Source organism: Natrix helvetica (assembly GCF_964273705.1).
Source record: "Natrix helvetica genome assembly, chromosome: 2".
NCBI classification, from domain to species: Eukaryota; Metazoa; Chordata; class Lepidosauria; order Squamata; family Natricidae; genus Natrix; species Natrix helvetica.
Genome location: NC_138552.1, coordinates 255,608,918 through 255,740,435, shown reverse-complemented (window position 1 = coordinate 255,740,435; position 131,518 = coordinate 255,608,918). Strand labels below are relative to the sequence as shown.

Sequence of the window (131,518 nt, the reverse complement as noted above, 5' to 3'; positions counted from 1 at the left end):
TAGTTTTGGATTAATAAAATGAGTGAACCAAGGTACTGATATAAACAAAATTTGATACATACAAATATTGTATGCAAATATTAAATGCAAAAACGATGGAGTATATTGCTTCTAAACTGCTTAGCATAAATGCATGTAACTTGAAAAATTGTAAGCTGTCTTCAAAGACGTGCAGTGGAACCTCTGGTCACGACTGAAATCCGTTCCAGGACTTCGGTCGCAACTCGATTTGGTTGTGACCGGAAGCAAGACTGACTGCACATGCGCATACAAAAAAATGGCGCAGAAGAGGAAATCGCTGCGGCAGGGAAGATCGCCACCGCTGTGTTTGATCGCCACCCGAGTATTTGTTCGGGACCAGATGCAAAAAAAATTGCGAAATTTTTGGTCGGCACCCGATTTCATCATTGTCAGAAGCGTTCGTGACCCGAGGTTCTACTGTAGTGGGTAACAAGCTAAATGTCAGGTGTGTGAAACCACAAGCCCAGCAAGCAAGATGCCAGCTATAACCGCAAGCAGGGAACAAGAAGAACAGTAGAGCTTATGCAAGACAAAGTGGGTTGCACAGTTAAAACTGAAAACTGCTAGGGGAAAGGGATGGTTTGGAGGGGGGGGGAATAAACTAAACCCTTTGACAGGATGCTGTGCTAACAAGGGGAGGGGTGGTGAGTCTGTGTAAGGGCATATAAAATGACCTTCATGTTTGTTCTGTGTTCAGCTTTGTTGCACCCGTATTTGCAAATATGCTAATAAACTTTGTTGCTTTCAAGTTGTTGTCTCGGGTAGTTCCATATGAGAACGTGCACTGTTTACAACAGTACTGTTTATAAACCATGACTGGTGGCTTATTAGATATACAACAGGCAATTGCATATTTCATAAATTATTGTTAAGCAAATACAGTACTGTTATTTGACTTCACTGTTAGAAGATGGGATTTTTTTTGATACAATATTGTGTAGATGTTTGACAAAGATGTGGAGTGAGGGCTAGGCAAACTCTTAAAATGAGGTGGCTCATTGTAGGAGCTCTTACTATTGCTATTATTCTATCCTTATCAAGTGTATTACTGCAAAACGTGAAAGCCATCTAGACACTGCAGATTGTCCAAAATGCAGTGGCACAGAGTACAGGTACACCTAGGTGCACTATATGGTATAGGTAGGCTCTGTGTTCTGCATTAGCTCCCAATATACTTCCTAGAAGACCATAAGGTGCTGGGTGTCATTTATAAAGTTCTCCATAGCATGAAGTTGGATTATTTGTAGAACATCCCTGGTTGTTTTTACTCATGCCACTAAGTCCTGCAAGAAACTCCAGATTCCCCAATTAAAGAATGTTATCTAACGGTGTTGGAAGAAATATCCATCTGGTTCAATTCCAAGCCTGGAGAAAGGCACTGAAAATGAAATAAAGGCTGGAGGCTCATTGGAAAGAGGGTTTAATGATGAAGCAGAACCACATGGATTCTGGGTATTTGGAGTTGAGAGTTGGGGGTATTTATATCTTCTCCTGGGCTTTGCACTTGAATTTCCTGTTCCTGTGCAAGAACATGTATTCTATTGGCTGTTGTCAGACTACCTGTCAGCATGTACTGCTTGTAGAACCCCTGCAGCCAAAGGCAGCATCTGCCGAAGCGAATTTATCCAGTTTATAATTCTGAACAAAGGGCGAGGGGGTCGCCCACGCCACCGCCCTGCAGATCTCCCCCAGGGAAGCCTGGGTATTCCACGCTGCAGAGGTGGCAGAGCTCCTGGTGAAATGGGCTGTAATCCCCTGTGGAACCGGCTCTTCGTTGGAAAAATAGGCCATGGTGATACATTTTCTAATCCATCTGCCTATGGTAGTGACTGAAATCCTCTGCTCCAGGGAGGAAGGTTGGAAAGACACAAAGAGACGTTCCATCTTCCTCAAATCCGAAGTCCTCTGGATATACACTATATTGCCAAAAGTATTCGCTCACCCATCCACATAATCAGAATCAGTTGTGAGTGAATACTTTTGGCAATATAGTGTAGGTTTGGAGGACCCATCTAGCATGTGCCACTGCTCCTCTAATGGTCTCGATGGCGATGGACAAAAGTCCGGTAATATAATCTCCTGTGCCCGATGGAACCACAAATTGACCATGGGACGAAAGGAAGGGTCCAGCCTGAGGACCACCCATCCTCATAAAAGGTACACAGACCCTCCCTAATTGATAGTGCCTGGAGCTCTGATATCCTCCGAGCAGAGGTGATGGAAACAAGAACGCAACTTTCAGGGAAAGAAATTGCAGAGGAATAGTACTGAGGGATTCAAATGGGGGCTTTGTGACAGCGGTGAGAACCTTCTACAAGTCCCATGTGGAGTATCTGTGCACTACAGGTGGCCTTAGATTAAATGCCCCTTTTAAAAACCTTCTAACTGCCAGGTGATGGGATGACTGGCCCCCTCCCCAGGACAACATGGTGGACAAGGCCACTACTTGCCGCCTAAGGGTATTGGGCGATAACCCCTTGTCCAGACCTGGGGAACCGAGGCCGAAACCGGCATAATCCTATTAGAGCACCATTCGCAAAACACCCGCCAGGTAGCGTTATAAATGTGATCCGTAGAGGGCCACCTGGATGCCTGTATAGTGTCTATGACTCTAGCTGAAAAACTGTCAAGCGTCAGACCCTCCCGCTCAAGCGCCAGGTGATCAACTGGAGCCACTGGGGGTCTGGGTGCTCTAGCGACTGAGGGACAACTTGTCTGGCTGGATCCTCCAGGGCCTCTCTATGGACAATGTCTGAAGATCTGCAAACCATGGCCGGCGTGGCCAATGTGGGGCAATTAGTATGATCTCTGCCCTGGAAGAAATGATCTTGTGCACGACCCTGGACAAAAGTGGAAGGGGTGGGAAGGCGTATAGTTGTCCCTGAGGCCAGGGCCAGTGAAGGGCGTCCGTCCCTTCTGCACCTGTTACAGGGAACCTCGTGAGGAACTGGGACAGCTGAGCATTGGCTGGAGAGGTGAAGAGGTCCATGATAGGAATCCCGAACCGTCGTGTAATCGCCTGGAAGAGAGAAGGGTGTAATTTCCACTCTCACTGATTCAGGGTAGAGTGGCTGAGCCAGTCTGCACTCACATTGTCAACCCCTGAAATGTGCTCAGCGTTGAGGGACGGGAGGTTAACCTCTGCCCAGCGACCCAGCTTTTCTGACTCTCCCATCAGTTGTCTCGACCTGGTGCCCCCCCGCCTGTTCACATGGGCCTTGGCCGTAATGTTATCAGTCAGAATCAGTACATGGGTTCCCTTGATCAAGTCTACAAAGTGGGGGAGGGCAAGACGGATGGCTCTGAGCTCAAGGAGGTTAATACTCAAGGTACCTTCCTCCTCCGACCATCTGCCCTGTGCAAAATGTGTGTCAAGGTGGGCGCCCTAACCTTGGAGACTCGCATCAGTCATGCTCATGATCGTGATCCTGTCCTCCACCCCGAAATGACACCCTTTTTTGATTGCAGGGGATCTCCACCAATGCAAGGAGTGATGTACCTCACTGGGCAAGGTAACCCTAGCCGAGGAAGTGCTCCTCCGTTCCTTTTGGAAGGGCAGTAGGAGCCATTGCAATTCCCTGGTGTGTGATGTGGCCCAAGGGACAATTGAGATTGTCAAAACCATCTTCCCCAGCAATTTAGACAAGGTAGTCAGCGAAACCTTTCTTTCCCTCCCCGCCTGAGACACTAAGTGGTCTCTTTGTGTCTTTCCAACTGTCCTGTCTCTCCTCAGAGAGGAACACCTGGGTTGCCTCCATGTCAATCCAAGCCCCCCAGGTGCAAAATGCGAGTAGTAGGTATAAAGTGACTCTTGATCTTGTTGATGGAAAAACCATGGGATCAGAGGATTTGAATAGTGGTGCCAAGGTCCTTCATGGCCTTATCCCTAGAATGTGACAATATCAAGATGTCATCTAGATAAAACATAATCCTGATGGGCACCATTCTCAAATGGGCCGTCAGGGCGGCCAACACCTTAGTGAAAGTCCAAGGGGCAGATGAGAGGCCAAAGGGTAGGGCTTTGCATTGATAATGACAGTTATCATAGCAAAAACTGAGGAATCAACGGTGGTCCTGGAGGATAGGTATATGCAAATATGCTTCTGTCAAGTCGATAGAGGTGAGATAGTCACCTTGTCGCACCCCTTCTAAAATTGACTACAAGGAGTGCATTTTAAACCGTCGGTATTTCAAGTATTTATTAAGACGCTTCAAATCCAAAATAGCCCTCCAACCCCCTGAGGACTTGGGGATAACAAATAACACAGAATAAAAACCCTGATAACGTTGGTCGACCGGCACCAGTTGGATGGCCTCAATGTCTAAAAGATGTCGTATAGCCAAGCTAATTAATAATAATAATAATAATAATAATAATAATAATAATAATAATAATAATAATAATAATAATAATAATATATTTATTTCTTAGCCGCACCCTCTCCCGAAGGACTCGGGGCGGCGTACAATGAAACATATGAAATAAATATGTGGACAAAACAAACATATAACAGAGACATATACTGAGACACACACAAGGAGGAGGTCGGCTGATAAATAAAGCAATTAAAATACAGTATTTAAAAACCCCGAGATAATTAAATATAATTAAAATACCCAGTTAAAAACCCGTCAGGAGCGATATGGTTAGATCAAAGTTAAGCCAGGCCAGCTGCTTGGAATAGGTGGGTCTTAAGCTTAATACGAAAGGAGCGGAGGTCAAAGGTATTCCTAATATCCGGAGGGAGGTCATTCCACAGGGCTGGGCCCGCCACAGAGAAGGCTCTACTCCTAGGCGCCGCCCCACGACACTGTCTAGTGGACGGCACCTGGAGGAGGGCCCTCTCTGTGCGAGCGAATTGGTCGCAGGGATGTATGGGGCAGAATACGATCCCGCAAGTAACTAGGTCCTAAGCCATGGAGCGCTTTAAAGATAGTTATCAATTAAGAGCTGCCACTGTCTATTACCAGAGATTGGAGACCTAATGAAAAAATGTGGAGGGAATGAAAGGAAGTCAAGGGCCAAACCTGCCCTAACTGTAGCAATGACCCAACGGTCAGAAGTGGTGGCCTCCCAAATTTCCGCAAAATGTATTAACCTCCTGCCAGTGGCGAACCGATTGCGAGGCGGCTCAGGGCCTGCGGTAGAACTGGTTACCCCCGCACAAAAGGGCCACTTGGACTGATTGCCCCACTGCTGGCGGTATGATTATTGACTTTGGAGTTGTCCAAAGCCACCTTGCTGCTTAAAATTGGAGGGACCATAATCCTGACTCCTAAAGGAGCCCCCATAATCCTGTTTCTAGCCCCCTGTCGTCTGGGGTAGGGCCCCAGGTGATACGGCCCTTTCTTGTAATTTCTGGGTAAGACCTTACGCTTATCTTTTCCCTCTACTAGGAGTGGTGTGAGGGAATCCCTGAACAGGTCCCCCCCTTTGTATGGTTCTAAAGCCAGACACCACCTGTGACAGAGGTCAGTTTGCCATGGGCGCAGCCACAGGAGACTGTGGGAGGCCACAGACGACGCCATGGCCCAAGAGGCGAATCTGGTAGATGGCATCAGCCGAAAACTGCACCACAGCTATGATCTTATTCAGGTCCTGGTGTGCCCTGGAATCCCTGGGTGGGATTCTTTCCTGCAGCTACTGCAACCAACACAGGCTAGAGCGAGAGAAAAAGAAAGCTGCCGCTGAAGCCCGGACCGCCCAAGCAGCTGCTTGGTGGCCCCGCTGGAGAGTTTGGTCGGCCTTCTTCTCCTCGGGTTTTAGGACCTCTTCCTGGGACCCGGCAAATGTAGTGTTAGAGTGAAGGGACGAAATTGGGGCATCTACCGTCGGCCATAGCAACAATTTGTCATATTATAAAAGTGCCTGTCAGAGCTGGATGGGGCCGGGCCTGATGTTACTGCAGCCCATTGTCTCTGGACAGTGTCCATAAATAACTGGGGAGCAGGGATGGTGTCCGTCTCCAATTTATGCTCCTTAAACCATGTGCTTAGCGGCTCCAGAGGTTGAGGGAGCCTCTACCTGTCCCCCCATATCGGCTGCAGTGATTGCCTTGGAAAGCAGAGTTTTGAACAGAGCCGGTGGAAAGAGGCCCAAGGCAACCGGCTTGTCTGTGCTTGCCCCCTCTTCCTAAGACAGCTCAGCCTCCCTGATCTCTCCTTCCTCTGAGGCTGGGGAGCGACCGCAATGTAGGTCCTGAGGCGACGGGTCCACTCCAGGTTGGGAACGAAATCACTGTGGGTGCGAACTGGGGCAGCCAGTAGTGGTGTTGGCAGCACCCATTGTTGCTGCAACCCAGCCACAATCCCCTGCTTAATGGCCTCCGCAATGAAGGACTGGTAGTCTAGTGGCATAGTGGGGGGCGGGTACTCAAGGCGCAGGCCGGCAGCCATTGGCATAAATGTGGCCTCTACCTGTCTGCTAGGTAGGCGAAACTCCATAGAGGTCGGTGGTGCAGATTGTCCCCAGAGCCCTGAAGTATTAATAGACAGCATTGGGCTAAACAGGCCAGGCCCAGGATCCAACCGTAGAGGAGGATGCAGCCTGATTTGGAAGTGGAAGAATGGTGATAAGGCCCGGTCCTGGCCTGGGGGGTAGTCTCTTTGTCTGCCGACTTGGAGGTCTTTTTAGACTTAGAGCCTTTGCTGGACGATTTAGAGTCCTTAGAGCTCATATCATGTGGCTTAGTTGTACTGCTGCCCTGGGACGAGGCAGGCAAGGCCAGGGGATTGGGCCCTCCAGCTACTAACAGCAAACCCCCCTGACTGTCTCTTTCCATGCCAGGATGATCTGTCACGCTGCTGTCTGCCATCGGAATGACCGTTATTTTCAAAATGGCGACCGGGCCAATTTTTTTCTTTTCAAAATGGCCACAGCGCTTTTTCTAGGCTTCTTAGAGCCCGCTCAGGCCAATGAGGTCGTGTGTGCCCTCAATTACTGCCTGCAAGCCTGCAGGGCGTGAAAATAGTTCAAGGGGACCGTTAGTCTCCCCACGGCGTCGGAGTGACATTCCCCGGAGCTGTGGCGGTTTCTGCCTGCAATCCGGCTTGGAGATGCCAGGGGTGATGCTGGGGGCTGTCAAGCGCCCTGCAGCCGCGCAAACACACTGCGCAATCAGCTGCACACAGCAGGTGGGGGATACTGTCCTAGGGATTGCAGCGCGCAATATGAAGATTCGGGGCTGGCTTGTCAGCGCCCAACCTCCCCCCCACCGGCACCTGCGGCTCAAGGCTGTGTAGAATCACCTCAATGAGCCTCTCCAAGAGCCCCAAGGCTCCTGCTAGCCAATTAGGATGGCTCTGATATCACCAGCCCACTCTTCTTTTCCACAATTACTCACAACCAAATTGAGATTCAATAAAGAGAAATTCGCTCAAATACTGGAAACCCTGGATAACACGACTGTCCAGAGTGGACTGAATCAGAAGCTGGGTGGAGTCACTCACAGGGATGGGTTATATAGGTAGTTAATTAATTAGTAATCAGGCTCAGCCCAATCAGAGAATGGACAGTTTTAACCCATAAGTAGATGCTATCTCCATCTCTATTGAGAAGAAACTTTGCAGCTCCAAATACATCTGAATTATATCTTTTATTTTTACCCATTTCAGCCAGAGGCGCTTGGCCTTTGCCTTGGTACTTTTAGCAAATGGTGTTTGCCAGAAACTGATGAGACAAGTTTGGCTCTGGTAGTTTTCCTACATTTCTTGGCAGCTACTAAATACTAAATACTATCAACCATGATACTCTTTGGACCGCTCTCTAAATTGGTCCTTAGGAAGAATATTTTATAATGGCTCCAATGTTTCCTGTCAGGCTATACCCAAAAGATGATGTTGAGGAACTTTTGTTCTATATAAAGGCTGTTTTTATATAATGTCCCAATTTTTTCCATTTTGGGTCTCATGCTTTTTACCATCTACAAAAATTGATGGGGGAAAGTCATTCAACACTTTGAACTAAGAAACTTTCAATATGCTGATTATACCCCACTCTACTATTCAATACAATAATACAATACAATAGTAGAGTTGGAAGGGACCTTGGAGGTCTTCTAGTCCAACCCCCTGCCTAGGCATGAAACCCTATACCGTTTCAGACAAATAGCTAACCAACATCTTCTTAAAGACTTCCAGTGTTGGGGCATTCACAACTTCTGGAGGCAACTTCTGTTCCACTGATTAATTGTTCTAACTGTCAGGAAATTTCTCCTCAGTTCTAAGTTGCTTCTCTCCTTGATTAGTTTCCACCCATTGCTTCTTGTTCTACCCTCAGGTGCCTTGGAGAATAGTTGGACTCCCTCTTCTTTGTGGCAACCCCTGAGATATTGGAACACTGCTATCATGTCTCCCCTAGTCCTTCTTTCTATTAAACTAGACATACCCAGTTCCTCCAACCGTTCTTCATATGTTTTAGTCTCCAGTCCTCTAATCATCTTTGTTGCTCTTCTCTGCACTCTTTCTATATTTAGTAAGTATCTTCCTTACTATCCAGTGGGAACAATCAGTATCATAGAGCTTTACCATTACTATGTAAAACAAACTGAATCTCAACTCCAATCAGTTTTTATATACCAGCAGTACTTTGTTTACCTCAGTTTGATTTCAGCTTGCTCTCTCTCATCTAGCCCATGTCAATAAAAAAAAGTGTGCAATCAGAAGAGGCACATATTAAAAATAATCTGGATACTTTGAACTCTGCAGCACAAACCCTGACATATGGCTTCTGTATCACAGAAAGAATAATATTCTTATAGTTTAATAATTAACAAAGAATACTGTAGTTGCAGCTTTGGCCAACCCTATATTACATGCTGTTGTTGACCTTTATACTTGCCTAGATACTTATCTTTTGAGCTACAAAAAGATAAGGGGCAAACCACTTTCCATGTAGGCTGCAAATAAAGCAAGAGACTACCATTTCTCTTTCTGCTGCATCGTTAGAGCTTTCCGGGCACTTCCTGCAGGATGGCTGTTTTTTTCCTCTATTGTGGATGCTATCTACGTGTTTAGCAGTTCATGAGGTAGTTGCTTTGCACTAATGCCATTAGAGCTTCCTGGGCATTTGGGCTTGAAGTCCAGGTGCAGCTAGCAGCTGCCTCCCAAAAAGTCAGGATGGCACTCTTGGTTGGTAAAGGAGCAATAAGACAGGAAAGCTCAGCTAGGTCAACATGGGCTGTGGAGTGCACAAAGCCCAAAAGGCAAGGGGGAGGGATAAATGGGAAGCTGCAACGCCACTGCCATCATAAATGCCGGTGGATTGCAAAGTGCTAAATTTTGATCATGTGATCGTGAGGTTGCTGCAATGGCTGTAACTACAGGGCAGATCATAAGTCCCTTCATTCAAATCTGTCAGAGCAACAGTTGTAAATCAAGGACTCCCTGTATTTGGAAGTATCCCGTGCAAGCAAATTTTAATACCAAGAAAGAACTGGTATATACATTTCAAACTTTATTAAAATTCACTGTGTGTAAAAAAATGATTAAACGTGAATATATACAAACATACACTCTTGTATTCAAAAGATTTACCTGGCACCCTAGACATAAAAATTATCAGATACTTAAACAAACTTTAAAACATCCAAAATGACATTACTAAGTTACATCAAAAATAGTGATAATGGAATGCCACTTATCTGTTAAGACTAATTATGACTTTTAATAGAATCTTTATAGCTTCCAAATGCAATAATATGCCAGTTTAGTAGAAAGATTGCTTAAGGATTCAGATATTTTTGTTACAAAGTAGCAGTCCATGATATTCTCTTCTGTCGAATTTTATTCATTTTCCACAGTCATCCTTTTATTTCATGTTACAGATATTACGAGTTTAGTCCCCTCTGTATTTCATTCATTTCCTTTACCTGAAAACAAAAACAGTTATTTCTTAATAAGTTGCTTTTTAAATAATTTCTGCCACTACAAAGAATACTAATCTGTCTCCCATATGGACAACTTTTTCTATGCCATAATTGTGCAAACAAATATGAATACATACCAGGGGTGAGATCCTACCGGTTTAAAAACCAGTTCGCTGAGCACACGCTTTGATTGCGCAGTTTACCAAAAACTCACCTTCAGCATTACTGCTGGCGAGGAAAACAACTGAGGTGTGACAATCTACACAATCCAATTTGGAAAAGGAAATATAGGCGAGTATAGCGCAGGGGCCCGGGGGTGGGGGGGGGGCACTTCAAAGTCAGAGCAAACCGGTTCATCCAAACTGGTCTGAACAGATAGAATCCGATCCCTGATACATACCATCAATTTTACATTATTAAGTATACACAATTTAACTCATGTTTGCAATCCAGTCTGAATTAAAAAAACCAGATTTTAAGACTGCTACAGTAACTGTTCCACTACAGAATTCTCTCATACTATGTTTGCTTTTCACTACAGAAAAGCTTTCACAAGTTAATCATATTAAACATTCTCCCAACATTAAAAAATTTGAATAGTTATACACATGCCTGTGAACTTACACAGCAATGAAACACTGGATGTTTATTATGTGAATTGGATCATTCTTACTGAAATATTCTTAACTATTAAAGCCACTTTATATATTTACAGTAGTCCACAATTTATAAACATTTATTCAGAAACTGTTTGAAATTACAACACTGCAAAACAAAGGGATTTATGAACATGACTGAGGTTATAGCTGTTGCAGTGTTCCCGTAGTCACATGACTGAGATCTGGGTGCTTGGCAACTTGTTTGCATTTACAACAGGTTGCAAAATACCCTGAGATCAGGTGATTGCCATATGCAATCTTTCCTGCCAGTTGCCGCAGGTCAACTGGGAAGCCTGCAGGGAAAGTTACAAGTTACTGCTGTATGCCAAGACTCCCTCTCTGAAGACTGGCTAAAAAATATCCATGCCAAACTTTAAGCAGCATTTTCAATCTTCAAGTCTGTTCACCCGTGGGCTGAAAATCCCCCTCCATGTTAAAATCCAAGTGATATTTTCATCTAACAAGCGAAGAGATTGTCTCTCTGCTCAGTGGCTGAAAATCTTGCCTGGATTTCAGCATGAAGGATTTGCAGTGCTTGAGCAAAAAGGCAAGCCTCTTCGCTCAGGGTCCTAAAATCCAAACAAGCCTCTTCCCCCACCTTCCATGCAGCCTGCACTGGGCCTATCGGGGCCTCCCCCACCTCCTTGAGGCACCCAATGATCTTTATCTGGCACTCTCTCTGTCCAGTTAACAACCAGTAAGATCACTTAACCATGACAGGGAGTGCTGGAATGTCAGTCATTGTGTGAACAACTGAGATTTCAGGGGTCTTAAGTCAAGAACTATTTGTAATTAAATGTATATAACATTTGTATCACAGTTTAAAAAAGTAAAAAGAAAGATTTCTATTTAAATAGTTACCTCAGCTTTTTCATACTTGCCCCTCTTTCTTCGGGTAAATATCTGCATGGAGAAAACGAAAGAGCTCAGGTATTTTTCTATTCCAACACATTCAAGAATCCAATTTAACAGAACACAATAATACAGAAACTATTGATGCCTATTATCCCTGCCCATTATCCAGTCACCTATAAAAACCATTCCATGTTACTCGTGAAACGTGCAGTCTTCAGCTCCCCTATTTGTGTTATTACAGGTTAATACAATGTGCAACCGATATTCACTTAAAGCCTCTGCTAAGTTTGAACAGTGGGAACGGATCTGAATCTTTGGAGGCTTACTGCACTAGTGTAGGCTAAGAGATGAATCATCTGGCGATTTCTAGATGTTCTCAACTCCCACTGAGGTAGTTTAAATGTTTCATGGATAAATTGTTAATTCAGCAGTCAGGAATAATTTTGCAAAATATTGAGGACATCAGATTCCCTGAACTTTTTGTGGGGAGTACTGAACCAGAGAGATCAATTGTAATATAAAATCTGTTAAAATAACTAAGAATATACAAAACTATAATATAATAAGGCTAAAATAAAATTACACATTGCATAATACCTCATCCACCCCAATGTTATAAAGAATCATGGCATATGAAACAAGAGCATTATGTTATATCACTAACAAAGAGTAACACGATAAGAGACAGAATTGTAGTGAAAACTGTTTAAAACTTATCATAAATTTATCTTACATCTTTATTTGTCCAGACTGGCTATTACTTTCAAACATTACTACCCCATAAGAATGCCATACAGGTAATTCTCGACTTACAACCATTCATTTAGTGACTGCTCAAGGTTACAATAGCCCTGAAAAAAGTGGCTTTTTCACATCTATGACTGTTGCAACATCCCCATGGTCACGTGATCAAAATTCAGATGCTTGGCAACTGGTTCATAGTTATGAGGATTGCCCTGTTCCAGGGTCATGTGATCACTTTTTATGACCTTCTGGCAAGCAGTCAAAGGACAAGCCAGATTCATTTAAAAACCACATTACTAACTTAACTGTAATGATTCACTTAACTGTGGCAAAAAATATAAAATGGGGGGAAATTCACTTAGCTGTTTCACTTAGCAACAGAAATTTTGGGTTCAATTGTGGTTGTAAGTTGAGGATTACCTGTATTAATTTTATATATAATGAATGATGTCTAATAATCAACATACCTACCAATAGTTTCTTCGACCAATATATATAGAGGTGAAACGTCAATGATACACCTGGGGGTTTTGATATTCAGTTTTACAGAGTGTTAAGTAGCTATTTTATTTCTTTTGTTGATAAACTTCAATTTTACCAATATAGTATTTATGGTTTATCATGGTCTGTGGCTGAATTATAATAGCCCAGGGGAAAAATGGAAAGTTCAAGAGTTGTCTAAAATAGTAGGTTCTATGTTTATCTGCTCTAGGATACTTTTTATTTGAACATCAAAATTAAGATCTTCTAAATAAGAAAAACATACCAGTACAAGAATACCAGCCACTATTGCCAGGACTACAACCACAATTACAGCAATAACTCCAGGAGTCAAACGTTTCATTGTAAACTCTGGTGCTTTTTCATCAACATAATATATAACTGTGTTCTCAAATTGAAGAGGTTCTCTTTTAACTTCCGGATGAACAATTGAATCCCCTTTGACCTGAAAGACCAGGAACATGAATTATTCATTTTTTTAGAAAAAAAATACAAACTATTGAAATATAGAAAAAAATCATCAATAATTCCACTTTCCTTTAAAAGCTCCACATACTTACATCTTTCTCAAAATAATATGCTACATCAGCTATATCCACATCAGTATTTCCTTTTTCTGAAGCATTTTGTATGAGATGGACACTAATGAAAGGTTTCTCATACTGAAAGAAAAAAAGATACTACCATCACATAAAAAATCACACATCAAGTTTAAACATAATTTTTCTGTTTTATTTTTCAGTAGTTAACCAGGCTCTTTAAAGGCCTATTTGATAAATAGTTCAAAATTTGAATTAAATTAACAAAATATTTTAGATAAGGTCTTGATATAGTATAATTACATATTTAAAATGGACAGGTTTAGAATTTACCCTTTAATCAGGGTAGATTCTAAACCTTCAAAAGTAAAATTTATATGCCCCCATGAAATATAACCCAAAGTAAACTTCCCATGAAAATATCCAATAACTGTTGTACGTACTTCAACCTTTATGTGTTTTTCATCCAAAAAGTAATAGTCCTTAAAGTTTTTTCCAACAGTTCTGGGAATTAAGGAAAGAAATTAGAAACTCTGAAAGATCTTTAAGACACAATTTTAGTACTGAAACCCACATCAATCACTCCATCACTTTCCCCCTATGAAAACTAGCTGGATATTAGTTTTGAAAAACTTGCTGTTTATTTTATACTTCAATACATGAGCTATGGTTTAGTAAACTAGATTATTAATAAAATTAGCATAAGAAATCAATTTGCTCATGTTTTGTCTATTTCTTTGCAAGGTTAGGTAAGTGAGCCAGGAAAAAGGTATATAGAATCTGAATCCAGCTTACTCTATGGTTTATTAGACACAAAAGGTTTGAATAATGAAAGACAACTAATTTTATTTTTTTATGTATATTCATATATTTTTTATGATCTCTTGTTTTGGTGTAAGATATCACAATCTTGTATTTAGGAATCATGCACAGCACATCGTGCCAAACATTTTCTTTTCAACTACATTGTGAAAATCATTTCATCTATTAAATTGCTACACTTAAGTAGACCGTGATAATTACCAAGACATACCTTTGAATAGAAGCTTGGTCTGTATTACTGCCAGTATACTTTGCTTCAATAATAATCCAACTAAAAATAAAACATAAAACATTTTGCTCAATTACTCTGAACATTAATCACAAGGTTAAGAAATAGGACACTCAATTTGTGCATTTCTAATTTTTAGTCTTAATTTGTTAATGATAAACTTGTCAGCATAAACTATTAAAATGTTATGATATTGATGTTTTAACCTTAAAGTACAACATATAGATCTTAAAATAAATTCAATTTTAAATCAGGTTTACCTTGTCCTTACTACTTCTTCGCATGTAATATCTTTATCACTCTTGTCAGTTCTTCGTACTCCAGCACTGTTCACACACCAGCAAGTCTTAGGTTCACTGCACTGCTTGGCTTTGAAGTTGCCCTTTGCATCACATTCTGGATTATATATGCCATCATTGTCTACATATGCATGTTGTGGTCTTTCTCTTCTACCTCCTTTTAAGCCAGTCACTTCTGCTTTCATCAATAGGCATTTTGAAGTCACTAAAAGATAATAAAACCAGTAAAGAGTAACTAGATCATGTTAACTTAAATACAATATTTTTGTCAGAAAGCAATGGAAAGTGTAGTGGAATTTGCTCAGTTCTTATACTTACATGTCTTACAGTTCACTGTGATATCAAATCCAACTGATTTACACTGGCATACACCATTAGCAAGAGAACAATTTGTTGTCCGTTTGTTCATCTCACATGAACATCCTTCTGTAATATTCAAACCAAATTATTACAAAATAGCCCTTTTGTATTCTGCACAAAATAGATAACTATTTCTATTTTTTTTGTAGTAGATATCTGCGAAATCAACCTACTTCAGGGAAAGATTCCTTTGCTAACAGAAAATTCAAATTAATTACAATCTGGAAATCTGACTCTGTAATAACTAATACCATATCTGAAATTTTCTCAATATTGCAATTCCATAAAGATTCTTGAGTTGGCTTTAAAACAGAGCATGTATCTGCTTACTGATATTCTAGATAACATTTTTATGTAACATGTTCATCATTATAGATAAATTTCAATAATACACTCACAGGGAAAAAAATCCCCAAAATATTAATTTTGATATTATTTCAGTTAAAAATATAATTCCAATTCAAATCATAGGTCTCAGGGATTGCCAAAACTGCTACTTTTGACATTAATTCTGTAGACCTCTTCTGAAGAGTAACTGTTATGTCTACACACTTCAGACTAAGTTCAGAGCCGTAGTTCTGCAAAAATAAACTAGTATTACAGTATAGGTCAGTGAAGGCGAACCTTTTTTGGCTTGCGTGCCATAAATGGGGGGAGCACAGGGGGGTAGTGTGCAGGCGTGCCGCACCCATAATGCAATGTGCGACACCCCCCCAGGGCACATGCGTGCACTACAGGCGCAACCCCCCATTTTTACATGCTTTTTTTGCCCTCTCCAGGCTCCAGAGTCTTTATAGGAGCCTGGGGAGGGCGGAAACAGCCTCCCCTGCCCTCTCCCGGAAGCCCTCCGGAGGCTTCAGGGACCTTCAGGATGCTTCCTTGAAGCCTCCGGAGCAGTCAAAACGAACCTCCAAGCAAATCGGAAGTGACTTCCGGTTTGCTCAGAGGGTCGTTATGAGCGCTCCGAAGGCTTGAGGGACCTTCAGGACGCTTCCCTGAAGCCTCCGGAGCAGTCAAAACGAACCTCCGAGCAAACTGGAAGTCTGTTCCCAAAGTTCCGGTTTGCCCGTAGGGCCGTTTTTTTGCGCTCCAGAGGCTTCAGGGAAGTTCATGAACCGGGGGGCGGGGGAGGCTCTTTTCACGAAAAATGGCTTTAAAAAAGGGTGACTCTAGAAAGAGTGCAGAGAAGAGCAACAAAGATGATTAGGGGACTGGAGACAGCTGACAGGTAGCGCGTCGCGTGCCCTGACAAATGGCTCCACGTGCCACCTGTGGCACGCATGCCATAGGTTCGCCATCACTGGTATAGGTGAACCTCCTTCTCAAATGCACCATACCTTTTCCCCATTATAGTACTAAAAAAAAAAAACCCAGCTGAAAACTCCCAAGTATCTCCACCCACTTCAGTGAAAACAATTACCTGGGAAGCAACAGCAAAGTGCATTTTAACAGGGATTAACAGTCTTTACTTCCTTTTAAAACCAGAGTTTAATTTCCTGACAATCGGCTCTCGAAAAGTACATTCATTTTGGACATATATGAAACCAAAACTATCCTGTTACAATTTGGTAAGAACCTGTGTATGATCAAACGAAAATGAGAAAAAAAAAATTCCCAAGATAGGGATGGGTGGGGAGGAAGCAATGGTGGTTTCTACAGGTTAGCTTCCAATCATCAAAAAAGATAAAAAACTCCATGTTGTACTTGACTATTTATAACTATGTAATCACAACGATGCTTTCTCAAATATGCAAAAGTGCTTTCTTTTGGGAGATATTGTTACTTCACAACTGAACCTGTAACCCTAATATTTTCTGGTTATCTAAGCATTAACCAGACAATCCCATTTTGCTTTCAAATTCTGACAAGATTAGGCAGGAGCCATCTACTTTTCAGTCATTTATATACTTAAAGATATTTTTCCACTCTCATTCAAGCATGACACAAGCATGCCCTGCTGAAAACATCCTTATTCTGCCTTGGACTCTGCCATCATATTCTCCCCAAACCATTAATGGAAAAGCATTGTAAGCTGCACTGGTATTAAAACAGTATTTCATTCTTTATTTTGACAACAAGGGCAGACTCGAGTTGTATAAAAGCTTCTAGACTTGTCATCTATTACCTTGAAGAAAAGTCAGATGACTCCAGCAGCTTAAAACAGAGACACAAACAATCAAAAATGAGGATAGCAAACTTTACACCAGTATAGGCTTTGTACCAACCTAAGATGAATGGCTAGAATTTCAACACAAAAGTAGGGAAACACCCTAAGAAAACCTTAAAAGAGCTCAGATAATGCAAGCTACTATATTCAAGGCTTTACAAACCAGAAACCTATAGAAAAGAGTTTTCAGTTGGGAGTTAAAATGGAGTTGCCACTGATCTACATCTACTATTATTGGTACATGGAACACTTTGTCTATTCACATTAAACTAAATCCAGGTTAAAAAAATTAAAATTAAGCATGTTAAAGAGTTCTGCCCATCTTTTTTTGCCAGTAAAACCATAAAGGAAGGTTATGGCTAAAGTGTATTAAGTTAATTTCTTAAGATGATTCTAAAGCGAATCTAATTTTTAAATGATTTAGGACAGAAAGTTTCCATCCCTCGGAGAAAAGCGAAACGGAAAGTTTCGTGCCGAAGGAAAGTCCGGGAACTCCAAATCGATCTGCCCTCCAGGGACACCGGGAGCTGCCCGAGCGCCATGGCTCTACAGGGCGTTGGCTCTGCGTGTCCGCCTCCAACTCTCCCGGAGCCTCCAGGGGCAGCCTGCTTCTAGCTGGCTCCAGATCTCCCCAGAAGTCGCGACCAAGAAAGCCCGGCCACCTTTGTTCCTATCCACCGACATGAAAGCAACCTGCCCCTTCCTCCACGTGAAGGCCGGGAATCTCGACGAGGTGCCATTTTGTGCGGGGTTCCTCTTCCCCAAGGCGCACGCACGAAAATCAGGAGCTGAAAGAGAAAAGTCGGGAAAACCCGACGAGGGAAGACAAACCTTCGCTCCACGCCGTAGCGGCCAGCGCCAAAAGCGCTCCCAGAAGGAAAGCAGCCCTAGAAGGAAATCCCATCGTTCGCGGTGTCAGAAAGCAGGTAGATGGGAAAGGCAAGTAGGTGCGGGCGACCGTCGGTCTGTGTCTTCACTTCACCCTTTCTTCCCCCTTTTCTCTCAAGTTGCTCAGCAAGTTCCGCAGGAAAACTGAGCTCCTTTCAGCCGGCCGCGCCCGCCTCCTCAGGTTACACCTGGTTTCCCACGCACGCAGGCACTTCGCCTCAGCACCTGCGCCACTCGTATCCTCCACTACTTCCGCTTCTCCGAAGGTGAACCCGCGAATCTCGTTGGCTCCGGGCTCTTATAGCTCGCAACGCCACCTGCACGAAACTGGGAGCGGCCGACAGGCGGGGTTTGTGCAACAGAGCGACGAGGACTCACCTGCGCTGCCGACTAGCCATATATAGACTTTTCCGGGTGAAATGCTTTTCCGGGAAGGAGATGGTACAATGTCGGAATGTTTCGAAGGCAGTATGTGAGGTAACAATAGGCGAGGCGGTTGGAATATTCTAAAACGCCTCATCAACTGTAGGAAGTTATCACGCAGCCCTCTCCTAGAAAAATGAAATATCCTAGGGAATATTGAAAAGGCAGAATATTGTATTTCTTTGAAAAAACATTGAAAAATGTTTCAAAATGGACAAATCCATTTAGTGAACGATACTGTCGTTTTAGATGTGACAACGGCTCAGTTCCATACATTTTAGATTTTCACAATGCTGAGTTTAACAAAGTCTTGCTCAAATAGTTCATCATACAAATTAATAATAAAAGCAACACAAAACCATCAGTGAGCTACCATGGATTTGTGATGAGCATCCTTGAAGAACGAGCTGTCCCCCTCCCCCAATAGCAAGGCTGGCTCTTGGTGTTACAGCATTTGGGGGGGGGGAGACCCTATTAAATTAACTATACCTAGAATTCAAAAATATAAAAATGACGCATAGTCAAATTAATAGTAAGGTAAAGATACTTGAAAACTGCAGGTATTAAATGCCCTGTAAATATAGGGGGAGGGTTTTTAAAGAATTCTTAGATCCTTCCCTTTGTATCCACAACTAAAGATATGTTTCTTCCTTTCTATACTTTCACCTGAATAAATTAGGGCTCTTGTTTCTATCTACATGCTGGTTTTTACTATCTTGTACTTGATCATGGCTCCTCAAACTATGACCCGGGAGCCACATGCGGCCCACCGAAGCCATTAATCCGGCCTGCGCAGGCCCACGAGGCTGCCCTGCTCACATCGCCCTGCCCACCCTTTGGCCAAGTGCAAGACTTACCTTTGCGAGCCCCACAGGCTGGAACTGAAAGGTAAGGCCAACAATTTTGGCTTGCAGAGACGTTCTGAAGGTGGAAGAGGTGAAAAACGGGGTGCACAGTTGCCCCAGGAGGCGAAAAACAGGTGAAAACAGCCCATTTTGGCCAAAAACAAGCCATTTTGGCCTTTTTTGGCCTGGAGAATGCTTCTGGAGGTAGGGGGGGTGAAAAACAGGGCACATAGACGCCCCAGGAGGCCAGAAAACTGGAGAAGATGGCCCATTTTTCACCTCCCCTGCTTCCAGAAGATAGATAAAGAGAGAGGGGGGGACAGAGGAAGAGAGAGTTCTCAAGCTCCTTGGGGCTGAGAAGAATTGCTGTAAAACTGAGTAATCTGAAGTGGACCACTAGACTCCTAAACAACTGAAAAAATGATCTACTAAAAAGAAAAGGCAACCAAAAGAGCAAGATGCAAACAAAAGCAAATAAAACACTCCCAGGAGCAAAACAAATTAAAAGTTTAATTTGTGTGCATTGTTCAATAGACTGTTTAATTGATCACGCCCACCCAGTCATATGACAGCCACACCCACCCAGTCACATGCCCACCTAGCTACACCCATCCAGCCATTTTGGCCCCCCAACAGTCTGAGGGACCATGAATTGGCCCCTGTTTAAAAAGTTTGAGGACCCCTGTATTAGATTTATGAGGATAAACTGAGAAATGTGCTCACCTTGTCAAATTGCTGTGGCTCCATTAATATTTATGGAAGTGACAGAATGATTTCAGACATTTGTATTCAGAGGAAAATATAAATCAAATTTATTACTTAACATGTTCTTTTGTTAAGATGACACATTTCTTAATAAACATATAATTCAAACATTCATTGAAATCGGAACTATCTTTACATGCCAGCTCTGCATTGCACAGGTTTGTGATCTGGAAAGTCAGAATAAATATCTATTAGAATTTTCCCAACTTCCAAATTCCCATAGCATTCCAATAATTGTTCATTTAGCATTCCAATAATTTGTTTATTTACTGTCTTTCTATTTCATTTTCCTTAGATAGCTTGCATCAGAAAAAAAATGAAAATACAGCACAGGTAGTTGTCAACTTAACAGTTCATTTAGTCTGTTCTAAGTTACAACAGCATTGAAAAAAAATTATGATTGTTTTTCACACTTATGACTATTGCAGCATCCCCATGGTCACATGATCAAAATTCAAATGCTTGGCAACTAACTTACATTTATGACGGCTGCAGTGTCCTGGGATCATGAGATCACTTTTTGTAACCTTCTGACCAGAAAGTCAGTGAGGAAGCCAGATTCACTTAACAACCATGTTATTAACTTAACAACTGCAATGATTCATTTAACAACTGTGGCAAGCAAGGTCATAAAATGGGGCAAAACTCACTTAACAAATGTCTCACTTAGCAACAGAAAATTTTGGTTCAATTGTGGGAGAAAGTTGAGGACTATCTCTAGTCATCATCCAATTTACAAACTATAATGGGCCATTTTTTAAAAGTTGACTGAGGAGAAAATTTACATGAAACAGCAAGTGAGATTACAAGAGTTAAACATAGTATATATACATATTTGGTACTAGGTTGATCTCTGCTACTGTTCTCATTCTACCTTGAATCAGGAAAATTTTCACTGACACTTGATATTCTACTAGATGAGGGCAGATTCTTAAAATCTTATTCTTTCATTTGTACAACCATTAGAGTTTTTCCTTCTTAAATTCTATTCTAATCACCTCAATGATAAAAATAAAATGCTTTCTGTGAAATTTTTACAAATAAATGGCCTTAGTATCACCAAAACAATCCTGGAATGAGGAATACTAAACTAATGGTTTTCCAGGGAATATTTTTCCAATTATATGCATCCACACAAAAATCATACACATTCTCAAAAAGCACAGTGACCCAGTTCCATGAACATATCTAAGAATACACTTGTTTATTCAGACTAATCAATCTAATACTTCCCATAGCTGTGCAATCACTAATAGTTATGCTTCTCCACCCACAAGTATATAATATATGTGGTAGCATATTCTTGTTTAACAAAACATGTGGAAAAATTGGAATTGAAAGCAAATATAAATTGGCAAGTAATTTCTGCTTTTCATCTTTCTTTCTTTTTCTTTCTATTTTTATCTTATTCATACTGTTTCCTAGATACAGAAAAATTATAAATGTTTAAACTTGAATGTCTTTTTAAAGGTTTTGACAGTATGCCAGAAATTTTGATTGTTGCCAAAGAAAGTCTTTCAAAATTACTACACACTTTAAGAATGCATTTTTAAAAATACTTTTATACAACTTTTATTATGACAACATAAGTATGTTTAAGTGGTAGTGAAACTGCATTAAGTAAGTTTATTTATAGGTTTCATATCTACAAAATTTGTTTTTTAAAGATATAAGCTTTCTCATTTAGAATAAAATATGTTGCAGGATATAGTCTTGAGTCCGTCACTGGGACCAAAGTTTGTTCTTCCAAGCTTTTAGGCTCCTGCTGTAGAGCTCATCATCAAGGAACTTCTTTTTCTGCAGAATATGTTCTCTCTTCTGGAGAGAAAGAAGTTCCCTGATGATGGGCTTCAGCATGAGCCTCAAAGTTTGAAACAAACCTTTGGTCTTGGTGACCAACTCAGATCGGATCCTGCAGCATTATCCTTGGGACACCTATGTTTGCCTTCATTTGCAATAAAATGTGTTCATACAATACAACTAGGACAATCCAAGCAGATCTGACAGAGATCCCTGGTTCCAGTATTTTTTTGTTCAGCAGAGTATTGTAGTGCCTTAGGACATTTGAACAGGAACAAGAGTGGAGGAGGAACAGGCAAAGATCATCAGGACGATAATGCGTAATAGAAAAGAAAGCAAAGGGCAAGGGGTGGATACTAGGCAGATAATTCATCATCACTGAAATCCTTTTCTGCTAGATGGAGGAAACTAATAATATCTTTTCTGTTTGGTGTTAATGGAGACAGCCGGTTTTCATGACACATTTTGTCAAACAGCTTGTAAATCTCTCACTCATACCATACACTGTTTATTTTTTAATAATTAAATAGAATTTCAGAAGATTAGTATCATTGCCCAAATGATATACAAGTTGTTTCACATAATCTGAAGTAAAAATAATTGTATGAAATTTTAAAACACACTTGAACTTTTTAAATTATAAATCAGATGTCAATTCTAACTTCGGGGAATGAAATGAATGACTTTTAAAATGATAAAAAAATACTTACCAAAACCAAACAGAATTGATTGGCATCTAGGAATACCTATTAATACCTATTCTGCTGCAACAAAAATGCACATATCCTGGTCACATCACATAGCAATGCTTGATAGACAGGACCTGCCAACTCTGTCTGATTGGATTGGACAAGCAGAACTAATGGGAGATGGATGGCACCACAAGTAACTCAGCTATTAACCATGCACAAACACTTTCTCTATTTTAAATGACATCACACTGGTCTATACTTGCCTGAATGCTGTGCTGTCCTCTTTTACAATTGACAAATTACAAATGATTTAAAAGATATCTTAGCCAAATCCATCCTTGTGTGAACTTGAACTTGAACCAGCTGGCTATATTGCATGTTGAGGCTTGGAGACATTGAAATTTCAAGTTGACAGGCATCAAGAACTTCTGTTCTTTGGGTCAAAGGTAATCGGCTTACCATAAAGCCTAGTGCCTCCCCCATATTAATTTGGGCAAAGCTATGACAGTGCAGTCTGACATCTCACTTGGTGTCTTTATCTAATGCTCAGGCGTGGCATTTAGTCATCTCCTTCCCTGTTTTCAGTATTAGTAATGCAGAACAGAGGAATCCTTCTCAATTGATACGTTTTCACCTGCTATGTATTCATCAAGTATCCAGGGAAATTTTCATTTTTAAATCTTTCTAAGATTCTACTTGGGGAAACTTTAATTTAAAAATACCTGCTTCTTTATCAAAGTGTTTAGGATGCAGTCTATACTGAGGACCTAGCTGGTAAGGGAAATATAGTATTCAACAAGACTACTACTCTCTCCTGATTTCCTGAACAGGGAGATTCTCTGCTCAGTTCATTCATGCCCCAGTCATCTCTTGTTTGGAGTATTGCAATGTGTTCTACATGAGACTACCCTTGATGCGAAAGCTTCAGGTGATCATGTGAGCAATTTTGGATGCATAAAAAAGGGTGCATGTGACACTTTTGCTCCATGAACTGCATTGAGTGCTAGTTTGCTTCCAGATCCAATTCAAAGTGTTGGTTGTGACATTCAAAACCTTAAATGGCATGGACCCAGTCTACCTATAGAACCATAATCATGCCATTATGTTGACCTGTCCCACCTAATTAAGCAGAGAAGGTATGTTGCAGACACCCTTGTTTATTTAATATTAATATTTATATATATTGCAGGCTAATTCGGCTGACTTAGGAGTTCAATCCTGACCCACTCAAGGTTGATTCAGCCTTCCATCCTTCCGAGGTCAGTAAAATGAGGACCCAGATTTTGGGGGGCAATATGCTAACTATTAACCACTGAGTGGGCTGTAAAGCACTATGAAGTGGTATATAAGTCTAAGTGCTATTGCTATTTAAAATTGTCTGACTAGTGGGGTGCAGGAAGAGAACCTTCTCTGCCGTTAACCCTGTTCCATGGAATATTCTCCCCCTGGAGATGAGAGAGATCCTCATTCTCCTGGCTTTCCTGAAAAGAATCAGAACATGATTCTGCAGCCTTGTAGGGGAGCACAGAGGATCACACAGTTGTGGGTCTGGCCAGAGCCCTGAAAGCCCTCCTTTCACATTTCAATTTTATCAGTGTTTAATCATCCTTGCTTTTTTCTAAATTTTTGACTTTTATATATTGTTTTTATATTTTAATGTTTTATATAACACTGCCCCAGATGCCCTTCCCGAAGGAGATGGGCAGTTCAAAAAGGTGTAAAATAAATAAAATAATTGTGAGGGCATCTTATCTAAAGACTATATGGACCATATTCTCTGCTTCTGTATATTGGGCTCAGTTTTGTTACTTCCAAACTCCCCATTCTGTGTGCAGGTTCATTGCCTAGACAAAGCCTTTTCCCTTTTTCTTTTTTGCTTGCTGACCATGCTCATCCTTTGGACTGTGTTTGAGGATCAAACTTCAGAGATGTTTACCTTTCAAGCACAAGCTGGAAATCTACATATCAGAGGGGGCACATTCTATTGAGGAAGATATCAATAAACAAATCAACAATGAAGAGTTGGAGCAGCAATGAAAATCCCAATCTGTGGAAGGTTGTGAACTAGTATGTGCTGGAGATCACTTGGAATATATCTGGCATCTTTGTATTGACCTCTTTACAACATTATTTTGAATTCAATACTAAATATTGTTTGTACCGCTTGCATATTTTAAAGAATAATTTAGAAAGCATTCAATTAATAGCAAATGAGTGAGCAGACCTTATAAATCTCCGATGAATTGTAAATAATAAAAAAAATATTCTCTTAACATGTTTTTAAAATATGAATAATTTTTATTGCCAGATCTTCAAGAGATTGGACAATCATTTTCTGGAATGATATAAGGTCTGTTATTTGAGCAGGGGGTTGAACTAGAAGACCTCTAAAGTCCCTTCCAATCCTGTTATTCTATGTTTTTGACATATCTGAAATTGTTATCCTCAATAGGCTGTGTGCTTTCATTCCTTTCTTTTTATGTGTTGTGTTCTAAAATAGATAATGAAATAAAGAGATGTGAATGCTTGTCTGTAAGAATACTTCAGTCTTTTAGCATCTAGGCAAGATCATTACAAATATTTTGTTGCCCGTATTGCTTCTCTGTAGATTTTGTTTTGTTTTGTTTGTTGAGACTTTTCTATCCATGTGCCTCAGTTGCACAGAGAGATACATAAGACAATTCACAGGGAATAAAAGCCAGTATCAAAGGGAACAGCAATTGCAACATTATGTTGAGGCATTAGGCTGGGAAAAACTGCTTATGTTATTTTTGTTAAAGTAGTGATATGTCTGGCAGGCAATAGATACAGGTCCAATTGGCTTGTCTCATTCTTTAACGATCTTTCAGTTTTCACGACTTGTATTAATAATGGCATTAAATAAGCTATGAAAAGAATATATAAGCTGTAATGTAGAATAAATGTAGAACCAATTACAAATGTAGGCCCTATTCTGCTCTGTGACTCCTTTCCTTAGTAGCCTTTACAGATTTGGATTAAAATTTATATATTTAAAAATAATCTGTTTAATTTATTGCTTCAACTGTTCTAGAAATACTTTTTAATTTGTGACACAATCCGATTATTATTAGAAGTAAACAAAAAAGAAAGTTTAAACTCTGGTCTAGAGAACTATGACCCAGAAGGGGTTCTTTCTGCTCTTAAACATGTTAGGCCACTCTGTATAAATGTAAAGTTTAAACTTACAACACAAAATGTTTAAACAAAGGAATTTTAAAATTGAATTATCCACATCAAACAATTATTGATTAAAACTGTTGGATGAAATGTTCTTTGTAGCCTTCATTACCACACCGCCCTAAAATGCCAAATACATGAGACAAGTTAAGGCTTGACTGGTAAATAATTTCTGTTTCAAAGGGAAAGAAAGTAGTTGCAAAGGAGCAAAGAAAAGCTGAAATACAGCATATCTTTCTGTATCAGAAGATAATAAACTGTATTTCCTGAAACCAAAAGTTCATTAGAGTCAAAGTCTAACTTGCAATAGGCTCCTCAAAGTGTACTGACTCACAGGTTATTGTAAAGCAGTTTGTGTGTATCTTTAGCTTCTCTACTACTAACAAGAAAACTAGACTAAAAGAATGAGCAATGGGGCTTATTTTTTCACATAGAATAGTTGTTTGAGTGGGTTGCTGAACAACTCAAAATCATAAACATGTTATTCTATGACCAATCAATCCACCATGTAGTTTGTAATAATTAAGTAGCTTCCCAACCTTTTGTAGGTCTTGAAGCAAAATATTCATGAATCTTGAAAATATGGGTGCGTACATGCATAAACGTGAGTGCTGTTGTGTTTCAGCCAGATATATCTAGATTCAGAGTATGGTTCAATGATAAGATAACTCTGAGTCAGATAGTATCTCTACTGATATTGTAATATATATATATAAATGTATGCCACCCTGACCCTCCCCCAATGGAAAAGCAGAATTAATTAAAATGAAAATAAATGAAGCTATTCATTGTGGGTTGTATTCAAAAATTTCTCCATATCATTCATAAATGATTGGAGTGAATAAGTTACAACTTTTTCCCTTTGTGATTGTGGAGAAGACCGCTATATCTAACAATCTACATTTTATATGCCCAAAGTCCCAAGTTCCATTTCTGGCATAGGGCAATGAAAAGCCACTTGAAAAAAAAATTAAGAACATGAGGACATAAGCTTAAACTTACCAGAAGGAAGTTCAAGAGTAATGTTAGAAAATATTACTTTACAAAAATAGTAGAAGTTTCGAACCAACTTCCAGTGAAGGTAGCAGGTCAATCATCAGTAAATATAAACACATGTTTATATAAACACATGTCCACCATCCAACAGAATTTTTGAAAATAATAAATAAACGCACACACACTCAAAGGGCAGACTCAATGAACCACTACTCTTTTTCTGCCGTCAGTTTTCTAGGTTTCTATGAAACCATGGAGATCAACAATGCTGCAGTGTAGAATAGTCTTTTCAACCTGACACTTTCTAAATATGTTAAATGTTGTCTGGGATGTTTGAAATTATAATTCTACTGAGTTTGAAGACATCAGATTGGGAAAGGATTATGTAGAAAATGTCGAGCTAAGGTATAAGACAGTTTAGTTAGAAGGGTTCACTTTCTTCTACATTGCCTACAATGTCCTTCAAATGGGAAGCTGCATTCAACATGGCTGCTGCTTCTCTGTTCTGCGTGCTTTTCTGATGGGGCTTAGAGGAAAACGGCAGCTCACAGCTGCTAAATTGCACAAGAGACGCACGGTCTCCCAGCGAGAGAGCAGCCGCTGCCCCAGAGAACAGAGATGGAAAGGAGCAGGCCCCGAAAGGCTGCTTGGTCAACCTCACTGCGTGGTGGAAGCCACACACATGTGGAAGCTGTACACACACGCATGCTTACATTTTCAGCAAACCAGTTAAGTGGGTTGAATCCCACAACTGTGTCCTAGTCATTCTCCCAACTGAGGGATATCTTACGACCTTTAAGAAATTTATATACCGTAGAACTATTTTTCTACAAATGAATCCTTGGAATTTCTGATACCACCAGTATCATAGAACTTGCCTGTTGAAGTGGTTATTTTAAGCAGCGTATGAAACAAACTCTGTAGATTGTGATGTATGTTTACCAAGAACTGAGTCACCCCTTCTGTGGCTCAAACTGGTGATAGCCTGTAAGATAAGTCTGTGAGCAAGGCAAATAAAAGGACTGGTCTGTTTATACTATACGACTGATAAATTTTACGTAAAATATTAGGCTTATTAGACAGCAGCATTTAAGCTTAGATTTAAGCAGCATTTGAGGTAAAAGAAGAGGGACATGGCCAGGACAACAATAACAAGAGCAGATGTTGCCAAATATCAATTCCCAGCTCTCCCTTATGGATAAACTAACAACCACAGCAACAGGAATTCCCTCAAGAAGATAAAGACAGCAAAAGAAAAAAAAATATGGGAATACAATTCACAGCTCAGGTTGAAACAATGGTACTGAATTATAGATTGTCTATAGACTAATAACAGATGAAAAATTAAAAATCAATTAACCAAAAGAATTCTCACTGATTTCCAGAATAATTTTATGTATTTTAAAGAATGAGCAATGTGGTTTAGAGAAATGCACATAATATAGAATTTTTACCTGTATTTATATATAATTAAGAAAGATTCATATAATAATTCTAAAGGAAAAAAAGTATATTTCTTTCTTTTTGATAATATGTACAGGAATGGTCTAATAAAACAAAATAAATTATTTTGTTCTGTGTGGATGGAGTACCATCTCTGACATGATTCAAGTCTGTTTGCTTTAGAAACGTATTTAAATTTTAATGTTTAATATTTAAAATAATATAGACCTTTGATTGCTATGCACTATCAAGTCAATGTCAACTCATAGTAACTACATAGATTTTCTCCATTTTCTTTTATCTTCTTCAGAAATTTTGTCTTTTTTATCTCATCCAGAATAAGTGCAAAATAAGCAAAACAACTGTGACTCGCTCCCTCTTGTCACAGAGGCCGCGGGAAGCCCCTTTGCAGGGCAGGGCAGAGGAATTTGGGGAATACCTGCAGGATAAAATCGCTCAAATCCGGAGGGAATGGGTCCCCTTCAGTGTTCCAGAGGGGACGTCCAAGGCGAGTCTTGAGAGACCATTCTGGGAGGAGTTTGACTCTATTGCCACCGAGGATTTGGACAGGCTGCGTGGGCGACTGCGAGCCACCACATGTTTATTGGACCCGTGTCCCTCCTGGCTTGTACTGGCATCCTGGGAGGTCACACGAGGCTGGCTACTGGGACTAATGAACGCTTCATTGAGTGAGGGGTTCCTGCCAGCCGTCTTGAAAGAGGCGGTTGTGAGGCCCTTGCTCAAGAAGCCTTCGCTGGACCCAACTGAGCTAGCTAATTATCGTCCCGTCTCCAACCTTCCCTTTTTAACAAAGGTTGTAGAGAGTGTGGTGGCTCAACAGTTCCCACGTCACCTGGAGGAATCTGATTATCTAGACCCGCGCCAGTCCGGCTTCCGACCCGGGCACAGCACAGAGACGGCCTTGGTCGCGTTGGTGGATGATCTCTGGAGGGCCAGAGATAGGGGTTGTTCCTCTATCCTGGTCCTATTAGATCTCTCAGCGGCTTTTGATACCATCGACCATGGTATCCTATTGCGCCGGCTGGAGGGGTTGGGGGTAGGGGGCACCGTGTTGCGGTGGTTCTGCTCCTACCTCTCTGACCGGACGCAATGTGTGTTGGCAGGGGAGCAGAGGTCGACCCTGAGGCCACTCACTTGTGGGGTGCCGCAGGGGTCGGTCCTCTCGCCCCTCCTGTTCAACACATATATGAAGCCGCTGGGTGAGATCATCCGTGGTTTTGGGGTGGGATACCATCTGTACGCTGACGATACGCAGCTGTACATCTCCACCCCGAACCACCCCAACGAGGCCGTCAAAATGATGTCCCGGTGTTTGGAAGCCGTACGGGTCTGGATGGGAGACAACAGACTCAGACTCAACCCCTCCAAGATGGAGTGGCTGTGGTTACCGGCCCCCTGGTTCAACCAGTGTATTCCATCGCTGGCCATCGGGGGCGAGCAGCTGGCCCCCGTGGAGCGGGCGCGCAATTTGGGCGTCCTCCTAGACGCCTGACTGTCTATGGATGACCATGTGGCAGCCGTGGCGAGGGGGGCGTTCCACCAGGTTCGCCTGGTGCGCCAATTGCGCCCCCTATTGGACCGGGATGCCCTTCGCACAGTCACTCACGCGCTGGTGACTTCCCGTCTGGACTACTGCAATGCTCTCTACATGGGGCTCCCCTTGAGATGCACCCGGAGACTACAGCTGGTCCAGAATGCGGCCGCGCGGGCAATTATGGGGAGAACGAGGTTCACCCATGTAACACCTCTCCTGCGCGAGCTGCACTGGCTCCCTGTGGTCTACCGGGTGCACTTCAAGGTGTTAATCACCATCTTTAAAGCGCTCCATGGCACAGGACCTAGTTATTTGCGGGATCGTATCTTGCCCCATACATCCCTGCGACCAATCCGCTCTCACAGAGAGGGACTCCTCCGGGTGCCGTCCACTAGGCAGTGCCAGAGGGCGGCGCCCAGGAGTAGGGCCTTCTCTGTGATGGGCCCAGCCCTCTGGAACGACCTCCCCCCAGATATTAGGACAACGACTGATCTCTGCTCCTTCCGCACGAAACTCAAGACCCACCTGTTCCAACTAGCCGGCCTGGCTTAATTAGAACTCTCTAACCTCCCTGGCAATTTTAAACTGTAAATTTAAATCTTTGGGGTATTTTAACTGTTTTAATTGTTGTAATTTTACTGTTATTTATCTTAACTTTGTGGCTTTTATTTCTATTTGAATTGTTAAATGTTGATGTATTTACCTCCTCCATGCCACACGCCTATATATTTGATTGTACGTCGCCCCGAGTCCCTTCGCGGAGAGGGGGGACTGATAAATCGAATAAAATAAATAATAAATAAATAATAATATAGTCAAAACATTATTTTAATTTCTTTTTAGAATCCTCCTCTATTATTTCTTTCCGTAACAACTTTATTTCAATCTTCATTTAAAAGAAATAGATTTTCTTTTATAAATCAAACTCTATCAGATTATGATCTGAAAAAGTATTTGGTCATCTCTACTTTAGAAACCTTAGTAGTCATGTTCTTTAAAATCCAAATCATGTCTATTCTTGAAAAGTACCAATGTATCAATTGAAAAGTATCAAAAGTATCAACAAATATCAATCAAAAAGATCAAGTCTTTTTGAAAAATAGATATAATCTCTTCAATTAGCATTTTCTGTGTTGATATATCAATCAACCCTAAACTGTCCAACAAATCAAATAGAATACAGAATAACAGAGTTGAAAGGGACTGACCGTTGGCTTACCTGAATGGTCGTTCTCTAGGCGCTGCGGGAGTGTCTAAGTACGGGTTAACTTCAGCTTGCTGCCCAAGGACTGAGATCAAAGTTTGTGTAGCCACGCCTATTGCTCTCCTCAGAGGCTCAGTTTTAAAAATGAAGAATAGGTCTGAAAGGAAGATGCCCCTGGTATCGTTCTATGTCCATGAGTTGGCACACACCTTCCGAGGGCACACCACTGGGTGGGGTTGGACACTCCCGCAGTGCCTAGAGAACGACCATTCAGGTAAGCCAACGGTCATTCTCCTAGGTGCTGCTTGGAGTGTCCAAGCACGGGACATGCCAAAGCTATGCAGTCCCAGGGTGGGAAGAACAACTGTCCGGGCCAGCGGGAGTCACGATGACCCGTTGTAAAACCCTTCTCCCAAAGGAGGCCTCTGCCGAGGCAAAGGTGTTGAGCCTATAATTCCTCACAAAGGGAACCGGGGACGACCAGGTGGCGGCCCTGCACATGTCTTCGATGGGCGCTTGGGTGGCCCACGCAGCCGAGGTTGTGGCGCTCCTCATTGAATGAGCTGTAATGCGAGGAGGGACTGGTCTGGCTTGTTGCTCGTAGGCCAGCTTGATACATGCTCTTATCCAGCGCCCTATGGTGGAAGACGTGACCTTCTTGCCCATGGAGACGGGCTGAAAGGACACGAAGAACACTTCAGTCTTGCGAAATGAAGCTGTTCGTTTCATGTATATACGCACAGCACGGCGAACATCCAGTTTGTGCCACACGTGCTCCCTTGGGTGCTTGAGATGCGGGCAGAAAACTGGAAGGATCACCTCCTGCGTTCTTTGGAGGATGGTGTTGACTTTTGGCACAAAGGCTGGATCCAGTCTGAGGATGACTCTGTCCGAATGCACAATGCAAAGGTCATCCCTGACCGAAAGGGCAGCTATCTCGGAAATCCTGCGGGCCGAGGTGATGGTGATAAGAAAGGCCGTCTTTAGTGTCAAGTGGCGCAACCCGACAGATAGAAGCGGTTCAAACGGGGCTGCGGTCAGAGACTGCAAAACAACCGACAAGTCCCAAGTCGGGTATCTGTGGATTGTAGGAGGGCTGAGGTTGGCTGCCTCCTTGAGGAAGCTACGAACCTGTAGATGCCTACTAAGAGGCAGTTGAGAGTCCGTGGACAGGATGGTGGCTAGGGCAGCTGTCTGTCGCTGGAGGGTGTTGGGCGCAAGTCCCTTGTCCAAGCCCTCCTGTAGAAAATCCAGGATTTGCGGAATGGTTGCAGAAGAGGAGATGACCTGATGCGCCCTACACCAGGTTGAGAAGGTGGATCATGTTGCCTCATAGATCCTGACTGTAGAGGGATGCCTGGACGCCTGGATGGTGAGGATGACCTTGTCGGAGAATCTGCTGAGTCTCAGGAGGTCCCCCTCAAGTGCCACACAGCTAGTTGCAGCCACTGGGGCTCCGGATGCTGAATGGCCCCTTGGCTGAGGGAGATCTGCTCCTGAGGTATGCGCCAGTGTTGAGTCACCGACAGGCTGACCAGGTCGGCGAACCAGGATCTCCTTGGCCAGTGTGGGGCTACAAGCAACACTTCTGCCCCCTCCATCAGGATTTTCCTGATCACCAGTGGAATTAGTGGGAGAGGCGGAAATGCATACAACAGTCCGGGTGGCCAGCGAGACCGAAGGGCGTCTGTCCCCTCCGCTCCTGGGCAATGGAACCTGGTGAAGTACCGGGGGAGGTGCGTGTTGGCCGGGGTGGCGAAGAGGTCGACCTCTGGGGAGCTGAACCTCTGAGAGAGTTGGTGGAACAACGCTGAGTGGAGGTGCCACTCTGAGTTCTGGATGGTGGTTCTGCTCAACCAGTCACATTGTCCTCCCCCGATATGTGGGCTGCTTGTAGCGAGGCTAGATGTCTTTCTGCCCAACGGGCCAGAGCTTCCACCTCTTTCATCAGGGCCAGAGATCGCATGCCACCCTGATTATTGATGTAAGCCTTTGTGGCAATGTTGTCTGTTAGAAGTAGGACGTCGCGGTTCTTGACCCGACGGTGGAAATGACATAAGGCTAGTCGGGCGGCCCGGAGCTCCAGCCAGTTTATGTTGTGGGCGAGCTCCACCTGTGACCACCTGCCCTGGACAACCTGAGTCTGGAGATGAGCGCCCCAACCGAAAAGGCTGGCATCCGTTGTTATGACTAGGTGCTCCGGTTCCTTGAAGAAGCAGCCCTTTAGACGGGCGTCCGTCTGCCACCACCTGAGAGATCGCAGTACCTTTGGAGGAAGACACACCACCCTCCTGGAGTTGCTGGCCTTGTGTCTCTGGAGTGGTAGCAGGAACCACTGGAGTTCTCGTGTATGCAGTCGCGCCCACGGAACCACCGCGATGCAGGACACCAGTTTTCCCAGTAATTGGGAGAGAGAAACGATGGGCACAGACCCCGTTGCCCGGATGGTTCTCACAAGGGATCTGATGCTGTCCACTCTCTCTTGCATGAGGAAAACCCTGCAGTCCCTGGAGTCGATCACCATGCCGAGATGTTGGATTCTGCAGGTTGGGATCAGGTGGCTGTTGTCGAGAATGACTGAGAACCCGTGGCGTTGAAGGACTCAGATGGTGACCTTGAGATCCCTCCGGGCCTGCTCCCTGGACGACGAGTGGATGAGGATGTCATCCAGGTAGCATTCTAGTCTTACTGGGAGAGATCGAAGGTGCGCTGTGATGGCGGCTAGGAGCTTGGTGAAAGTTCTTGGGGCCGACGAGAGGCCGAAGGGGAGGGCTCTGTATTGGAAGTGTTGAGTGGCAAACTGGAACCTCAGGAATTTGTGGTGCGCTGGATGGATTGCGACATGCAGGTATGCCTCCTTCAGGTCGATGGAAGTCAGGAGGTCATCCTGCCTGATGCAGCCCAAGATGGTCTGAAGTGACTGCATCTTGAAGCGCTTGTACACCAGATGGATGTTGAGCTTCTTGAGGTCCAGTATTGCTCTCACTCCCCCTGAGGATTTGGGAACCAGGAAGAGTATGGAGTAGAACCCCCTGCCCTCCTGGTCCACGGGTACCCTCTCTAAAGCCACTATCTCTAGCAAATGGTCTATCTCTGCCTTCATAAGTTGGAACTTGGGGGCCGCTTTGGGAATGAGACAACGGACAAAGGTCCTTGGAGGAAAGGAGAGGAATTCCAGTGTCAACCCGTGACGGACAGTATTCAGAATCCAAGTATCCGTCGTGGTCTCCTCCCATTGGTCGGCATAAAGTTGGAGCCGGCCGCCTATGGGAGAGTCCCAGGGTCGATCACTTTGACTTCCGAAATGGACAGTTAGAGTACCCACCACGGAAGGACCTACGGTTGCCCTGTTGCCTATTTTTGTCCCTATAGGAGGATTTGTCTTGGGGACGGTCCTGGGATTGGGAGTATGGTTAACTGAATCCCCCAGAAGTGGAGGGCTCTGCACTTGGAAAGGGCTGTCTACGAAAGGGCTGACCCTTACGGTCTGGTTTTTGGGTGACCGCAGGCAAGATCTTACGTTTATCCTTGGATTCAATTAAAAGTGGATCCAGGGCCTCCCCAAACAGTTTTCCCCCTTTGAAGGGAGAGGAAGCGAGCTTCCACTTCACCTTCATGTCCGCCTGCCAGTGGCGGAGCCACAACAGGCGGCGAGAAGTAATATTGGAGGCCAGAGCTCTGGAGGATAATTTTGTGGCACTAAGTAAGGCATCAGCTGAGTATTCGACAGCCGCTATGATTTTATTAACATCCTGCCTTGCCCTAGTGTCCCCTGCTGGAAGGGTGGACAACAGCTTGCGGAGCCAGAATAACGCTGCCCTACTAAAATACGAAGAAGAGGAGGAGGCCCTCATGGCCCATGCAGTGGCCAGGTGAGTTTTGTGGGATGCCTTCTCTGCCCTCTTGTCCTCTGCTTTTAGGCCTTCCAGCAAGTCAGCTGGCAGTGCCGAATTAGAAGTGAGTGAAACAATGGAATCATCCACCTGAGGCAGCTTCAACAGCTCCTCTAGGGGGCTCTCCATGGTGTAAAGTTTCTTATCTATCCCACTGGGGTTAGCCATGGAGCCAGGATGGGCCCACTGGCGCTGTATGATGTCTAGAAACAGCTGTGGAGCTGGAACCAGATCCAGGGGAGGGGAGACTTCCTTAAACAGCCCTGCGCCTGGATCCTGTGGTCCAATGGACTCCTTGGTACCCTGATCAGGGGAGGGCTTATCTGCCAGAGCTGGGAGATCCATTTGGGTGGCAGAGGCCCGAGCTTTAGTAAGTATAGCCCTAAACATGGAGGGCTTGAAGAGGCCCGAGACTGCAAGCGGTCCGGGGGCGGGGTTTTCATCGTCTGAGAGATCTGGAGCGTCCTGCTCCGCCTCCTCTCCTTTAGACACCTCACTGACCCCAGTAGGAGCCGGAGAAACCTCCCTAGCCGGTGGGTCCTGAACTCTTGCAGTTCGACCCTTGCTGGGAATTGCTATGGAAATGGGCAATTTAGAGGCCAATTGCTGAATGCCATCCGAAATGCCCTGTGAAATCGCACGTGCGACCACATCATGCATTTGACAATCGAGGCTCTTGAACCCTAGGCATGTGTAGGCCTGCCTCAGAGGGAGTCCTCGGCTAGGGAAGGGCAGGGGGAACCCAGAGAAGCCCTGGATGGATTGGGCGAAAACCCAAAATCCTCCTCAGCTGCCACGGAAGGCGTTCCCTCTTGCTGTGGGGAGGGAAGGGAAGGACCTGCACCCTCATCCCTGGGTGGAGAAGGAGCTGCTGCCTGTTGCTGAGCTGATTGGGCCCTTTGAAATTGTTTTCCAGGGCCTTTTGGTGTCTCTGGTCTAATTTGTCTGGTGCCTTGGAAACCTTCTTAGCTTTGGGATGTTTCCCCTTTGCTGGGCATCCAGCCCCCTCACCCTTGGCAGCAGGATTGGGACTGCTGTGCTTACTCATGGTAGGACCAGCCTGAGAATCCTCTTCAGCAGCCATGGTGCTGGCCATGATGAAAGGCACAGGGAGAATGCGGCTGCAATGGCTGGCAGGGGCAGTTGCAGGTCTAGGCGGTGGGAGGCCTTCAGGCGTTAGCAACTTCTGGAATGGCGCCCTTAATACAGAGATCAGGGAGCTGGCAGATCCGTGCTGTATTAGTAAGTAGGGAGAGGCCTGGAAATGGTCCAAATCCCTAAGGCCACCAATGCAGGGTCAGCGGAGGGGAGGAGAGGCCTGCCAGGGGACCCGGGCTAGGCCTGATCTTTAAAATTCCCCTCCAGCGGCTATCTGCTAAGGAGACAGGCTACGTGGCAAGGACAAGTCTCAGAATAAAAACACGGCAAATTTTCCAGAACAAAATGGCCACTGTGATTTCAAAATGGCCACCGTGCGCGCCTGGGATGACACCGGGGGACGTTAGAGGGGCCTAACGCTCCTTTCAGGGGACCCTAACTTCCTACCTGTCCCCAGGGGCTCGCATAGCAACCGCTAAGCAAGCCTCCCCCGGTACGGCTGTAATCGCAGCAAGCGATAGCCAGCCACGTTCCAGGCAGCCTGCTCCGCGCGTTTGTGAGACGATTTAAAGCAACAGGAATAAAAACAACAACAAAGAATGGAGCTAGATCTAACTAGTACAAAAATAATAAATTTGAAAGGCTACACTACGCTAGCTAGGAGAGTCCAACTTGCTGTCCAAGGACTAGAACTCCCCAAAAAACGTCCTGTAGGGCGACTGCGTTTTTAAAACAGAGCCTCTGAGGTGAGCAAGAGGCGTGGCTACACAAACTTTGAACTCAGACCTTGGGCAGCAAGCTGAAGTTAACCCGTGCTTGGACACTCCCAAGCAGCACTTAGGAGAACTTGAAGGTTTTCCAGTCCAACTCCCTGCTCAAGCAGGAAATCCTATGACATTCTGAACAAATGGCTGTCCAATCTCTTTAAAACCTCCAGTGACTGAGTACCCACAACTTCTGGAGGCAAGTTGTTCCACTAGTTAATTGTTTTGTCAGGAATTTTTTTCTTAGTTCTAGGCTGGATCCCTCTATGACAAGTTTTCATCTATTACTTCTTGTCTTCTTCAGGTGCTTTGGAGAATAGTTGCCCTCTCCTCTTTTCTGTGACAGTCCCTCAAATATTGGAAGACTGGTATCATGTCACCCCCTAGTCTTAGACGAGACATGCCTAATTCCTGCAACCGTTCATGCTTTAGCCTCCAGCCTAATCATCTTTGTTGCTCTTCTCTGCACTCTTTCTAAAATTTCAACATTTTTTATTGTATTAGGGTGACCAAAACCAGACACAATATTCCAAATGTGGTCTTACCAAAGCAATACAAAGTGATACTAACCATGGGACCTTGATACTACCCCTCTGTTGATGCCACCTAGGACTGCATTGCCTTTTTGGACAGTTGTAGCACACTCCTGGTTCATAATTTAAGTGGCTGTTCACTAGGACTCCAAGACTCTCTCAGTTAACTGCTGTTGAACCATGTACCACCTGCTTTAATATCTGTGCATTTGCATTTGGTTTTTCTTGCCTAAGTGTAAAACCCTACTTTTCTCATCACTGTGTGCATTTTATTTAAATCTTCTAAAGTGTTGGCTATTCCCCTACAGCTTAGTGTCATCTGTAAATTTGATGATTTCTCCTTGTATTTCTTCATCTTTTGGTAATTTACCTTGAGTCATTTTAATGTTTTTCTCAGCAATTCTATCCAGTTGTAGGATCACTCCATTCCAATCCTCCATCAAACACCAATTTTCATAGGAGAAACCTATTCATCTTTCCACAAGTCCTTTGTAAAACAATACTTTATCCTAATTTGAGGCACAAATTCCCAATGTGAAAGTTTTAATGCAAATCAGCTTCCATCCCAACAAATCTATTATGCTCATCTGTTAGTACAAGTTCTGTTTTTAACTGGAGATTTATATACCAAATAACTCATTTTGTTTCTATTGACATTAATACGAATTATTTTGTGACCGAATCAGCCATTTTCACATTTTGTCCTCTTCCAAAATGATAGAAAAGAAATACTTTTACTGACATGTAGAAAGTCAACTCAGCTAAGAACCAGGGTGAAAATGTGCTGCTGCTTGAAATTAGTTCATTGAGGATTTTTTTTTCTTTTCAGAAAACTGAAACAATATAGAACTGTCAGTCTGGTGAAGTAGTTAGAGGTAAAGCCAGATGGATTACCTTGAGCCAGTCATATACATTCATCCCTAGAAAGCAGGCAATGGTAAACCACTTCTGAAATTTTGCAAAGAAAACTACAGGGACTAGTCAGCAATGACTCACAGATCAGCGCATAGAAACTATTTGTAGACTGGTTCATTCTTGCGCAACCATTTTTCTCTCCTGTATTCATCATTTACAGCACAATCATAGTTATGTTTTGTCAGATTTTTTATAAAGGAGCTTTTAAGGCAGCATACATAATACAGGTCAGTGGTCGGTAAGCCGCGGCTCGCGAGCCACATGCGGCTCTTTACACATTTAATGCGGCTCTTCTGTGTGCCGGGCGCCTGCTCTCCTCCCTCCTCTCGGGCACTTCAAAACAAGCGCCCCTTTCCCTTTTTTCTTTTCGACCCACAATGATTAGGGAGGATCCTGAAGTCGGGCGGGGACGAGAAGCGAGGAGGCAGAAAAAGAAACGGAGGCTAAGGAGCTTCCCCCCCGCCCCCTCCCAGCAAAAATCTAACTGGGGAGCCGGGCGGGCAGTAGCAAATTAGCCGATCACGCCGCGTGCGTGGGGCTCCACCAATGGGGGAGCAAGGCCTGCCCAGCACCAGGCTTTGGGCTAACACAGAGGTCTGCAAAGTTGGCTGTTTTAAGACTGGTGGACTTCAATTCTCAGAATTCTGGGAGTTGAAGTCCACCAGTCTTAAGAGCCAATTTTGCAGATCCCTGGGCTAATATGATTGATGCCCTTGGTGGACTTCAATTCTTAGAATTCTGGGAGTTGAAGTCCACAAGTCTTCAAGCTGTCAGGTTTGAAGACCCTGGGTTTTTTTTTTTCTAAAGGGTTGGGGATGCAAGGATCTTGTAACTTGACAGCTTTAAGACTTGCGTGCTTCAAATGCCAGAGTTTATTGAAACTAAAAACAGTGTACCATCCTATGTATTTTCGGTTTTTAAAATGTGGCTCTCAAAATAAATTTCAATCGTGGTTTTGGCGAGATTTGGCTCAGTTGAAAAAAAAGGTTGCCCACCACTGATACAGGTAGTCAACTTACAGCCAAATTTGAGCTCAAAATTTATGTTGCTAAGCAAGACATTTGTTAAATGAGTTTTGCCCCATTTACGGCCTTTCCTGATGCAGTTAAGTAAATGACTGCAGTTGGTAAGTTAGTGACACGATTGTTAAGTGAATTTGGCTTCCCCATTGACTTTGCTTGTCAGGTTGCAAAAGGTGATCACATGATCACGGGCCAATGGAACTGTTATAAATATGAATCAGTTGCCAGATGTCTGAATTTTGATCATGTGAACATGGGGAGGCTGCAATGGTCATGTGAAAAATGGTTATAAATCACTTTTTTCAGTGATGTTGTAACTTCGAACAGTCACTAAATGAACTGTCATAAGTCAAGGACTACTTCTACTACTTCAACTTTTTTCTCTAGTCAGGAGTATGTCCAGTTAATGGACAATTCAGATATCTGCACACCAGTTATATTTTTGTAAATTGCTTGATAGCTTGCATGATTGTTTTGGCAGTGCAATACCGACTTTTTTCAAACCAATGATCTTTCAATGTAGTAATTTGTATTATCTTCTACTAGCATTTAGAAGGCATCAGCTTGAGGATTGCTGAAATAGAGAAATACATCCGAGAAATGTATTTACAGGATGCGGACTTGACAGAAACAGATTTTTTCAGAGAAGTCAATATATACTTCTACAATAAATGTCTGATGAATATACATCAACATTTGTTTTGTTTTGGAGTTTGTGTTAAAGTACTATGAAAATAGCTGTGTTAAACATCACAAAAGAGAAAAAGCAGTGTGCCAAATCACTTAAGATGCTTTTTGCATCCATTGCTTTTTCTTTTATTCATGTAGCACTGAATAGTTAAATGCATTAGTTTTGATAACACAGGGTGTCTATGGATATTTTGTGCATATACATAAGTCATCACACCCACTGCCCAGCAATAAAATGTTCTGTTCTCAGAAAGAATTAGCACAGGATATTAAACAGCTTGATTTTTGTTTTTGCTACAACAGGATGCATATGCTACACATCTAAAGAAAAATACTAGAGACCCAGTTTGATGTAATGGTTAAGGTAATGGTCTAGAAACCAAGAGATTCCATTTTAGGCCTTTCTTAAATATGAACAAGCCAGCTGGGGGTTTGGGGGCCCCACCATTCTCCTGCAGATCATTCATAGGGGGGTGGTTGTGAGGAAAATAGGTGGGAGAATTGTTGTATGTTTGGTCTTGAGTCAACACACACATGCACAGAGATCCAGAGTCACCTTATTGGGAAAATGGCAGTACATAAAATAAACAAAGAATACCTGAAACAACTTTCACGGGCTCTCAAAAGTTGATACTAAAAGCCGAACTCGTTTTCTTTCATTACTGCACCCCATGCTTTTCAGTTTTTCAAAAGTGTACTGAAATGGGAATCTTGTCTTATCAATTTAAGCATTAGTTAACCCAAGTAATTGATGTTTTGCTTTTAAATTCTCCATTGGGGAGGATTGTTAATACTTCTTAAAATAGATTACATTTTAAGAAAATGTAATATTCTTTTGTGGAGCTTATTTATACTTTGGTGCCTGATAGTTCAAAGATTGCTGTGTGCAAAAACTCCACCTTTTCAAACGGTAATGTTTGGTTTTGGGGTGGAGATCTACTGTGAGTCACTAAGGCCAGCTGGACTTCCCAGGGACATGAAAGAAATAACTAACTCCTTAGTGCCACACACTGAGTTACTGCTGTTATAACCAGGTAAGATAAACCACTTGTGAATTTCAAAAGATACATATATTCAGAATACTATTTGGGTTGTGATATAAATTAATCAAGTTAAGATATTTTCATACATTTGGTTTCTCCATCTGTGAATGGGTGAGTCTTTAAATTTTGTTCAAATTCTGTAACATGCCCACTAATTGAAATAGCAGTTTTAGGATTTCTTTAGTAATTTCCCAGCTAAGCTTTTGAAACCAAATTCAACATTTAAAAATTTGTAACACATAAGAAAACCCTAAAGAAGAGCACTTGTGAATTTCTAAAATTAATAAAGCAAAAATGTACAGCATTTTCTCCAACTATTTCTTATTTAAAGTACATCTCTTGGATCTTGCTTCTGAACAATAACAAATTCATTTCACAATCTTTCTCTCTGATTGTATCACAGTCAAAAGTAGATTATGCAACAATATGAGTGTGAATACGTACATTTAATCCTGGCATATTTAATATTTACTTAATTTACTAAAAATAAAATGGGCAGAAAAAATACACTTCTCATTCTTCATATTTGTTTCCTAATAGCAAATTTTGAAAAGAATAATATAACAAATTCCTATATAGACCAAATCAGATATGTAAAATCTAAATAGGCAGTTTGGTGAGTAAATTCTGGGTAATTTGCATGTTAGTCAACATGATTCTCAAGCCTGCAGGGTATATTTGCGAGAAAATGGTTTCCCCCTGAATTATGCTGCGTTAAAACAAAAAAATAACCTTGATAGGGAAAAGAACTAGAAATTGGTGCTTTTTATTCTTTTTTGCATGAAAATGTTGCAAGTTCTGAAATTGGAAAACATTCTGTTGGGCTATGTTCTCAGGAGTAGCCTGTTCCCAAAGAGTTAATTTATATGTTAAAGTATGAACTACGTTTTGTTTACTAAATGAGCAACAGTTGGCTGCATTCATACAACACACTAAGTCAAACCCAAATAAACTATATTATGGCTTAGCGTATCATGTCAACTGATCCTACCATATTTTTCAGAGTATAAGGCGTACCTTTTTCCTTCAAAAAAGAGGTGGACAATTTTATACACTGAATACAGCATTTTTTACCTCCCAAAACCCTGCCCCCTTCACCAAAATAGCTGTGCTTTTAGAAGGCCTTCAGAGTGCTCCTGGGGACTGAGGAAGGCAGAAATGAGCCAAAAACAGGGCATTTTTTGCTCAATTTTGCCCCCCCTCCGCCAGCCCCCAGGAGCATTCTGTAAGCCTCCTAGAGGCTATCCATGCCTTTTTGACAAAAAACGGGCCCGTTTTTGCCCCACTCCCACAGAGCATTCTACAAGCCGCCTAAAGGCTATTCATGCCTCTCTTTTTTTTTTTTGAAAAAAACGGGCCCGTTTTTGCAAAAAAATGGGCCATTTGGGGGAGATTTGCAGAGTGCAAAAACTTTTTTTAAATTTGCCTCTTCAAAACCTTGGTGCATCTTATACTTTGAAAAATATGGTAATTCCACCATTTCAGGGGAATAAACAATTCAGACTGATGAACTAAAACTCAACAATTATATTAGTTGGGACTATTAGGTATTATGGTCAATATTTGGCAAGGCACCTCTTTCCCCACTTTTGTATCATGGTAGATTTCAGGAGCTTTTTGCTTGCTCATCATTATTATAAACTGATTTACAAAAGATGGGACTTAAAAGTAGACCAATGGGTAGTAGCAAGTGGCTGATTTTGAAATACTGTAGTTAAGCAAGAGCGACTTGATTAGTATCAGATGAAGACAGAGATTATTATTTTGTCAGGCACTGGAATTTTCCCTAGTGAGCTCAAAATTTGTATCTCTTGCTTCCAAATTCCATGTTTGTTGAGTTATTGGACGTTGCATTTGTTATAATTCCCACTTTTCCCCCTCTTGGTTGCTAGGCAAAATACTGTCCTCTGGAGAATTCTGGAACTCTCACTCCACAAAAACTCCATAGGTCTCTACTAGCTTTCTACCAAGGGAATGAAATGGATGTTTTGAAACAATCCTTCCTTCCTCTCCCTTGAGTGTTAAACTCAAATGCAAGACTTGTGAACCATCTGCAACCTAGAAGAACCTGTTTGCCTCTGGGTTTTTTTTTTTAGTTTTTGTTTTTGATGTGTGTGTGAAGGTTGTTCATGTAAGTAAAGCCAATGATATGTCCCAATGTAGATCTTTTCTGCAAATGATACTCCCTCTTTGAAAAGCAGCACCAGAAAAATATGCATTCTGCCTACGCAGTTTAATTCGACATGCAGTTTATTTTTGTTATTTTTGGATTTTGAGTTCCATCTGGGCTGTTTGGAGGATTGAAGGGATGAGTGAGATGGAACTGGTCAAATGAAACAACACAATATATGCATGATTTTTTTATATTGGTTTTTAAACTCTTTATGTCAACATTTTTGAAAAAAACCCTATTCATACATAATGAAAGCACTTAGCTTTATAATGCCAAATCTATTTAATAAAATATGCTTTGGGTAGCCAAGATTAGTTTCTTATGCATCTGAAAAAGAAGTTTCAGTCATAATTAACAGACTTTTGATTAAATCTCATATTTAATATTAAATTAATGAAGTTTTGATCAGCTGAGAGGCTTCTTTGGAAATTAGTACCATTATATACCAGTGAAATAGTATGAGAATTTAATGCAAGATGGAGAAATGATAGTATTCTACACGTTTACAGGACTGCAATTTTAAATAACATTCACCATGTCTGCTAGATTAAGAGTTATATTCAGCAGCACTAGGGGCAATCCCTCATTTAAAAGCTAAGGATATTAAATGGATTTGTGCAATAGACAGGTAAAAAAAAATGTCACCACATTCATCTGACCAAAGCCCCATCAATTTTTAATATGCATATTGACAAACATTTAAAAAGCAGTAGAGCTTTGATTGCAGTGTTATGGCTGCCATCCTGACTTTTTTTTAACACCCCACCCCCAATATTAAAACATTCTTCTGCCTGAAAGACTTATGTCAATATTAAATAGAGGAACAATAAGACAGTTAAACCAGCTTTTCCTAAATTAGTTACATTAGCCTTAGATTTAGAGACTCCCATACAAGTAATTCCATGTGTTTAAAACTATCCATGCGGAAAATAGCATTGACTAGAAATGGAATTATAGCTGTAGTACTTTCAATTTACTGATATAACTATAAATTGCACTGCTATTATATAGTGCATGCATTAAAACATGCTTATAAAGAGAGATCCAAATTGGAAATAAGTTCACTGTATTAGATCATTTAAGATTAGCAACTTCAGAGCAATGATGTATTTACAGGACAAAATTTTGAATTTTGAAAAGCTGACCACATACATATAATGGATTTGAATAGCATTTCTAAAATATTAAATGCAACAAATATTGTTTCATGAGGTAATTTTGTATTTTATTTACCTTCTGGAAAGGTAAGAAAGGTGCTATAGAGAGGGTACAGTGCACCAAAAACGTCTACACAGCCCACCATTTTGAAAGATAATTTAAACAAGGTAATTCACAGGTTTTAAGGTATGGCATGCCTAAGTAAGGACTAATTTTGTATCCTGCTAGTTAAACAGTGTTACAGTGCTCATGACTGACTGTGCTTCCATTCTTCTTTTTTGTCCAAAATGTGTCTCATCCTTCTTTGTCTTTCTGGATTAATTCAAGGCGACAGCAGTAATGCTTTCAACTCAGAATTAGATATCCTTAAGGTCCAACTTACACATAAAAGGGGATCGGAAAGACCCCACATAGAGATGTCCATTATATTCATGTGCTTCGCTTACATATGTTGCCACCATTCCATTTGGATCATGGAAACTTCTTCTGTAAGATCCAGTATTACTTAATTCTACCACAAGGCTGTACTTGGGCACAAATTTTACCACAGTTTCTGCACTGAGCAGCTGAAACACAAACAATAAAGTTATAGACAGTTTTCTTTTAATCAACATTACAACTTTGAGATGATTGAATCAATTACTATCAAGTGTTATATTATAAGATGTTTTAAATACCTGAATATACATAATGCAAGACAGAGTTAAGCAATCTGGAATATAAGTAATAATAATAGTTACTGTTAATCAATGGACGTGTATTGAAATTAGTAAATTTGATTAGTAAACTTTAATACTAGTTGGATTTCTTTTTCATTAGGTTTATATTTATGCCATTAAGAGATTCTTTTTTGGATTGCGTGCCAAAAGCGGGGGGAGCACAGGGGGTCTTGCGTGGGCGTGCCCACACCCATAGTGCTATATGCGCGACCCCCCCCGCATGCGCTCATGACCAGCATGCTCTTTCCCCCACTTTTGGCGTGCCTTTTTTTGCTCTCCCCAGACTCCAGATGGCAAAAATAGCCTCCCCCAAAACAGTCGCCCCCTCTGGAGGGCAAAAAATAGCCGTAACGAGCAATCCGGAAGTTCAGAAAGGCTGACTTTCAGTCTGCCAGTAGTGCCGTTTTTTGCCCTCCGGAGCCTAAAGCCTCCAGAGCGCGAAAAACGGCCCAACATGCAAACCGGAAGTACGTTCCTGAACTTCCAGTTTGCGCGTTGAATGGTTTTTTGCCCTCCGGAGGCTTCAAGGAAGCCTCTGGAGGGTGAAAAATGGCTAAAAAAGAAGGCCGAAATTAGCTGGCCAGCGTGTCCATGCGCGCTGGAGCTGACAGGGCAACGCCTAGTGTGCCCTAACAAATGGCTCCATGCGCCATCACGGCCCTAAGATATTACACGTTAACTACAACTTATATAACTATCACCTGCAATTGTGTAACTTTTTAAAATAATTATGGTAGGAATATGAAAAAAACCAAATTATAACATCTTACACATCAAATTATTGACTATAATTATGATACACAAAAAGAATGTTTGTTATATCACAACATTAAGTAAGATATTTTTTGCTCCATTACAACCTACATGGTTTTTACAGTGATCCTTCATATAGTTCAGTTTATGATCAAAATTGAGCTGGAATCTCGATCACCGAGGAATGTGGTTGTTAAATGCGATGTCACATGACTGCCTATGTGGACTTTTGGCTCAACAACTGCAATCCCAGCACTGGTCATTAAGCAATTCTGTGGGTTAAGTGATCACAGGGTTTTTTAAGTGGATAGAAACCCACGTAGGGAGCACAAGTGCTTGGGGCCTAGGTAGGAGAGCCTGGAACGCTTTGCAGCTTCTTAACACTTTTCAGAAGCTGAAAATCATCCCGGCTGAAATCTAAGCAGGATTTTCAGCCTCTGAGGGACAGACACTTCTGTGTGGCCTGCCCCAGGCCTCCCCCACCCACTTGAGGCACCTCACACCTTATTGTGCTGGCTCTATGCTTGGGTTTGGCTCCCTCTTGTCTCCAGGGGCTGGCTGAAAAAGCAATCTGCCAAAGGATGTCATCTCTCTGAATGTAGAATGACTTCCACAGGGTAGTGGGAAGCTGTCATCTCTTCTCTGCATGCAGAAGAGAACTCCTTCTGCAAGTGCATAAACAGAGCTCAAATCATCAGGATCCGAGTTCAGTTTCTGAGGATGTCATTTCTCAGTGCAGAAGAGAATGCATTCCGCGGAGTGCAGAAGTCTCAGATCATCTCCAGAACAGTGAAGTAGTTCAGCTCCCCTTAGCAGGCAGCTCTTTCAGTCATCCCCCAGAGATGAGATGGAATCCTCTTGGCAAGCAGATGCAGCAGCAGTTTGCAACCTTCTCTGTTAGCTTCTCTACTGACTTTCTGGGGAAGCGTGTAGACAGGATTGCAAATAGCAATCACATGTGTGTGAGGTGTTTACTTAACAATTGATTGCAAATGCAAACAGCTTGCTAAGTACCCAGATCATGATCATGTAACTGTGTGTGAGGGGAGGGGAGGGACAGGGCAGCATGTTTTCTAATTGCCAGAAATTGATGTTATACATGCAGAATGTCAGTAAAAGCAACAGAACCGCCTACTGAACTACAGATTGAAAATATTTATTTGCCAACTTTCTTTTAACTGCCATATTTAAAGATGGCCAAGTAAGGAGCCAAAACGATAATTGCTACTACCAAAAGAAAGTGGCAGTATGATTTTCATTGGTTATTCATCCTGAAATTCAGAGTTAAAAATACAAACTCATACAAGCCTCTTTTTGTGTGCGTATGAATCCATATTTTTCAGTATGTTTGTACTGACTGCAACTTTAACAACTATTATGATGATTGTTGCATTTCTTTTATTTCCTCTCTACTTTTTAATTATTTTATCCTTTTTCTCTTATTCTGTGCTATTAAACAAATAAAATACTTTTTTTAAAAGTTGCAATGCCTAGACCTGGAACAGGACAGGGAAAAGAAATAAATCATTTCCAAAGGGATCCTATTAAAAAGAATTTTATTTAGAGGATGCTGAGCTCAATCTAGTATGTGAATACATAAGATTTGTTACTGTTGTTTCTTACCTTAAATATGATTCTTCTAATCCATGGTTTTTCAGATAAGAAATCCACCATAGAAAATCCAGGATTTGCTCGAATAGCTGACATAGCTACCCAATAACCTCCAGAGCTGCTTAAACGGATGTTGTCTGGAAAGCCAGGCATGTTTTCGACAAACAGGTCCTCTCCACCTTTCATTAGACCAGATACATAATACCTAAAAACGCATAACATTTTACAAATTTGCTATATGAAACAAAGAATGTATTAATATTTTATGCTAAATTTCTAATCTACTACCCTAATGATCAGAACACAGTTGGAACATGTACGAAGAACACAGAATACATTAAAACAATAGCAATACAGAACCAATACAAAGAACAGGATAAAGTTTATAGCTTGGATCACAAAACCTACATGGCATCTCCGTTAGCCAGTATCATTCTTTAGAAATTACAGAACAGTGACTTAGTAAAAAAAATCCTCCTTACTTAGCAAGATAATACGTAAATAGGAAAAGTCTACTCATATAAACTAAACTAGAATTTAATCAATTCTTAACAAAATAGCTGGATCTATACCGCACCCTTACAAGTATCTCATCTACCTTCGTATTCTTGCCATGGTTGTTTCAGCCACCAACACAAAGTCTTCAGCAGGAGACAGCTGGACTCCATTTGGAAATCGGAGTCCTTCCATTAAAACTTTGACTTCCTTTGTGACTGTGTCATATTCAAGTAAACTAAAGACAGAACAATTATAGGGTATTACTAATTGTATTACTAATCCCCTCTCAATCTCAATATCTTTGATAACCATATGTCAAAATATATATGAATTACCCATATGTATAAGAACAGCCTATATCTGAGTCTATTTTAAAAAAAACAGCACAGATGGAACTACTGGCCTCTCAGGCTAGAAAATTTCAGAGCTAAGTTATACTACTAAGAAGGCCTTTTAACTTGCCTGAATTAAATATGCCTCACCAATCATTAATTTTTAGGTTAATATGGAATACAGTGGTCTCAGAGGTAACTTAAAAATTACATTTATCTTCAATGTTTGAATTGTACCAAGAAACAAAATGGCATTTAGGTTTATAACAGGGCCAATAGCACCAAAATACCACTAACCCCCTCCACATACATATCATATTATTCTCTTTGGGCAAGGGACCCCAACCCCAGGTCCATTAACTGGCACCGGTTTGTGGCATGCCAGAAACCAAGCCACACAAACAAGCGAAGCCCCATCCGTTGGATGCAGACAGCACACAAAATCACAACCCCTCCAGTCCATGAAAACATCTCTCTCCACGGAACTGGTCCCTGGGGACAAAAAGTTGGGGGCCACTGTCCTTGGGGATAAGTAACTATGTATAGAATAGAAAAGAATACAGATTCCCTATGTTAGGGAAGAAAGGATAAGGAAAGATATCTGAATTAAGAATGTCAACAGTTGAAGTGTAAATGTTACTTCACTATTTTAAGTAAATATTTTAACAATAACCATCAAATAAGAATACTGGTTTCTAGAAATACCATCCCCCACCCTCCCCAGAAAAAATTTCTCCATGTGATGCTTGATCATAATTTTGTTATATAATTTACAACTCAGGCTAGCACATTTACCGTCCATCATCTGAAGCCTCCATGATTAATAAGGAATAATCTTTTCTCTGCCATTTAGCACTAGAATCTGTAAAATAGATTTTCCTTCCATCCCGAGTCATTGTAAGATCGTTCAAAAAGGACATGTTCTTCCCTTCAATAGGAATCTTTGAAGACACAAGTGGCCTGACTGCACCTGGTCACAGAAAAACATTTTTTTTTAAAGAAAACACCTCTTTGCTCTTTTGTACTTATGTGTATGTTTTGTAATCATGAGTGTATCATTTCTATTTATGACTTTTCTGAATTTATTTAATATTAAAGATTCAATTTTTTTTTAGCAGATTCTTAAGCAGAATTCAAAATAGGTGTCACTTGCATATCTTGGCTTAAAGCTTACCATTCAAACCATAACTAAAACCAGCTAGGGTTTGGCACAATGGGAATGTGGGGAGGAGAGGTAGACTTGCCTGAGATAGGATTTATTTCAAACAGTCCATAATAGGCATCTATAACAAAAAGAGTATTGTTTGGTCCAACACGGATTCCCAGTGGTCTCCCACATGTAGGCTCATCTTCTCTTGTACCTTTTTAGAAAATACAAATAGATATAAAGTATGCAGCTTCTAAACAAAAGTTTCTATTGTACTTCTAAAACAGAATATCAATAATCTTGAATCTGAATAATAAAAGATATACATTTTGTATATTCAAAAACATCTGTTTAGCTTTATATACTTTTTCTTCATATAATTAAATATTGACAAAACCCATATTACTTTGATGTAGTTAAAACAGGGCATCTTGCAAGACTTGATGGACAGTATATGATCTTCCAAATACTGGAAAGCAACTCTTATTACCTCTTTTTCTTGATCAAGTTGGTTAAGTCTGAAGGGAACTGAATTCAGTAACACCTAGAGAATCATTCACTGCCTATCTCTGAAAAAATAAATATTCTTTTTTTCTTCTGCTCAATTGTATCCAATTCTCAAGAGTCTGCCTGGTCAAGTCCCTGAAGTTTTCTTGGCAAGGCTTTTCAGAAGCTGTTTGCCCTTGCCTCCTTTCTAGGGCTAAGAGAGTGCAACTGGCCCAAGATTACTCTAACTTGACTTGGTGCCAAAGCATGACTAGACCTCACAATCTCCTGGTTTTTATCCTGATGCTTTAACCACGACACCAACTGACTCTTGTAAATAAATTTCCTCTAAACATAAGGCTAAATAGGCTTTTATAGTCAATACATCTGATTTCATTTGTCCTAAATTCTAATGTGCATTTATAATCTGGTCCTTTATAAATAGTTTTTTAAACTAAATAAAGCTAAGCACATTATGATGAATATTGTATCACAGTACCTAATGAGTGTGAACCAGAAATATTATCAAGATTTTATTGCAGAGGACCATTCCTATCATGTTATATTTCACATTAAAAAAGAGGTTGTTAATCAAATGTCCATAGGTTTTTCACAACCACTGTCATTGGTTGAGCCAGGACCCAACCGGGATAGCCAGTTGGGGAAGGCTGTGTGAGGCTGCCCATGCTGAGTTGGACAACTACACAACCCAAAGTACCACTCCAAAATGCACCAACTACATAGGATGAAATAAATTTTCACATATTTAAAACTATACAGTGGAAAGTATGCAACAGGTCTGAAATGGTTTACTAGACAAGTCAAATCACAATATAAAAGGAATAACAAATAAGTAGTGTTTATTTACCACAAGGACCATGGCCAAGACGCGCTAAAGTAGAAATTTTCCCATTTTCAATCCTCAGAATTTTTCCATCAGCAGTACCAGTAAACAACACATCTATGAGAGACAAGCAGTGACATGAGCTATGCATGATATTTAACACACAAGGCTTATATAAGGTTTCAAAACACCCAAAATGCTTTCTATACAGTGAGGACACAAAACCCTCAAAGAGCAAAACTAAAGTTTGCCTTCCATATTGACGTTTTTACAAAAATAGAATAATGTAAGATTATCACTGAAAAGCATTTGCTTCCATTAGCAATAAGCTTTATTATTTATAGACCACCCTGTTTATAGACCTGGGGGGGGGGGGGCAGCAACAATTCAAAATATATTACAATTAAAACAGTAATATAAGTAATAAATAATATATGATGGTCGCCTGAACACCAAGGGCCAAAAACTCACTGGGAGGCTGCTACTAAGAAGGCCTATCACCTGGTCCATATCCCATACACCTTCCCAGACGGTGGATCGTCAACAGAACCTCCCAAAATGTTTACAATGAATGGAAAATATAATGGTACTGCACTATGAAGGGCTTTAGGACCTTAAGCATTATGAATTGGGCTGGAAACCTACCGCAATTATTTCAAATCAGTGGAAGTCTACACTGAAGGAATTTATTGATGCAGTTCTTCTATTTAATTATTGCAGTCATGGCTGTTTACAATAACAATTAACAGTAAAAATCCACATTATATAAAATCGACATCATTTTATACCAGCTGCAACTTCTGAGTTGTTACTAAAGACTATGTCATGTAAGTGATAATGAAAGAATGAGTTCACATATTGTATAAAGTTCTAATACATGGAACAGCAAGTTTCATATATGGAATAGAAAGCCTCAAATGGCCTGTTTGGACCAAATTGTGAGTATCTTTAATTTTATCAGATGATTATACCTTATCACTATGATGGCTATTACCTATCTTAGATTTCTAAAAATAGCTTTCTTAGCACTATTGAAATTACAAAGAGGACTATTCAGAAATTGCTGTTATAAAAGACAATATAATACAATTACTTTTTCTTAATTTTATTTTCTCTTATTCAGCCTTATCTAACTTCTTTTAATCTTTTTTCAAATAACCAAATCATCAATGATAACATGGATGAGCCTAGAGGCATGATGGACGTTTCAAACTTCCTCTTCTGAGAATTCTGAATCTGAATTGATTCTGAAATCAAAGCCTTCCTTTACACACCCATTCCTTAGAAATAAACAGATTTCTGAAGCAAAAGTTCTGTGCTTGCTTTCCTTGACTTTTCCAGGAAAATAGATGAAATGAGCTTATCCATATTTTATGAGAATTTTACATTTTGTACAGTAACAAAAAACAAAAACAATATGTTCTTGAGAATTCAGAATACAATTTGAGATGTTCTTTTTAATGTTGATAATAAATCTAGAATCTGTATGTACTTTTCTAAACTACTTGGTTGTTCTCAAGGCTGATTTAAAAGATTTGCATCTTGATTGCAATTGTTTAGCAATTGACCAGTTTACTGCTCAATTTGGAGTATGGTCCCTGCGGACCTTTGTTCTGCTTCTTGCCCCTCATTCATGCACAGAGGGCAAGCCTCACTGAGAGGACATGTCTATAATTGCCTGCTTTTAAAAAACAAAAACAGTTCCCTCTTCACTAGTCCTTCTCCTTTTTCATGGCTTTCTCAAGTTAGCAGGCACTGATGTCTTCACACTTCCTTCCCATATTCTCCCCTTTGACAATAATGCAAATCCTTCCTCCTACCTTTACTGCATAGTCATAAAGAGAATAAGTTTTTTCCCCCAGTTTCTGTGTTCTACTGTGGCTCTACAAAAACATTGTGGCAATGAGAAACTAATGGCTCAGCTTCACAGAAACAAAGGAAAATAGCTTCAAATTAACATTTTAGTACAATATGCAGAGGATGAAAAACAAAGTACAGTACTCAGCCTGGGGAAAAACGACCAAAAGGGCATACACACACCCAAATTGGAATATAAAAGAATGTGATGCAAGTGTGCTATCAAAACAGATAAAGAAAACAAGGTGATCGAAACACTTTACTGGATTTCATGAGCTTTTAGGGTCACTGATAAATCAAATGGAAAGAAAAAATGTGCTGCTGACCAGATGAGAACCAGTAACCAACCACTGGAAAGGAAGGGATATATCTGATACTGTGGTCAACTGGATCTCAAGACTGGAATGAAACAAGGTAGACTAATTGCTCACAAGCACTTAAGATAACTTAAGATAGAAACTATTATTTTTGAATCAAATTTCAAAACAAGAGCAAGGAGTGCTTTTGCAATGGTTTGGGAATGGATGGAGGATGGCATTGGCCTATTCTGCACTCCAGAAACAGTGGGTAGCCTGTACAGGCAATGATATAAACAGAAACTGAGAATCTAGTCTCAAGTAAAGTTGAATTTAGTCCCTATTAGAATAAATATGATAACATTTTTTCTATTTGTTCAATTAAAACATTACAATTTACAAGCAATACATTCAGGAATTCTTTAGGTGATGTATTTATATTACTCCCTTGTAAGGTTGTAACCTACAATGCACAAATAAGAAAAGGAGAGATATTCATGATAAAAAATTTAAAATATGTTGAATAATCACTGGATTAAATCTGTACATATATTCATGCAAAATATTGCATATTTGAAAGCATAATTACCTACGAAGATATTACAAGTTGGAAAGGGATCCAAGGTTCTGTTTATTTCTCTAATTATATAATTGCACAATTATTGTATTAATAATTATATCTAATAATTACATACAAATGCTCAAAGTAAAATATGGGGGGTGTCAATGTTAAATCATACAGATTCAGTAATGCTAAATGTTCTGTAATCTACTTAAAGCTTTTTCCAAATGCCTCTCACCCAAGCATTCTGCAATAACTCTTTAAATTATTGAGGAATATTAGTCTCTTGTGAAAGAGCAAATTCAGTTCCTCTTTTGAAAGTAAGATTTGTCTATGTAAGTCTCTTAACATTCCATGTCATAAGAAAAAGTAATGTGAAAATAATTAACACTCATTTTATAATCTAATGAATTAATATTATTTTTATAACCCTTTGGAATAAAGAGCTTGAGGGTTCTATTACCACAAATCAGTGTAAGGTACTTTAAAAATGAAATTAGTCTCTTTTGATCAATAGTTTGTTGATATAAGAGAAACTTGTTCCATATGTATGTATGTATGTATATGTATATATGTATGTATTATGCCAAAGCACCTGGTATGCCCAAATATGGGAGGGAGCATACTGCTTCCCTTTTTGCCTTTCAGCTCCACCCTAGGAGCCTTCCAGGCAGGAAACCATTTTTGTGTTGCATTTGTGCTGATAAATAAATACAGGGAGACTAGCATAGATCTATTTCAAGCTATTTAGCTCTCATCAGCTAGCTATACCCTTACTGGGATTTGAACCTGGGCTGTTTTTACATGTTAGGCAGTTGTATTAGCCACTAAGCCACAAGCTCTCCTCCCTTATCAGTTGAGCCAAGGAAATAAGTAAGTATTATGTCAAAGCACCTGGTATGCCCAAATATGGGAGGGAACATACTGCTCTAGTTAGTATAAAAATGTAAATACAGAAATATTATTTAATTGCATTTTCCATATTTGATTGATAGAAACACAGTTCTAGAGGTCATATACTAATTCACTTAGTTTATGCTTATCCTACTACGAGATTTTGGAATGAAATTCAAATTTAACAAATTAACACGATTTTAAATAAAAATGCATACGTTCTTCTTGATTGTACCTCAGTATCTGGAATCTATGAAGACATATAAATTATTTGCATATGAACAATGAAAGGACTTGATTTTGTTTCTGTAATATCACATTTATTCACAATATCTGTATGATTTTTGCTAATTTGTGTGATACAGTAATATTATATCAGCATAAAACTTTATTGGATACAAATTATCTTACATGTTATTTAGAATTCAGAATTTGTATAGTTTAGAATCCAGATGTTACTTCTGTGAAAAAAATGTAAACTTATTAAGCAGATATTAAAAATCTCTATCAAATATCTGCGCTTACCATCAATATTTGCAATAGACTCTGGTCCAACAAGCTGGTTTTCAAATAATCTTTCTGCTTGTCGAAGCTTAACATTTTGCTCTAAAGCACCAGTAAGAGGAGGAGGTTCTTTAAAGCTGTCAAGAAGGAAGATTTTCATAAGTATATGGAAGAGATTAATACAAAAATAACAAGATACCAAGTAAGTTAGATGTATCAAATATTTTTCAAAACAGCATAGTTCAATTTATCCAAAGCAACTTACGCAATTATTTTCATATGTGGCAACAGTTTCCATGAGGCTAAGGATCAAGCCAATTAAGTGGGTAACAATTTTAACAACATTAAACATTACAATTAAAAAGATAAAAAGTAATGCAAATTAAAAAATTAAGGAGTAAAAAAAATAGAATTGAATTGAAAGAAAAATATAAAAGGAAAAATATAGTAAAGAAAAAATATGTTCAGTATGTTAAGAAATGACTTCTGTCTTCATCACAAGTATAAACAATTTTAGTAACTTATTCATTTCTGTTAAAATACAACAAATTATTTCTTCTTTCCATATCCCAGCCCTCACCTATAAACAAATTCTTAAAGCCTCATCATTCAGTTCTGGTCAACAAAAGTCCATTAAGAGTTACTAGAAATAGCAACATATCTAGTTTAATCTTTCCCAAATCATTCTTATCACCTAGCTTTTTAAAATCTATATTCAAATCCATTCTTGTGTTAATTGATCTCTTGGTGGTTTCAGTACCACTGACCATGGTATTCTTCTCAATTGCTTCAGAGGACTGAGGGTGGTGGCTGGTATTGTGTTGACTCACTTCCTTTCTTTGTGATCATTTCTAGTGTATCTGTACAGGTAGTCCTTGACTTATAATAGGTCATTACTGAATATTTGAAGTTACAGCAACAATGAAAAAAGGGACCATTTTTCATGATCATTGCAGCATTCCCATGGTCAAGTGATAAAAATTCAAATGCTTGGCAACTGATTCATATTTATGACGGTTGCAGTGTCCTGGAGTCATGTGATCACCTTCTGACAAGCAAAGTCAATGGGGAAGCTTGTTAATAACTTAACAACAGCAGTGACTCACTTAACTATTATGGCAAGAAAAGTCATAAAATGGCGCTCACTTAACAAATGTCTCACTTAGCAAGAGATTTTTTGGACTCAATTGTGGTTGTAAGTTGAGGACTACCTGTATAGTGCTTCAAACATTGCCTTTTGTTTTTTAGATTTTTCACTTCTCTTTTTTCAGCTCTTTTTTTCTTGGTCTAGAGAAATAGGAAGACTAAGAAAGTTTATTTGGATAAAATTAAACTTTCTTAGCCTTCCTATTTCTCTGGACCAATTTATTCTTTCTTCACATATTTAATTTGTTATAAACTGTTCATTTTTTTACAAATGAGCCTTCTATTCTTTCTGCAGGTACAGTTACTGAATACTAATTTTAATACAGAAGTAGTAAAATATTATAACCATGAAAATTCATGTGCACATAGCACACATTAAAACAATGACTTGAAAGAACATGGTTAAGAAAAATGACAATGTTTTAAATTAAATATATTGTATCTATTAAATGGAATGTTTAGGGAATCCGAAGTAGCAAGTAAAAGTAGTATGAGGCACATAAGTTCACCTGTTAATTTGGAATATATAAAACAGTTGTTTTTCATTTCTGTACAACTATAAGTAATGGCACTACAGCACTGTTCCATTCATAAAGCTAAAAAGCCCGAACTTAAAAGTCCTCATAACAACGTCCTCAGTGAAGTCACATGCAAAACTCTAATATTAAACATGCTTATGTACTCACCTAATAAGCTGAGGATCTATTGGACAATCCAGAAAAATGAGTGCTCCAAATAATGGAATAATTAATAACGCAGCTAGAGTCATGAGAGTTACACGAAATACCCTGTTGCTGTAAGTACTGTAAAAATAAACCAAACCATACATTAGAACATGATTATACAAGAGCAGCTAACAATGTAAGAGTCCACTATATCAGGCCAATAGCTATTCCAGTATTGTAGTTTGCGTCATCCAGTAGCTAACAAGATCCATTCGAAATGTTCAAAAAGGTGGATAATAGAAAGATAGTGTTACTCACCAGCAAATATTTAAATTAAGCTAACTGAAATTCCAAAACCAGGGAACAGCCATCAAGACAAGTAGCCATTAATAGTTAAATCTCCATTTTGAAACACTATTCTTAGCACTATCAAATATATTTCAATAAATCTCTTTACCAATTTCAGGACAAGATTACTTTGTTGGGAAGTAAATTTCTACTATGCAAACATGCAGTTGAATTTGCAGCAGTGCATCTTTACTTTTCCAGTTCACCATAAGAATTATCTCTAAATATTCTAGGTGGGAATCTGGGAGATGAAATGTAATCAATTTGGAGAGATTGGGAAATTACATAATTTGTGGTTAGATTTCAAATATCATTAGACACTCTGGAAAAGAGCTTAAGAAAAAGTGGGAGAAATAGGCATTCTGCGGATGAAATCAGTTTAAATCTCACTGTTCTAAACTAAACGTTCCTTCAATAATTTAAAGAAAGATTTTCTTTAAAAGGTATCAGGAATGGTTAGTAAAAGGAAAAAAGAAGTAAACAAAATATCCAAATCCTACTTGATATATTAGCTTCTGTGCCTCTAGATCAGGGGCATCAAACTGGCAGCCCATGGCCGGATGCATCACGCGCAGGGCATGGCCTGTGCGTGATGCACCGGCCATGCCCCCCCCACCTCTACGAAAGGAAAAAAATGTTGCAAAACATCATGTGATAGCAACATGACACCACGAATTTGACACCCGTGCTCTAGATACTGTATGGTCACAAAGCTTCCCTCCTTAACAGTAGTAGGCAGTCTTTGCTCAAGCAAAACAAATTTATCCAATATATAACTTCTGTTCTAAGGCATGGAGGTACTAAAAGGATAGTCTGGATGCTAGTTTGGTATGAGGTATAGTTTTGTTTTTGTAGCTCATAGACAAAAATGTAGGTCTACTCTGCTTAAAGCAGGGGTGTCCAAATTTGGCAACTTTAAGACTTGTGGACTTCAACTCAGAGCTGGCTGGGGAATTCTGGAAGTTGAAGTCCACAAGTCTTAAAGTTGCCAAATTTGGACACCCCTGGCTTAAAGGATAGTAAAATTGCAATGATTTGAAGTACAATTAAACAGTATTGTTGAAATATGTATACAATACAAGGTGGACAACTTGAGGTCACAGAACCACACCAATCTCTCAAATTCTTTTTTTACAGCTGTTGAAACCGCTTTATCAAGACTGCTGAAAACTGATAGCTGCCATTTTTAGATATAAATGTGTGAAAATTTCTTGCAATCCTCAGAGGCATCCCTGCCCAACATAAAAAATGATTTACAAACCCTCTGTTACCATTTTTCCAAATCAATGGGATGTCTTATTTCACAAACACCTCCAGTTATAGAAAGTTCACGGTTTTTAGATTGAGGCATATAAATGGAACAGGAACCAAATTTGTAATATTCTGTTAATATAAAAGATGAATACAAGTTCTGTGATACAACAGCTTTAGTATTAGCTAAATACTACATAAAAATTATTTCAGCCCTTTTCTTAAGAAGCATGTTCTTGGTTCTGGGTAGACTATGGAAGATAGCTTTGAGCAAACTACAGGGCTTTAAATAAAAGTTCAGAAAAGCAAACGACTTTGTTCTGTCCCGTGATTCTAATGAATATGCAGACACAGGCTTGGCTGTCTGCCATGACTAATTACGGCGATAAAGCCACCCCTTAACTAGGAGCCTAGAACGCTATCATCAAGAAACCAAGATTAGATTTACGGAATGCTTTCTCAACGGCTAGTAAAATGGACTGTTGTTTCCTGCAAAGATTTCCCTCCCATCGCTCCACCTATAAACTCTTTAGGAGGGGCCACAACTGTAGCCAGCTGTCCCTATTTCCTTCTATGACGTTTCTCCACAGCTGCTCCCTTCTCCTCTTAGCTGTACGCACACACACATCAGGGACAACCTCCCTCTGTTCCGCCTCACTGCTCAGATGCCACCTGGTGGCCAACAGGCCTCTCTAGTTCCTGCTCTGACTCCAAACACCCTCTAGAGTCTTCCTCATCCTCCAGAGCAGTCCCATAATGGTCACTGCTGTCAAGAGTCCACCAACAGCTTAGCCAGCAGCTGCTGGGCCACAACAGACTTGAGCTTTGAACGAAACTGCTTTTAGCTTTTCTCAGTTTTGTGGCTTGATTAAAATAGATATAATATATTGAATCCATTATATATGGCATTTAAATTATTGCTTCCACAATATGGAATCCACAAACAGGATGGAGATTGTCTTCATCAAAACAATCCAAATATAAAATTTCATTCACAAAAAATATGGCTGAAATTCTATGCACCCTGTAAATAATCACTGTCTTATTTCCACATAAATAATGCAAGATTGGCATATAACGTTATAATGCCTGCCTTGGTACCCAAGAATAAAAGAGAAAGAGGGAGTGAGTTTTTGATATAACACTCATGATTATGCTTTTTGAGGATTATGAGAAACTCATACAGGTAGTCCTCCATTTACAACCACAATTGAGCCCAAAATTTCTGTTGCTAAGCAAGGCAGTTATTAAATGAGACATGTCCCATTTTATTATTTTGCCATAATTGTTAAGCAAATCACTACAGTTTTTAAGTAAATCATGTGGTCATTAAGTGAAGCTAGCTTCCCCCATTGTCTTTACTTGTCAGAAGCTCCCTAGGGATGTTGCAAGTGGTAATCCCAGGACCCTGATATGTAAATACATGCCAATTGCCAAGCACTCAAAGTCTGATCATGTGACTCTGGGAGAACTGATCATGTCACCTCTTTTCAGTGCCATTGTAACTTTGAACCGTCATTAAATGAATGGTTGAAAATTGAGGATTACCTGTATACAGCAACAACCTGAAGAATGCTTCCCTAATTTACTTCTCCTGTCTCAAGTTTGCAACATACAAAAATACTAATTAGTAAACTATTTCTTGCAGATCACCAAAAGGCAATGACAGTGCAAAACACAAGTTCAACAATTTTGCAAGAGCGTGTTTACTCTTAGAAAAAGAGAATATTCCCTCCTCCTCTTTTCTCATAGTAACTCTTGAAACATGCGTTGGGCTGCAAGTGATTGAATGATAGGTTACCCAACCAGAATGTATGTGTAAAACAGGATTAGGATTTACAACCTCCCATTTTCTAACCCAGCATCTCTCCTACTACAATAAAGCGGCTCCTGAAATATCAATATAACTTCTACCCTATATTATATAATTGTAAGTAGGAAAACCACACATTTCCTCAAAAATGTATATAGTTATTCAGCTGCAATGCAACTTTCACCAGCTGCAATGATATATTAAGAAGTTATATGTTGTAATATGTCCTCTTGCCCGAGAAAGGAATTAACTAAAAGTAATTTAACTTTAACTTTATTATAGCACATATATGCACTAAAATACATAGGATATCACATTCTTCTCTGGAAAACATAAAACCTGCAAACATCTTATACTGCAATTTTAAATATTGAAATACTTAAAGAGTTTTTAAATACCACATAATTGTGTCCTACATCTTGATGACAGTTTGCACCTTTTCCAAACCAAGGTTATTTTTTAATATTGCATAACTGTATTAAATGTTAAGATTCAAGTTGTATATTTTTCCAAAGAAAACATTTGCTATCTTCAGACAATATTCATACAGTTCTGCAGGAGGAAGTTAGTTATATTTAGTCATGTTTTGGATATAAATCTCCAAATGATTTTTTAAATAATCAACTTACGATTAATGCTCTTGCAAAGTAGTTCCAGATATCAGCATATTAAATTTCCTGAACTTTTCACTCTTTCTACTTAGTTAACCACTCTTTCTGTAGTATTTCCTTTTCAGAAGAGTTTATTAGATATGATTTCTCAACCCACCTCTAACTCCAGAACCTTACCAACAGAGCCAGTTTGGTCTGGTGATTAAGGCAATAGGCTAGAAAGCAAGAGACTGCTTTAGCCATGAAAGCCAACTGGGTGACCTAGGGCCAGTCACTCTCCTTCAGCTCACCTCACCAGGTTGTAGTTGTGGGGAAGGTGCAGGGGTGGGTTCCTGCCAGTTCTAACCTCTTCTATAGAAGAAGTTGCACAAATCTACAGTGCCGTTTAGAACCAGTTCCAGCTCCCTCCCCCCGCCCGTCCGCACATCATCAAGATGAAGAGCGAGAGGAGGAATTCTGGGAGTTGAAGTCCACAAGTCTTAAAGCTGTCAAGTTTGAACACCCCTGGGATTTTTTTCCTAAAGGGTTAGGGGTGCAAGGGTCTTGTAACTTGACAGCTTTAAGACTTGCATGCTTCAAATGCCAGAGTTTCTGAGCCAACATTTTGGCTGCTAAGCAAGAGCATTGTTAAGTGAGTTTCACCACATTTTACAAGTTGGCCACTCCCACCCGGTCACATGGCCAGCAAGCCACTCCCACAAAGCAGCCCACACCTACAGAAGAGGTTCTAAAAAAATTTGAAACCCACCACTGAGAAGGTGGGATATAAACGAATACATAAAGATATAATTTCTTAGCTAATGAGCGTTTTTAAGAACCTATTCATCCAGTGTCAATTACTGTGCATCTTAGAAGGAAAAACTATGGCTTTTTTAAGTGCTTTATAATTGCTGTGGTTTTATTGCCTCCATTATAGAAATTTTCCTTTGCACAGCATCAGAGCCTTTTACACTTTCTAGAGGAAAGTGAAGCGAATGGGGGGAAAATAACAAAACAAATTAAGAAACCCTTTGGTTATAAATTAAAATTGCTTAATCTAAGAAAAACACTCTTGCCACCTATCAGAAGGATATTCCTTTTCATCAGTTGTACATGTAATATGAATATATAAAATTGTTGCTATAAAAAAAGACATGTCACATATTATCCTACCTGCATTTTTTTTTAAAAAATGTAGAGGTCGTTTTAAACCAACTACCGAGAACAATAACAAACAGTGGGCATTTTCTATATTTTGCAAAGTCAGAGAGAAAGAGGATTATTTTCATTCCCTGAACCGTTCCACTCCTCATAAAAAAATACCCCGGACCTTCCCTTCTCCAAGTTGTTAATTCCCCCCGATTTCAATCGAGCCCAGTTATTTCAAAAGCCACTTCTAGGAGCTACCACCGTTATTTACCTCGGATCTTCAGAGACCACTTACTATTTTTAATGGCATTTCTGCCCTTGACTTCAGCGTGGGTTCCCCCCCCCCGGGCATTCTCAGCAGCAAAGGCCGTGGGATATTTATTATTCCTAAACACCAAGAGGCCTAACCCCCCGAGTATGTAGCACTCATTTCCCCCCACCTCCACCCGGCGGCAGCGAGCTCTCCACGCCGGTCCAGCTTGACCCTCCCACCGGTTCAGGAAGCCGGCGCCCAAGCTCCCCGTATTGTCGTCGGTGAGCAAGGCAGGGGAAAGAGACGAGGACGCCCTCCAAATCTTCGCCCTTTCCGAAAGCCGCGGGGCCTCCTATCCTCCCCCCCGGGGAAGAGGGAACGCCGAGAGGCCAGGAGAAAAGCAAAGACCTCACCCGCACCTGCTAGCCTTGCCTTCCTGCGCCGCGTTCTCCTCGGTAAGCACTTGCGGCCGAGGGGGCCGCCGCTGCCGCACGCCGTCAGCCTCATTCATGTTGCGATGAGTGGCCCGCCGAGATACAGAGATCAACCGGGATGGTTCAACCCCGCCGCCGAGGCTCGCTGGAGAAAGCCGAGGAGCAGCCCCGCTTTCCGGCCCACACCACGAAGCCTCGCCTCCTGCTCCAGCCCGCTTCAACGGTTGCCACACAGAAGCCACGCCCCCCACCCCGACTTGCATCCGAAGGCCGCCATGACGCTCCACCCCCTCGGCTGAGCTTGCCCAATAACTGTGGCGCCTGGGACCCGCCCCTGACTTCAGAAGCGCCCAACCACCGTCTCGTCCCCGAGTGGCAGCTCCGCGCTATCCACCGAGACTGTTCAAGGGGGGTTGCGCAGGTCCGGGCCTGCTTCAGTGGCGGCCCCAACGTCTCCCATATCCATCCCCCCTAACAACCCACTAACAGCCGCCATAGAGCCATGCCCCATCGCTCTTTTGGCGATGACTCACTGCTGCCTGTACATAAACCTCCCCGTTTTTTCCTCTTTGGTTGCCCCCTTCAAGGCAGACGCCTCCATCCTTAACCGCTTCAGTTCAACGAATTAGCTAAGCTCACGCCCCACTTCATTGGTCACTTGGAGCGAGAGTTGCTCCCTCGAGGGGGCGGGGTCAGTAGAACATCCACTTAGTTTCCACGTGAAAGGAACGGGGGAAAAGGTCGTTTCGAAAGGCTGGTTGCATTTGGAGAGAATCTTGGGGGATGCGGACCATGACGGGGGAATGTTCTATCCAGGAAGAAGGGATATTAGCGTGGATTTGAAAGAGAAAGTATCTCTAGGAAAGACAATACGCATTTTATAAGACAATATGTATTTTATGTTTGTTTGTTTATTGAGTTTGTAGTGAAATTGAATGTAGAGTAATAGGGTAATCTTGCTGTGATTTGTATGATTTTGAAAGAGAATAGTTAGGACATTGTATTGAAAAGACAATTAGAGACATATAAATTAGGTGACTCTAATAGGTGCAGCATAATTGCATTTCTAAATGCTAAAGATGAAGCCAAAGCTACTAAGATTGGGTAAGATAAAAATGTCGATTTCCATCGCTTACAATGTAAAACGTTGGTTCTTATTGAGGATCAATCATTTGCCATAAGATCCAGTAAGAGAAGTATGCCCAAGTAATTTTGTCATTGTGTTTGTGTGTGCCTTTGAGTCAGTCAATTCCCGTAGATTGCCTAAACTAGTCCCTGCAGTTTTCTTGGCAAGATTTTTCAGAAATGGATTGCTCTTGCCTGCTTCCTAGCACTAAAAGAGTCAGTTGGACCAAGGTCACACAACTGACTTCAGTGCCTAAAATGGGACTAGAATTCAGAGTCTCCTAGTTTCTAGTCTAGTGCCCTTAACCACTAGAGCTTGCCCTTTTTATTCTTGGGAAGGTGCAGTAACATTCAGGTGGTAAATGTTGGGGAGCAGGGCGTTTCTGAAGTTCTCCCAAAAAAATTCTGAGTCTTTTTTGGGAGGGCAGAGTGTGCATGTCTTACATTGCCAGTCTTGGGCTTGCTAAACAAGCGTGTTCTCAGTTGGATAGGAAGTTTAAAGAAGCCGTGTTGGTAGTTTACTTCTTGTTTTAATGACTGGAAAATAGAAACCATGTACTATTTTTGCAAATATTGTTTTATTGCTAACCCTCTGTTACACTCTGTGAAATGGCTGGCTATGTACATTGTTTAAATAAATAAAATTAGCTTATGTTTAGTTTTGGAATGGGAACATATCCCATTGCCCTTCTCAACAATTAGAAAGTTCACTAGTGATGAGTTTCTGGGCTAATAGGCTGTAGTCTAATTATCTGGTATCCTATCATTTAACCAGCAATCATGGCAAACAATTGTTTTAATTTACTGGTTTGAAAATCAGAACAAATCTATTGTTGCAATGCTCACTCACTAATATCAAAATAAATCATCCAATCTCAGCTTTCCAGAAACCAATCCAATAGTAACTGAGTATCTTTCCTCTACTAGATCTGCCTTTTTCTTCAATTCCATCAAATAACTCAACATGAAAGTAGTTGATATTGGTTTGGTGTCAAAATTTTGAGTCCTAAGTCAGATATTTTGTACTGAATTCAGAAAACGGTTTCTTCTTTATTGTATGTACAGTACATGCTCAGGCTCATGCATCACCAATATCTAGATGCATAAAAGAGCCAATCTGATGTAGTAGTTAAGGTGCTGGTCTAGAAAGCAGGAGGTCGTGAACCAGTCTTGGGCATGAAAGACTAGCTGGGTGACTTTGGACTACTCACTCTCAGCCCAAATCACTCACAAGATTGTTTTTGGTGTGGGGAAAATAGGCAGACGTAGTGGTATGTTTACTGCCTTGAGTAATATATGAAAAAAAAAGCAATAAAAATCTAAAAAATATACATGTTTAATAAAGAATCCTATATGCCTGTTCATAATTATATGCCAATGCAACATTATAAGAATTCAATTTGTCCAACTACAGTAAAACATAACTTCCCATTTTATACATAAGTATAAGTATTGATAAACAATTTTGAATTTAATTTTGCTTTCAATTATGTAAATTGAAATTCGTATAGTATAAAAAAGATCATTGTGTGCGATTTTTAAAAGAAATTCACATAATTTAAAGTATGGAGAGTTTCAGTTCATCTGCTAAGATAAAATTAAGAAAGGAGTACCGTAAGACTGATTTTAAAAATATTTTATATATTGGTGGCAAAAATATTAAGGCTAAATGCAAACGTACTCCTTAAGTTTCTACACTTTGCTTAATAAAGGCATAACATGTCTTAAACAGCAGTTTGAAAATTATTTTTCCATGCTTTCAAAGAAAAGAAAATATAAACTCAATGTAGCAAGAGGTAAACTGTTACAATATGCATTCTTTTCAGGGGGGAAAAATTGGATTTTACATGAATAAGTGTAGCTCTTTAACGTATTAAGCATAAATCTAATGTTGCTTTTGTTCCTTCAGCTTCTTAACAGAACTCATCTTCACAATAGTCCATTCATCATAGAGTAGGATGCTTAAGTTTGTATTTCTTACACGTTTCAAGTATTTCCTCTATGACACTGGAATCATCTAGTGTTGTGATATCTCCCATATCACTAATATTATCAGTCACTATTCTCCGTAGCAATCTTCTCATGATTTTTCCTGATCGAGTTTTGGGAAGACGTTTCACTACCTGTTTGAGAAATAAAAAATCATTATAAGTAGTATTATTTTAAATAAAGATAACTAAATATCTAAATAGCTACTTCCTTGAGTTTTTCTTCTATGCATTCACTTATATGAATAAATGTGTCTATGCAGAATATTGTGGAACCTTTCAAAGTTCTCAAGGTAAACAGTCCCTACCCCAACTGCTCATTCCTCTGTTAAGCCATCCTAAGAGCTTCACATTAGCCTTGAAAAAAAGGAATGCTCATTTTTTTAATAAGGAGGAGCCAACGTCGCAACGTACGGACGTGAGGTCTCGATGCTCCGAGACCACAGCCGATAACTTTTGCCGCTGGGTGGCCCAATCGGACCCAAACCGTCCCGCAGAAACGGTGAACAGGAAGAATACGTCTTGCTGATCTCAGGGACATCACAAAGTCCCTGATCGATCCAAGAGAAGTTCTTCAAGCCGGCGACAAAAAATCCAGCCATTAGGCTGATGAAGTCAGGGCGGCTCCAAAATGGAAGGATATGGAAAGAGAAAGTGTTTCCAGCTGGTGAGAAATTGTTACAGTTTTAAAAGAGACTGCCTATAAAAAACTTAAAATTAATTTAAATTGGAGAACAGAATAAATAAGCGGCGGAATTAAGTTTGGAGTGGTTTTGGACAGTGGGTTATCTTACTTTTTAAATGCTATGTTCATGGATGAACTTATGCAAGTCTTTTAAAACGAATGGATTAAGTTTTCTTCTATTTTTTTTTCTTTTATTATTCTTTGTAACCTATGGACTAAAATTCTCCTCTTTCATTACTGTGGATGTTCTTCTAACTCATTCAAAAATCGGACTTTTTTAAAACTTGAAATACAAAAAAGATACAAAAAGAAACAAACAAAATTGCAACAATAACACTGCTACTCAGAGGCTGGAGGTTTGTGTATTGGAAATGAAACACTCTTACTTTTCTCACTGATTATCCTGGCTTGGCACTCCAAGGTCTCACTGCTTGTTTATAGAGAGTGATAAGAAGAAAAGCATACAGATGTCCCTTTGAAGTATATCTTTAACCAGAGAAAAGTGAAAATAAAACTTTATTGTGAATCTATGCTTAATCTTGTTAAAACCTTCCAAGCTAGAGCAGCAGTGTTTGTTAGCTGGAGATAATGGCACAATTTCAACAGCGGGAAAGAAAGTCTGCAAAAGATATTCTTAGAAATACAGAAATTATCAAACACATTTGAGAGGATAGAGAAGAAGTTGGAAGACTTAGAGCATCTAACAGTAAAATATGATGAAGAAGTTGGAGATATTTATCAAGTAGAAAAAGTGGTGGTTAGAATCCTAAAAATTGAAGAGGAAAATGACTATAAAGAAATTAAATTTGCTGGTTTGTGATTGGTTTGTCTCTGAAAATGGAAAGAGTGGAATACTGAAAGAGGAATTAAATGGAGGGGAAATCTACCCCAGATGGCAAGACACAGAAGAAGAAAAAACAAAAGAATTTATGGATTTAAAGAGAGAAATTTTATTAGCAACTTCATTGATAACACTACCAACAATCAAAGATAAGCTGATTAAGGAAACAGAAGAAGGGCGTCGAAATTACATGAGAGATTTTATAAGCAAGGAGTTGCTAAGAGGAGTCCATATAAATTTGATTAAGGAGTTGACTAGAGGACTGACACCACAAACGGCAGAAGATATGAGACTGTTTTGCTACTGGAAAGATACAGGTTGATAGATGGAAGAGTATAATTTAAAACTAAAACTTAGTGAAATTTAGTGACAATAGATATAATTAAATAAATAATTGATAATGATAATAATGTATACAATGTGTAGTGTTATGATAAGTAATAATTTGATATGAATATTGAATGGTACCCATGAAAGAAAGATTAGAAATCCTTTTGGATTATATATAAAGGTTAATAAAAAAGAACTAAGATACAGCTAAGTCTTGATTATTAGGGGGGAAATGTTATGATCAGGATATAGTCAAATAAAGGACGGCTAACGATAACGTATATATATATATGGGTACATCATAAGGAAACTGGATGTAAATTGTAAACAGTGATTTGGAAAGGAGGATTAGAAAATTTTGTTATTAAATATGGAAGTTTAGCTAGAATAGGACATAAGGATTCAGTGTTATTGGAGGATTTTAGAAATAGTAAATGAAATGCCAGTATGTGGTTATGTATTAAATCTTGGTATATTTTATGATGAAGGATGTTTAAACAATTATAGTCAAATGAAAATGGAGGTATGATGATGGTAACATGTATAAATATCTGAGTTAAAATACTTGAGTTAATATGAATTATGGTTGATGACTGTGGAAGAGATGCACGAAAGCCTTTTGTAACCAACTGATACACTTTCTACAGTGTGTAAAGAAGGAATATTTTATGTGTTGTGTTTGTTTTAAAAATTAAAAAAAAATATTTAAAAAAAAGGAATGCTCATTGACAGACTTAGGTGAAGGCAGGATGGATGAGTGAATTTACAGATGATCAACTGAAGAACTGTTTTCCAAGCTAAGGAAAAGTCATTACTACTACAGAATTGTAAAACAACTGAGGAGGACATCCATGGGGAGAAAGGGATATCAAAAACATGATCGCAATTGCAACCTCATTATTAACACTACCGTTTTTGCAGTCCCCACCCTCAACCTAGATCGCTGATAGTAAGGCATCTGTGCAATAAAAGCCATAATTTCTACTAAAAACACAGTTTTTTCATTCGCATAATCATCCTTATATGTGGTGCACTTTTTTAAAGGTAAATTGTTTTATAGTTTAAGACACTCATGGTTCAGATACAAAAATGTTCAAAGAACATTTAAATGCTTTACTCTGCAGTTTAGAATAACGATCACATATTAACTAAAATCTATATTGGAATAGAGATTCTGCAGTTATTCTCTCAGCATAGGCCTCCCCCAAGCTATAAAATTAACTACAACTATATAATTCTATGCTATCCCTCATATCATTTCCCTCTTTCTTGTGTACAGTTGCTATTATTTTAATAATATATACGAAGGTACTTCATCAGTATTTCCATCTTCCATATTTAAATATACCCAGAAGGGAGGGGAGGCTACCTATTACCCCTACTCAAAATTGATAATAGCAGATTTACATTACAACAAACCAGGGCTTTACAAAATTAAAAAAAAAACTTTCAACCTGAACTGGCAATTTTTATATAAAACAATCATTGTTTAATATTAAATATTTTATGACATTTATTTGCCATCCATCTCATTATCCAAAGTGACTTTGGTGGCTTACAATGGCATGAAAACATTAAAAATAATAAAATTAACTATTAAATAAACTCTTAAATACCATGGATGGTATGGAGATGGACTTTTGTCTTTCACTCAATCAACCAACCCACCTCCAGCATAGCAGATCCCTATTGAGGCCCCAAGCCAACTGACAGAGTCAGGTTTTAAGGCCCTTCTGGAAGACCAGAAGAGAGGAGGAGGCTGATCTCACAGCAGAAAAGGCTCTTCTCCTGGATCCCACTAGCTGAAATTCCTTGGCCATATCCCATAAACAATGCAGAGATTCTTTTCAGATATATGTCCTTATAAAAACATATACAATATTTAAATACTTACCATAATATGTTCAGGAACAGCGTATTTTGCTATCTTGGTGGCAACTATTGTCTTCGCCTCTTTGATAATTTTCTCTTTATCTGCTATGTCATCTTTTAACACTATGAAAGCTAATGCAACTGGAAAAAAGGAATACGTTTATTATTAGATATTTTTTACTCCACCTTTATTACTTTATAAAGCCATTGTGCTTGCACGCCTAAGGCTGGACTAGAACTCACAGTCTCCTGGTTCCTAGGTCAACATTTTAACTACCAAACTGGCTTTCGTTAGCTTTCTAAACTCACATTAACTAGTTAATGTCTGTTAATGTATATACAGTAACTAGAGATAACTTTATCATTATATAACTAAAGAACAAATATTTTTCATATTGCACCAAGAATAGTCTTATAGATAGATAAGGTCTGAGAGCTTTTGGTCCAACAACCTTTTCACAGTGCTTGAAAAGTAATGCTACTATAGGTTCGATGTTACTTCTTATTCTACTTCATCAAAGGGAGTTGGAAGTCAATGCCTTTTCTTACTTTTTCCCTTCTCTATACTTTTCCCTTTTCACTCCCGTATTTTTTTCCTGTTTGCTTTTCTATTTTTCTATTTTATATTATAAACTAATAAAAAGGATTGACATGGGGAGAAAATAAAGAAAAAAATAAAAATAAAAGTAATGCTACTATAGTACTAAAATTATTTTGATCACTATAGCTATTTCAACATTTTGAACTTAAATTACATTCCTTCACTAAATAGTTTTCATGCATGTAATACAGAGGTGGGTTTCTGCAGGTTTGCCCCGGATCAGGCGAACCAGTAGTGGCGGCGGGAGGCTCCACCCACCTGCCCAGACACTTCACCGTTGCGCGCGAACCGGTAGTAAAATAAACTGAAACCCACCATTGATGTAATACATTATAATACTGTTGTGTATATGCTTTGACAAAAGTAATTATTCAAGTATCAGTTTCTGCCTAACATCCCTGTTCATTTTCTCCTCTTCTATTGTATCAGCAAAATGTCCTGACATCCACAAAGCAATTATTAAATATACAATTAAAAGGTACTTATTTTAAAACATTTTAGTCACTTACCTTCCCCTTTGATATCATGGGGATAGCTAATCACAGCTGTTTCTGGAATTGCAGGATGTTCATCCTTTTGAAAAAGATGATTTGGAAAGAAATAGTAAACTGATAAATATAGTAATGGTTATGCAAAAAATACTTAACATGCAAATATTAATGAAACCTGAAAACTTTCTTCTAGGTATTATGGATAAACTGATAGAAAAAAAATTGGAATTTTATTTTTGTATGTAGTGGCTGCTGCAAAGATTGTCAAATAAGTATATGCCAAATACTGAGACTTGGAGAATAGATCCTGAAATTGACCGAACTGGCAGAGATAGTGAAATTAATTGTGTTAATTAGAGACAACGATTTGGACAAGTTTATAAAAGATTGGAGACCATTTATGGAGTTTCTGAATGTTAAATACAACAAGGGATTGTTACTAGAGGGCTTTGAAGTTTAGTGTAACTTTTGGGTTACTAGTTAACAGCTTTTTAATAGTGAACAGAGTCTGGGATCAATTTGATTGACAGACAACAGAATTTTATATTTGGGATATTTGTTAAGATACTGTGATTTAAAATAGTAATTTAGTAAGTATAAATGGGAAAATTTACAACCATTGTAAAAGGGGGAATATATTAGATTTGTTTCAATTATATTAATCAACATTCAGTTAGGTTGGATGATATATGTTTAGTGTTACTTGTATAACTTTCCTTTTTTATCCAGTGTTATTATTTTTTCTGTCTTGTTTGTAGTTTTTATTATTCTTTGTTCTTGTTTTTTATTTGTATTTTATCCTATCTTTTGAAATCAATTTAAATTAAAAAAATTAGTAAACAAAACTAGGCATTGTTCCTGGCATAATATCAAAGCTTTTGAAAAATATATATAAACTGAGCCAGATTCATATATATGCATGGAATCATATATGCATGTAATACACTCACAAATAAGATGATAAATCTGTGATCATAGACCTATCATGTCACTATAAGTGAAATTCACATATCAGAAACTGCTGTAGAAATATGTACTGCCATGCAGTCTGTCATAGTTTTGATAGATACAGGCGTATCATACAATTTGTTTTGAAAACTAGCCTTTCATCTTGCATAACCTAAAGAAACCCGACTAAGTTGATGAACCATTTCCACTATATATGCTGTATTTGAGTTAATGTCAGATAAAGAGGCCATCTGCGGTGACTAATCCATAATGGTTTAAATATGCAAAAGATCTGTTAATACTACACCAATCAAAACTAAATTATCTATAGGAGCCTGCCATTCAACTCTTCTCATCGTTCTAAATATCTATGTTTCAATTAGTTTACAAGAATAAATTATTGGAGCCTACACTTTACTTTGACCCAATAATTACCATGGCATCTTCAATTTCTGCAGTTCCAAGCCTGTGTCCACTGATGTTTAGGACATCATCCATTCTCCCTGTTAGCTGATAATAGCCTTCCTTAGTTCTATAAGCAGCATCTCCTGTGAAATAATACCCTGTGGCAATAACAGATTTAGCATCAGTAAATATAGATGTTCACTTTTTGTGAAGAGAAAAATACACTCAACAGACATAATTCATTATCTCTGTGGGAAAGTAATGTACTCGCCATTCTTCAATATGCAATTATAACAGAACATAGGATACTGCATTTATAATACACATCTATTAATCTGTCAGAGCATGAAACAAACATTTAACAAGATATGCATTATATAAAAATGTGTGTAATGAATCAGGAATTCTGTGAGTGGAATTCAGGTGCTTTGCAGAAATTGATTCTGCTGGAATATGGTCTTTACTCCATATTATCACTCCAGCTTCTTGAAAATAAAAGACACAGTTTGATGCCAGGCTTTATTCTGCAGCATGCTAGCTTTTTGTTTTTCTTAAATTGAAGTATTTTTTAAATGTAAAATATAACTGAGGCAGGAAATCTGCTAGCAATGATGGATCAGTTCATTGGGAACATTGTTGAGAACCCAGGATATGTGTCAACTTCCATGGAGACTCATTGTCATTAGTCTTCACTTAGCAACAGTAACTAGGATTGGAATTTCCATCCCTAAGCAGTGCAGTCGGAAAACATAATATCATGTGACTCTAGGAGTTCCAGCAGTCCCCAGTTACTGTTAAGCACGGACTTCATGGGTTCATTAAGCAAAGACCTCATGTGACACTGATTTCCAATTCCTGCCAGCTTTCTCACTGAATTTGCTTGGGAGAATCAGGAGGGAAGGTCACAGATTGCAATCATGTGACTGAAGGATGCTGTAACAGTTGGAAATCCAGGCCAGTTGCCAGATTGCCATCATGGCAGAAGTATAACAACCAGAACTTCAAGGACCAGTCATAAGAACTGTTTGTTACAGTACCGTTGCAAATTCAAATGGTCAGTAAACAAGAGGTTGTTAACCAAGGAACACCTATGTTATTAATCAACTGCAACTATTTTGGAATTCAATTCATTTTTATACTTTAGCATTCAGGTCCATATGAATGATAAACTAAGAAAATTAGCAAAGATGTTTCAGAATGTTCATGTCAATCAACATCTGTTATGCATGTAGAAATGTGCATGAATACATATCTGGTGTACAGACTATTGCTGCACTATTTTTAAATTATGCAAAGAAAATATAACAATGTAGCTATTGCTACTATACTAAAAACTGTGCTTCATATACAACATCAACTTCAATGCATTACTTCAACATTTTTATCATTCGCACCTGGGTAAGCCTTGAAATAAGCTTCTACAAAACGCTGATGGTCTTCATAGATAGTCCGTGCTATACCAGGCCAGGGTTGTGCAATGCAGAGAGCACCAGAGGTATCATTGCCTTCTAAAACTTTTCCCTAGGAAATCAAGTAAAAAAAAACTTCTCTCAATCCCATCAATAAAAGAATTTTTTCCCAGAATTTTAATTTAATTTCATATTTATTTTTTCCATTAACAGTTTGATCAACACTTGTTAAAGACAATGAACTCAATATGCCTGCAAGCACAGGTAGTCCTTGTTGAGTGACTGCATTGTTTTAGCAATTATTTGCAGTCACACCAATTATAAAAAAGTTAACATGACGGATCCTTGCATTTATGATCTTTGCAGATCTATAAAGCAAAGGAAAGCTGAAATAAGATAGAAGTAAGAAAGCACAGTTTCAATTAGAAACCACTTCACATAACAACCAAGCTTCCAGTCCCGATTGTGGTCGCTAAACAAGGACTCCTTGTATGAATAAAAAAGATTTTTGTGGTAGATAGAAGGGAAAGAATGGGCATTTAGAACTGATAAGTACAAAGCTTCCTTTCTGAGGGGCTTCTTTCCTTACCACTTCAAAATTTATTTTATATCATGCCATGAGATAGTGATTTCCACTAGCATCCCAGCTGTTCTGATATAAGGTGTGCTCATATTTTGATTAATTTTGCTAGCACTAAGAAGTAAAATGTTATCTATATAAATCAATACAGAGCCAGTATAACAATTAAGTAGGAACTAATATTGCCATATTATCTGTTATCCCTAACAGTTACGTTACTCACAGATTAACATTTACATGCTTAAAGTTTTGGAAACATTCTGAGACAAATATACATTCTGATTGCACAGAAGTCAGTGATTTTTCTATCATGGTTTGATTTTAGAAAACTGGTCTGAACAGGAAACATATTTCATATTAGTTCTCTTGAAATGTGTACCTATTTATTTCTTGATGTTTTTATCCATATGGCAAAAATTCCAGCTTTTCTTTTCTGACCCTTTCCTGCCTCAGACTTTATTCAGAATAATGCAGGTCCTTCAAGCTACTCTCTAAAAGTTACCTATTGATTCTTGTAAGACCCTCCTTATCAAAAGAAGGTATCATTAGGTTATTAACACTCTCTATAGTATTTTCAAAGGTGTTCTGGGCTTTAGCTGCAGTCTAATAATTACATTTTTGAATGTTATTAAATGTTTTAAAATATCCTTTAAAATGTTTAGTAAAGGAACAATTCAGATCATTCTCCTCTCCCACTATTTTCAATGAAATATATTTTCAAAATCCAGAATTTTTCAGTATTTTAGCTTACATTCTCATCCATTAGCACTGGGATAATTCCATAGAAAGGCCTCATTGCTATAGCTGGAATAATCTCAGCTCCTTCTTCTGAAGGCCGAGGAGCAATGCAAATGCCACCAGTTTCTGGAATTATAAATGAGGAAGAAACACCACTAAAAATGAATGCAATCTCTGTTTCTGGAATTAAATGACCGTAAAGCAACATTTCTGGGCTGAGAGCAGCTTCATTTTTCATTTAAAAAAGTATATCTGAAACTCCTTATTTTACTCCCACAAAGCCCTAAACCGATTTTGTTCAATACAATTAGATTCACTTAGCAAGTAATTTCAGTAGCAAATGATAGAAATGCAGGGAAATCATGGAATATTTTTCCTTGCGTTTTGATAACACTTCAAACTGCTTAAAAGCGGTTTATGAGACTATCTACTTATGAGATATAAGTAGTTTCAATTTATAGTTACATCCTAGATTAATATAGGTACTAAAAGAATAAGTAGAAAATAAATGCAAATACAAAATTAGGATTAAGACTAAAAGTGCAAAGCATTAAGACTTTAATCTTGTATAATAAAGCAACCTCACAGGCACACAAATTCAAGTTTGTATAACAGACCACAATTCAGAGATCTACTATGAAGCTTTTCATACAGAAGGTCACCAGTCTTGATTTCTAAAATGTGATCAAGCTTTATAGAGATACTGGATTTTAGAATGATGCTATTGCACTAAGCCTGATCACTCTTTTAAAATATATTTATGCATAAGAATCTGCATAGTGAATCTCCCCCACCTCTCCCATAATCTCCCTTTCTCTTATCCACTCAAATGCTTTCAAATATATTTGCAAAGCCTGATTTGCTAATCTTTATGCATGTTTGAGTTGATTATTTGTGGCATATCACGGCTTCCAAGAGCTATGTTTAAGAAAGATAAGCTGCAATAATTACGATATTTTAAAACCAAATATAAGATCTACAACTGGCCTAACACTAGGTAATAAATCAATATACTTGCAAATTCTCTGAAGCGTTATTGTTATTCATAACCCCAGAAAATAATAAATCTCACAAGTGGTTGCATTTGTTTTTGTATCAAATAGTCAGTCTTTGAGAAAACATAACATTAACTGATTTAGCTAGAATAACCAACAGTATGATGTTATACGGGGAACTTGAAGTGTTCCCAGAAAATAACAGGATTATTTCTAGAATATTACAAGTAGTCCTAGTTGAACATCTACTTGTTCAGCAACCATTTGAAGGACTATCACTCACAGAGCAGCTGATACAGCAGCAGCTCTGTGATCATGTGATCAGAATTCAAGTGCTCAGAAACCACATCACAATTACAATTTTGCAGCATCTCACAGTGATTACAACTTGTATCCTTCACCACCAGCTTCCAACAAGCAAAGTCAATGAGGAAGCTGGCAGGAGATCACAAATTGTGATTACATGACTATAAGAAGCTGTGACCATATGCATTTCACCTAACAATCATAACTTGGATTGCCGCAAGTACCATTTTAAGTCAGTGCAGTTATGTGACATCTCTTTTTATAACCACATCGCTTGTGACAGGGTTCCTGAACCAATTTCTGTTGGTAAGTGAAAACTACCTGTAATTAGACTTTGCAGAAGGGGTTAGAACATGGTTGCTTCAGTAAAAAGGGGGACACAATATTTCCTTCTTTCTCCTTTCCCTATGCAATTATGCATAATGTAATGGTTTTTGAGTCAAATATTTAATTTTATCAATGAGTGTATGTATGTATGAAAGTTAATATTTCTCTTGGAAAATCACTCTAAGAACAGCTTTCAAAAATCTTGCTTGAGGGTTTCATGCAGCCTTTCACTTAATTACAAAATTATTTAATGATCAGTTCATATCTCTGGTAACTATTATCTGTCATTTTTTTTATAATCAGTGTCTTGGAGAAAGAGATGTCACAAAGAGAAAGACACAAAGGAAAAGGACAAAGTTAGAGAGAGAAAGGGGGTTTATAATATAATAGACAACACTAGTGGCCCTACTCACTTCTGGCATTGGCCAAGAGTTTCTTCAGACCAGTCTTTCTTCTCTTTGGCAACTACCATATACTTTCCAAGTACAAAAAGTCCATCCACTTCTTATAAGAGAGTAATGTTCTTTACACCTGCCAAATTCTACAAGAAGATTTTTGTCACACATCCATAGTTTTCTCTCTAGAGCAGGGGTGTCAAACTCACATTGTTATGATGGTGTCATGTGGTGTATTGGGACTTTGTCCCCCATCACTAAACTGAGCATGGACGTGGCCAGTGTGTGACACATCTGGTCTGCGGGCTAGGAGTTTGACAGCCCTGCCCTAGAGTTTCTTTGCTACAACTAAGTGACATCCTGCCATGTCATTAAATTAAATAGTAATGACAGAGGCACCAAAGCCACATTAAAGCATGAAGCTCATAAGTTGATAATTGAGCATATTTACCCTTGTTTGTGTAACATTAGTTTGAAGATCACTTATACTTGCATGAATTTGCCAAAGAATCAACACTGAGAATTCTACTTGTTCTATCACCTTGTCCCTTTTCATGGTGAACTCATATTTTTGGAATTTTCTTCTCATGGAGATATATACGTATGATCTCAAGATTGATAGCTTAAAAAACCTGAGCATTTATTTCAATCTTCCATTTGATATTTAAAGAATATTATAGTTTCTGGTTTTGTTCTTAATTGTATATTTATATTTTGATTTTTTTTAAAGCTGCACTGTCTTCAAATCGTTATTCATGTTGGGCTAAACAACTGTACATGTACAGGGAAGGGTTAATTGTAACAGTCAATACCATATTAATATGTGCAAATTAGGTGGTCCCTTGCAGAATGTGAGGTTCTGGAAAACTCTATTAACCTTGCTCTGTTTGTTGACCCTGTTACTATTCCTTCATTTTCTCTCATGATATGTGATCACAGACTGTTTTTCTCATATTATTTGAACTAAGTAAAAGTTTGTTTATATGAATATGGTGCACTTTTTAAGAGATTCTGTTGGCTCAAGAAGGGGAGGGGGAGGAAAGAAATGAAAATAAGCAGAGCTGAAACCAGTTAAAAGTAATAATCACAAGACTGTCGAATAATTTTGGTTCTTTGCCACACCTTTTGCTGCATAGAATAACCTATACTATACAAACATACTAGCCAAAAGCAGAAAAGAGACAGACTGTGGCTCAATAAAGAATGGAGGGGAAAAGTCAAGAATGACATAAAGCAAAAAATGGGGAAGTTTGGGAAAAAGAAAAAGAAACTACTTCTGAATAATAAGGCTTATTTCTTTAAATACAGTAGTAGCCCTTGAGGCGAGATTTTAAGGAGCAAAAACAAATTATATACGAATATATTCAGAAAGGATGCTCAAAATAAAGAAGCCATCAGAAAAAAATGAACATAGGATTTTTCAGAAACTAAATCTTATTACAGATAGTACAGTTACAGGAAACAAGATCAGATAAGGCAATGTTTTTGGCCTATTTTTATGTTAAAGCTAAATTTAGCATCATATTTTAGCTATTTTGAGTTACACATTGCATTTCTTTTTGCAGTATCATAAACCTATCTAGATTCTAAGGCTGAGAAATTTCTATTTGTAAAAGTTTTGTGTTTTAAAAAACGTATTTCACACAATTCCTTTACTGAAGATCTCAAACCAAAATGAAATAAATTCTCAGTACATATATATACTGTAGCATGAGTGTAACTCAGTAGATATGCATATCATGAGTGTAACGGAAAGAATTCAGAATTTGTTAAGAAAATACACGTATAATTATTTTATTTTGGAAAAAATGCAACAATTATCAATATGCAACAAAATCTTTAATAACCTTAATGTCTGAAACTCAGGCTATACTGTTACTTTTATTTATTTATCAAAATAAGTTACACATTTAAACAAACAAAATGAAAAAAACTAACATGGGGCAGGGACAATAGGCACATCTTAAATATGGGATAAGGTCCACAGAAGTTAAGTTGAAATTAAAACTGTGAAAGTTAGTAACTGAAACAGCTGAATCAGGTAAGACGTTTTAGACTTCGACAAGTCTGTTACAAAAATCTTTTTTCCCCCAATAAACTTTAAAGTGGTTTTTTATTCGCAAGTTGATTTACCTGTTTGCCACCAAGTATCCACAAGAGTACACCTTTTGTCTCCTACCACACTGTAGTACCAGTGCCAAGCTTCATGATTTATTGGTTCCCCCACTGCAATTCAAAAAAGCACAATCAATAATTATATTTACAGTATTAAGGATATTTTATAACTGATAATAAAGTAACTTAACATGAAGACTGTTTAAAAAACTGGGCATGAACAATACTGTAAGAAAAAAAACTGAGAGAAGGATAACTAGCTGACACTATTCAACTCTATTAATTCTTTTAATAAGAAAAAAGAATAACATGAAGAAATAACAGAGAGTGACCTTCATGGTCTTTGCAAGTTTCCTGTAAAAAGCTCAGTTCTCCTTCTACAGCAACTAGCAAACTCTTTGATTTTAAATAGACATAAAACTTAGCTTGTCCATTCTCACCTGATCCAAGAGTAGTAAGAGAAGATCTGTCATATTTCTTCACATATTCATCCCCATACTTTAGCAACAAACGTAATGCAGTTGGAGCACAGTAAAAGTGGTTAATTTTTAATCTTTCCACAGTTTCCCAATAGCGACCTTAAAATAACCATATATTTTAAGAAGCACGGTAAGCTCTTGAAGTGTTATAAGCTCAGAATATTTCATATTAAATGAGAATAAATATCTGGAACACATACACATTTTGAAATGCAAAACTGCCCCCTTATTTTAAATCTTCAGAGTCAAATAGTAAAAAAAATTAAAACTGTCACAATTAAATACAGTTGAAAAAATATTGTGTTTGTGTGTGTGTGTGTTTCACACTGTTTTGAAGTATCAGGAGGTGGCAGCATCTGACTGATTTTTTTTCTGGACTCAGAAGCTAAAGCAGCTTAAACTTAAAATATTTGGGTGGCAGATCCTGAGGGAATATTAGTGAGGGAAATTGAAGAGACATCTTGGAAGAAAACAGTGGCAGCAAATGGCCCACATCTTAATTTTTATTCATCAAAATAGCTTTGAAAAGCTATTGAATTTAAAAAAACTCCTTCAAACTGAGCTCATATCTCATATCATACCAGTAATTGTTAATTCCCCCAAAAATCTGATTAAAATTAAAATTAAACTTTGGCTATAAATATTTCTACAGTTTGTTATCTTAGTGGTTTAACATGTGTATTTTTGAGTTGCTGAAATAAATCAATATGTCTTAAACATTCTGTATAATCCAGACTTTAGGCCTGAAAATCTACTAATCTATACAAGGATGACACAGCTCTTTAATCAGACCCATATAAGGACTTTTGGCACTCCGTTTATATTTTTAAGAAGTCTAGCAATAAGGTGTTTATTTTGTTGTGTACAATCCAACTCTTAAGACTAGAATTTACTATTTGGGCCTTGCGTGTTATCTTTCCAGTACAGCTTCAATTGAAAATAGTTTGTGCTGTTTTCTACTTGCTGCACCGTCCATAACAATTTGCTGTATCCTGGTCCTGACTTTGAACATCCATACTTTCCATTTTTAGTCATGAAAAATAACTGGTCCACTGCTGCATAGTGAAAGAAAGGCTTTGGAAAGCCAAAAATGGCACTGCCATCTAATACAGCTAAAAACATCAGACTGGAGACTGGAGAAGGCAAAAACAAATCAAATAGTAGTCACAGAGCAATAGCAAAATCCCTTTCACATTACTAAATAAAGACGGCCAAAAGCAGCCCAGAACCACGACATCAAAAATCCCTTTGTGCTGAGAGAAAGGGAAAAAAGCAAACAAACCACAAAGGACTTTTTGGTGCACTGCAGATCTGGGGCTGTTTTTCACTTTTTTGTGGGCAGCGTAAAGTGATTGTTTGGCTTCCAAGCTCTGAGGCTGCTTTTGCCTTTTTTTTTTCTCCTGCAGCAAAAGCACAGCCCAGCCAGCAGCCAGACCAGGCATGTCTTGTCAGCAGCAGCAACAGCAAGAAGATAGCAAAAGTTAGCAGCTGGGACAGCAGAGAGCAGGGAGCCAAGAGGGCATAGATGGGGGGAGGGGGCAGGTTTAGTAGGTGCAGCAATTAAAGCTTCAATCATTGAACAAATGGTTACAAGTTGAGAACTACCTGTATTATTTGACACAGCAAAGTCTTCTATTAGCAAATTAGGGAGAGATGCTATTTTTAGTAATTCTCCAGCCAGCCAGCAGTCTCTTTCCCTTGACCTGCCTAAGAGGTTTAAGGAACCCTAATATAGAGGGCAGAAGGAATGGCTTTGAAATGAGGAACAGCTGCTATCAAACCAACAGTCAGATAAAATAATCTAAACCTGGTCAAGAAAGTAACCAATACATATGCAGGTTTGCTTCCTGCTTACTGATACCAGTAATCTAAGGTTGCAGGCAGAAATTATTAATTTTTTTTGCACTTTTAATCCCACCTTTATTATTTTTATAATAATAATTGAACATACACCTTCCTCTTATTTTCTCCACAACAACCCTGTGAAATGAATTGGCTGAGAAAGAGTGACTGTCCCAAGATTACCCAACTGGCTTTCATGCTGTGAGAAGAAATGTCCATCTGGGTTCAGTTCCAAGTGGGAAGAAAGACACTGGAAACATGGAGGCTGCTTGGAAGGATGGTTTAATGGTGAACAGGACCACATGGGTTTGAAGTCCTGGGTAGCTGACCACATGGAGTGGAGAGTGAGTGTTATTTATACCTTCTCTTGGGCTTTGAACTTGAGCTTCTTGTTCCTGTGGCAAGGGCATATATCCTATTGGTTGCAGACATCTATGTGGACTCATGTTTGTCTGAATTAAGGTTGGTTGAACCTTGGGCTGATGTAATATCCCCAGCCGTGAGGTGAGCTCTGTTGCTAAATGGGTAGAGGGCTAATCCTATTATGTCCTGAGGGTCATGTCTTAATCTCATCAGCCTGGAGCTCAGGTCTTTTGTCTTGTAGCACCAAAATATCTGCTGGAGGCAGAGAGCTGGGGCTGAGTTTCTGTTTCCTTTAAGATTTTTATTTCTCTTTTAGGGGAAATATTTTGCCTTTTTAATATTTCCTAAAACATTTCATTCTTCTAGGAGAGGGGTGGGTGCTAACTTTATACAATGCCTAAGGTGGAACTAGAGTTCATAGTCTCCTGAATTTTAATCTGATGCGTTAACCACTGGACCAAACTATCCCTATATAGGCAAGCAAGTGATTAACTGTTAAATCTTCACAAGAAAGAAATGATTGTATCATGACTAATTGCCCTTCCTTAGGTCCACTGCTGTTTTTATATATTATATTTTAAATGTCTACCTGGATCTGGATAAACAGGAGTACTTTCAAACAAAACTGTGGTGCTTCCGTTGCAAAGTGGTCCATAAACAACATAGCTGTGTCCTGTGATCCAACCAATATCTGCTACACAACCAAAAATGTCATCTTCTTTGAGGCCAAAAACATGCTACAAAGACAATATAGCTAGAATCAGTGTATACTAATAAAAAATTATTATGATCAAGAAATACTTGTCAGTAATCAATATATTATCATCCTTGTGTGAAGAAATAACTCAATCATAAATTCAGGCAAATAACTTTTTATGGCTTCCATTCATGGTTTTAGAATTTAAATGTCGTATGAGAAAATTTACTCCATCTCTAATTAAAGAATAAACAGAGATTTTGCTCCCTGTCATTTCATAAAATGAGAGCAATTTCAAATAACATTCTTCCAACAATTTATATTTATTTATTTTATTTTAATAGTAAAGTATATATTAAAAAACTATTATGAGATACACTGAGGGTGTAATTAACCAACCTTGTCAACAGGTACATTTGCCTTGAAATTTGGCCCAATAGCCCTATTTTTTAAAATGCAGCATTCCAAAATTAAATTTAAAAGTCTGCCTGAGAAATCTGTTTTTTTAATCAAATCTGCATATGTATAATTTTTAGGGCTCTTCAGTAATCCAAATTCAAAGGGGGAAAAGTGACTTAGATGATGTGATTTTTAAAAAATGCATCTTTTCCAGATATGCAACTTTTAAAATAAATTGCCCATAGATACTTTGTGAACACCTCTGTATATTCTGCATCACTCTTTTCTCCTCAAATCTAGATCGTTGCATAGTCATAACAAATTTCACACTAGTTGAGGAATCATTTATTTCACTTCACAGCATGTTTAAAATTTCCAATGCTACCAAAATTCTTCGTCAACCTGATTTTCACACTATTGAAAATACTAAAGTAAAACAATAAAACTCTAAAGATTCTACTGGTACCTTATGTGTTACAGCAGCATAAAGCAAATAGCCAGCCTGGGTATGAACAATTCCTTTAGGTTTTCCTGTGCTTCCTGAAGTGTAAAGCATAAAAAGCATATCCTCACTGTCCATAATTTCAGGGGGGCAAACCAATGCTTCCTTAGCCATCTCCTAAAAAAAACATTTTTTAAATCAACAATTAAATGAAAAGTGGAGCATTAGTATATTAAATATTCTCAAATACATAGCAGAAGTGTGTTTTCCTTCTTCAATTTTTTTCACATTTCACAAAGAAATAACAAGTCTGTAATGCAATTTTGGCATTTAAAGCATCAAAGGCTATTATTATTATTATTATTATTATTATTATTATTATTATTATTATTATTATAAAACTCAGTTTAAAATTCAGGTTCCTTGCCTTGAATGGTATAAATTAGATTTTTTAGGAATACTGAATTCAATGCTTCTCCTAGAATCATTGCCATAAGTGGCTTTTATGGATATCGTCCATGTCCTCTTCCATTTCTGATAGAAGTACACACAAAAGGACATTCTACCAATGTTGTTGACTATTTATACCAATTTCAGGCAACAAATACTCTTTTGCTGCAGAATGATTTCAACTGCGTTCTCTGCTTTTTATAGTAATTTAAATTTCTGCTTATTATTTCTTCATGGAGAATTTTTAGGAAATAAATTTGCAACTGTTGTTGGTGAAAGATTCCTATCTGCACAGGAGCATTCCTGAGAATAGGAATTTAATCTATTTTTAAGTAAATATTATGACTAACAAAAATGAGATTCATTTAATGAAAACACACAACAGAGGTAAGCAAAACACTATACCTAACTAGCTACATTCTACCAGGAGAAAGTCATGGACCTTTTGTGTGTGATGCTGTTTGGGAAGAAAAACAGAAGGAAGTGACTAACAATCTTTTAAACAAGACCAGGTAGAGTGGCAGATGAGGGCACCTTAATTCTCTATCTGTATAAAGCCATAGACATTACCTTGGAAAAAAAGATATAGAAATAGTTACAAAAAACAAAGCACCTCTTAAGTCATTAGAAAGCTCAGATCAGCTTCACTAAAATTTACTAGAAGGCAATGGCAAACCATTTCTGAAAAAATGGTTTTCCCAAGGAAACTACAGGGACTTTTTCAGGCAGTCTCCAATAACCAGAGATTATGAACACAATGAACATACTTCTTCAAGGAGAATATCATGACTACATGTATGGGTTTTGTTGTCAGTTCTCTGGGCTACAAAGACACACTTGACACTTGGACAATTCTTTACAGCTTCATCCACGGTGTTTTTCAGTTCTAGGATCCGTCCTCCTCTGATTCCCTGGTTACAGGTGATCACTGCTTTACATTTAGCTAGGAAGAAAAAACAATTATAGAGACAGAAAATTTTAATCTATTCCTCTGTTTTGCATCACAATCTAATAAATAAAAATAAACAGCACATAATCTATTGTAAGGCAATAGAGCCTATATAGTAATGAAATGCTCAGGATTGTTTTTTCTGCTAAATATAGTTATGAATGTAGAACAGCATGTAAAAGCTTATGAAGGTTCCTTGCTTACAACAAATTCTCAGAGTCCAACAAATCCTATATTACGTATTGATATGTTGATTTTCTAATGAAAAAATTGCATTTCCCTGCAATAACCAAACAATCCATGAGTTATTATTTGAAAGGGATTTTCCCCCCAAAAATTACTCACCATCATTTATTCTTCCTGCTAAAGATTCTGCACTGAATCCAGCAAAAACAACTGTATGAACAGCACCAATTCTGGCACAAGCTAACATGGCAGCCACTGCCATTGGAGATACAGACATATAGATCGCAACTCGGTCTCCCTTTTTTATACCATTTCTCTTTAAGGTGTTAGCAAGGCGACAAGTCATGTCCAAAAGTTCTCTGCAATGTAGAAACAAATGCCTTTTCATTTTGTTTAACTTTATAAATATAATATTTCAAGCTACAAAAAAATCCTGATAAATATTTATCAAACAACTTAAATTTAAATCTAATCCACTGAAGTTCAGCTTTTGTAGACTTAATTTTTGCTCTTTATCAAGATAGTCATAAATTAAACAGGTACTGTTACAATAGCAACTATCTTAGGAGCAATTTAAAATGCAGAGATATTACAAAAACAACTTTGAGATATAATAATAATTTGGGTAAACAAATTTGCTGAGTTAAAAAATAGTTGAATTTCTTAAATTAATGATATCATGAGAAATATCTGGTATTCTTCAGCATTCCTAGCATTAAAACGACTTTAAAGAATACTGTGGAGGAAGCATGTCTCCTTGCCAAGTCTCAAGATCTATTATTTGTCTACCTACATTCATTTTGTGACAGTAATAATCGCTTAATGCCAAATCAAGAATATCATTTTAAGAAAATTACTTTCTCTTCGTTTTCTTGTTCTCTCTGTGGTTTTTAACGGTTACTTTTACAGTTCAAATGGGTTACCAAAGCAATGAAAAAAACCACATTATTGGCCAAGTACTATATAATACCTTTATGACAAAAACTATGTCATTACCTGGCAGTCCAGAGCTGGGTTAGTGAACTATCACTCCATTTTTATTGCAACTCTATTTGTATCAACATTATTCAGAAGTATGTTTAAAGTCCAAAGGCTTCTACACAGTAAAATGTCATTTTTATAAATAATTTGTGTGAGGTCAGAATTATATTTCAGAATTCTGACCTGTGCTTGTCTCACAATACTAATGTGGATATCAGGAGGCATTTCCGGGGGAAGAGATAGAGAGAAGGTGTTTAACTCTTGTAACATCCATGGATTTTCATCTGCAATTGTGATGTGGCCATGCCTGGTCGTCCCACTGTGCTTTGAGATCAGAAGAGACTCAGCTGCAGGGGAAAGAAAAACAGCCTAGAAAGGATTCCAGGGAAGGCATGGCAATTGCAGGAGACATTATATATTTTTCCTTCTAAATACTACTTCTATGAGCAGATTTATATTAATCAGGAAATACCAATAATTCCTGTTTTCATGAGGATTTCCATAGGTGGAATGTAGGTCTCAGTCATCTCTCCTACACTAAGATGTGAAATAGACTGAACTATCTTGCTTCCATTAGATAATATGCTTTATATTGCTTGATAATTCCACTGATCTTGCAAGAGCAAGCTAAATAATATGAAAGCAAGATAAACTAGTTTGTATACAAATTTTGTAGTTTGCATATAAATTCTTCATCTTTATTGAAAAATATTCTCATTACAAACTCCACTGCTATTCATGACAATATGTTCATATTGATGTTTCCAATATCAAGGGGGGGAAAGTTATCCTTAATAAGCATAAAGTTTCATGTTTCTTGTTTTATTGTTTATTTATTGAACACACTTTCAATATTGTTGTGTCCTCCCACAGAACTCTGGACTGTGTACAATCTAAAAGGATCAATATTAAAATTTATCATCAGAATAACCGAAATTGACAGTCCTAGTAAGTCTCAAGCTGCTGGACAAAATCAAGTAAGCAAGAACTACAAGAACTAAACACAGAGAGGCTGTGTTTGATCAGTCTCAGCTGATACCAAGGCAGGAATTACCCAAGGCTGATCAAATACATCAGAACAGCTGGAGGTCGGACTTCCGGTTCCGGCGGCTACGGCGACGGGCAAGTCCTTTGCCCGCTCCCGCTCTCCCGGTGGGCTTCCCCCGCTTCTGGGGGGGCACAGGACGCCCCGGAGAGGCGTCCTGCCGAGGGAGCGGCTCGCGGAGGGCCCTGGCATCGGCGGCAGCTGGTGGGGGCTTCTCCGCTTCGCTCTAGGCACCGGGGAGCAGTTTCGGAGGGCGCGCCTGCGTCTCGCTCCATGCCGACCGGACAACGCACTATTGAAGGAAGCAGCGGCGGTATGGTGAGAGGCTTCCTTTCTTCATTCCCTTTCTTTTGAACTGATGGACTTTTCAGCTATTTTAAAATTTTAACTTTCGGATTCTTGCTGGAGGTGCGGCTAGAGGGAGGGGGATTTCCCCCCCCTTGGACAAGCGGCTTGAGAAGATTTTGCTTTCGCTCCCAGGGGAAGGAGGAGGGGGGAGAGCCAACTAATGATGCCTCACCCCTGTATAAGTGACTTTCATCGGACTTAGTTCCAGAATTTATGGGTGAACTGAGAACTTTCTGAACTTTTAAAATTTTGTTATGCCTCTGAGCCCAAAGCTGGCAGGGCAAGATGGCACGCTTCCGGTGTCTTCATGAACTGTGAAACCTGACTCCACCTTTAAAATTCAGGCTTCCGGTCTTTGTCTCCGTGTCACCCAGAAGAATCTCTTGTGGATTGCTACTTCCTGAACCCTCTGGAGAGAAAATTTTTCTCTATTGCTAGACTGACTAAAGAAACTCCCATCTGTTTGGATCTTCTGCCTCCTGGACTCGTCTGCCTGCTCTACTTCTCCAGCTGTCCAGTCTCTACACTGACTGATCTCTCTGTTTTATAAAGTATGTCTCCAAAAAGACCACCACCTGGAAAACCTGGCTTTGCTACCTCTGCACCGACATCTGCAACATCCAGTCCTGCTACACAGTCAAAGATTACAGAACTGATGCAACCTAAGAGTACAGAGATGGATTTGCAACAAATGCTTCAGCAACTCATACAGGGCCAGGAAGAAATTAAGAAACAATTAAAGGAAATGAAGGAAGAAATTAAAGAGAATCAAGTCCAAATTTATAAGAACTCACAGAGACTGGACCTTGTGGAGGGTGGGGTGGCGGAGGCGAGGGGGGGGTAGAAGCTCTGCAGAAGGGTAACAAAGAACTTGATATTCAACAAATGAAAACAGAATTTGAGAGAATGTCCTTTTATCTTAGATTTCAAAATGTTATAGAAGCAGATGGGGAAAATATAAGGGACATTATGACTAATATTTTAGCTGAATATATACACAAAGATAAACAACAGATGGAATGGGAGATAGACCTGGTCTATAGAGTGAATTCAGCATATGCCAGAACACACAATGTACCCAGGGAGGTCCATATTAAATTTCTTAGGAAAAGCACAAGAGACATAATTCTGGGTGTACAAAAGGGGCAAGCATTGACATATCATGACAGGGAGATAACCATCTTGAAGCAGATCCCAAAAAAAATTAGGGAGAAAAGGAAAAATTATTCGCAATTGGCGAATAAATTATACCAGAAAGGGGTGTGGTTTAGATGGTTGATGCCTGAAGGGATGCTGATATTCTGGGAGGAGACAAGAATCAGAATTAATACACCCATAGAGGCTCAGGCCTTTATGGAAAAAAATAAAGCGAACCTAGAAAAAACAGAAGACTCTTCAATGGTCACACAGGACACGGGAGGGGCCGGAGCTCTGCCAGCGGGGGGAGAAGGGGCAATACCAAGAAAGCTCAGATCACAAAAATGAATAAGAAAATCACATTGTTATAAACAGACCGAAAGTAATAATGAAATTATATCTAGACTATATATCATAATATATAAGCTGATTGAAAAAAATTTTTTAGAATTAATATGCTGATTTTATATGAATTTGTATTAATGTTTTATACATAGATGTTTTTTATGAGTTTGGAGGGAGGGGGCGTCTGCCATACTTGCAACTGCCAAAATTTGTATACCATTCCACCTACCCTTTTCCTTATAAATGTTTTAAAAAACCAATAAAATTTTCTGGAAAAAAAAAAAAGAACAGCTGGAGGTCCTATTCCTCAGACATGGTGATCAGAGTGGAGACCAGAGTCAAAGTGCTCCATGAGGCTCCTTGCCAAGCAACACATGCCTGTCTTAACTAAAAACAGTTGGCTGCAGTTTTATTTAAGTGGCAGCACTGATCCCCATCTCTTTTGGAGTCCTTCATACCTTCTGAACTTCACATGCATACGTTTCATTACCCAACTAAGTAACATAATCAGTAATGAAATGTCTGCAAGCAAACAACTAATCTCAGAGGGCACCCAGGACTCCATAGTTCAACCCTGAGTTAATATACAATCTTCTATTGGTACCATATTTCCTCGTTAGAAACAACTGTCTGATTCCTGTACCTTGCATGTCATTGCCCTCTACTCATATAAGGAACCTGAAACTGGCCTATAAATTGACAGATGAGCCTTTCTTGGCTCCGAACTTCAGACTTAATCTTAACTATTTTTCTGCATGTTCCTGTGGAAAGTGAAACTATTTAAGCAAGTCTTGTCGTCAAAGACTCTGGTGTATGCTTTTTTTTCCTGTCTACCATTTGTCTACTTGGCCTTGAGTAAATTTCTCAGCATTATTGAACCAGAGTCTTTCTTCCCCCCTCTCTTACTACTGAAAGATCAGCAGCTTTCTAGATAATATTTAATGTAGGCTTCAGAAATAATGATAAGTACTTGTGAAGATATAAGGAAACTGGAGAAATACACATGCTTCACTGCTCACTCATATTGTCTCTGGACAGGCAAGAGCCCACATTCACTTTTATACCACGATTGGTTAGGTGTCTTTTCACTCCATTTTTTTTCTACTTCCTGTGAAAACTAGGGAGCTACTCTGGATCAGATACTGGGAAGAGGCCGCACAAGGAAAATCTCATCCTAGATATCAACTCTCAGGTTCTTCCAGAAGCCTTGGATATACCATCTCAATTGGTATTCATTATTTTGTTCGTGATTTACAGCTGGGCAATAAAGTGATCTGAAACATGGTAAAGAACAGATAGCAATTTCCTCCATATTGAGGTCACATCTTATCTGCTCTGAGGTAAAAATGAAATCCAATTTTTAATCCTAAAAAAGGTTGAGACTGAAACTCTTAGAAAGAATTACAAGTACAGACAACCAGACTGACAAACTATATGAAACGGTTTCTTATAATTTCTATTGTAGAACACAGGATTCACCTCCTGACAAATCATCTAGCAGGCCTGCCAAACTGGTGGTCTGCAGGCCGGATGTGTCATGCACAGGCCACGCCCAGCCCCTCTCCACAAAGGCAAAAAAAATATCACGATACATCACATGACACGATCAAGTTTGACACCTGGGCTACAGCAATGATGAAGAAGGCAAACTGCCCCTTCCTAATCCAATTGTGCCTAGTTAAGAAAAGTATGTTGTAGTAGTGTCCATTATGTGCACACAAGTTAAAGTTACATCCAAAGCTAACTTTTTGAATTCCTTCATTGTAAAAATACCAGTGGCTTTCAGTTCAAGGCACATGCAAGAAGGCTAAAGATGGAATGCAACTCACTTGTTTGCCATTATCTAGACATCTGAATAGAGAAGCCAATTCAAGAGCAGCCAGAGGCCTACTAATTTAAAAAAAAATCTCTCATGTCTACTTTGCATAACTTTTTCCATTTATCCTTCCAAGAGGAGAGAGGAATACTGATACTCTAAAAATGTTAACAGCCCTCTTGTGCTAATAGTTCCTAAACAGAAGAGTGTTAACAGCATAAATGCCTTCACTTGCCAATTTTATAATATGAATGTCACACTTCACAAGAGTACGCTTTACTCTGCAAATCAAATATTCTTTTCAAATAATGTATTATATTTAAATGCAATGTAATTATGCTCAACATAACAGAGGAATGTTAGAATATTAATCCTTTTTGATTAAATTGCACATAATGTATATGGGCCTAAATGCTACCCAATGGTTAACTAGATGAATTAAATTGCATAGGTTCACACACACTGAACCCTAAACCAAACAACAATATTTTATTCTATCCTGTTGTGAAAACTCAGGAAATAAACTGAGAACTTCATTTGGTTTGGTTTGGTTTGGTTTATTTGGATTTATATGGTGGTCTGCAGTCTGGTGATCGTATATTTAAGATAAAGAAAGCTGATTCTTATTTTTAAAGAAATAACTTTTCAGCAGTTGTTTGTTTTTTAATGGTGTACACTGCCCTGAGTCCTTTGGGAGAAGGGCGGCATATAAATCCAATAAAACAAACAAACATCACAGAAATAAAAGAACAGATGCTGGTTTGATCAATAGTATTTGATTATTTGTGAACCTTTGTTGATCATACCAGTTTCTTTCCTTTTCTGGAGGCTACTTCAAAAAATACACTTCAATTACAGTGGTCACTGCTTTTAGGTTAAAAATATATATATACTGTATTAATCTTCAGCATCCAAACTGTGCCTTCCAGCAGCAACCATGTTAATTCCTGCATGGATGAATGGAGTTTATAATTATAATATCCTTATATGGAAAATACTTTTATACATGAAGACAAAACAATTGTACATCCACATCAATTTGTTACTGCAAATGTAACCAAGTAAGGTACAGTGCTATAATAAAACAAAAGACAATCTTTATGCTGTTGGTGAACAGTGTATACCAGCAAACAACGTAAATCACTTTTTCCCAACCTTGCGTCTCCAGCAGAATTTGATTCATAATTCTCAGAATTACCAACCAACATAAGAGTTGGGAATTTGAATTGTACTCCAACACATTCAAAGTAAACCAGATTGAACAGGCTCAGCTGGCTAAATAGTTTTTAGTTTGCTCAATGAATTCAGATTAATCTGATAGCAATCAAATGAAACATCAAAATGAGGAGAGAGCTCTGTATACAATAGATGAATTCACTCAACATGCTAAACTATAATGTGGTTTGTTTAATACTGATTTACTAGATCTTGTGAATTTAGTCATTTTGGTTTATATATGTTGCAACTCATGAATTAGCATGTTTAATGAACCCATTTCACTGTAGTTTATTTTATAAGCCTAGTTAAGCAAATAATAGCTTATGTGCTAACCAGAAGAATGCTATTCTCAACTAAAAACATCATTAAAAAAGAAACACAGATCAGAACATACAAATAAACAGCAATAAATGAAGTTTTGTAGATTCTATGTTTTAGCTTCCAGTAAATTCATAACATTTGGCTTCTTGAAACTAAATAAACTATAATTTGGTTAACTTATTATAGTTTCAGCTAACTAGGAAAAAGGTTTATTACTTGAATAAAATACCAGGTACATATACACACAAACATACTCAGTGCCTGTTAACCTGAAGTAGTGGAAGTCAAATATAAACTTACCATTTCATCAGATGCTTGTGAAAGAGTCAAAAGATTAGCAATAGATGAAAAAGAAATACAAACCATCTTGTTGATTTATTTTTTCTACATATTCTTATTTTTCTTTCTCACTTTGAATTATTATCTTCACATTTTGCCACCCAAAGTTGCTTAGGTGAGATGGGTGGCCATATAAATTGAAGGTGGTGGAATGATGTTCTTATACATACCAGACTAAACTGCTTATTGTTAAGGCTCAAATAACTATGCAATATAAATATAATTCTCACCTTGAACACCATATAGTAATTTTTTTAAATTACAATCAGAATCACTACCTTGAACACCATATAGTACAAAAATTTAATTACAATCAGAATTACTACCTTGTTAAAAACATTTTGCAATACTCACAGTGTTCTGTCATGACAACTGTGACTCTCTAAAAAGGAGTTAGTAAAATACTGCAAGATAAGCAAACTGAAACTGACTACCAAATCTATTCACTAAAATATTACAACAAGAACTGGGATTAATGCGATGAAGTCACATTATATTATACTTTACAACCAAATTGTAAGACCAGAATGGTAATTCTGGTCCCAGTTGCTATCATAACCTGAGGTCTACCCATATTAATGAATGTGAGGTCAATTTTCAAACCAATTTATGTCTGGCTCTCAATTCTAGTTGCTGAGGGATGTTATCATAGGGACATCCTACATGTGGGCTTTCCAGAAGTTTTAATTTGCCACTATGAATCGAGAAAGGCCTTTGATACATCCAGTGGGTTCTTTTATTTTTAATCATCCAAAACTATTCTGATGAAATGACTGTTGGCTTACCTGAATGGTCATTCTCTGGGCGCTGCAGAAGAGTTCAAACATGGGTTAAATACAGTCTATCTGCCCTAGGACTGAGTAGATTTTTTCCTTAACCATGCCTCCTTTGCCTCACTGAGGTCAGTTTTAAAAACGAAGGTCTTATCCGCTGCAGGACACCCTACGGAATTCTAACCGTGACAAGGATTCTTGGACACCTAGTTAAACCCTGGGCGGGTTTGGACTCTCCTGCAGCGCCCAGAGAATGACCGTTCAGGTAAGCCAATGGTCATTCTCCTGTGCGCTGCTTGGAGAGTCCAAGCATGGAACATACCCAAGCTATTGGTTCCCAGGGAGGGAAAAGTAAGTGTCCAAATTGTTCGGAGCTGAGGCAACTTTCTGCAAAACATGTCTTCCAAAGGAGGCTTTGGCTGAGGCAAAGGTGTCAATTCTGTAATTTTTAATGAATGCAGTAGGGGACGCTCACGTAGCTGCTCTACAAATGTCAATGATGGACGCTTGGGTCGCCCATGCTGCTGTAGTGGCAGCACTCCTTGTGGAGTGTGCCGTCACGCCTCCTGGCACGGCCCTGCCCTGATGTTCATAGGCCATCTTGATGCAGGCCTGTAGTCAACATCCAATGGTAGAAGATGAGGCCTTGCAACCCAGCGACCCGGGCTGAAATGACACAAAAAATGACTCAGAGCATCTAAATTCCTTAGTCCTCCTAACATAAATGCGAACAGCTCACCTAACGTCTACCGTATGCCAGGTATGCTCCCTGGGATGCGTAGGTCTAGGGCAAAAGTTGTGGAGGATCACTTCCTGGGCACTGTGGAAGTGAGAGTTCACCTTGGGGATAAAGGTGGGGTCGAGTCTCAAGATGTCCTAATCAGTATGAATTATACACAGCTGCTCCCTGACTGAGAGAGCCGCAAGCTCTGAGAACCTCCAAGCAGATGTAATCGCCACTAGAAAGGCAGTCTTAAGTGTCAAATGGCAAAGAATCACAGTTCGAATCGGCTCAAAAGGCGCACTCGTCAGGGCCCGCAGAACAAACGGCAAATTCCAGGAAGGATATTGGCGTATAGCCTGAAGGCGGATATTGGCCGCGCCCTTCAAAAAACTCATGACCTGAGGTGTTGACTCAGGAACAGGAAAGAGTCCCTAGTGAGGATGGTGGACAAGGCAGTGACTGGTGACTGAGAGTGTTGGGCACCAGACCCTTGTCCAATCCTTCCTGAAGGAAGTCTAGCAGTTGCGGTATTGAAGTTGAAATGTCTTTTATACCAGGTGCTTTGCACCAGGCTGAGAAGGCAACCCATGTTGCTTCGTATATTTGTGTAGTGGATGGTCTTCTGGACGCTTGTATAGTTTTGATGACTTTGTCAGAGAGATTTTGTTTCCTCAGGAGCTCCCCCTCAAGTGCCAGATGGCTAATTGGAGCTACTGGGGGTCCGGATGGCAGATGGCCCCCTGACTGAGGGAGATTTGCTCCTGAAGAATCCTCCACAAGGTCCGCGTACCAGGACCTCCTGGGTCAATGTGGGGCCACAAGGAGGATCTCCGCTTCCTCTGCTAGGAGTTTGGCTACTACCTGCGGAATCAGTGGGAGAGGAGGAAATGTGTAGAGAAGTTCTGAGGGCCACTTGCACCTCAGCACATCCATCCCTTCCACCTGGGGCGAGTGGGAATGGGAAAAGAACCTTGGCAAGTGTGTGTTGGCATGAGTAGCGAATAGGTCTACTTGCGGTTGGCCGAACCTCCAAACTATCTGTTGGAACATTTCTAGATGCAGACGCCACTCGGAGTTGTCGATCATCTGCCGGCTCAGCCAGTTCTGCTTTCACATTGCTTGTCCCAGATATGTGGTCTGCTCTGATGGACGCTAGGTGGCATTCTGTCCACCTTCCCAGAAACTCTGCCTCTGTCATGAGTCTCCTGGAGTGGGTGCCACCCTGCCAGTTTATGTGGACCTTTGTTGCTACATTGTCTGTTAGTAACAGTACATGGCAGCCCACAATCTGTGTTGAAAACTGTCGTAGGAGAGCCGGGCAGCTCTCAGCTCCAGCCAATTTATGTTGTGAGGTCCCTCCCTCTGTGTCTATCTGCCCTGTGTCAGCTGCCCTTGACAATGTGCCCCCCATCCGTAGAGGCATCTAAGGTTACCACGATTCTTTCGGGCTCCTTGAACTGGCATGCCTTCTCTACTGTTGCCGATTGCCACCAGCGAAGGGAGCGGATTCGTCTCAGAGAGTTGCTGTCCTTTGACTTCTGCATTGGCAGGAGGAACCACTGTAGTTCACTGGCATGAAGGCACGCCCAGGGAACTACCTTTAGGCAGGCAATCATGATACCGAGAAGTTGTGAGAGTTTGATGATCGGCACTGACTGAGCTGCCGGCACTGATGCACTCTGTTCTTGAGGTTGCGCAGGCGGTCTGGAGATAGAAACACATGGCAAGAAACTGAGTCTATGATGGTGCCTCGATGCTGAATTCATGTGGTCGGCTCGAGATGACTCTTCTTCCGATTCACTGAGAATCCGGGCTGTTGGAGGGTGCGTATGGTCACCCGAACGTCTCACAGGGCCTGGTCATGGCTCGGGGACTGAATGATGATGTCGTCCAGATAGTATTCCAGTCGAATCGAACGGGCCCAGAGGTGAGCTGCCACAGCTGCCAGAAGCTTTGTGAAGGTCCTGGGCGCGGATGAGAGGCCGAATGAGAGAGCCCTGTACTGGTAATGCCTCCTGTCATAATGGAATCGCAGGAACCTCCTGTGCGATGCATGAATGGGAACGTGCAGGTAAGCTTCTTTTAAGTCTATGGAGGTGAGCTGGTTTCCTCGCCTTATGCAGTCCAGGATGGACTGGAGGGACTGCATTTTGAAGCGCTTGTAGGCCAGATGTTGATTCAGGCGCATCAAGTCCAGGATGGTCCTCCACCCCCTGAGCTTTTTGAGACCAGGAAAAGAATGGAATAGAATCCCTGCTTTTTCTGTTCCCTCGGTATGGGTTCTATGGCCCTTATTTGCAGAAGGTGACAAATCTCCACCTTCATGAGGGATCTCTTCATGGGATTTTGGGGGGTTGGGCAGCAGATGAACTTCTGCTGAGGAAAGGATAGAAATTCTAGCACTAGGTGCCTCCTGATCGTATTGAGGACCCAAGAGTCCGAGATGATCTCCTCCCATTTGTGGGCATACAGTTGCAGACAGCCACTTATGGGAGGAACCTGTTGGTGGTCACTGGTTACGTTGGAATTGGCAGGAGTTGGAACTGCCACGAAAGGACTTCCAAAAGCAAGTCTGCTGTTGCCTACCCCGGGACCCAAATGAGTTTCTATCCTGGTTCCTGTCCCCAGTCTGGGAATAGGATGTCTGGTAGGAGAAGGAAGTAGCAGAAGAGGCCTGTGCGGGCTCTTGTGGTTGAAAGCTCTGTTTCCTGAACGATCCCGAGCCCTTCCGGTCATTCTTCTTATGGGTAGATGGAAGGATCTTGTGTTTGTCCTTCGTCTCTATTACAAAATAATCTAGGGCCTCTCCAAAAAATTGGCCACCTTAAAGGGGGCGGAAGCCAACTTCCACTTGGCCTTCATATCCGCCTGCCAGTGGCAAAGCCATAGCAGGCGGTGGGAGGTCATATTGGATGCCAACGCTTGAGAAGCGAACTTAGCGGCATTTAGCAAAGAGTTCGGCTGCATACTCTACAGCCGTGATAATCTTGCTAATGTCATGGCACCATTGAGACCCTTCCGAAAGAGGTTTAGATCTAAGCTGGCGCAGCCAGAGGAGTGAGGCCCTGATAAAGAAGGACGCCGAGGTGGATGCCCTGATTGCCCAGGCAGCTGCCTGATGCGTTTTATGACAGGCTTTCTCCAACCTCTTATCCTCCGCCTTAAGACCCTCTAGAAGGTCCGCAGGCAGAGCTGAATTAGAAGTTAATGAAAATACCGGAGCATCTACTTCCGGCAATTTCAAGATGTCATCCATTCTGATCTCTAAAGAATATAAGTTTTTATCTCCCCCACTCGGGTTGGCCAGGGCGCCAGGCTGTGCCCACTGGTGTTGGACAACGTCCATAAAAAGATCAGGAACTGGAATCAGTTCCTGAGTTGGGGCATTTTCCTTAAATAGACCCTCCTTGGGGTCCTGAGAGGTAGAGGGAACGGCCTTATCCTTGGGCTTGGCTCCTAACTCAGTGGAGGCCTTAGCCTTGTGGAGGATGGCCTTGAATAGGGATGGTTTAAATAGGCTGGTGAAGGCGGGTTTATTGGGAGGAAGATTCTCATCCTTCAATAATTCAAATTTCTTCTCCTCCTCCTCCTCCTCCTCCAAGACAGATCCCTCCGTGGCAACCGAGGTGCCAGGAGAAGCCGGGGCATGGTCCCTGTTCTGAACTGTGTGTGGCCGTGACTTGGAAGAACCAGAGGCTCAAGCATCCTTCTGGTGGATCCCCTCAGCTGTACCCTGAGAGATGGCTATGGCAATAACTTCCCTCATCTCTGCAGACAAGGCAGGCCCCTTGCCTTCTTTAGCCGAGCCCTAGAAGGTGCAGACCTGCCTTTAGCTCTGTTCGAACGTGTGTCCTCCTCCTGAAGGGGGAAACATTGAAAGGGCTCTGGTTCCTCCCTAATGGAAGAACTAGTGGAGTCAGGGTATCCCAGGAGGCCTCAGGTGAAGAGTCCCATAACACCTCCTCAACCATCGATGGGGAGCTATCTCCCTGAGGAGATCCGGGTTCCGCCTCCCCCATCTGATCAATAGAGGGTCAGGTAAGGGAGCCCTCTGCTCGGATGATCTGGGCTGCTCTCTTGCTTTCCCTGCAGTTTTTGCAACGGGCTTGTGCCTCCCGGGGTCCTCCCTGGGGGTGATTTTACTGCTGGAGGGTCCCTGGGATTCCTTCCCTATGGTGCCCTTTCTGTCTCTTCCCCCCTTGTGATGGAGGATCTGGCCTACTCCGTTTCAAAGAGGGCCCTGCCATCTCCTCCTGCGCCTCCAAACCTCCATCTGCCATGGTGACTTGCAGATCAATAGGTCGTCCTCCGATGGAGAAAAGAGGCTGTAGCAGTAGAGTGGCATTAGGCAAGGGCCAGCAGGCTCTGCTGCGCCTGCAGATCAACAGTTATAGGGGAGTGACCTAATAGCCACAGCTCCAAGGCCGCACTCAGTGGTCCCTAACTGTGCTGCAGGGAGGTAGACCTTGCCAGAGCCCCGGACAAGGTCAGAGACTTCCTGGCAGTGATCTGCAGCTGAGGGGCTTTAGCATAAAGACACGGTGGTTTTTGAGTCTCCCGATGATGATCCAGCAAGAAAAGACACTTAAAATGGCTGCCGCCGCGCACCACCACTCTCTGAGCTGAACACCTCCTTTTGCAGCTTCCGAAAGAGCGCAAAACACTTTCAAAATGGCCACCGCGCTTGTCGGGCTGAGGAGAAACCACCAACACCCCCGGAGTTCTAAATGAGCAACCGGAGGCTATAAAGGGAAACAAAGTGGCTGGGAAACTGACAGGAAGCCTCCTGCCACCCCCGCCCTCCCCCGTAGCTTCCGGACAAGCACCTCCACTACTCCACACGCTGCGTGCGACCAGCAGGTCCACGGAGCCCTGACAGCCACCTCAGCAGGTTCAGAATCAACTGAAACTTCCTATAAAGCCTAATTTATGCTGTGCAACAATCTATACAAAAATAAAAAATTCTAAATTCACTGTGTTTTATTTGGAGAGTCCAGTCTATCTGATCTAGAACTGAGGATCTGCCCAAATTTAGTCCTAATGAGCGGACTGAATTTTTAAAACTTACCTCAATGAGGCAAAGGAGGGGTGGTTAAAGAAAAAATCAACTCAGTCCTAGGGCAGATAGACTGTATTTAACCCATGCTTGGACTCTCCAAGCAGCGCACAGGAGAATAAACATTTTCTCTTCTGTGATGTCTTTTCTAAGAATAGTGTTATCATAGATTTCATACAAAAGCAAGCAACACTGTATGACTTTTCCAAATTCTGCACAGATAATTTTGAAACCAAGTAGATGGAACATGTCATACCTGTAAGTTATTTTTTCTTCAGTACCGGGCTCATCTTTTTCCCAAATCAAAGCTATTTTGTCTGGTGTATGTTGCACATGCCGATCCAAACAGTTAACTGCACAGAACAAAAAACAAAACATGTAGCTTATTACTGATTAAAAGGGCTTATCACCTTGAGCTATTTACAAAAAAAAAAAAAATCCTCAGAAGGCAAAATAGCAAAGAACAGCTGTTACTAGACAAGCAACTCAAGACAGATAGTGGCAACAGTGGATACAACCCTAGAACAGTGGTGGGTTCCTACCGGTTCGGACTGGTTCGGCTGAACCAGTAGTGGTTTGGCTGCCTGGGTTGCTGGAACTGGCAGAGACCGAGGCCTGCCACGCCCCCAAATCAGTTCTCCTGGTGGCACTGTAGGTGCCGCCATCTTGTTTTTGGCTTCTGCGCATATGCAGAACTATTTTTATTATACTGCGCATGCACATGCAGTGCACATTAAATGTGCACTGTGCACCCATGAGCAAACGGGTAGTAGTGGCTGCCGGAACCAACCCCTGCCCTAAAACTATTAAGAGGCACAGGGTATAATTGTGTGTTTTGATCACCACTACAAAATAAATAATGTCTATTTTAATCTACTGTATATTACAGTGATGGCGAACCTATGGCAAGTGTGCCACAGGTGGCACGCGGAGCCATTTGTCAGGGCACGCGAGGCGCTGCCGTCAGCTGGCCAACGCGCATGTGAGCACTGGCCAGCTGAGTTCACCCTTTTTTAAAGCCATTTTTTGCCCTCCCCAGGCTCCAGAGGCCCTCCGGAGGCTTCATGAGCTTCCCTGAAGCCTCCGGAGCGCAAAAAAAGGTCCTACGGGCAAACTGCAAGTTCGGGAATGGACTTCCTGTTTGCTTGGAGGGTCTTTTTGAGCGCTCCGGAGGCTTCAGGGAAGCCTCTTGACGGTCCCTGAAGCCTTCGGAGCGCTTAAAACGACTCTCCGAGCAAACCGGAAGTCACTTCCGGTTTACTCGGAGGGTCATTTTGACTGCTTCGGAAATCTCTGAAGGTCCCTGAAGCCTCCGGAGGGTCTCCGGGGGGCGGGGAGGCTGTTTTCGCCCTCCCTATCCTCCTATATAGCCTCTGGAGCTTGGGGAGGGCAAAAAAAGCATGCAAAAATGGGAGGTCGCGCCTGTAGTGCGTGCATGCGCACTGGGGCGGTCACACATTGCATTATGGGTACGGCACGCCTGCACACAACCCCCCTGCGCTCCCCCCACTTATGGCACGCGAGCCAAAAAAGGTTCGCCATCGTTGGTATATTACATGAATTAGAAATGTTTTGCATCTGAATGTGCATTTGGTCTAAGAAGCCCTTTTGATAACAAGTTACACATTCATCATCATGTAGTTACACAACTACACACCTATGCTAGGTTGCTTTCAAAGACAGCTTGGAAAACCTGACGGGTCCAAAATCTAGCTAACTAGGTCTAGCAGCATAACACCTATACTTCAGTTGCTGCATTGGCTACTGAGAGGTTAAAGTACTGGTATTTGTGACAGGATGATTGTAAAAGAAAAAAGTACTACCGTTTCCTAGTATTTTCCTCAAAAAAGAGAGACATTCTCTCTAAAGGGGGACTTCCTTGATGGCTTGGTTGCTTCATAATTAAGGAGTAATGCAGGATTTCAAAGTGCCAGAAAACAGAACAACAAAAATGTCACTGCGTTAAATGTTTGCTAGCCGAACTGAAACTAAATAGTTACTGAAAGAGTTACTGCGCAGGTCGTAAGGTCTTATCTGACAATGATGTACTGAGCCTGCTCTTCACACATTCCAGAGACTTCTCTTCCTTTTTGATCTTTGTCCGTCTGCCAGGAAGCTGGTAGACAAATTGCTTCTGCCAAAATGTAACAATTAGATAGATTTGTTTTATTTCTTTATTTTCTTATTTTTGTATTAAAGCTTGTTTTTAATTAGAATATGTTTTCTGGGATTTTATTTCTTTTTTCGCACCTTAAAGATAATGCTGTTTGGAAAAGCCGCGGTCTAAGACCTCATCTAGTTCAGGGTGAAATATTTTTCCTCTGACAAAAAATTGGAAAAAAGAATGCCAGAGGACTAAGGTTAGAAGAAGAAGAAAAAGAAGGCAGAAATGCGGGGTGAGAGATAAACCTATAGCTGGCAGTGTATGAATGTGTTTTTGTACTCTATGCAGGACTACTGAAGAACTACATACTTGTTGCGAACAAGGAAGGAGTTGCTTTTGAGTTGGAGAAGCAATTCCAGAGGAATGTAATTACAGCAGATTCAGACAAAGCTGGAGAAGTAGCGGTCACAACCCAGGTGGCTAGTAAGCCTCAACAGGAAAAGTTCTCTACTAGAAAGTTTAGTAGTGACAAGCTGTAAGAGAAATTCAAACCAGAAGATAGAAGGGAGAGAAGGGGAAATGGTTAGTCTTCCTGCCTGTAGAACTGCAGTGTCTAACTCTAAAAGACTCTGGAAGCTTAGCAGTTGTCTGGAAATGCTGAATGTTGATGCCAGTGGTCGTATAACCATAGCCATAGCTAAAGGCAGTGATACCAGGAGCTATCTTAGCTAAAAATAGAAGTAATAGAGTTCAACAGAGTGTAATAGGAAAAGGAAAGGAAGTTACAGCCTGCCAAACTTGGAAGTAGCAATAGAAAGACAAGGAATATGGCCATAGTAGCAGCCAATACTGTCAGCCACATTACTAACAGGTGCAGAGAAAAGGTCAAACTAAAACACCCAATGAAGAGTTCAAGCCAAACAGGACCAGGTGCACCAAATGGTCAAGAAAAGAAAAGACAAGGGAGGAGACAATGCTGAAGGATTATAAGCACAGAGCTAAAGTCAAAATAGCCAAAGTCAGGCAAAGCAAGAACCAACACTATAAGGTGTAACACTGATGGTCATGTCAAGAAATAGTGTAGCAGTCCCAATATCATGATGGTCAAGCACAGATGAATCATTAAACAGCCCAATAATAAAGAAAGCCAAGGTAGAAGTAGTTGGCGGAGTGTAAGTTTAAATGTTAACATAGAACTGAAGCTAGTACAACAATAAAGTACAGAACTCACGTAGTTAGAAAGAATAGTGCAGGATAGCAGGTTGTAGCCCATACACATTTTAAAATATCAAAAGATAAATAATGTTAGATACAGTATTAATCACTATCTTACCCTAATCTTTCTATAATGCTTTGTTGCCAACATTTGCAATACCTCATGAGTCTACATAAGCCTATGTAAATAGCTTTTCCATTCACTCTCATTACTCATTTCAATATTTCAGATGTAATCAGTGTAAAATAAACAGCCTTCCATTGTATTTCAGTTTAATTCACAACCATACATTTTATACTCAGCTAATAAATAGGATAGTTTTTTACCTGATACAGTTACTATATGTTTTTGCTGATCAAATATTACTTTCTATAACACTAATTATACTTATGTTGCTTTACAAATAACAGCTTTGACAGAACATTTGACTAAAATTAATATTCTAAGATTGACTAAGATTAATAAGATTGCTAAGCCATTAAGTACCTGGACTTCTCCATGTAGTCTTTCTTGGCAATAATGCTGAAGGGATTGTTACTGCCTTCTTCAAGGATATTTTCCTACTTCCTTAATCTAGCCCAAAGGTATACAATTTCATTATGGTATTCCATTTAAATATTAGATATGACTCTACCACTATCTATGAAATAGAAATGGAATACAAGGAAGAAAAACAGAAGCAAGCAGAGGAATAATTTACATACACTTGGGCTCAGTTTATTACTGTATGCTTGAGTCAAGAGTCCTCATAAGAAAAAAGAATCAAACATCTTGACAAAATAGATCAGGAGTGCACTGCTTCAGTCTGTTGCATTTGCCTACCACTGATTATTATAGTACAAAATTTCTTAAATAGTTTGTTTTATGGAATACTAATATATTCTGAACAACTTGAAGATATTCCAATTTTTGTATGTATGTATTGAACCCATTTAATTACATTAGCCAAACAAATGTCACTCATGCGCTGGTGACGTCTCGCCTAGACTACTGTAATGCTCTCTACATGGGGCTTCCCTTGGGACGCGCCCGGAGACTGCAGCTAGTCCAGAACGCGGCTGTGCGGGTTGTCATGGGAAGTTCTAGATATTCCCACGTAACACCACTCCTGCGCGAGCTGCACTGGCTGCCTGTGGTTTTTCGGGTGCGTTTCAAGGTCCTGATTACTACCTTTAAAGCGCTCCATGGCATAGGACCTAGTTACTTGCGGGATCGCATCCTCCCACATACATCCCTGCGGCCAATCCGCTCTCACAGGGAGGGCCTTCTCCAGGTGCCGTCCACCAGGCAATGCCAACGGGCGGCGCCAAGGAATAGGGCCTTCTCTGTGATGGGCCCAACCCTCTGGAATGACCTCCCCCCCGACATTAGAACCACCACGGACTTCCGCTCCTTCCGACAAAAATTGAAGACTCACCTGTTTCGATTAGCTGGCCTGGCATAATTATAATTGTTACAACTTCTACCTCCTGGAAGTATACTCTCAACTGCTTATTTTAAGGGTAGTATTTTAAATTTAACTGATTTTAGGGCTCTTAGAGCCATATTTTATTCTTCTATACAGTTCTTTTAATTTTTTAACCTCCTCCATGTGTATATGTATATGTATATGTATATTTATATTGTACTTATTACCTGTTATGTGTTATGTGGACTGTACACCGCCCCGAGTCCCTTTTTGGGAGAGGGGGCGGTTTAGAAATGCGAAGAATAAATAAATAAAATAAATAAATGTACTATTCATTAATGAAGAAAATGTGTAGGGATCATTCTTAGATATCACAATGCTACAACTAAAAAAAGAATGCATCACAAGATGAAAGCTCATAGTGAAGGTTTTAGATCAAAACACACTAAACTTCCTACCACCTTTTATTTACACATATCTTTGTTGAAAGTAAATTTTTAGCACTACAATTAAGATCAAATGTTAAAATAAAGTGAATTTTAGACTGATTCTAAAACATTTTCGAAGTAAAGAAACATAGATTTACTACAACTTTGACAGCTCCTTGGACCTAGAAAGATTCAAATCTGAGTCAGCATTTTTCAGGAGGAACTTCATGTCAGTTTGTAAGTCTGTAGGAAGAGAGATCTAGAGCTCAAATCATAAAAGGAACATTTTTTTGGCAACATAATTATTAAGGATTTGTTATTGGGTAAGAATTTTGGCAGAATGATAGGAAAAATCATCTTTCCAGGAAACAATGAGATAAAAGCCATTAAAAAAAAGACAAAAGAGGAAATCAGTATTCCCCCACCCCACCTCTTTTTAAAGGTTGTGTGGTCATATGCATCTTTATCAGCTCTGAGCCCCAAGCTTATCTGCTAATGAAAGCTAAGTGTTTTGAACAGAGATAGAGAGGTGGAGAGGAGAAGCAATTTCATCCTGTAGTGGGTAGTAGAACCAAGTGAATTGTTATATAGCATGTTTGTTGCTTCGAAATCAAAGAACCTAAGGTACTTTTAAACACTCCTTTTGAGTGAAGGCCTGCTGATGCATCCATGACAGGGAAGACAATTGCAGAGAAGAGCAACAAAGATGATTAGGGGACTGGAGACTAAAACATGAAGAACGGTTACAGATACTGGGTATGTTTAGCTTAAGAGAAAGAAGGACTAGGGGAGACATGATAGCAGTGTTCCAATATCTCAGGGGCTGCCACAAAGAAGAGGGAGTCAAACTATTCTCCAAGGCACCTGAGGGTAGAACAAGAAGCAATGGGTGGAAACTAATCAAGGAGAGAAGCAACCTAGAACTGAGGAGAAATTTCCTGACAGTTAGAACAATTAATCAGTGGAATAGCTTGCCTCCAGAAGTTGTGAATGCCCCAACACTGGAAGTCTTTAAGAAGATGTTGGATAGCCATTTGTCTGGAACGGTATAGAGTTTCCTGCCTAGGCAGGGGGTTGGACTAGAAGACCTCCAAGGTCCCTTCCAACTCTGGTATTGCATTGCATTGCATTGCATTGCATTGCATTGTATTATACTTCAACCAGGATAAACAGTCAATTCTGACTTACATATTAAAGATTTGGTAGAACAAGCTGCACTTAAATTCCTGCCTAACTTAAGGCAAGTAACAGGAAGGTGATAAAATTGCAGTTAACTATCCTAGATCAACTTCCCTGAGCAGATGCTTGATCCCACACAGGCTGGGTTCACACAATCAATCAATCAATCAATCAGAATACAGCTGAAAGAGATCTTGGGAGGTCTTCTGGTCTACACCCTGTCCTCTCTTCTTAAAAACCTCCATTAATGAAGCACCCACAACTTCTGATAGCAATATGTTCCTCTGATTAATTTCCTCACTATTAGGGAGTGTCTCCTTAATTCCAAGTAGCTTCTCTCCTTGATTAGTTTCTATCCATTGTTTCTTGTCCTGCCCTCTGGATCATACTATTCTATAATTAGCTACCACACACACTGCACCAGGGACGTGCGGACAGGGGAGGCAGGGGAGGCAGAGCCTCACCGCTCTCATCATGAAAAGAAAAAAAAAGGGAAAAGGGAAAAGGCACATGTGGTCCAATTCCCTGCCTTCCTGAGTCAACATGAAGGGGACCATGGAGCGCGCTCTGCCAGCTCGCGCTCTGTGGTCCCCTTCATGTTGACTCAGGAAGGCGGGGAATGGGACCATGTGTGCAGGAGGCTGAGGCTGCCTCAGCCTCCTGCACACGTGGTCCCATTCCCCGCCTTCCTGATGATGTCACCAGCCTCACCAGCCATAAACCTCACCGCACGTCACTGCACTGCACGCACACATTCATGTTAGTATACACGAGTAGGGTTTACATATTTTCCTAAACATGTAAGAGCCTTGTGTGGCGCAATGGTTAAAGTTAAGTTACTGCAGACTACTTCTGCTGACTGCCGGCTGACTGCAATTTGGCTGTTCAAATCCCACCGGGCTCAAGGTTGACTCAGCCTTCCATCCTTCTGAGGTGGATAAAATGAGGACCCAGATTGTTGGGGGCAATGTGCTGACTGTAAAACTGCTTAGAGAGGGCTGTAAAGCACTATAAAATGGTATATAAGTCTAAGTGCTATTGCTATTGCTAAATCATCATCTGCAAATTACAATGGCTACTGTCCTTCAATATACTGTGCCAAAAGGGAACCATATTATGACTTATTTTAAATCAGGTCACTATCTTCCAATTGTAAACACATTTGATCTCCCATTCATAGAGGTTAGAACAGCAGCCCCCAACCTTTTGGGCACCAGGGACTAGTTGGGGGGGGGGAATAATTTTCATGGATGGGGAGGGGTGGCATAGTTTTACAAACTATCTACATCCTGCACATGCACAGATGAAATTTTGCTCGCTTGGCTGCCCAGTATCTAACTGCCCAGGGACTGCTATCAGTCCACAGCCTGGGGGGTTGGGGACCCCCAGTTAGAAACTTAGACTACAATAGCCTCCAAATTATTATTTTTGATCTTGACTGCTACTTTCATAATCTTTTCTGTATTTTGCCATTATATTGATCTTCTTACTTCTGTTCTCCAGATTTGCTTGTATTATGGGTAGCCATAATAGATGAATTAAATAAATACATCCCATAAATAAATTAGGGTTAAACCATTGAGCAAAGACACTGATGTGCTGTTTTATTTATATTTCAGTTTTAATATTTTTAATATTTTAAATACAATTTTATTCTATTTATTTTCTTGCTAGTGATCTTAAACTATTTAATATAAAGGTGAGTTATGTATTTAATAAAATAATAAATAAAATAGAAGTCAGATGCTAAATACATGTATTAAATGCAACCTGCATTTATCTAAAAAAATATTTCTGTAATTTCTAAAATATTTCTGTATCCCTAAATTTAATGTGAGATTCCATTTTAACAAGATCTGGCAAGGAGTTGAAAAATACAAGGAGTACTATAAAAAGGGAAGTAAAGAATAAAGGGGAATATAGTTACATTCAGACACTATAATGTACAATACACTATAATACACACATACTTAAAAACTAGGGCTGTGCATACTTTTTGAAAATGATCTGTAATATGTTTTAGAAGTGTTACATACAGTCCCTACTCATTATAGCTGCGTCTTTAAAAGGGTTCATAAAAGCAGCCATGTGTTTTTGTGCAAGAACGGAAGCTTGAAAATTGAGATAGTTACTTTAATGTATAGTAGCAGAGAGGTATTGTAAGGTCTTCTGGATCATTTCCAAAATCTACACAGCTATACTCTATAAATTATACTCTACCAGAGGGGTGTCAAATTTGTGTCATCGTGGTGGCATTACGTGACATATCAGGACTTTTTTCTCCTTTGCTGAACTAGGCATGGGCGTGGCCAGTGTGTGACGCATCTGACCCGTGGGCTGCGAATTTGACAGCCCTGCTCTACGGTATTCTTAATACTGTACTAATAAAGAAGAATTGGTGTGTTCGTAATTTCTGTGTTGTTATGAATATTTATTGCCAGTTAAATTATTATCCTGATTCAGTTTTAAAGTGCTGTGACTTGTATATTGTAAAACGTGTGAAATTTGATGTGATAAATTGTGGATTTTAAAGTTTAAGCTTAGCTGAGAAAACCCTATTCTTTAAATGTAATAAAATCCATAACGGTTTGTGCTGAGTTGACTGACATCGCTCTTACAATTTCAAATGTTTCCTCTACAAAACCTCTATTCCAATTTTGCCCTGGTATTCCACAGATAAACTACAATTATCATAATCCATAAATGTGAATTTTCAATAAATTGGGAGAGCACAAGTCAGGGATCATATATAATTTTTAAAAATAAAGATGGGTGGCTATCAAATTCTGCAATAATCATTACAGATCCATGGTAATTCTGTGCCACCATTCCATAGTATACTAATGCACATTTTACATTACAATTAAATTAATGTTTTCAATATCTACAGAGAACCAAATAATGGCATACTATGGCTCTTCAACCAACCCGTTCATTAATGATTTTTCTGCCTTAATGAATTTATTTACAAGAATTTTACAGTTAGCAAGAATCTAAAACATAAGACGATTTCTGGAAAATTAGTAACTACCATTAATAAAATCCACTGTATGGATATATAGCTTTTGGAATACAACTAACTTATTCTTGGAACAAGACTAAACATTAGTCAATGATCAAACTGAAATGGTTTTAATGCAGTGTCTTAATTATGAATAAGCTATCTGTTTATAGCAATTAAAGGCACTTATCTTGTTGAATATTAACTTATAAAATGCAGCAGATGAAGATAATACATAGTAGGTCTGGAAAAATAAACGATGTTTTTTCTCAGTTTTTTTTAGCTTATGCCAATTGCTATAACAAAATCCAAACCCAGCCATGTCAAAGGTAATCGAAAAATTAATTCTGCTTTCTTGAAGAACTGAATACACCAGCTCTTGGTCTGTTAATTGTTTTATAACACTGTTTTGCTAATCTACATTAGAAAAATCAAAACAAATCATGATTAGGGAGTAGTTTTATTGAGCTCTTGAAAATTACTTCTCAATAAATACAAGTTTTGCAGTGTACAAGAAAGAGCCCTAATAGATTTTTTAAAATAAACTGAACCTAATTATAGGTATAAATCAGTTTACTGTGCATAATAAATACTTAAAATATTAGAACATGAGACAGGATCTGATCTTTCTAATAGAGTTTCTATGTAGAAAAGGCTTTTGTTTTTACTGGAGAGTATAAATATTTTTAAAAAACTACAGTCTCTAAATATTATTAAATGTATATACAGACTAATAAAATTGCAGTCTATATTTTTGTTGAATAACTTTTGATGTCACAGATATTTTATTTGTAAGGGTTAGCTAGCTATTTTAGTTGTGGTTATAAAACTTTAACCTAGACCTAAGGGTACTTGTTCTCTAACATCTATCCCAGGATTGGGTTCCTCCCAGCTTTACTCCTGGTTCGCTCATGCGTGCACTGAATGTGCATTGTGCGTGCATGCGCAGTTCAATTAAACTTCTTCTGCGCATATGCAGAACTTAAAAACAAGATGGCTGCGCCAGCGGCACTGACCAGAGAACTGGTTTGGGGGCATGGCAGGAATGGGGTGGAACCGGTAGGAACCCACCTTTGATCTATCCATCCTATCAAGTCTGGCAGGTAAAGCTTCTCGCGGGCCCCATCTGCTAGGGAATGTTGCTAGGGAATGGCATCATGCAGGAAATATTGTAGGAAAAAAGTCTTTTCGTTTGTTGCCCCCACCCTGTGGAACCTCACTCCCCTCAAAGTTGAGATTGGCCCCCACCCTGTTGCCCTTCAGAAAGGCCTTTAAAATACGATTTTATCAACTAGCTTGGGGATGTCATATAACCTGGAGATTGTTATGTGACAGTTAATGGAATGCACCCTATGTATTTGTTTTTATTTAAATTTAAATTGGTTGCTTTAATGGTTTTCATATGTTTTTGATTGTTATTATGTGTGCCACTCAAAGTCACTATGTGAGATGGCTGGCTATACAAATGTGATTAAATAAATAAATAATCTAGTTAGTGATATTATAATATTCCGCTATAAATTTAAGTTTTTATTTTATCTTTACTATTGCTGATGAATCCTTAATTAATTGATTAATTAATTATATTTGCAAATAATCTGGTGCTAAGACATAATGGAAGTTAAGTGAGGATTTTACTTCCCAAATTTTGGAACCGTATGCAACATCAAAATACACACGCAAAGTATCTGCTAAGAAGCAGTTTAATATATTATTACTGTTTGTATTACTGTTAATCATCAATGCTATCAGATGCCTTTGGGTTATAGAAACTGGGGGGAGGGGGGAATGGTCTGAAAACAGGGGCATAAATAGTACTTCAAGTTGAAGACTATAGTCCAATTCCTTTGGACAATAGAACATGTTTTGTCCTCCTTTTCATTGTAAAAAAGTTGGTCACCTTAAATTCTATTAACCAATTCTGTTATCACAACCACTGAGTTTATCTAGATTTGCCATCTCTGTACCTTTGAATAAAATTCTATATGAATATTAGGGAGAGATTCAACAAGTGGTTTTTTTTTCATATTTTGTGTTTGGTTTGAATTTGGGCTGGTTATCATTAGTCTTCAAATATTGCCTTACAATCTATGTTAACAATAGAATACATTCTTTTTATCATCTGGGCAATTCTTTGTCACTGTACTCTAAACAAGGTGATCTGAAATACAGCATTATTTGTTGTCAATCTTCTGTATCTATATTTGCTGAACAACATAAAGCCACCATTTAACTAACAATGGAGTGTCTAAGGATGTTCTTTATTAAGTACATTTGTAGGGCACTCATTCAAAGGAATTCTGGTGGAGTATTTTAAAAGGACTGTGTTCCTAAGCTTTGTTTTTATCAAGTCAAAATAGGCTGATTCAACCAATCAATAATATACATAATTATTACAGAATGATATTCTGCATTCAATTCTTTGTTTTCATTTACTTTAAAAAATGCTATTTCAAGACTCATTTTTATTGATGACTAGGTTTTTAGTATATTGCGGTACATTGTGATTGCATGCTATCAAATTTTCATTTCTTTAGCCTGCTTCACTCTTGCTTTAATTTAATTAAAGTATGCAAAGCTTCATAATATCCAAGTATTTAACATAGTATTTATTTTCTTATTCATTATGGGTGTGTATACTTTCTGCAGTATCTTGGGTGTTCCTTTAAATATGTATGGTTGCATTTCATTTATTTTAATTATAACAATTGGGTTTTACTGATTAGTTGTTCCATTAACAATTAATTGTTATTTAACTAAAATAATTCACTGCATTAATTTTTGGCAACAGTTTTGTAACTATTCTGATTTTCTTTTAATTTGTACCAGGCCTAGAAAAAGGCATATAAATATTTTTTTTATTATAATGGTTGGTCACACAGTCAAATAGATGTTTAGGCTGGTGCAAAATGTGGCTGCATGGGTAGTAAATAGTACTGGCTACATAGCACATGTAACACCACTATTAATAATGTGAGCTCCACTGGTTCCTTATGTGTTTCCAAGTGCAGTTCAAGGTATTGGTTGTCACCTTTAAAGTTCTACAAGGCTTTGGACCTGAAGACCGTTGTTTTCCAACGCTCCTTCAGTTCTATCCAATGATCGGGCATGCTGCAGCTCCGGTCAGCAAAAGAGTGTTGACTAATGCAAACTGGAAGACAGGTCTTCTGTGCTGTAGCCCCAGCCTTGTGGAATATTATCCACTAGGACAGGGGTGTCCAAACTTGGGAACTTTAAGACTTGTGGACTTCAACTCCCAGAATTCCCCAGCCAGCATGGCTGGCTGGGGAATTCTGGGAGTTGAAGTCCACAAGTCTTAAAATTCCCAAGTTTGGACACCCTTGCACTAGGACATTAAAATGACACCAACCCTGTTGGCTTTTTGCAACGTTTTAAAACTTGACTACGTGCTCAGGCCTGGAGCTCAGAATATGTTAAGGGCCCTATTTCTTGGCTATATTGTTTGATGGTTAATTATCTTGTTGCGGTTGAATTTATTTTCCAGATTTTTTAAAATGTTTAATAGTTTTAGAATTGTAAGCAACCCAGGGTGACTTGGTTGAGTTCTGCAGATACAGAAATCAACAGATAAGTAAATGAATAAAATAAAGAACACCCAGGTGAATGCGCTCTATATAGGCTATCCTTTGAAGAGTATTTAGAAACTACAGCTGGAGCAGAATGCCACCATGCTAACAGTTCTAATGGCTCCTAGGATGGCCCATGTAACACCACTGTTGCGTGAACTACACTGCTTGCCAGTCTGCTTCCATTTAGAATTCAAGTTGTTGAAAAGCCCTTTTATCGCATGAGTCCAGGATGAGAAATTTTCTCACCCCAATGGGATTGGCTCCCCCCATTTATTTCAGCAGAAGGAGCACGCTGAAGTCCTCCCTGGTCAAAGAATTCTGGCGTTTTCTCCTCTGGAAAATCACACCCCCACCTTCTTAGTCTTCCATAAAAATCTCAAAACTTTGCTCTACTGATTGGCTTGGGGCCCCAATGGGGGGGGGGGGTTCCATGTTGGAGGTAGTTAATGGATTAAGAAAAAAAATGCCACCTCCACTGAGCAGTATTCTGGGTTTTTTTACTTATTTAATCTCCGTTCATTTTAATATTTAATGTGTTAATATTTTGTACCTATGTTTTAAATTTTTGTAAGCTACCCAGAGTCGCCTTCACAGTGAAATAGGCAGCATATAAATTTAATAAATAAATAAAAATAAAATAAATACTTATTGTAAGTAGTGCCATAAGCCTTCTCCAGCAAAAGAGACTGAAATTAAAATCTTAAAAAATCTAGGAGGAGTTGAAAGTTGCTTTACTTATATTGTAATAGTAGGTTTCAGAAGACAACAATTGAAACTGAAGTTAAAATGTCTAGCCAGCAGTGGTAGGTTGCAGGCGGTACGCCCCGGTATGGGCATACCAGAGCTTGCCCGGAGCACCGGGTACCGTTCCGGTACGGTGCTCCAGAGGGCGCACCCGCCCGCTCGAGCTCCTTACCTGTCCTTTAAAGCTTTTGGTGCTTCCACGCATGGCGCATATAGCGCCTGCGCGACGCTCTGCCAAGCAGCTGGAGCATCGCAGAGGCGTCACTGGTAGGTACAATGCACACGCGCCGCGAGCATCCATGTGGGCGATGCCAGTCCTGTTCCAACCGTACCGGTTGGAACGGGATCTGGAACACACCACTGCTAGCCAGGCACATTGAACCCATGGAAAAAGTGAAAAACAGTCTTAATAAATTAAAACTGATGAAATTTCTTAAATATTGTGATGTTTCAAACTTTCACATTTAAAATCTTAGTAGCATATTAAAATAGTATGTTAGTGTTTAAGTACTTAAGTAGTAAAAACTTGTAACTAAAGTCCTTTATCAAACTAGACCAGCTGCTTTTTCAGATCTTAATACTACCTAAGTATTTTAGTTTCCATGTACTTCTCTGTTTCATTTTCTGTTTCAATAATGGCACTTTAGTTTCCTTAATAGGTTGTTTTGGGGAGTCTATAATTTAAGTCATATAATTAAACTGGTAAGTGACACAATAAAGGCTATGCATTCATTCTATAACCGTGGGTTATAGAACAGATGGTCAAATTCTTTAGAACATGTTAAGCAACAGAAAAAATGCTCTCTGTGCTAGAATTTCATTTTCATACAGGGGTTTTGAATGTTGGCATTACTTAATTCATAACCTTTTACCGACTGATTTATATCCCATCCCTCCTCTAGGATTCTCCTATTGTACTTGCGAGCATAAGTACAGTGTTTACAGTAACCAAGGATTTTAAAGTTTTGTCTTGAACCTTCTCTCACTCAGCGAATCCTATTGGTTGTGGCACCCATCAAGCAATGGGAAGCTAGTATTTAAATTAGCCTAATTCAACCTATTATAACCAAGATCGGTTTTTTCAGCCACATTCTTCCTCTTTCTCGCTTCTCTCTCTGTGTTCGAGGGTGGAGTGTTTTGATCGAAAGCTATTGCACATAAAGTACAGCCTCGGCCGCAAAACGTTGCGGCTTCGAGTCAGGCCTTCTTAGAATGCGTTCGTACACCCGACCGGGTTTGGGAAGATGAGTCGGATGAAACCTCGGTGCTGTCACTGCGTTGCCCCCCATTTTCTACCGCACTATCGCTACGCCAATATTCCGGTTAGAGGGTGCAGGATTCCAGATAACCCGGGTGTGACTCGCCTGCAGACAATTTGGGCGTGACTTCCAAATGCCGAAGAGCAGAGCTTACACCGCGCCTTCCTCTTTCGAAACCCGGAGGCTAAATATAAAATATCATCGACCCGCCCGGAGAAGGAAAGGGCCGAGGGACCCGAGGCAGTTTCGGTGCCGTCGCCGTTCCTTCCCCCCGCGTCAAGGAAAGGCGCCTCTTACCCGCCACGTTTAACTGACCGCCTAAGAACCAGCGGATCCGACCCTGCGCGAAATCCCACTCGCAGTCGGTGTGGTGCGGGGTGTCCCATTGCAGGGCCTCCCGTGCCAGAGCCCCCCAGAAAGGGCCGGGCTCCCGGGCTGCCCGCTCGCACAGCTGCCAATAGTTTCCCTTCAGGGAGGGAGCGCGCGGTTCATCTCGGCCCCCGCGATCGCTTCTGCTACGGCAGGCAAAAGGGAGGGGTGCCCAGGGGGTCCTTAGACAGCTGTGCCTCCAGAGTTGCTGCCTTCCGACGGCGCTCCGCAGGTGGCTCAAGGCGGCGATTGCCATGGGCGCTTGAGTCCACCACCGAAAACCGGAGAGGGAGGGAGCCGAGGGCGGGTGAAACGCCGGGTAGCCCGCCGAATGCCGGCGCCGCCTGACTAGTGAAGAGTCGCGGGGGGAACGGCCCGAGTATCACGGAGGCGCCAGGCAACTATGCCAAGGGGGCCCTTGCGCGCCGCCTCTGCTCCGCATTACGCCTTTTCCTTCCCTTCTCTCCTCCCCCGCTGTCCGCCCGCACTTGGAGGAGTTGCTCGCAGAAATCTCCAGCTTTGACAACGCGGAAGAAACTTGTAAGAAGCTGAGCAAACTTTGGTGCCGCTGAGGCTCAGGGCAGCCTGAAGCTTCAGAACCCCGTAGGAGGACGATCCCCATCCCTCCCAAATAACTTGCAAATGCCAGTTAGGGTGATCCGAGGCTAACATGTCCATTGAGGAAGTCCAAGAACATTAAGTGGTTTCAAGCGCGCGCACATGCTTGAGGTTTATGGAGGATATAAGAGCCACGCGGTGGGAATCGTGAGTTGGGGCAGCTACCTCGGGAAAAAAAACCCTTCCTCTTGCCCAGAATATTAGAAAATTACTGTGGACAGTTTCCAGTTTAACTAGCTAAAATATAACTTATTTTTTTTAAAAAGCACAACTTGCAAAAACGAGAGCAAAAAGGGGGGGGGGGGGGAACCATAAAGTTACAAGAATGTACATTATCTAAATCCATCCATATGTTGGAAGAAATGTCCTTCTGGGTTCGGCTCCAAGTGGAGAAAAAGACACTGGAGACACGGAGGCTGCTTGGAAAGATGGTTTTAATGGTGGACAGGACCACATGCCTTGAGTCCTGAACAGAAAAGGTGATCACATGCTTCAATGTTGGTGGAGAAGAAGAGAAGAGAAGAGTGAAGAGAAGAGAGCCTGGAAGAAGGGCTTGCAGGGCTTTTTATAATCTGTTCGGCCCCACCTATCTGTTTCCTGTTCCTGTGTAAGAAATGTATTCTGATTGGTTGCCAGACTCTCATGGGCCCGTGCAAGGGCAACCCTCTAGGCCAGTGATGGCGAACCTTTTTTGGCTCACGTGCCACAAGTGGGGGGAGCGCAGGGGGGTCGAGTGCGGGCGTGCCGCACCCATAATGCAACGTGCGACCTCCCCAGTGTGCATGCGCGCAAAACGCACGACCTCCCCCCATTTTCAATGTTTTTTTTTGCCCTCCCCAGGCTCCAGGGGCTTTATAGGAGCCTAGGGAGGGCAAAAAGAGCCTCCCCCAACCCCCCAGAGGCCCTCCGGAGGCTTCAGGGACTGTCCAGAGGCTTCCCTGAAGCCTTCGGAGCACTTAAAACGACCCTCCGAGCAAACCGGAAGTGACTTCCGGGTTGCTCGGAGGGTCGTTTTAAGCGCTCCGAAGGCATCAGGGATGGTCCCTGAAGCCTTCGGAACACTTAAAATGACCCTCCGAGCAACCCGGAAGTCACTTCCGGTTTGCTCGGAGGGTGGTTTTAAGCGTTCCGAAGGCTTCAGGGACCGTCCCTGAAGCCTCCGGGGGGGTGGGGGAGGTTCTTTTCGCCCTCCCCAGGCTCCTATAAAGCCTCTGGAGCCTGGGGAAGGCGAAAAATAGCTTTTAAAAAGGTGAACTCAGCTGGCCATCGCGCGCATGCGCGCTGGCCAGCTGACAGGGCATCGCCTCGCGTGCCCTGATAAATGGCTCCACGTGCCACTTGTGGCACGCGTGCCATAGGTTCACCATCACGGCTCTAGGCTGAGTTTTGAATCCAGGTTTGGTTGAGTTCTCAGATGCCATGTGGTCAGTTGAGTAAAAGGCAATATCCTGCCTTAATCCCATCCCCCTGGACCTGATGGGGAGAACTCTTTATTATGTAAAGTGGACTAGCTTGGTCTTCTTAATGGCCCATTGACAAAGTGGGGATGGGCAGGAAGCAGCAGGAATTTAATTTGTGTTTAAAATGTGTTTCTCCCTTTTTCACATCCAGGAAAATATAATGTTCTGCCTTTTCAATATTTCCTAGGATATTTCATTTTTCTGGGAGAGGGCTGGGTGATAACTTCCTACACATATATCCAAAGAACAGAGAACTTCCTAGAATAACTAGAAACAATGCTGAGGGTAATTTGCCCAGACAATCCCAAAGGAATTGATGTTTTGTTACCTCCTTTTAGGTACATAAAGGCAGAATAAAATAGAAAGTAGGACACCAGGTGATTCTTCTGTTCTACCTTATGAAGGAAATAACTGGGTAAATCCAGATAAAGTATCCAATTTCCCCTTCTCATCAGTGCAGTACCCCAAAGTGTGTATCAGAATGGATTATACCACTGTTATTCACAATTCTACTCCCTGTTTTTTTTTTCAACCTGAGGAAGCGATCCCTGGGCAATGACTTTACAAGGCATATGCCATCATATCATCAGTTAGACCAGCAGCCCTCAGTCTTTTGGGCACCAGGGACTGGTTCTGTGGAGAGAGGTTTTGCCACAGACCAGAGGGGGCGTGGTTTCATGTGCTGCCTGCATCCCAAGGATGGGGCTTCACTTGTTTGCCGAGACAGATTTCTGACATGCCTTGGACCGGTACCAGTCCATGGATTGGGGGTTGGGGACTTCTGAGTTAGACAATACTTCTGCTTTCCCATTTTCTTGCATGTCCCTTCTCTAATGTAAGCTAATATCCGTGTATTTCAAATTTCAAACTGCACTGCTTCATGTTTACAATTCTAATCACCTGATGTGATTTTCTCCCATTCCATAACTTAGATAAGGTTTTATCTGTACCTTTTTGTTTAAAAACAATCTTGCAAATACAGTAGAACCTCTGGTCACTGTTAGATATTAGCAACTGTTATAAAGGTTTCCGCCAAGGTCCTCTGTTTCAGCGGGAACAGAGATTCAATCTCATTGGTCGAAGGGTCTGACAGCTCCCTATCAAAGGGCTGCTGTCAGACTGAACCTTCGCTGGATTGTACATACGTGTTCTGTTACAATAAAGAGTGTTGTTGCCTTAGCCTGAGTGTGCCTTTCCATTACGCGATCTAACACTGGCGACAAAGGTGGGATTGGAAGGCAACTAGGCGAACCAATAAGAGCGTAGCAATCCAGCAAGTAAATCCAGCCCAGAGCTCAGCATGGCTTCGAGCAGCCATTTTTGAGCGGCAAACTCAAAACGCCCTCAGAACACAAAATGGCCATGCACGCCCCACCGACTCCATACAATCCAGTCACTGAGCACTGGGAGTTGTATATGCTGAGGTTCGATTGCTTCCTCGAAGCCAACGACTTCATGGGCCTTTTTGAAGGCCCCAAGAAGAATATGTTCCTGGGATACTGTGGACGGGAAGTGTTCGAAACAGCCAAAGACCTATCTGAGCCAATGCCGCTCCAGTCGGTCGTTTGGTCAGTGCTCCAACAGACGCTGCGGATACACTACACTCTCAAGCCGTCTAAGCCGACTGGCACAAATGTAATATTCGCAATCAGAAGAAAGGCGAATCAATCAAAGAGTATGTTGCGGCACTAAGAAAGGCCACAGCATACTGCGAGTTCCAAGACCTAGACGAACTTATACTTGACCGCATCATATGTGGTGTGTGGGACATTAATTTACAGAGGAGATTACTTGCCAAATCTAATCTTACTCTACAAATTGCCTTGGACGAAGCCAGGGCATCCGAATCTGCCTTTAAGTCTACAGAAACCCTGCAGCGCCAAAGCATTCCACAAGAGGCATGAAAGAGCGCACACATACATCGCGAGACTGCAGAGGCCGAGGGCTCAGACAGTGAAGATGACAGCTGCCGCATGCGCAGTAGCCGCACCAGGTTTGCAGAAGCGAGCACCCCACGACGACCTGGAAGCCCAGAAGCTGGCCTAACTGCCAGCAGAGGCCCAACCAAGGGACATGGCAGCTGCCACCACATCTTCACCGGTCTGTGTTATGAAGGTTATAAAGTAGTTTTTCCTGTCCTTTGTTTTTTGTGTCAAGGGACCACAAATATTTTTACCACAAATATGAAAACACCAGTTCAAACGCCTGGCTTCTTTGAATTCTAGCACAGAAACATTTTTTTAGTTTTTGCCTTTAAATAACATCATATTTTAATTCTCTTTGTTTCTTGCAAGATCTAACTTTAAATCTATCTGTTAAGTCTTCATCTTTTATTTTCGTGATTACACAGTAATCTCTGTGACCAAATCTTGGATATGGAGGCACCATCTCCCACTCAATCCTACCAAGATTGAATGGCTGTGGTGATTGGGCCATTCAGATCTGAGGATATTCCATCTTTGACCTTGGATAGGGTAGCTTTATACTCTTCAAGGTAGGTAGACAGTCTTCAAGTCTCCCTGGACTTACAATTCCTGCTAAAAGAGCAGTTGTCAGGTGTGGCCATGAAGACCTTTGCATAACTCCATCTGATGCACCAATTGCACTCTTTTCCAATTCAGGGGATGCTTCAGACAGTCATCATGCCTTATTGTCTTGTGGCTTGATTACTGTACACAGTTTACATGAGTATGCAGTTGAAGACCTCCTGGAAGCTTCATGTGGTCCTGAATGCAGCAATGTGAACAGCAGTGGACATGACTTGCTATGCCCATATGACACTTCTGTTCCAAGAGCTGTACTGGTTACTGGTTCATCATATTTGCCATCCTTTATCTTTATACTTGTACGGTCTGTTTTATTGATTTTAGTGTAATCTTTTTGTTGTGAGCCATCCAGAGTCATTCAATTACAATTGGTCACACACAGCTAAATTGAATCTAGCATTTTTGTTCTCTTACCAAATCTTTCCTAAAGACATGGGATTGTTTAAAAGTTTTGTTTAATAATATTTAAGTTATTGTTGCAGGATATAAAATGTTCCAAGTAAAGCTGCCTTTTGCAATTGACTGATATTGTTTTTGCTTCATTTTGCCATAGTTATTCTATTTCTGCTTGCAGATCTTTATATTTTGTTGTTTTCTCGTATTCTTCCTCTTCTATTTTGTTCTCTCTAGATATTGCAATGTTTACTGCCCAATTAACAATTGGATAGTAATTATTAATTGTTATTCTCATGTATTGTGTGGCAGACGCTTGTCTTATTCTCAACTCTGGCTTTATGTGCATTTTTCTTAAGATGTGGTCTTGTGCAGTCAGAATTTGCCCCTCTGTTTCTTTCTTTAACTTTCCTGTTCTTAGCTATTGCCAGGTCTTGTTGTTATCTGCTTGCCTGCTTTTTTTAATGTACTGACCATGTTATCTTTTGCCTTACCAAGTCTCATTTTGTCTTTCTTGGAGGCTTGTTGGGTCTCTCCAGTACTCAGTAGGCCTTCATGGTGTACTAACGTCAGTAGGATTTTTTTTCACACCAGGGACGTGCGGGCAGGGGAGGCAGAGCCTCACCGCTCTCATCATGAAAAGAAAAAAAAGGGAAAACGTGCTGAGGAGCCTCGGGGAATGGGACCACGTGTGTAGGAGGGAGGTGCAGGAGGCTCCTCTAGCCTCAGCCTCCCTCCTGCACACGTGGTCCCATTCCCCGCCTTCTGTCGGGTTCTGACGCCGAAACTCATGGTTCCAGGGCGAATGCGAATGCGCAAGCAGCTCCCTTCCTCACACTGAGCAACGGCGGGTTTAAGGGAAGTTGCTCGCGAAAGCGGAAAGTGTGACGGACTTTTCGGACCGGAAGCTACCGTTTCCCTGCCAGCTCGCTCGCTCGCTCGCAAAAGGACCCTGGAAACCGAGTCGTGGCTGGCTCCTTGTTAAGAATTGTGCTGCTGAAAGAGAGAGAAAAAGCAGATGTATTTTTTTTACAATTATTATTTTGTGATATGATATTGAACGTAGCGCTTAGAAGGCCATGGCTGATTCCAAGAAAATTAAGCGGGGTCAGATTTGATTAATCTTCCGTTAGGATGGGGACCCAGGAAATCCTAGGCGGGGAATGGGACCAAGTGTGCAGGAGGCTGAGGCTGCCTCAGCCTCCCTCCTGCACACGTGGTCCCATTCCCTGCCTTCGTGATGACGTCACCAGCCTCACCAGTCATAAACCTCACCGCACGTCACTGTTTCACACAGTCCTTCAGATAGCCTTCCAATGCCCTTTTTTTCTTTTTTCAACTGTCTGGTGTACTTACAACCTTCTACACCCACCTTTTTTCCTTGGTACATTGCTGCATGTATAAAAGGTATGACACTTTTAATATGACACTCAGAGTTGCTATTATAGCACATTTCTCTAGGTCAAATTCCATTGCTATATTTGTGCTAAAATTCTTACAATGGTTGTCAGTCAAGATTTGTTTTCTTTGATAGCCAAGGTTTGTTTTCTTTAAAAAATCACTGAAATTGCAATCATATTATTATTACAGGGCCTAGCTTGTTAAATTTGGCTCAAAAATGCATTCATGATCACAAAATGGGTATTAAATGATTTTGCCTACCAAGAAAAATAAATGGGTTACATTTGGAAACAATTGAAATTTGCAAATCTCTCTGAAAGTACCCCATGAATATTATCATCATCTTCTCTTAGCAATAAAAATGAAAACTAGTAGCAGTCAAAAATAGCTGGATAGTGCCCTCATCTGATCATTACATGTGTGACATATTTTAGAAGCACTATTATCTTATGGGTTTCATACAAAACACTAGGCTAAAGTGTTGTTAGCTAGTTTATGGCTCAATATATTAAATGATCCCAGCTACCTTCTGGTTTTGTTTGAATTCAAGCAATGTGGTTAATTCTGTTAGCCACTTTGACTCTTGTTGAGTAAGTAAATACAACTATGCAGTTTTCTTGGTAATGGTATATAAAATTCTTCCAGATTATTTTAATTTCCCAGCCTTAAAAGGCTGATATTCCTTGGTGATTTCTGTAAAATAGTTGGGTGTTTTTTTCTCCCATAGACTAGGTGGCTGTAGCTTCAGTGCAGTCTGGGTAAAAGATTCATTTGGTTTAAGGAATTCTCATAATTTAGCTACCGTACATGAACATCTCCACATGCATCTTTCGGTTTTCAAATTTGAAAAGCTGAACAACCTTACTATCAATTAAACCCTTATGCAATTCCTTTTTGCTTCCTTTTTGCTTTAAAGTGCCATTTGCACAGATCAGTAAAAAAAATCATTCATAGGTCGTTACAAACTTTAAAATTGAACTAATTAGAATAGAAGTAGCTTGTACTAATATAAATATATTACATTAGATTACAGAAGTTTCTGTAAGTTTGACTTTATCTTTAATGGCTGTTTTAATATTTTTAATAGTGATTAATAGTTGAAAACTGACTAATATTGAGTGGTAAAGTGAAATGGAAATGGAAACAAGCAAGAATTTGTCTGTTTAGAAGAGAGGAAAAAAGAATTGTAAAAAATAATCACAAGGCACCATTTTACTTTTGAAATCATCCTCTGTTTCACTTGGTTACCAAATGAATTCTGGTAGCTAAAAGAATACAGCTCACAAAATGGAATGTGAAATTTATTGTTAGCACCTATCAAAAACTTGTGTGCGGTATGTGCATGGATTACATTGAAAATATATTTTGAAATACAGTTCTTTATATATTTTATAAAACAAATCTCAAGGTATTTTTGCTATGTTCCTATATGTATTTATTGTGAATTTTTAGCAAACCAGTTGATTTATTCATGAGTATTTAAAATGTTTTCAGTAATAAGTAGCTATTATAGATTTTTGAATCCATGGACATCAACTCATGTGTCTGGACCTTGTTGCCCGCAGAAGCAGCATTCAGCAAGAATATGACTATTGCTATGCTGTACACTTTGCTGATTTGAATAAAGAAGCATCTGTGTTTCACGAGAAAGACTGTATAATTAATAAAATAAAATAAACCTTGAGTACAACTGGTGGAACTCTCAGGGTGAATGAAATCATGAATGGATTAAAGCCCATTAAAGCATTATTCCCTAACGGAGGAGTTAACAAAGAAGGCCTGGTTTTCTGTCTCCATTGTGTCGGTATTAAGGTTTTTTTTCCACACTGTGGGGAACCTCCTCTTCATATGGCACTTACTGGATGACAGAAAACGTGGGATAGAGCATAGAGTTATATTCTATAACTAGGGAAAACACACATTGAGGTAATTGAAACAACCATTTGTCGTTTGGTGCTTTGAATTATTTTTAGTTTGGGAATCCTCAGACGATGCCACTTCCCCTTCACTCAATTTTTTGCCCTTTCTAGTTAAAGGGAATTCACATTTCCTTGAAGGAGCAGTTATGTTCTAATCTGTTAAAACAATTGTTAAATAAGTCAGCTGGTCCCAAATATACAATTTAACTTTAAGGAGATCAAGATAGAAATAAATAATAACTCCAGGAACAGCTGGAGGATGCCAATTAACTGCATCCATTTTAATTAACTTTTAGGCGGGTCATTTGATTGATTCATTATTATTATTAGTGGATGACTTAAACCACAGAGGCTATCTCCAGCATCATTAAGCCACTCAGCCACCACGCCTCTTCATTGATTGAGTGATTACCGTAATTGTTTCATCTTTAGATCATGGTAATCATGCCTATCAGCCATTTACACGAATAAAATATTCATGGGCCAATAGTATTCTAAAAATGTGAGTTTTCTTTGAGTCTTCTTAGGCAGATAAAGATAACAACTTCTACTTACCATCCAAAAGAGACAATCAAAAAGCCAAAACTCCCACGTAACACCTCTCCTGCGCGAGCTGCACTGGCTACCTGTAGCCTTTCGGGTGCGTTTCAAGGTATTGATTACCATCTTTAAAGCGCTCCATGGCAGAGGACCTAGTTATCTGCAGGATCGCATCCTACCACACACGTCCCTGCGACCTATCCGCTCACACAGGGAGGGGCTCCTCCTGGTGCCGTCTGCTAGGCAATGCCAGCGGGCGACACCTAGGAGTAGATCCTTCTCTGTGATGGGCCCAACCCTCTGGAATGACCTCCCCCCAGACATTCGAACCACCACCGACCTCCGCTCCTTCCGGCAAAAGTTAAAGACTCACCTATTTCAATTAGCTGGCCTGGCACTGTCTTAGTTTTACCTCCCGGGATTTATTTATTTTAATTGGGTTTTAAGGGTTTTATAGGCTTTTAACGTATTATATTTATTATTCGATTACAGTCTCATAACCTCCTTCACCAGTATTAATTTAATTGTTTATGTATGTATTTTATAATGTATTTTAGTGACTGTACACCGCCCCGAGTCCTCTCCGGGAGAGGGGGCGGTCTATAAGTGTGAATAATAATAATAATAATAATAATAATAAAGCAAAACAAAAGGACCAACGCACCTCCTCACCAACAATCAACATTCAAGTGAACAGGGATTAACATCAAGATTAATATCAGACCACAAGTACATCTGACATCAAGAAGTAAACAACACCCCAATCAAGGAACTACTAAAACAATCAAGCTAACAGTAAATAACAGAGTAATCCAGGAACATCAAGACCAGTTCTATGAATATTGAGAGGGCAAGCCATTTGTATATAAAATGAGAGCAAACCCCGCTCCCTTCTAGCAGTGATGATGTTATCTAGTTTGGTAATGAAATGTCTGCAAGAAAGCAACCTCAGAACACCAAGGAGTCTTATTTAATTAACTTGGTGGATAACTTATGGCAAGAATTGAATGGAAGGAGTGTAGCCGTATATGTTTTCTTAGACCACTTAATGGTGTTTAATTCATAGATTGAAGACCTGTTGGATCAATTCTGGAACTCCTAACTGGCTAAGTATAGATCTTGAGAATATCGTTCAGGAATAATGCTGCCAGTCCTGTTGGGTCATATCCAGGAGGTGGTGCTGGGGTACTACTGTTCTGCAATGAATTCTTTGGCTGTAATAAGACATAGAATACTATGTGATCCTTCTGTTTGTTAGTACCTTTGGGTGTCCAGTCTAACTCTGCTGCTGCAATCTTCCAGTCATACAGTAAGGACAACACAGAATAATAAGTGAACTATCCAGGACAAAAAGACTAGATGACCATATAAATAAATCAAGCAAAATACCAGAATCAAGATAAAACTTTGTAGCCCTGGATTGAACTGTGGGTTTCTTGCTGCTCTCTGAACTTGATGGTTTTCTTGCAAATATTTCATTACCAAACTAGGTAAGATAATCAGTGCTAGTGATGATGATATTACATAGTTTGGTAAGAAAAAGCCTGCAAGAAAACCACCAAGCTCAGAGAGCACCAAGGACCCCAAAGATTGTTGACTTGACATCTGGTCAAACTACGGACACTAGATGGCACTAAAGAGTTGGAATTTTGTATCTTGTGGGTGTCATCCAGAGGTTATCTGGATTTTGCAGCCAAGAATGAGCCGAGGGCATTTTTAAAAGTTGTACTTCAAAATAGGGGTGTGGTGAGTGTAGGATAGCAGGCTGAGTTACCCTGAAATGCAGCAAATAAAACTGCTGCAAAAGCCAAGGTTTACAGCCAGAGCAATGGTAAATTTTGAAATTTTGGGCTGGAAAACCTAAAACTACGCTGCCTATGGTCTGACCTAAGCTTAGTACACAAAATTATCCACTACAACATCCTACCTATCAATGACTACTTCAGCTTCAACCACAATAATACACGAGCAAACAACAGATACAAGCTCAAGGTAAACTACTCCAAACTTAGTTGCACAAAATACGATTTCAGCAACAGAGTGGTCAATGCCTGGAATGCACTACCTGACTCTGTTGTTACATCCCCAAACCCCCATAATTTTAACCTAAGACTGTCTACTGTTGACCTTGCCCCATTCCTTAGCGGTCTGTAGGGGGCGTGCATAAGCACACCAGTGTGCCTACCGTCCCTGTCCTACTGTCTCCATTTATTTGTACCCATTTACTGTGTTCATATTTATGTTTATACTTATACCTGTTATCTTTTACATGTTTGACAAACTAAATAAAATAAAAATAAATGTAGAAGAAGGTTTCCTGCGCATTTTCCATCCCAATGCTTAGAGAATAACTCCCAGACTACTCATTCCACTGTATCGCCCAAATGCTAACTGGTATTCTAGTATTGGAGTGGTTGTGTGCAGCATTCACCTATTGGATCAGAGGTGGGTTGTTCCCGGTTCGGACCGGTTCGAAAGAACTGGTAGTGGTAATTGGACATGGGTTGCCAAACCGGTAGTGACGTCTGGCTGGCCATGCCCCCAAACCAGCTTGCTCAGATGCTTGCCCTGCCTCAACTTTGCCACGTGCATCCACACAATTGCCTCTTCCTGCCTACACACAGGTAAGCAGCATTTGCGATAGCCTAGTCCCCCCTCCCCACTGGCCAGTTTCTCCCAAAGCTGCCGCCGTTGCAGCCCGGCAAGCTTCACATGTTGGAGAAGGCAGTGGTGGGAGGAGAGGGCAGCAGCGGGAGGAGAGGGCGGCAGCAGGAGAGGGCAGCGGGCTCAGCTGCAGTCCGGACAAGCTGAGGAACTATGGGGAGCCTCCCATGTGTTGCACTGGCTGCAGCCTGGGTCCTGCCTAGTCAGCTGGGCAGTTGGGCAGGAAAGAGGCGAGCAAGTGGTGAGCAGCTGGGAGTGACCTGGCCTCCAATGCTCTGTTCGTCAGGGGCGGTGAGCTGTATGGGAAGCAAGTCCCAGGCCAGCATTCCTTCTTCTGAGACCAATGGGGAAAACGAGGCAAAATGGGAGGCAGAGTTTCCGTGTGGATGGCAAGGGAAGGTTGCAGTGCCGGGGGAGGCTGGCCGTTCCCCAAGCCGGCTCTCAGAGGAAGGAGGCAGGGATGCCAGCCCGGGGCTTGCTTCCCTTACTGCCCTTTCCCTGTCAGCTTTGGAGCCCCCCTTTTAACAGAAACCTGGGTGACTTCCACCCTTACGTTTTGCACCGCCATCTCAAGAAGGTCAAAGTCAGACCATGCTGGATGAGATTGAAGCGCCCTTTATGGTGTATAAAATGTGTTTTGAAAAGTACAAACCCAGACTCGAAGAATGCACTTTCTTTTACGTGGCAGATCACATTGAAGATGCTTGCTATGTAAACTTAAGAAGTTTTAGAAAAATTCTCATTGAAATGGAAAGTTTAAAAGAAGGTGGTTAATTTCTGTTTATAAATTGGCGGTCAGTGGCCAGGAAGGTGTCCCCAGGGGTTGAGCAGGCCAAGCGTGGCTTCACAGGCTGAAAGGGAAGCTGCGCCCCCCCACCAGCCAGGCACACCCTCCCCTTCTCACCTTTCCCCCACCCTGGCTGGAGCAGTCACATACAGCATGCAGGCTGCTGACCGACCCAGTGTCTGCCCAGATACGGTCAGAGTGGCTTCCCTTGAGGGTGTCCTGGCTGGGAAGGGATGCCAGTTCTGTGGGCATGGCTAGGTGTGGGGGACATGTGACTGACTGGGTGTGTGCGTGAGTGACATCAGGTTGGCCATGCACACTCAGTCACATCCCACCCCCCACCTCGCTATGCCCACAGAACTGGTAATAATTTTTTTTGAAACCCACCCCTGTATTAATTAGGTGCTTTGGAAAAAATTGAGTGGATCACTAACTCCAACATCTCAAGCCTTCCCCTTCGCCACTCTCCTAGACTATTTGCATACAATGCCTATCCCTTCTGTTGTTGTTGTGTGGAAAATACTGTTTCCATACTAAACCACCTCTAGCCCTCTTCAGACTGCCTTAGCAGTGGGTTGAAAATAAGTAGCAACATCACAAGAATAACTTTGGCAAATGGTTAGTGGAACCTAACCTAATCTTGGCAAAGAGGTTGTATTGATGCAGTGGTGGGTTGCAGGCGGTTCGCCCCGGTACAGGCATACTGGAGCCTTCCCAGAGCACCGGATACCGTTCCGGTACAATGCTCTGGAGGGTTCACATGCCCACCCAAGCTCCTTATCGGTCTTTTACGTCTTTGGCGCTTCCGCGCACGGCGCATACAGCACCTGTGCAATGCTCCGCTGAGCAGCTGGAGCATCGTGGAGGCTTGCGGAAGCGGTAAAACGCATGTGCGCATTGCACGTGTGTGCGCGCATGCTGCATGTGTCCATGTGGACGACACCAGGCCCGTTCCAACCGTAGTGATTGGAACAGGATCTGGAACCCACCACTGTATCGTTGTGTTCAATTCTGTCCTGATAAATAAGGGTGAGCAGGCTGAAATTAAGTCCAGAGAAGAGGCAATTGCTGTACATTCATGAGGAAATCAAATTATGAATATGTAATTCAGCTTATTTGAAATGGGGCTGTATTTTGCTCCTAGGAGAGCAAGCCACAGTCTGGCTGCACTCCTTAACTCCAGCTGTCTCTCAGCTGTCTGGATGGCTAAAATGCCAGTAGGGCAGCTGCTTAACTTCATTTTGTGCTCCAGCTGTGATCATTCCTAAGCAGACCAGAACTGGTTACAGTTATAAATACCTTACCTTCATCACAGTTATTCTACCTGTATTACTGTAACTCATGTCCTGCTTCCTTTGAAAAGGTCAAAATCGTCAATTGACACAAAATGCAACATCTAAGCTAACTAAAATGCCATAGTAGGATCATATTCTATATGCTAATCCTGTACTAATTGTCAACTATTTTCTTCTCTGGTTGAAGATGTGATTTTTAACTTGAAATGAAACAGCTTTAGTTCTACCTAAGGAATTCCTTATTTCAATATAAAACGTGTCTGGGTATTGAGACTGTTTAAAAAATAGCCCCATTTTTGCCTGTTTTGCCAGGCCTGTCTGAAGAGTAGATGGAAGAGGATGTTCCCAATATTACCCCCAATCTATGGAAAAGTCTTCCCTGGGAATTGCATTTACCCCCAATAGTTCCACTTGTTGAAGTCTTTGTTTTCAGACAAGTCCTTTAACGTTTAAATTATTTTTGACTGTATTTATATTTTCTCATATTTTTTAATTATTTATCTTATTTTTAGATAGTTATACACTGTAAGTACCCCATATGCAGGCTATAAATAAAACAAAATTAAACACATTAAGAGAAATAACTTTTTTGTCAAGAGATGGAACCAAGTATGACCCTTACATTCTTGTAGCTTCCCTTTATCCAGCTGAGTTTTCTGTCATATTTTGAAATTGTATTTATTGTTACTCCAAAATTTTAAATATTAGTAAGATACAGTGGTATTTTAAAAATACGTAATATATAATACATGTAGCCTTCAGCAGCAAATAATCAGGTGACCACTTCATACATATACATTTCATTGCACCTCTCCAATTTTTCACTTTTCTTATCAGTAAACATTGCAGAGTATTGAGAAGTCTTTTTCTGTTGCTTTTCCCACAGAAGATAATTTGGGATAAATATGTTAATCATAATAATGGTAAACACAAACCAAGATTGCATAAATCCCCCCCCCCCAATCAAAGCCTGCAATTCACACACGATCTTAAGATGGAATAGGAAAGAATCTAAACAGGTTTTTATATCATTTTACATAAATTAAAAAAAAAATAGCCCTTCTGTTATCCTTTCTGAGGCAATTTTGTAAAGCATCACCTTTGCTTAATTTTCCAATCCAAAACAACACCAGACAGCAAGGTAGGATAAATCTAGGTAACATGCCAGTCACAACTAATACTGTTAAACTATTCAGTAATGACAAAATACAGATGTTTCTGAAATGAACACGACAGCCTTCCCGTTTCGAAAATGTGTCCTCAGATGCTGGAGCCATTTATTATTAAAACATGGGAGGGTGTCTCTTTGTGAAAGCCAATATATTATCCAGATAATGTTGTAACATCCTCCCCCCCCAATTCAGATCTAGATAATTTAAATTGTCACATTTTCAAATGTCCTCCCTTACACTCCCTGCTACCATTAATTCAGTAAATACTTTTAAATCCCGGGATCTAACTGTCCATATGGCAAAGTGAAAAGATGTACATATGATAGAAAATGTTGCTGTAACCCAGATAAATTAAAAGGAATGTGGAATTACTTACAGCATTATGCATGTTTCTATTTTAAACATTCCAGATTGGGGTGGGGTGGGGGAGAGTGGATGTTTCTAGCCAAGGATTTATAATCTTTATTCTTGCAGTTTATATAAATGCCTTTCTGGTTGTACCAACCAGCCCGTACTTAGCACCAGCACAATAATAATTAGTGGACGTTATCAGTTGGATAATATGAATCTGTGTCTAATCACTGAATGTTATTTCATAAGATTTTAGTCCCACTGCAAAGGTAAAGAACCTTTTCAGCCCTGATAACCATACAGGTTATCCCACAGCAACTCATAAGCTGCGTTCTTGTTAAAGAAGCCTATGGCTGCCCTGGCTGAAATTGTTCTGCCATCAGCATTTTATATATTATTTCAAGTCACAAAAGAATTCATCATTTTGACTTGCATATCAGAATTAATTGTTTCTGCCTGGCCCACTAGATCCAGGAGGATTGGTATGTTCTGGGTCCTATCCATTAAGTAGAGCCATCTGGCAGAACCTCAGAAAAGGTCTTCTCTGTTCTAGTGCCTGCCCTTCATATCATCATCATCATCATATCATCATCATCATCCCACCCCCACACACAGACAATTTATTTATTATTCTGATCTTGTTGGCATTTCATAAATCCTTGAAAACCTGGTTGTTCCCTTGGGCATTGGATCTAAAGGTTGAAGGACTGCATCATTGTGGTTTTCTATGACATTACTGAGACATGAGGTTTCAACTTGATTGACCTCAGCTGCCATTACCTATTATTGTGTCATTGTTTATTGGGTGTTTGATTATTTTAATCCTGTGTTCACCAGCCAGAGTTGTGATTGCAAAATGGCATGTACATAAATACATTAAATAACAAAGCAAGCAAATAAATGCAATCTATTTATTTTACTATATACACGTGGTTGTAAAAAAGAAGCAATACAAACTAATGTAAAGTAAGGAAGAAAATGAAAAATCAAAATCAAAGAGAAATCTAAAAGTGCAAGAAAAAGAAGTAAATGAGTCATATTTGACATAGTGAGAGTCTGATATTTTTTTTTCTTCTCAGTCGTAAAACCCATTTTATTCCTCAGTTCAGTTTGTCTTCTGTTTTCATGTTTTTTAACATCATCATCCTCATGTTTGTTAATCTCAAAACCTGTTCATGCACTAAATTATTTTAGTTTTCCAATTTATGTTTCAATTCCCTCTAAAAGGATCTTACAAAACCAACATCAAGTCAATTGCAGAAGTTCTTAAATTTTAAGTTTCTGTTTTAATCTTTACTCACACAATCCTCTCATCTTAAGTATCTAGTCAGTATTTCAAGAACCAAAACAAACAAGAAAGGAAACAGTGGGCATTCCTATCTTGTCCTTTTTGTATCTCACAAGGCTTTGTTAGATGTTCATTAACAATTATTTGTGGTTTCTATTAAATATAAATTGATCTTACCATTTTATAAAGTTCAAATCCCCAAAACTTCGAACTAACAAGCACAGTTGAAATTGTCAATGGCATTCTCTTCTTGTACAAAAATCAATACAGCTTATTTTTCCTTATGTTGCTAATATTCCAAAATGCCCAACACATTTCTAATATTGTCCTTTAACTATCCTTTAGGTAAAAACCCACATGGATCCTCATGAATAAATTCTTACAAAATTATTTCCAGTCTTATCAGCTGGAATCGTAGTAAATAACTTGTAATCCTTATTCAATAATCATTACTGTGCTAATGAAACCCATCTTGTACATCTGCTCCTGGTGAATTAAATAATGCTATGGACATCCTATTCCAGCATCCGGAGGCAACGAAGGTTTGGATGGGAAACAGGCCTTAACTGAACCATGGCAAAACTGAGTAATTTTGGCTCTTGTTCTAGTTCTAGATCTACATCATTTTTGGTGAAGTTGCACTGCCCCAAAGAAGATCCAGTGAGAAATTGAAAGGGGGGAGGGGTTCTTTCTGGATTCACAATTCCTGCTTGAGGAGCAGGTGGCAGTTGTAACTAGGAGTGCTTTGCACAACTTCATATTGTATGTTAGTTACACTTGTTCCTGGATCAAGGGGCTCTAATCACAATCACCCAAGCCCTTAATTGGGGCTGCCCTGGAAGAATATACAGAAACATCTTACTACAGAAAGCCACAGTGCAAGCAGTTATGTGTGTTTTGCATAACTGGTAGAGCACACATCACATCTCTGCTGCACAAACTACATTAGTTCCCAGGTTGTTCCCAGGTCCAATTCAAGGTGCTGCTGTTGACCTGCAAAGTTGTGCAAGGCATTCGGTTATTTGAGGAACTGCAAATTTCATCTGCCCTTCCCACCAAATCCAACAGAATAGATAGGATACAGATTGTATAGAGCAGAGATGTCAAACCCGACTTCATTGAGGGCCACATCAGGGTTGTGTTTGACCTCAGGGAGCTGGGTGGGCATGGCCAAGGTGGGTGTGGCCAGCTTAAAGTCCTGTAGGGAGCACCTGTGATGGCCTGAGCACTCTGCCAGCGAAAATAGGCTCCTGAGCTCCGTTTTTGGCTGCCACGGCTTCCTGCAACACTCAGCGAAAATGGAGCTTGGGAGGACTACAGCCCTCTCGAGCTCCGTTTTCACTGGCAGAGGGTTGCAGGAGGCCATGGCAGCCAAAAACAGAGCTCCGAAGCCCATTTTTGCTGGCAGAAGCA

At 40.1% G+C, this 131,518-nt stretch overlaps 3 protein-coding genes across 5 annotated transcripts; all 3 read right to left on the bottom strand.

Annotated features, from left to right (window-relative positions):
- Positions 1-9,462: 9,462 nt before the first annotated feature.
- Positions 9,463-18,214, bottom strand: EPCAM (epithelial cell adhesion molecule). Of its 2 annotated transcripts, none has more exons than XM_081943712.1 (9): positions 17,894-18,214; positions 14,854-14,961; positions 14,497-14,740; positions 14,219-14,278; positions 13,629-13,689; positions 13,203-13,308; positions 12,912-13,084; positions 11,408-11,449; positions 9,463-9,890 (listed from the first exon to the last, which is right to left on the bottom strand). In XM_081943712.1, the coding sequence occupies exons 1-9, from the start codon at positions 17,964-17,966 to the stop codon at positions 9,849-9,851; spliced, it is 909 nt and encodes a 302-aa protein (XP_081799838.1). In that variant the 5' UTR covers positions 17,967-18,214; the 3' UTR covers positions 9,463-9,848. The 2 variants fall into 2 exon arrangements, with proteins under 2 accessions (XP_081799838.1, XP_081799837.1); XM_081943711.1 differs by having other exon boundaries at positions 12,912-13,091; positions 13,207-13,308.
- A 24,964-nt stretch (positions 18,215-43,178) lies between these two features.
- APMAP (adipocyte plasma membrane associated protein) lies at positions 43,179-62,571 on the bottom strand. Of its 2 annotated transcripts, XR_014174379.1 has the most exons (10): positions 62,298-62,571; positions 56,496-56,612; positions 54,685-54,800; positions 50,575-50,667; positions 49,318-49,434; positions 48,869-49,043; positions 47,842-47,976; positions 47,256-47,448; positions 43,662-44,726; positions 43,179-43,596 (listed from the first exon to the last, which is right to left on the bottom strand). XR_014174379.1 is itself a non-coding variant. In XM_081941397.1 (9 exons), the coding sequence occupies exons 1-9, from the start codon at positions 62,387-62,389 to the stop codon at positions 44,517-44,519; spliced, it is 1,248 nt and encodes a 415-aa protein (XP_081797523.1). In that variant the 5' UTR covers positions 62,390-62,571; the 3' UTR covers positions 43,179-44,516. The 2 variants fall into 2 exon arrangements, 1 of the variants encoding a protein (XP_081797523.1); XM_081941397.1 differs by having other exon boundaries at positions 43,179-44,726.
- Positions 62,572-64,755: 2,184 nt separating this feature from the next.
- On the bottom strand, positions 64,756-114,152 carry ACSS1 (acyl-CoA synthetase short chain family member 1). Its single transcript, XM_081944769.1, has 14 exons — positions 113,600-114,152; positions 98,630-98,726; positions 84,430-84,629; positions 83,903-84,078; positions 82,710-82,862; positions 81,737-81,884; positions 78,904-79,041; positions 78,482-78,574; positions 74,339-74,451; positions 72,993-73,119; positions 71,629-71,756; positions 70,264-70,327; positions 69,176-69,294; positions 64,756-65,560 (listed from the first exon to the last, which is right to left on the bottom strand). The coding sequence occupies exons 1-14, from the start codon at positions 113,925-113,927 to the stop codon at positions 65,384-65,386; spliced, it is 2,061 nt and encodes a 686-aa protein (XP_081800895.1). The 5' UTR covers positions 113,928-114,152; the 3' UTR covers positions 64,756-65,383.
- Between the last annotated feature and the right edge of the window lie 17,366 nt (positions 114,153-131,518).

Bases quoted from the DNA above. Each gene is read 5' to 3' on its own strand.
- EPCAM (XM_081943711.1), bottom strand. From the start codon at position 17,966: ATGGGATTTCCTTCTAGGGCTGCTTTCCTTCTGGGAGCGCTTTTGGCG. The intron at 14,962-17,893 runs GTTTGTCTTCCC...TGAATATTACAG, and splicing joins CGCTACGGCGTGGAGCGAAG to AAGGATGTTCATGTGAGATG. The intron at 13,309-13,628 runs GTACGTACAACA...TTTTTCTTTCAG, and splicing joins AAAAACACATAAAGGTTGAA to TATGAGAAACCTTTCATTAG.
- APMAP (XM_081941397.1), bottom strand. From the start codon at position 62,389: ATGAATGAGGCTGACGGCGTGCGGCAGCGGCGGCCCCCTCGGCCGCAA. The intron at 50,668-54,684 runs GTAAGCGCAGAT...TGTCTCTCATAG, and splicing joins GTCTATTGCAAATATTGATG to ATGTGTTGTTTACTGGTACT. The intron at 44,727-47,255 runs GTAAGAAACAAC...TTTGTGTTTCAG, and splicing joins TTAGAAGAATCATATTTAAG to CTGCTCAGTGCAGAAACTGT.
- ACSS1 (XM_081944769.1), bottom strand. From the start codon at position 113,927: ATGGCAATCGCCGCCTTGAGCCACCTGCGGAGCGCCGTCGGAAGGCAG. The intron at 84,079-84,429 runs GTGAGTAATTTT...TTTTCTTCCTAG, and splicing joins AGCAGGAAGAATAAATGATG to CTAAATGTAAAGCAGTGATC. The intron at 65,561-69,175 runs GTAAGTATTTAA...TTTCTCAAACAG, and splicing joins CTGTTCCTGAACATATTATG to GTAGTGAAACGTCTTCCCAA.